Source organism: Castor canadensis, chromosome 1 (assembly GCF_047511655.1).
Source record: "Castor canadensis chromosome 1, mCasCan1.hap1v2, whole genome shotgun sequence".
Classification (NCBI taxonomy): domain Eukaryota; kingdom Metazoa; phylum Chordata; class Mammalia; order Rodentia; family Castoridae; genus Castor; species Castor canadensis.
In genome coordinates this window covers 132,836,592-132,958,654 of record NC_133386.1, presented here as the reverse complement: position 1 = coordinate 132,958,654, position 122,063 = coordinate 132,836,592, and the positions used below count along the sequence as shown (strand labels likewise).

At 49.2% G+C, this 122,063-nt stretch overlaps 2 protein-coding genes and 1 non-coding gene across 8 annotated transcripts; 1 reads left to right on the top strand and 2 right to left on the bottom strand.

Moving 5' to 3' along the window:
* The first annotated feature begins 29,810 nt into the window (after positions 1-29,810).
* Positions 29,811-33,673, top strand: Tpbgl (trophoblast glycoprotein like). The gene has a single exon (XM_074082794.1). The coding sequence runs from the start codon at positions 30,107-30,109 to the stop codon at positions 31,277-31,279; it is 1,173 nt and encodes a 390-aa protein (XP_073938895.1). The 5' UTR covers positions 29,811-30,106; the 3' UTR covers positions 31,280-33,673.
* An 11,407-nt stretch (positions 33,674-45,080) lies between these two features.
* On the bottom strand, positions 45,081-121,541 carry Arrb1 (arrestin beta 1). Of its 6 annotated transcripts, XM_074082792.1 has the most exons (17): positions 75,540-75,943; positions 72,657-72,687; positions 70,835-70,895; positions 67,671-67,715; positions 66,720-66,916; positions 65,201-65,260; positions 64,381-64,448; positions 62,577-62,712; positions 61,571-61,655; positions 60,796-60,868; positions 59,172-59,309; positions 57,931-58,014; positions 56,717-56,740; positions 53,247-53,317; positions 52,422-52,473; positions 52,215-52,279; positions 45,081-51,149 (listed from the first exon to the last, which is right to left on the bottom strand). In XM_074082792.1, the coding sequence occupies exons 1-16, from the start codon at positions 75,593-75,595 to the stop codon at positions 52,258-52,260; spliced, it is 1,203 nt and encodes a 400-aa protein (XP_073938893.1). In that variant the 5' UTR covers positions 75,596-75,943; the 3' UTR covers positions 45,081-51,149; positions 52,215-52,257. The 6 variants fall into 6 exon arrangements, with proteins under 6 accessions (XP_073938893.1, XP_020011081.1, XP_020011075.1 ...); XM_020155492.2 differs by lacking the exons at positions 52,215-52,279; positions 75,540-75,943 and adding an exon at positions 121,399-121,541; XM_020155486.2 differs by lacking the exons at positions 52,215-52,279; positions 75,540-75,943 and adding an exon at positions 120,762-121,302.
* On the bottom strand, positions 61,383-61,484 carry LOC141416305 (U6 spliceosomal RNA). The gene has a single exon (XR_012441071.1). It is a non-coding gene; the product is annotated as a U6 spliceosomal RNA (small nuclear RNA).
* Positions 121,542-122,063: the final 522 nt, after the last annotated feature.

Below are 122,063 nucleotides of genomic sequence, written 5' to 3'. Positions count from 1 at the left end.
TCTGTCCTGATTATTTCTAGGGAGCAGGAAAGTATCTCTTGATCTGCTCCCAGCCCAGTCTCTGTCACTACACACCCCTGAAAGCTGGGAGGTGGCATCAGCAGTGGCTCCCTGTCCTGTGTGCCCAGCCCTGCACTGGGTGGAGTGGGGGAGCGAAGGAAGGAAGGAAGGGAGGGAGGGAGGGAGGGAGGAAGGGAGGGAGGGAGGGAGGGAAAGAGGAAGGAAGGAAGGAAGGGAGGGAGGGAGGGGGGGAGGAAGGAAGGGAGGGGGGGAGGAAGGAAGGGAGGGAGGGAGGGAGGGAGGGAAAGAGGAAGGAAGGAAGGAAGGGAGGAAGGGAGGGAGGGAGGGAGGAAGGGAGGGAGGGGGGAGGGAGGAAGGGAGGGAACGAGGAAGGAAGGGAGGGAGGGAGGAAGGAAGGGAGGGAGGGAGGAAGGGAGGGAGGGAGGGAGGAAGGGAGGGAGGGAGGGAGGAAGGGCGGGCACACACAAGGATCTTGTCCTCTAAGCAGCTCCCAGCGCTATGGCTCTGGGTCTTTCCCACGTGAAAGAAGAAGGAGGTATAGAAGTTCCAATTCCTGTTTTAGTCTATGTGTTGACTGTCAGTGTTTAACAAATAACTGAGCCTGTAGTTCTCAGTGTCAAGTATTTCAAGATAAGAATTTTTACTTTTTGGTGGTGGTACTGGGGATTGAACCCAGGGTCTCACACTTGCTAGGCAAGCACTCTACTACTTGAGCTACGTCTCCAGCCCAAGATGAAGCTTTTGGTGTGTTTCTATTCCTTTTCCTTCCCTCCTGTTCTCCAGGTTTTGCAGAAATAATCTGGAATTATAGACACAGCTTATTATTAAATTTGTTCTTGCATAATGTCTTCTCTATTACAAAAAATGTCTTCTTATAAACTACATTAGAGGTTCGCAACAACCACATTATTTCTAGTTATTTAGATTTAAGTTTTACTGGGTTCATTGCTTACCATTATTTCTGATATGTTGTGTCTTTTCTTCTCTTTATATTCTGGTCTAATTTTTGTTTGTCTGGGTTATTTCCTCTAGTAATGGTTTCAAAATTAGAATGTGGTCACAAGGCCATCTGTGTCCTCACCTGTCCAAATTGTCATTTACCTTTTATAAAAGAGGAACTGACTTAGAAAGAATAAGTGACTTGCCCAAGTCTATTGAGAGAGAATAAATGGTGGAGCCAGGGTTGGATCCAGATCTTGTGGAAATGAAAGCTAATACAATTTGAGATATTTTTTTAAAAAAAGAATATATGGCTGGTGGAGTGGCTCAAGTGGTAGAGTACCTGCATAGCAAGCATGATCCCCTCAGTTCAAATCCCAGTACCACCAACAAAAAAAAAAAAAAAAAGAAAAGAAAAAGAATATAAAATTATGAGCATAGATTATCCCTTAATCAAAATGCCTGGGACCAGAATTGTTTCAGATTTTGGAATTGTTTTCAGATTTTTGAATATTTGTATATATACAATGAGATATCTTGGGGATGAGACTAATCCAAACAGAAAATGCGTTTGTTTCATATACACCTTATACACATAGCCCAAAGGTAATTTAATCCAATATTTTTCGTGTGCCTGTATTTTGATGAGAACCTATCACATGATATCAGGTATGGAGTTTTCCACTTGTGGTGTTATGTTGGCACTCAGATAGTTTTGGATTTTGGAAAACTTCAAATTTTGAATTTTTGAATTGGGGATATTCAATCTGTACAAAATTCAGTAAGAATGTGAGTATTTGCCTAGAACAGAAAAAAATTAAAACAAATATGTCATCCAGAAAAATAGCATATTTTTTAAATTAAATAACTAACTGCCTTGCATGCCTCTAAAATTCACGTTTCCCCTGATGATTAAGGAGAACTTTTCACAGGCTAGCTTCTGGCTCTGTGCATGTCTCCTGCTCCTCCTCTATAACCCTAATACTTCCAGGGCTGAATACTACAAACACATGAAATGAATTCTGCATAGGACACCTTAATGTCACAATGCCAAATGAGTCAGACAGTGGGTAGGACTATTCCTAGAAGCTGTTCTCTACACAGAGACAGCTATAATGATTTATCTATACACAGAGGTAACTGGGAGCCACATATTCCAATGAACCCAAATTAAGTTCATCCCCAACTCTACTCGCCATTGGCCAGGTCCCAGAAATGCCAATGACCACTCATTGAGCCACAAGGCAAGTTGAAGTGGACAGAAGTGGTTAAAGCATCTTACCTACACAAATTTCACAAAATATGGCAACATGAACCATTGGTGAAGTGTATTTCTAGACCAAAGCAACATTTGCCTCATGGGGAGTCAGCCTCTGGGGTGAGTTGAGAGCTGGAGGAGAAGATGAGGCCCTTGTCCTTGTGCTTAAAGTCTTCCGGACTGTTCAGGGGAAGATGTGAGTCTAAGAGCCAAGAGATGGAGCAGAGAAGGTGAGAGGGGTTTCCAGGGATTGTAGGGCTCCATGGAACAGCCCCTCCCCCTACCATCAATATAGTCTCTAGTCAATGAAGAACCAGGAGCATTTGTGTCTGTGAACGGATTATCTTCCTACCCTGTACCAAGGATTTGGGATGAGATGGCGTTAAGCCTCCCTGCCAAATTCTACTAGTGATGAAGTCCAGCAGAGGACAGGACAGAGATCAGAACTGACCCTGATCCTAATGCCTGACTCTGAGTTCCTTTTGCTTATAGACGTGCTGAATCTTTGCCTGGATGTGTTGAATTTTTGCCTCTTAACATGCCTTTGCTTATGCTGTTCCTTCTTCATTCCCACCTACTGTGCAATTCTCCATCCCCACATCATGAAGTTCCAGCCCACTTCCAGATGCAACTCAAAGACCACCACCTCCAGGGAGGCAGCATAGGACTTGCAATTGGGGGAGGGAGGGAAGGGGGCAACCTCCTTTGGGATCTGATTTAAAGGCATGGGTTCTATTTTAAAAGATAAATTTAGGGCTGGGAGGTGTGACTCAAGTGAAAGAGCACTTACCTAGCAAGCATCTGAGGGCCTGAGTTCAAACCCCAATACTGACAGAAAAATTTTTAAATGATCTAATTTTTAAACCACGTATAAAAACACATACATAGTTATGCATATGATCTTGCAGGTTAAGGATGCTCTGAAGCTCAGGTGCAGACCTCCTAAGGAGTATCTCAGATCAAAAACCCTTTGAGGACTGAAAAGATCAGATGTAGAGACAGAGTTGAGTTCAAATAGCTTAACTCCTGCAAGCTCAGTTTCCTCACCTGGAAGGTGAGATTGTCGGTCTGTGTCCAGTCTTCCACAAATTGTGCAGACAGGTAAGATATCATGTACTCAGCACCTGACAATCAGAATCTGTAAGTTTCCTTCCTTTCTCCTGTCTCCAAAAGGATTAATGAGCACAGAGAACAGGGAGGAGGGAGAGGGGCGGAGAAGACATTGGTAGGAGGCTCACTGCCTTTGCCCTGGCCTGGCCTCAGCTTGCTTGTCCCCTAATCTCTTTTCCCTGTCAGCCAGGGTGCAGCTAGCCCTGTCTTATCTCTCCCCACAGCCAGCTTGGGACAGCTTTTCTCTACCAGATTTACATTTTTATTGATTTTCTTTCTCCCTTCCAAAGCAGTCCCTTCCTTCTGCTTTCCCTTTGGCTCTAAAATGGTTTGCCCTGGGAAACAATAGTTCTGGGACTGTCTGGGAGATGGAGGGTCAAGGATGGATTCATCCCCCATTCATTTATTCCATTCACCCACTTAACCAACCAAAATATCCTGTATGACTGCTCTGTGCCTTGGGCTGGCACTGCCAGAGACACAGCCATGTGTCAGGTACCGTCTGCTCCCAGGAAACTCTTTGTGTAAGCAGACAAGTAGAGGAGCAATAACAAATGCACAAGGAGTCACACAGGAAAGGGAGGAAGAGGAAACCCTGGGTTCTTCCTGGGCAGGTGGGGAAGGCTTCTGGGACAAGGTCCTTGCTAGCAGAGCTGGCCTTACACATCAGGCAGGACTTCCCCAGGTGGAAAAGATGAGAATGGGCAGGAGAAACAGCAAAATAACATAGAGCAAGGTGTGTCTGAGATATGGTGAGCAATGGGCTAGAGCATACCACGTGCTCAAGACAGGAGAGAGAGGAGAGACAGCAGGGACCAAGCCTGGAGTTCTAGCTGAAGGCCTTGGATGCCTTCCTGAGGGCAAGGAGGAGCCCTTGAAGCATTGATTAATGGATTATTCCATTGACTGGTTATTTTAAGCAGGGAATGACAGGATACGATTTGTGTTTTAGAAAGGCCGCTGGCTGCACCATGGGGGCTCAGGGTGAAAGAGAGAAGCTGGAGTCCAGGAGTAAAGGTAGGAAGCTGGAGCAATAATCAAGAGAAGTAGGAGGCCTTGAACCAGGTCAGAAATGGCATTCCAGAAGTGGGACATCTAATCTGAGTCTTGAAAGATGAGTAGGAATGCAGTCAGTACAGAAACTAGGAAGGGTGTCCAGGCAGAGATAAAGGCTAGGCACACAGAATGCTCCTGGCAGGTTGGGGAAATTTCCACTAGTTCTGTGAGGCCACAGCACCACCTTTGAGAAAGCATGGTCAAGCTAACAAAGTGGGCCAGGGCTCTCGATGCCACTCAGTGTCCTCTGTCCCCTCAACCTGGATGCAGAGAGAGAGAGGCGAGGGCACAGAAGAAACTGTGTGGGGCTAAGAGCCCTACATTGGGGTGCTTCTTCCTCAAAACAAATCTTTCCACATTCACAACACTTTACATGGCTGCCTGGAGAGGAAGGCAGAAAGGGATTATTCTTCCCAAGTAGTAGATAAAGAAACTAAGGTCCACAAAGTGCAGGAATTTGTCCAAGGTCACTCAAGAGCCTAGGTACTGCCTTTTCACATCACCATGCTGTTTCTACCAAGTCTACTTGACCCTGAGTCACGTACACAATGGATGTAGTGATGCTAACTAATATGCTTGGAATGAGAAAAAAACAGGTGAAGAGGAACACATTAGAGAGGCTTCTTTTTCACATCCCCATTTCTTGAGTTGGGAACATTGCAGGTAAGACAGCAAATCCAAGAACCTTCTACCTTGGAATCCAATAGACAGGTGGGCAAATCCCAGCTTTGTCATTTACAGGTATGGGAAGTTACCATACTCAGCTGAGTCTTGTTTTTTTCATCCATAAAAGGAAGAAACAAACTCCAACCATCAAAATTTTAGGAGAACTGAATGTGATAGTGCAGCATTGTAGTAGTTATCTATTGCTGAGTAACAACCTCAAACTTCAGCATCTTAAAACAACAAGTATTTTTTATCTCAGACAATTTCTGAGGGTCAAGAACCACCCACATGGGTTAACTAAGAGGTAGTGGCTTAGGATCTCTACTGAGGCTTCTGTCAAGTGTCAGCCAGGGCTGCAGTCATAAAAAAGGTTCAATAGAGCCAAGAGTGGTGGTTCAGACCTGTAATCTCAGCACCTAGGAGTCCGAGACAGGAGGATCATGAGTTCAAAGCCAACCTGGGCTATGAGAACCTGTCTCAAAAGAAAAAAGAAAAAAGAGGCTCAACGGGGGCTGGAGGATCCATTTCCAAGTTGACAGTTGATCTCATTTCATGACATCTAACCTCTATTAGAATGAATGACCCAAAAAAAGAATACATGCTACCAAAATGAAAGCCATGGTGTCTTTCACAATCTAATCTTGGAAGTGACATGTTACAATTTTTGCCATATTCTGTCAGTCACACAGACTAACCTTGATAACAATGTGGGCATGAGATACAACAGTGTGTCTCCCTGGAGGTGTGGGTCACTGGGAGTCATTCAGAAGGTGGTTCCCAGAAGCACTGGAACAATGCCTGGAATACAGTAGGTACTTATTCATTAGCAATGGCGATTACTCTCACAGTGATCACAATCTGGCAGGGAAGACAAGATTTAGACATGAAAAGATGAGAAAACTTTTTCATGAAAAGTGAAATTCAACTTGAACGAGGCAATGCTTGATTGCATGGTAGAAGAAGGTAGGTTAGACGATGGGATGGCAACCAGGGAAGACTTTCTGGCAGAGGTAGAAAGGAGGTAGAGTGCAACCCAGAGAAAAGACAGAAGTGAGCGTGGCAGGCATCATTGGTTGCCTTCCCAAAGCCAATTTCCTCTTCCTCAGTGCAGCAGAAAGGTGTCTGGCCACAGGGAGGGTCCAAGCAGCAATGGCCATGCCTCCTTCCCTTTTGCCAGTGAGGGGTCTAAGCATATATATGTGACTCATTTGGGTCAATGAGATGAAAAGGGTGGTCTTCTGGCAAAGCTTTCCTGCTGAATGAGAAAAAAGCTGAGAGAGAAGACCCTTTTGCCACCATACCCTTTCTTCTTCCTTGGGAGGACATGGAACTTGATGTCACCCACCTTGGGGTCACCCCCCTCAAAAGCCTAGGTTATCAGAAACATTGTTGAATCTGCAGGCCAGTCCTGATACCATATTCATCTGTCCTCCTTGTTAAGGAAACAAAAGGTTTAAAGCATGTTGTCTCTTCCTTGCATCCTGACTTATTCAGTGAGCAGAAAACCCCAGTTCCCTCTTAGTTTATTTCCTTTTTCTCAAGAAGATAGAAGAGTAGAACAGGAAAAGGCTGAGAGGCAGAAACCTTTGGTCTAACCCCAGCCCTGTCCCCAAGTTGCTTTGTGATCATGAGCAGGTCCCTGCCCTCACTGAATCTCCAATAATTATAGCTAATATATATTGACTACTTGCTGTGTGCCAAGCACTCTGATAAGAGCTTTCCTTTCATTACCTCATTTATCCTTACATCAACTCTATTATTCTGGTATTACTATTCTCTTTATTAGTTGTGGAGACTGAGGCCCAGAGACATGAGGTTACATAGCAAATCAGGCTGGATCTCTGGATTCCAAATCCATGCTTGCCTCTCTCCAATTTTAGGCTCCTGACCTTAATTCTATACTGCCTACCAGTAAAAGGAAGTCTCTGGACAAGGTGACCTCTGAGGGCCTCTCCAACTCAACCATTCTTTGATTTGCTGTCCCATTTCTAGCTAGATGATCAACAAGCCAGCTTAGCCCAAAGAAGATATAAGGGCTGTCTTCAACCATCTGAAAAGCTGTCATGTGAGAAGGAGATTAGAGTTGCTTAGAGTAGCTCAGAAGACATGAGCTGGACCAGTGCAGAAACACTACAGGGAGATAGAGTGCAACTTATATAACAAAGAACTTTCTAGCTGCCATTTGGTAAGGTGTAGAACTATGCCCAAAGGTGATGACTCCTCCGTCATGAAGGTTATACAAGCCCGTGTCTGATAAATTTTTGTCTGCATTGAGTAGGGTTTGACTTGTGGTAGGAATTAAATTGGATAGCATGAGAATACTCCCAGCAGTATAATAAGTACAAATCAGAGGGGTCAATAAACTATTGGGGTTTTTTCCCCTTTGACACTGAAATCTTGGACTTTTAGATTCTTTAGTATGGATGTTTTTGCTCTGTGGCACTGACATTCTGTAGTTCCATAATTTCAACCAGGCAACTATGATTCTCTCCTACTAAGATACTATGATTTTAATACTCTAACTTTTGATAATTGTATGGCTCAAAAAAACTGAAAAATCTATGTTTTTTCAGTTTAATAGTCTCTAGCTTTAACAATTTAAGATTCAATAAAATGCCTGTCATCAGCTCCAGAAACATGAGGGACTTGCTCCAAATGCTGTGTTTCTGTGTTTTGGGTGCACATTGAATTCTCCCTCCTGTCACTTATCCCACCATCCTCCACTGCCCCAGCCTCAGGCTTTTCATCCCCACTAATGATCCTCCTACTTACTTGTTCCATTCCCACTCTGCTGTCCCAGACTGTCAGGTAGGTACATTCACTCCCTACATACTGGATGATTCATTAAACAAGAGCCTTCACTGTAATCAAGCTGTACTTATTCCAGAGGGGATATAATAAAAAGAGGAGTCTTGGTCATAGTTCTTAAGAGGCCTAAGATCTAGGGACCCATGTCTCTTGATTTTCTTCTTTTTTTTTTTAAATTTTGAAGCAGGGTCTTACTAGGTGCCCAGACTGGCCTCGAGCTCACAATCCTCCTTCCTTAGCCTTAGAGAACTGGGTTACAGGTATGCAACCACAATTTTACTTTTCTTTAAACCCAACCCAAACTCTATCAGGAAGCCTTCCATGATTGACAATAAATACCTAACACCAATAACTTCATTCACAGTGTGAAGCTCTGAGCTCTTTACTTGGTTATTGTGCACACCTGTGATTTATCTGCATCTCCTGTCTCCCTATGAAATTTCCTCCTAAGTCAAGAGTCTTTCTCTCTAGCTGGATTGGAGATTTTCAGAGGAAGATCCCATCTTCCCTATCAGACTAGAAGTTCAAAGTAGATATGGGCCATGCCTCCCTTATATCATGCTTGATTAGTGTTGGAGTTCGAATGATATTCCTTTACCAGACCAATTAATTCCCAACTCATGTTTATGCCTCTGTTATTAGACTAAGGATTGCATAAAATCAGAAGTCACATGTCCTCTTAAGATAAAGAGGTTCTCAAGGCTTAAGACTTTGCTTCCATCCTCAGACTGGGTCAGAGTCTCCCTAATAGCAAGAAATCAAGAGCTTTCTCCTCTGTAGACTCCTTTTCAGTCTCAGTCCAGGACTCTGGCCATAAGAAAACTGTTTTCCTGAAAGCAGACAGACAAATACATTTAAAAGGAAAGAGTCAGAAAGCAGACTAGGAATTTAAGCCTCTCTTGGCATGTCTAGACCCTCTCTTGATCTATCCTGTGCATCTCCTAGAAGCTATCATAACTGCTGGGAGTGGTCTTCTCCCAGCTCCTCCCAGGAGCTCAGAGCAAGTGAAGATGTCAGCACCTTGGACAGCACCCAACCCATTACAGGACTCAGAGCCAGCGGAAGCAAAGCTCTCCAACCCCCCCAGCCTCTGGGTGATGGATTTCCTCATTTCTCAATTTGATTAAAGCCCAGTAGATAACCAGAGCGCCTTGTTCCTTTCTCTTCTCTCTTCCTGATGAACATAATTAACTCTGTTAGGCTGGGGATACTTGCTCTTAAATACTGCTTACCCAGCCCCCACACAGACATGAATCAGTAAGACACAGCCAGAATACTTGGAAGACTTGCTGGTTTCTTCCTAGGCAATGGAGGGGAAGGAAGAAACTCTCCTCCCTATAGAGAGAGGATGTGAATGGAGACCCAGGTGTTGTGGTGGGACCCCTAAAGTAGAGGTCAGGAATTTGGGGTTTGGTCCTGACTTTGTCAAGAGCAAGTCACATGCCCTTTCCTTCTGAGCCTATGTTTCCATTTATAAGATGAGGACTCTGGACTAGACAGTCTAAATTGCTGTGTGCTCAGCGCTAATATTCTATGAGGGAAACCCTTTAAAACAGAGAAAAAGGATTTGTCCAAGGTCACACACAGGCTCATAGCAAAGCTAGGCTTGAACTCATGGCTTCCAGTTTCTACCCTAGCTCCATTCCCTCTGCACAGAATTTACCCCTTCATTCACATCACAGACCTCTTTGTCTGGAGATAGAGGCTTAGGAAGTTGAAGACAGGTGGGATTATGTTAATTAGTGTTGACAAAGAAAATAGCATTCAAGAGGTGTGGGAATGCCCATCTCTCTGAGGAGAACAGAGAGCATGTCATAAATCATTATGATTAGGGAAAAGACCACTCGATAAAGACATAAATTCAACCTCAAATTCACATAAGCCCAGAAACATTTTGGGATTCCCCTGAGGCCATCCAGCAAGGCAAATGTAGAATTCTCTTAAAAATGAAGAGTGAAGGCTGGGTGCCGGTGGCTCACACCTGTAAACCTAGTTACTCAGAAGGAAGAGATCAGGAGGACTGGGGCTCGAAGCCAGCCTTGGCAAATAGTTCCTCGAGACCCTATCTCGAAAAACCCTCACACAAATAGGGCTGGTGGAGTGGCTCAAGGTGAAGGCCCTGAGTTCAAGCTCCAGTAAAATAAATAAATAAAATAAAGAGTGATTTTTTTTCGCAATCAAGTATTGGAATGCCCTTGTCAGAAAAGGGGAGAAGGGATAATATCAGTCAGCAAATACATATTAGGCTTTTATAGTGTGCCCAGAACTTGGTAAGGCACCTTGGCAAGGATATAAAGAATGAGATATGAATCATGCTCTCTAGGCAACATATCTTGTTGTGCTAATGCTTTCACGTGAAATTGCTTCCAGTGCACCTAAGTATCCAAATACTGGTGTTCCATCAAGACCCAAACCAAATATCTCCCTTCTGGGAAAGCATCCACAACCTCATTCAGATGTCACTTCTTCCTCCTCTGAACCTCCAGCACATTTTCTTTGTTCCTATGCTGTGTATTTAGCATCACTTCATTTATCTGCTCCTGTTCCCTCCTCTAAGAGTAGTGACAACAGAAAGAGACAGAGGGACTGAGAATGTGTTTTACTCAGCCTTGAATTCCTCAAAATATTTAACACAACATTTGACATTGACTATGATCTCAGTAAGTATTAGATGGATGGATGAATGGACGGACAGATGAATGGATGGATGGATAGGTGGGTGGATAGGAATACTGATGTATAGGCAACTGTGAGATAGAGAAGTTGAAGAGATAAATCTGTGGATGGGTTGGTGGATATATGGGTGAATTCATGGGAGAATTCTTGGATAAATAGATAAAGAAGCATGTAACTGGAAAGAAGGATAGAAAATGGATGAAAGTAAATGAATTGGTAAGAGAGTGGGTGGATGAACAGGTAACTGAGTACATAAGAAAATCTATGGACAGATGAATAGAAGAGTATATAGGTGGACAGTAAAGCTGGTTTGTGGATGGATTAATATATAGTTTGATAGTTGTGTTGGTGAATGAATAGATAGATAATTGCATTAGTGTACAGAAAAATAAATGTCAGGGTAGGTGGAGATGAGAATTACGGAGGAAAAAAACATGGAGCCATTCCTAATATCAAAAAGGTATTTTTCATGGAGACTTTTCATTGCTGGTGGCAGAAAAGTGACTATGAGGGGTTGCTGAGTGTGCTCAGTTTAAGCTGAGTCAAAAGTGTTAAGAGTCATGGTTCCAACAATTTCAGGCAATAGCTATAGAAATCTAATAACAAGAGCAGAAAGGCTGATGGTCACGCCCTGACCTGAGCTGTGCACACTGCCTTGGAGACTGATGTGCTCTGTGCATCCATGGTTTATACACATAGAAGATACAGTAGGAAGTTGTCTAGAAAGTCCACTAAATGGGAAACTGGTGAAAAAGCCAAGGATGTTTATATTGGAGAAGAACAAACTCAAGGGTGATGGTCATTGTGTCCCAGGATCTGGCTGGCTGTCCTGTGGTATTCCCTGTGACCTCAGAGGTTGAGCTAGCTCCCAGGGGAAGCCACAAGACTGACATCTCAACCCCACATGAGAAAGGACTTTCTCTTAGGTGGAGTTTTCACATGAGGGAAAGACTATCCTGGGGAAGTGAACTTCCCATTCTTAAGGACACACAGTAGGGCCTGGACATCCTCCAGATTGCTGTGGAAAGTAAATTAAGGTCTCTTTCTACCCTAAAATTAAACCATCTATTGTCTTTTTATTCCTCAACAAATTAGGTTTATCTGTGTCCTGCACTCAAAATGGAATGCAAGAGTTTTCTGTGGGGAGTCTGAGAGACAGATGAGGTCTTACGGAACTCTCAGCTTTCTCTACATGTAGGACTGGAACTTGAGAAAGAGGAGTTTCTGAAAATGTCCTTTCATAAACCAAAACAACTGGGGAGGAGGACGAGAGCTACTCAGAGCCAATCTGTGACCCAGATTCCCTGTAATTAATGCACCTACGTCACTGACGTGTTGGCTCCTGATCAACGCCATCTCCTCAACCCTGGCTAGCTCTCTGTATGAGAAGATTAAATCAATTATGAGGAGGAGGAGATCTGGCTGGTGCTTGTTGGGGACAGTGGATAATTCACTTACATAACAAGGGATTGAGGTTGGGCTTGGACCTTCAGTAGTGGGGGTAGATCTCAGGCCCCGCATCTTTGCAGGGTGACTCCTGTACTTGAAAATGAATGCAAAAGCGGAAAGGGAGTCTGTAGGGTGTGGGGATGACCCAATGCCCATCTTCCACTTTCTGCTGAGATCTAACTCCCTATTCTTTTCTGGAAGAGGGCCAAATTTAGAAATTACTTTCCTGTCCCCAATTCAGGGTGTCCTGGCCCCTGGGATCCTTCAACCATGCCAATCTAGCCAAGCCTCTCTCCTTATCTTGGCATTCAAAGCCCTGTAACCTCTTCAACTGCTCTTCACGTCCAAGGGGTGGGGATGGACAGAGAGGAAACCTTCACATCCTGGTAACCTTTGTGCAGGGTACCAGTGGGGCAATGGAAGTACAAACAGAAACAGGCAGTTTCTCAAGACAGCTGCTTCGTGGGGACATAGACAACCACAATGCTCTGTGCCAAATATTATAATGAAGTTTTGTGTGGGTAGGGTGTGAAGGGGACACAATTGAGGGAGGCCTCTCAGGCCAGTTCTAGGAGGCTTCCCAGATGAGGCAGCACTCGTGCTCACCAAGCCATAAAGGCAGGGTGAATTAGTGGATATTTGACAGACTGACATGTTGAGGGAAGGCTTCAAGTGGAGGGAAGAACATGTCCAAAGTCAGGGTAGTGAGACAGCTTGGCACCCAGGCAGAGAACTATGAACAGTTCTTGTGGGTGGATCCTACAGAAAAGGCATGGATGGGGGAGATGAAGCAGGAGATGTAGCCAAGACCAGGTCTCACTTTGATGGTGTGCCAAAAAAGGACCAAGGCAAGGCTCCCAGAGTCTCTGATCAATCCACACTTCCTGAGCGCTGTCAGAATGCCAGGCCTTGTGCTGGAACTGGCAGGGGGAGTAGGAGGGGGGAACAGAAATGAACCCAACTCAGGCCCTGCCCCCAGGAGTTCTAGAAGGACGCACACAGTTGTCCCCCCTTACCAAGCTAGTTGGGCTCCAAACACGGCTGGGTACTTCCAGGACTCCATTTTTTCGCCAGGCCTGCTCACAGCCCCTTGAGGAAGACCTGAGATACCTAGACAAGCAGTCTTGCTCGTCAAAAGGGAGATGACCTCTAGGGACTGGCTCCTGACACCTCACTGGCCTCCTAAGGACAGTGAGCTTGTGGTAAGCAAGTGCCTCATGAATAGATATGGACACATGAGAGATAATGACAGGATGGACTAGCATCCTGGGGATGGGGGTGAGGTGCAGATTAAGAGGTATCTAGGAATGAATTCACAGGACCCACTGGATGCCAAGGAAGAGAAAACCAGGGCAAGGTATTGGATGATACTTGGGGTTTTCATCTCAGGCCATGCTGTTCTTGAGGAAACATGTGAGCACTGATATCAGAGAGGAAAAAGATGAGCTCACGTGTTTCAGGCTGCTCAAAGCCCAGGGTTCATCAGCTGGAGACCCAAGAGCCTGAGGAATTCAAGTGGACTATACACAAGCTGCCCACTGGAGATTTCTTCATCAGGTGGACTCCCCTGTCCTTTTATGCCCCTGTCTCCTTCATTCTTTCCTTCAGCTGCTGCCTCTGAGCTCCTCCTTTTCAGGCTGGTTCTGGGCTGAGCAGAGAGGCACAGATCTGAGGATCACCCTGTTCTCTGTCCAAAAGGCCAGCACTGAGCACAGCATATGCAGGACTTTTCTGTACAAAAACTTGAGAATTGAAGTTAGTGCTTCAAATTTATTCTGTTGTTGAAAAGATTTAAGAACTAACCTTTGTGGTTGTTAACAAGGAAAACTCAATCAAGCTAAACCAAACAGGAAAAATAAATAAATAAATAAACAAAAACAACTTATTGGGAGTTCTACTACGCAGTTCAGAATGGAGGAGAAAGCTCAAGAACCAAATGAGTGGGCAGTTGTGTTCACAGCCAAGTTCATACCATAGAAACAGTCGCCCAGGCCTCTGAATATCACTTGACTGCATACCTAGACTGAATTCACACATGAATTCAGTGAAATTTCCTCCCTACCTCATCAATTCTCATATCAACCAGGCAACCAGTTGGCTAAATTGTCAAGGAAAGAGGAAATGGAAGGGTATCTGGTCACTTTTGACTTTGAAGTGGATGGCGGGGTTCTAGTTTTCATGAGAACTCACCTAGTGAGAGATTCACCCAAAATTCAAAGCATTGGAATAATTTTATGCAGGAAAACAATGTGGCAAATGTCCATCACATTTGAGGATGTGGTGAATGCATTGCTAGGCATTTTATATACACAGGTTTTTTTGGTAGTACTAGAGTTTGAACCCAGGGCCTCACTCTTGCTAAGCAGAGACTCTCACTTGAACCACACCTTTATCCCTTTTAACTTTTGAAAGTTATTTTTCAATAGGGTCTCTCATTTTTATCTAGGCCATCCTGGACCATGATCCTACTATTTACACCTCCCGCATAGCTGAGATGACAGGCATGCACCACCACACTCAGATATTGGTTAAGATAGGAGACTCCCATCTCACTTAACTTTTTCCCTGGGCTGGCCTTGAACGAAGATCCTTCCTATGTCCACCTCCTGAGAGGTGGGATAGTAGATGTGAGTTACTGTGCCTGGCTATGTACACTATTTTTTGTGGGGTGGGACTGGGGTTTGAACTCAGGGCTTTGCACTTGCAAAGCAGGCACTCTACTGCAAACCTCCAGTCCATTTTGCTCTGGTTATTTTGGATGCTCTTGATCTCAGTTTCATAAGTAGCTAGGATTATAGGTGTGAGACACCAGTGCCCAGCTATCTACACAAATTTTAAAAGTAACTTATAAGTTCGATAAGAGTTGATTCCATTTTGCAGCTGAGGAAATTGAGGTCAATAGAGGTGAGACAATTTTCTCAACATCACTCAGCTGGAAAGTGATGGAGTCAGGATTCGAACACAGGATAGTTTTTGTTGTTTTTAGTAAACACATTGTGCTGCCTCTCAGATTGTAAAAACAAAGCACTTGCACATATGGTCCCTCCGTGTTAAGAAGAAAAGCTTCAGGGCACAGAAAAATGATTGAACGTATGTCTTCACACAATGGTTGATGGGATATGGAATAGCGTAACATTTTTTTCTGGGTTTTTTTTTGGGGGGGGCGATACTGGGGTTTGAACTCAGGGCCTCCTGATTGCTAGGCAGGTACTCTCATCACTTGAGCCACTCCACCAGCTGCTTTTTGTTTTTGTTTTTGTAAACGTTTTTCTGCACTTCTCTCCTTTTTCTCAAAAGACTATACTTTACTTTAATAATCAAAAGAAAAAATAGTCAGGCATGGTGGCTCATTCCTTATAATCCCAACTACTTGGGAGGTGGAGATCAGGAGAACCACTGTTATAAGTTCAGCTGGAGCAAAAAATTAACCAACCAAGTGAGTTGTCGGTGATTTTTTGTAATACCAGCTACTAGAAAGCATAGGTAAGCAAATAATACAAGACTCTATCTGAAAAATAAAGCAAAAAAGGACGGGGGGTGTGGCTTTAAGTGGTAAAGTGCCTACCTAGCAAGGGCAAGGTCTTAAGTTCAAACCTCAGTACCTCAAAAATAAATAAAGTAAAAAATAATTTTAGAGATTATAGCAATATACCTAGAAAAAGGACTGGAAGGAAACTTGTCAAACAAGCATGTTTATATTTCCTTCAAACACTAGTTCTCAAATTTCCTATAGTGAACACACTATGGGGGAAAAGTACAATAAATTTTACTTTAAAGCCCAGCATAACAATGAAATTAACAAAGTTATGGTGCTGACATGGCTTGGTTCTTCTGCATTCTCATAGTCAGAGTCCACAGTCCTCTGGAAGTGAGGGCAGCTCCCACAGTATTTGCTGTCAGAGCAGGTGTGGCCACATAGGATCCCAGTACCATGGTTATCTCAGGTCCAGCACTGAGCCAGGGTGGGAAGCGCACAGCGTTCCCACCTCTTGTAACAATGCGCGTGTTATCAGGCCCTTCTGGCCTCTCAGGATTCCAGCTCCAGGGGCTGGAATCCTCTCCGCTGGGTTTATCTCTCATTTCCCAGGCTTGGAGGCTCCTCCTCCCTGTGAATGGGGCAGGGCTGCTCAATTGTGAATTATAGTCATCTTCTGCCTCTCGTGTCTGAATTGCAAGCCCTTCTCCTTCCCCCTCAAGCTGCTGCTACACTGAGCACCATGGATGGACAGAAGATGCATATTTAAACTATCATGCTACCAATCTGGAGGGAAGGCCAGTCCTGCAGCCTCAGGGGACTCCAGGCTAATGGGAAAGCTTAGGGATGCCCTGATCAGATAGAGAAGGCTGTCCCTGTTTTCCAGGAGCTTCCAGTGTGATAGAGAGATAGGACAGGAGAGCATGGGGCCAATCTGTACAGGAAGGAATCAATCTCAACCAAATTTGATTCCTGAACACTCTTCTCTAGCCACCAGCCCTCCATACTCCCTTCTCCGGGCAGGATAGAGTCCCGGACATGGCCTCCAGTGTCGTCTGCCCCCTTCCCTTTCCTTCCTCTCCCAAGTATAAGGAGGTTTCTTGGTACCCTGTGCATCCTATAGCAAGTCACTCCCCCTTTTTGCTCTTGTGTTTTTCTGGGAAAACCTAAGGAGCTGAATAATCCTGAAGGCCTTCCAGCCCCGTGGAGACACTCTGTGTCTCTTTCACCCCTTCTCAGACTTCTTCCCTCACTTGTTCCCTCTCCTTCTCTTCTTCAGGCACATCCCCTTCTTGAAGGCACCTACAATCTCCAGGCTCTGCCACTTTGGCTCCTGTAGCCAACTGCTGCAGTGAGAGATGCAGTTGGGTGGAGTGGAGATGCCTGGGGAAGAGGAGGGCCCAGGCCAAGGCTGAGGTCGGGTAGGTTGGGCAGGGCAGCCAGCCAGCCTAGCAGCCCAAGCCAGTGCTACCTCAGCAGCTTCAGCTAAATTCTAGCATGACATCCACACTTGGGTGGCAGCCCCAGGGCTGGAGAGGCTCCTGGGGGGAGGGGTAACATCCTGCTGAGGTCAGCACAGCCTCTTCTTCAGAAACCTCTCTAGAGGAAGTGTTAGAGGCTGCAGAGAACCTGAGCCCAAACCCTGGACTCAGGGATAGGTGGAAAGGTTGCCTCCTCCCCACTAGAGGAGGTGATTCAGGTCCTAGAAATTGAGAATCTGGGGCTGAAGAGGTCCTCAGAGGACACCTGCTGGATATAGGAATCTCCTCTATTCCCCCTTAGGCTGTAGAGCCATGCTTTCTGGAGCAGGTGGCTGTTTCCTCCTATGGCAGCTGCTCCACTGATAGCTCATGTGTCAATTACCAGGCGGTCCCCAAGGTGTCCTCTGTGCCAAGGCCTATGCTGGTCTCTGGGGATACAAGAGGAATATGGTCCTTGCCCTCAAGGAGCCAGCCATCCAAGGAGGGGAGGAGACACTGACCACACATTGCAATGGGGAAGTGCTAGGAGCCAGAGGGGGGCCTGAACTAGTCTTGGGGTGGGGCAGGATGAGGATCAGTAACATCCTCCCAGAGCAGGTGGTGGATGGGCCAAGAGGGGCTCTGACTAAGCAGGCATGGTAGTTCTATAGCCTTAATTACCATCTAAATGCCCATACCTCCCAGGTGTCTATCCCCAGCCCCAACATGGCCCTGAAACCAAGACTTACATCTTGAGTGAGTGTTGATTGGATGATCCAATTGTCCATCCAACATGTGCCCTGGAATGTGTCAGTGTCCCTACTTCATTGGGACCAAGCTCAGTTCACCCCATACCTGGCCTTCCCTCTCAGTGAATGTCCTACTATCCACAGGCCAGAAACCCAGGACCTAGTCTCCAATGCCCCATATCCAATCTGTCACCAGGCCCCAAGTACCTCCAACTCACCCACAGCTCCCCACCTCCACACCACCACTTTGCCCAAGTGCCATCATCTCTCACTGTACTCCTCCAAGCTTCTCCTCATTTGTCTTCTCATACTCAGCCCCTTTAATCATGGCCCTGAGAGCAGTCTTTCCAAAATGCTGTCACCTCTCAGAGTAAAGCTGCCTTCAGCAGCTTCTCCTTGCCTTTGAGATAAAGGGCACATCTTTGACAAGGCCTTCAGGGGCCAGCATGGCCTGCTTTGCTGACGGATGGAGCCGAGTATAACTCAACAGCTCCTGCCACATCTCTTCACCTCTCACCTCCCTTCCAGCCTTGTTTCCACCATAGGAATCTGGGCATGCTATTCACTTGTCTCCCCTGTGAGCATAAGGACTTGTGCCGTCCTTTTTTCCTCTTCCAAATGACTCCCAGGACATCTGTTCCTCACATGTTTCATGCCCCTGAACAGTAGTATCTATTCCTTTCCACTTGAAGGAACAGCTTCAGGATGCAGGAAGTGGGTGCAAAGTAAGGTATGTTTTGAGGCCAAGGTCTGGAAACTACCCATCATGTCCAGAGGCAGGTCCCCGACTGGCTCATACCTGCCCTCCAGGACACCCAATCACCTCCTGCTCTCTTCTCCATTTCCAGGCTGGGGGATGAGGGTGGGAGTTGGCAAACCTCTCTCTCTCAGCCCTGCCCCCTTCTTGGACCTCAGGGTGAAACCCAGTGCCCCTCACCACTGAGGAAGTGGATGTGAAGCACCCAGGCTGGTTCACTCTGCCTATACTCTCAATCCACACTCTCCTAGCAAACAAATAAGCCAGCTAGCCTCAGGTCTCAGGCCAGACACTGCCTCCTTTGCAGTTCGCCAGAATTCCCTCAAGCCTGAGAGCCCTGCTTTTCCCTGGACTCCCACAACATTCTGTATGTTCAGTATTGCTCACATTCACCCGTTGTGTGGGTTTCTCTTCTCCCAGACTAGGAGCTCAGCTTGCTTGGGGGCTATGAGTTTTCATCTGTGCACCCCAAGCCTTGCTCAAGGATAGTCCCAGAATTGATGCTCAGAAGGCTCTGAATGCAAATTCAGGGATGGTGTCATGTAAATGTGTGTTCTTGTTCTCTTTTCACACTAATTGCTATTCGGCTCTGTTTCTTTGTCCCGAACTTTCTGAGAGAAATGTACCCAATAGTCTGATGAACCTAAATCCATCTCTTACTTACTATGTGACCTACAGCAAATACTTAGCTTCTCTAGTGTTCAGTTTCCTCCCCTATAAAATGATTACATCTTCCTTTTAAGGTTTCCACAATTAATATCTTCTGCTAGAGTGTGGCACGTGTGCTCAGTAATTCCTTCTCCTCTCTCCCACTCTGAACTTTGAGCTGTAATGGGAACTTTGCATTATATCTCCATGAATTTGAACTTAAGGCTGTCACCAATGGGTCAAGCCAATCCACATCATTTTGAAACCTAGTGCTACCATCTGACATAACCACTCTCCCACCCATAGATCTGATAAGCATGTTTATTTGAGCTAATCCAAGTCCTTCAAAAACACCTCGTTGAGCAAGACAGCATGGAGGACTGAGCCCCAAGAAAGACACTGGTCCTTGCTTCATCTGCCATTGACTCACCAATCCACTTTCCCTGATCCACTGTTCAGGCAGCTAGGCCTGCCCAGCATATCACTGTTTGATCCCCGTCTCTCTTCCCATCCAAGTGTGAAGGCTTGGGAGACATTCCAACTGCCTTTAGCAAAGCAAGATTTTCAAACTTCCATCAGACCTCCATCTATTGTTCAGGTTCTCCCAAAGCAAGACAGACTAACCTAGTTCTTCTAAGTAGATGTACACTGGGTCATAGTGATCATTACCTTTTCTTCCTCTTCTTTTTTAATGTTAGAAATCATTCATTTTCTGTTTGTGGATTTTTTTCTTATGTTTTTCTTTGTTTTCTTGTAGTACTGGGGGCTGAACTCAGGGTCCTGTGCTTGCTAAATAGGCACTCTACCATTTGAGTCACTCCACCAGCCTTTTTTGTGTTGGTTATTTTTGAGATAGGGTCTCAGTTTATGCCCAGGCTGGGCTGGACCATGATCCTCCTATTTGTGCTTCCCTGTGTAGCTGGGATGACAGTACACACCAGCACTTCCAGTCATTGTGTGAGATGGGGTCTTGACAACTTTTTGTCCAGACTAGCCTTGAACTTAAATCCTCCCAATCTTCACCCCCCAAGTAGCTAGGATCACAGGCTCCAGCCACGAAGCCCCGCTGTGATCTTTGTTGATGGTGTTAAGTTTGAAGACTTGTTAGTGATCAGTGAAGAGTTTCAGAAAGAATACCCATAACACAGGCTACAAAGCTGGCTGTTGGTTGAAAACAGTCTAAACACTTATATGAAACCCCCTACAAACACAGGAAATTTGCTTTCTAAATGAATGAAGGCTTTTGGTAGGAATATGAATGTCTGTCCTGCTCTCTGGCTCATTGTAAGGGTGGAATGGTGAAATTCAAATCATTGCTGTCACGTAACATTGAATCCGGCATTCACTTTTTAGAAATATAATAACATTGTGTCTTTAAAAAAAAAAGCTGAGCTATATATTTTAATGAGCTTGGCCCACCATGATTTTCAATGTTTTGTAAGATTATTAAGAATACAAAAAACAAAACAAAACAAAAAAAACAGTACAAGAGGAAGCATAATGAAATCCAGCAGGAATAATTTGTAATTAGAAAGCCCCACGCCATGCTTCAGCCAAGGATAATGGTGATCCATCTTAAAAACACATGTGTCCCATGCTGGGCCCTGATGAGCCTAATCAGACACACTCCGCCGACATTTTTCACAATACCAAGGGGCCCCTAATTGCTGGTGGGTGCAGACAGCCAGGTTTCTTGCTGCTCTTCTCAGGAGATCATAATGATTAAGAGCAGGTCTGGAGTCAATCACCAGAGATGGAATCCCAGCCTTCCCCACTCATCAGTGACCTTAGGTGAATTCTCTACTCTCTCTGTGTCTCAGTTCCCTCATCTTTAAACTCAGGGCTGAGAAGCACCATCTTTGAGGGTGGTGGTTGTGAAGACTGAGGGGTCTATGTGAAGCTAGCCTGGCCCATCTGCTTCTCTCCGGCTGCACAGGTAAGCACAAAGGAGAGTCCACATCCCCAGTTCCCTACCCCTTTATTAGGTACATTTGGCCCTGCCAGAAGATCCAGCTTGTGTGGAGAGGCACTGTGCCCATGAATGGCCCTGCCTAGAGCTCAGCGTGCCCTCTGCTCCCCAATACCCACCCCCCAACTCATAACCATGGCCTGATTCTGAGCAGCTGGCCTGCTGGTGATCTGCCCAGCTCTAGCAGGGGTGGCTTGGCTCCAGCAAGGGCTAAAGGTTCTTCATTTTGTTTTCTGCTTCAGCTTAACCATCTGGGGTGGAGGGGGTTGGTAGAGGGAAGAAGAAATGTACTGTTTGTGTGCTGCTGCTTCCCCCCATGGCCTGGCACCAGGCTGTGTTCAGGTGGACACTGTCTTGGGTCCCAGGAAATCTCCCCAGAAGCCCCCTGCGTGGTGTTCAGTGGAATGGGAGTGATCTCCCTCTCTGCCTGTATAGCACATCCACCATTCCTCTGTCTCCCTCCTTCTCTTTGTGCCCTTTCTTGGCTCAGCTGCTTCTGCCTATCAAGTTCAATAGCTCTTCTCAGCACTGACCATATGCTTGACCCTCCTTGGACTGAGCACTGGGGACACAGGGATGGTGCAGGACAGGGCTTTGCCCTCCAAGTGCTCATTTTTCAGCACCAAAAATACTGCATACTGTACAGCCTGATTCCCAACTTTCTACTTGGCTCTTTTCAACCATGTAGTCTTGGATCGACCACTTTAATCTGAGTTTCCACCTTTGTATTTAAAACTTAGGGCCAAGGAACCTGTATTTCAGGGTTGTAGTGAGAAGTAAATAAAATCGTGTGCATAAACTTCTCCACTTAGTGCACTGCACACAGTGGATGCCCAGTCAAGTCTGCCCGCCTCCTCCCTCCCTTGCCCCCTCTTCCCCCTTTCCTCCTTCTTCCTTTCAGCCAGCTGCTTACTCCAGAGAAGGCCAGGACAGGGTTTATGGGTAGACATGGAGCCCACGTCAGATGGACATATGTGGGACTAAGCCCTGTACTGGGCAGCATGGAGGTGGGGAGCAGCCACATTTTGCCTGCCAGGTGCTTTCTTTTCCAAAGTAGACTCAGCTCTCTGACCTCCTTTTCCTCTCTCCCAGTGGCTAATTAGTGCCCATTGTGGACTCCTTTTTAGCCTTTCCTTTTCTGAACTTCCAACTGGCTTTTTTCCTTCCCAAGGCAGGGCTGGGGACACACTGGCTAAGCAAAGCTAAAGCCCCTCCTATAGACAGTCCTCGCTCTGAAGATGGTGAGAGCTACTTATCCTGCCTGCACCATGGGGGTCACTGAGGCAGAGTCTGGGGTTGCCCCAACAGGGGACTTCTTCTTGACTGCTCAGTCTGCTGTCCATCCCTTGTTCTGGGGTTCCTGTCCTAAGTCCAGGAAGATGTGGGACAGCAAGAATCAATGTTCCAGATGGGCTTTGAGGTCTTCCTGCATACCCACAGCCTTCTAGGGCATGATAACTCATAGAGAGTCCTAAGGACACCACACCTCATGGAGGAGTGGGGGAACCCATACCAGCCCTACTTGGGGCTGAACACTTTCTCTGTCATTTTTGGGACACTTTCAGGGAAATCCAGGGACCTAGACCCAGACTCAGGGGGAAAGCGTCACTAAATCATCCTGGAAAATGATTAACATGAAGCTGGGAAGGGAGAGAGGGATCTAGGGAGGCAGGAACTTCCAGTCCTTGAAACCTAGGCTGCTGACAATAGATGGTCTGTTTGCAAAGAACAGGCTCTCTGAGGGCTCATGTGAGCTGGGGCTCCAGCACACAGGTGGGAAATGTACGGTCCTGAGTCCCAGAGCCAAGGATTATTGGCATATGAGGACAAGATACAAGGTGGAACTAAGTATCGCTCCACAAAGGCAGAAAGGAGGGCTGTTGCGGCTGGATCTGGGCAGGGCTGCCACTTACAAAGAAGCATGGATCAATGGGAAGGGTGACAGGTCAGAGTGGTGGCATCAGGAGCTCTGAGCAGAAGCAGAGAAAGAAAGAGACTTCCTGAAAAACGAGTGTTACTATGAAGGTCAGGAGACCTGGTGTCAAATGTTCAAGAGGAAAACTGGAGGGGGATTAACAATGACCTTGAGCTCCAAGGACTGTGTTGTGGTTAGCTCTGCATTCCTGGCTGTTCTGGGGGAGTGACACTGGAACTACTCAGTGCCAAGGTGTCCTCCATGTAACAGTGCCAGCCAGAAGGAGGCTGCCACATGTTCTCATCACGCCGTCTCACCTGGAACCAGAGCTGCTGCTGGATGGCCCCTCTGCTAATGGCTTCCCAGTGTGTCCTTGGGCCCCTGAAGGGAGAGATCCTGGAGGACATGCCTCCTCCTGCTCAAGCCCTACCCTTGGTTACCTCAGCCACAAAGCCTGGTGCAGCCAGGGCGAATGGGTGCAATGTTAATTAGGATGAGAGAGAGGGGCATCAAAAGCCAGAGGGGCTCCTCTGATTGACTACTGACCCCTGAGCTCCCCACATCACTGTCATTTCTGACTCCACCTGTGTGGGACCCAGGTGTCACCTGCAAGTTGTCCTGAGTAAGATGGATGGGTAGCAGCTTCTATTTGGGGAGAGGGGTTGTCCTGGGCATCCAGAGTGTTTGTACCTGTGAGTCTATGACTGTGGCCTGCTTCTGTGTATCTGTAATTCTCTCTGCTCATCTGTCTTTGTAATGATTTGTCTCTATCTCTAAAGCCATGTCTCCAGGTGTTTCTCTGTGTATAGTCTTTCCTTGAGGATAATAACAAATTCCACCAGTGTTTATTGTCTAATAAATGGGAGTCCAATGTTGTCGTGCCTGCTTCACCTCCCAAAGGTCTGAAGTCTCCATTCCAGAGTTATCCTCATCCTAAATAGGGTTAATCTGATATTGTGTGGGGGTGGCTTATCCTCAAGAAGATGAGAGAGCTGTAGCTGGTAAACTACAGCAGGATGCCAAAAATCACACCTGAATTTATTGGAGCAGACCTCAAGGCTCCAGACACTTTGAGGTCACTGGATCCCAGTATCCTCCTTCTCAAGCTGATGCTTACATGAGTGTGTGCTCCAGAACCTGAAGTTACATTGACCACCAGATTTATCATCAACCTACCCCTACTATCTACTTCTTCATCACCAATACTACTATCTCCACCACCACAATAACCATTATTGCCCACCACCTCCATTACTATTGCTGTTACTATCAACACCATAATTATAATATAATCATTGTCACCATAAACACCACTGTTCCACTACTGATATTAGTGACTTATAGTTTTCCTTGTCCTTCTCCTCTTGCTCTTCCTCCTCCTTCCTTCTGGACTGGAGTCTGAACTCAGGGCTTTGTGCTTGCAAATCAGGCACTCTACCACTTGAGCCATACCTCCAATCCATTTTTATTCTGATTTTTTCGAAAATAGGTGATCTCGCAAAGTATTTGCCCATGCTGGCTTTGAACCAGAATCCTCTCACTCTCAGCCTCCCAAGTAGCTAGGATTACAGGCATGAATTATAGTTGCTTTACAATAGTTATTTCTCTTTATTCCTTAGTAATAAGGGCCACCTCATATTTCCCAGGCTCTTTCAAGCTAGTTAGTTATGCCACATAAGTTAAAGAATTGAGTGACATTATGGGAAATGCCCATAGAGGGAGGGGGGTCTTTATCCTTTCTTCCATCTGATATTTTATATGGTGGCTGGTGCTGTAGCACCTATTTGAACCACAAGCGTAAGAATTACACTCTAGGGAAGGCAAGGTGAGAGGCTGGAAGGAGTGTGAGTCCCTTGTGACTGTGAAGAAGTCATTCAGATTCCAGACTACTACTTCTGTAACTTATGAAAAAGAGACAAAAAGAACTTCTATTTCTATTTCATTGAAGAGACTGTTATTTTGGGCATCCTGACACATACAAATGAACTTAATCCTAATTATTATACATCGCCATCACAACATGTTATCTGCATTGAGTAGTCCAAGCCAACGATCTGTCTAAGGAGGTAAAGAAGAGAACACTAGGATGTAGGAAAGATCTCTATCATGGGAAGTAGCCGTTCTAACGCAGACAGTGGCAAGCAGGATAAAGATCTTCAGCACCACGGACAGATCATACATTGCAATTGCAAAGGAAGACAAGAATAGTTTTGTGTGTTATTGCTTTTGGTCTGTCCCCATCTCTACCTAGAAGGGAAAGGAAGGGTGGGGAGGGAAGAGGATGGAAGGGGAGAACAGAAGAGGAGGAGAAGGGAGAGGAGAAAAGGGAAAGAGCTCAACTCTGCTCCTTCCCCTTTTCCCTCACCCACTCCTACCCCTGACTCAAGGGAGTCTGCACTAGAGTAGTCCTGGGGCCAGACCCTAGCTGGTTTTGAACTAGGCAGTTGCTCTGCCCTCTGGCTTCTCCCAGAAGAGCAGGGTAGAAATACAATGATTCTATGAGCGAAGGGGACCTACCAACCCAGCAAATCATGACATTCACAGCTGGGGAAGGACCCACAGCAACCCACTGGCTGATTCTCCTAAAGCTCAGGTGAGGAAACAGAAATGCAGGGAAGGACAGGGAACTGCTCAGCCACACAGCCAGCCAGCTAGCAGTAGACTAGAACCAAAAGCTGGCAGGCTCAGCTACCTTTTGCTGAACTTCAGTTTCCAACTCTGAACAGGAGAAAAGAAGCCCAGCCAGGGGTGCCCTTTATAAATGGTAAAGTTCAGTTCAGAGGTAATGAGGGGATCATCTTTTTCAGTGGCCTGAGAGTCTGGGTGGGGGAGGGGGGAGTGAGGTGGGGGCAAGAGCACTTAGGACTTTCCGAGGACTCATCCCACTCATTTATATTAGCTTTTCCCCAAAGGCCAGGCCACAGAGTGGAGGAGGAGGGTATTAAATATCAGAGAGTTATTTAAAAGCCACTTGCCCGCCCCTCCCAAGCAGAGCATGGCCTCTGCTGACTCAAAGGAGAAAATGAATCTTGGGCCTATGGATTTTCCTGTGTCTCAAGGCAGTGGGGGAGGAGAGCAGCCATAGTGAGAAATGGATCAGAGGCCCACCGTGAAGTTTGCTGGTGCAGAAGCTGTGCAAGAGGAGAGGACCTGCCTAATGACTAATCTTCATCATGCCAGGCCTGCCCTTCATTTGCCTCAGAGGAAGGGAGTCAGAGGGAAGGGAAGAGCGGCACGATGGCCACCAGGACAAAGGGAACCTGAGTTAACAGGACATAGCATCATATTTGGATGCTTTATAGTTAAACAAACTAAGGCCTTAACCAGGGTGGAGCCAAATTGAAGGTCATCCACAGAGAAGGCAAAAGGCATCAACTGAGGCAAATTACAATATTCCCTTCCTCTCTCTACTCAACCTCCATTCTTAAAAGGCTTAAGTGTCCAGGACTGAAAAGCCCTCTTGATTTTCATTTTATTTTTCAGATAGGAAAGCAGATCTGCAAAGGCAGAGACCTGCCCAAGGACTCCAGAGATCTTGAGACATCTCTGATGACACACTGGAGCTGGAGCATGATGGAGAGGGGCTACTTGCTAGGTGACCCTGGGAAAGTCACAAAACCTCTCTGTGCTCCCTACTACACCTTACAGAAAGCAGGGTCATTTTGAGAAGGGACCCCAAATAAAGGAGTTTGAGACTCAGGAAGGGGGTTTCATCTTGGAAGGCTCAGAGAAGGGTTCTGGGACTTATTGGGATAATAAACTCAATGACTTTGGTCCAATGTGGCTGACAAGGGGATTCTTGTCTGGGCATAAGGGAGCTGCTCACTCTTCTGGGTGGGATAAGTGTCTCCCTGGAAAGCCAAGCCTGAGCTCTTTGTATTCAGGTTCCCAGTCACTCCCCTCAGAGAAAGGGAGCCTCAGACAGGGAAGGCTGCTGTGGCAAATGAGACAACAGGAAACCTGAACCCTGTCAGGCTCAGATACCAGGCAGCTGTGCAACCTTGTGAGAAGCACTTAACCTTTCTGGGCATCTGTCTCCTGGGTGTAAAGTGCAGTTTGGGGATCTTCCCCAAGTTGGGCTCACAGGGATGGGAGAGGCTCAAGCTGGAAACATTATTTCATTTAGTAAAGGTTCCCTAGTGCCTTCTCCATGCTGAATCCCTGAGCCATGCCCTGACAGCACAGGAAATCAGACTAGTTTCAAGACCCAGTTGCTGAGAGTTAAAGGGCTCAGGAGAATCTTAGAACTCTGATCACTAAATGAACTTCCAAAGAGGAAGAAGGAAGCCAGGAGGGCTTCCCAGAGTGGGAGAACTTCATGCTGATCCCTGAGGGACAGTGGGCAGAATTGGAGACACATAGCCAAGGGGAAACCACACCAGGTGGGACAAACAGTTCAAGAAAAGATAATTCCTTTGACTGCAAGAGAGAGTAAACACAGACTCAGATTCAACAGAACATACATTTATTGAACACCTACTACATACTGTACACTGACACATTCTCCACGATGGAGAGGCTGTTCTTCCAAGAACAGAGCAGTTTCCCCATTTGTACAACACAGAGAACATCTGCCTTGTTTCCTGATGATTCCAAGTTCTTCCTGGGCTTCCCTTCCCTGAGGTATATAGTACCCCTCAACAAAGGCTACATACTGCCCTGCAGTCCCCTTCCCAAAGGGGGGGGTGCATCAGCAGTCAGAAGCCCATCACCATGGGTGCCTAGAGAGGGAGAGAGCTCTCTTGGCAGTAGTCTGCCATTCCTTGTGGGGCTGGAGACAGAAGGGTATCCATGAAGCAGAACGGGGGAGCAGACCATTCTGGTCATTAGTCCATGTGCAGGAAGATCCAGGGTCTCCCCCCAGGGAGATGTCAGAGGTGGGGTTTGCAGGTGATGTAGGTCAGGGTAGATGGGAATGCAGCACCTGAGGGCCTGAAGGGCATCTACTTGAACACCTGTGTCCATTGGAGAAAAGGTACCCAATCTTCTTTGGCAATACTGGGGTTTGAACACTTGCACAGGAGGCACCCTACCACTTGAGCCTCCATGTAAGAAAGGCCTGTGACCTACACATATCAAGAGCACAATGCAGGGCTGTACACTCCTAATGCTGGTCAATCCCGGGCTGCATTTGCTGTACACATGGGTCTGTCAGCTTGCCCCTCTAAGAATGCACCAGGCACAGGCCCAGCAGCGTACCTATTCAAGTATGTGTGTGCTTATGAGTCTATGGACATATATCAGAATGTACTCAAATCCTGTGTGCGCAGGTTATGAGTGAGCCTGCGTGCATCTATGTGAGGCACATCTGAGCCTACCTTTCATGCACAGACTGTATGCACATCCAAGTGAGCATGACTCCGTGTGTTCATCTGTGGACACTCCTAGGTGTGCTTGTCTTTACATGGAGAAGCACATGTGTATGAATAACCTCATGTGTCCATCTGTACAGACACATCCAACCTACTATGTGCATGTTACTGTTGTCATCTGCCAGTACTCCAGACAGCTATGATGGGGATAGGGAAGAGAGAACTGGGGGGATAGGAGGGCTGGGGTATCCCCAGCTACACCAGCCTGGTCCTTATTGTTGGTCCCTCCCTAAGACCCAGGCCACTGCAGGGTCTGCCTCTTCTCCTTAAGTGGTTTCGATCGTTGGTCTGGTCGATGATCTGTTAAATATAACCTCAGGGAAGAAGTCAACCGACAACCATCTGAATTCAAGAGAAGGAAAAGGGCTGATTCCTGGGGGAGGGGGAGAGGAAGGGGAAGGAAGCCTTCTTTATCCTAACCAACTCTGTGGATACTTCACTTCGGATACTTCTGATGGCCTTCGGATCAAATGTCAGCTTCTCCAACCTGAATAATTCATGCCAAGGCCAGGAATGCTCCCTTCTTAGGAGCCTGTCTCTTTAAATCAGGTCTGGAGCTTCCCCGGTCTGCAAATAAATAAAAATCCAGAGCAAAACAAACCTATAAAGAGATCAGCCCCCACCTCAGCCCTGACACCTCCCACACCCCCCTGCAGAAGCAGCTCCAGTCCTCCCCACCTCTGGAGCATCTCCCCTCCACCCCATTCACCACTGACAGGTGGGGAATCCTGGAGGGGAGGGGGCAAGCTGGTGGTGGCCTTAGCATACCCAGGTGCTGGGGTGGGGAGGGACAGCAAACAGCTGAATCACTCCACTCACTGGTCCCTATGCCTAGGAGAGAGGGGGTCCAGACTGCTGGAGGGAAACTGGTGGGAGAACTGGCAGGGAAGCCAGAGTTAGGGGGTCAGCGGTCGTGGTGGGGGGTGGGTGCTCCAGACATCTTCAGGGCATGGGACAGGGTAGAGAAACGGCTGGTCGCACAGGACCTGCAGGGGCAGTGACACAGTCCTGCCTAACGGAATTGGGGTCGCTGAGGAGACAGCTAAGGCTGGGGATTTTCCAGTCTCTCTCCCCTAGCACAGAGCTGAGGAAGAGGTTGAAAAACGAAAAACTTTCTCAGCCCACCCTTCCTCCGGCCGGGGCACCTCACCCGGAGTAAAGACCTACCTGCCAGCTCACCCCAGCCCGCCCCGCCCCACACGTGCCACCAAGCGGGGGTGGGGAGGTGGGGGGAAAAGGAGGACAGAACCAGCTCTTAAACGTGGGGGATGGGGAAGGGGCGGAAGCAAGTCAGAGCCTCCAGGAGCCAAACTTCTCAGCAGCCCTGTGGCTGGCGAGCGGGGAGCGAGAGTGCAGCAAGCCGAAACCTGGATCCTTGGGAGCCTCCCACTCCGCCTCCCTCGGTCAGAAGGGCGCGGAGACTCCGCTGGGGGCGGAGGAGGAGGGGAGGAGGCGAGGAGGCGAGGAGGCGAGGAGGTGGGGAGGCGGGGAGGGGGGAGGCAAACCCTGCCCACTCGGCTCTGAGCCCTGAACGGCCGCGGAAGTCTGAGGCCGGCGCGCAGGGCAAGGAGGGCACCAAGGGCAGGGGGCGCCGCTCCCCGCCTGACCCTTTCGCCCCCAGCCAGGCAAGTGAAGACTCCTCGGACTTTACAGCCGGCGGACGGACCGACCGAGACTGCCAGCCGCTCAAGGACTTGCCCCACCCGTGCCCCCCATCAGGCGCTCCCAACTCACTGGTGAGCGCGGCGGCCCGGGCACTGGATGCGGGGGCTGCTGCGATGGCCCCGCGCGCGGGACAGCCGGGGCTCTGGGGACCGCTGCTACCTGGGCTGCTGCTCGTGGCGGCGGCGCTGAGCCGGCCCGCCGCACCCTGTCCCTTCCAGTGCTACTGCTTCGGCAGCCCCAAGCTGCTGTTGAGCTGCGCGTCGGGCGCCGAGCTCCGGCAGCCGCCGCGGGACGTTCCACCCGACGCGCGCAACCTCACCATCGTGGGCGCCAACCTGACGGTGCTGCGCGCGGCCGCCTTCGCCGGCGGGGACGCGGACGGGGAGGAGGCGGCGACGGTTGGCGTGCGCCTGCCGCTCCTCACCGCGCTGCGCCTCACGCACAACAACATCGAGGTGGTGGAGGACGGCGCTTTCGACGGGCTGCCCAGCCTAGCGGCGCTCGACTTGAGCCACAATCCGCTGCGCACCCTGGGCGGCGGGGCCTTCCGCGGGCTGCCCGCGCTGCGCTCGCTGCAGCTCAACCACGCGCTGGACCGGGGCGGCCCTGCGTTGCTGGACGCGCTGGACGCCGCGCTTGCCCCGCTAGCCGAGCTGCACCTGCTGGGCCTGGCGGGCAACTCGCTGAGCCGCCTGCCACCCGCCGCGCTGCGCCTGCCGCGCCTGGAGCAGTTGGACGCGCACCTCAATGCGCTGGCCGGCCTGAGCCCCGACGAGCTGCGCGCGCTAGAGCGCCATGGCGACCTGCCCGGGCCGCGCCTGCTGCTGGCCAACAACCCTCTGCGCTGCGGGTGCGCCGCGCGCCCCCTGCTGGCCTGGCTGCGCAACGCCACGGAGCGCGTACCCGACGCGCGCCGCTTGCGCTGCGCCGCCCCGCGGGCGCTACTCGACCGGCCTCTGCTGGACCTGGACGAGGCGCGGCTGCGCTGCGCAAACGGTGACCCCGACGGGCGCGGGGAAGACGTGGACACCGCCGGCCCGGAGCTGGAAGCCTCTTACGTGTTTTTCGGGCTGGTGCTGGCGCTCATCGGCCTCATCTTCCTCATGGTGCTCTATCTAAACCGCCGCGGCATTCAGCGCTGGATGCGCAACTTGCGCGAGGCCTGCCGGGACCAGATGGAGGGCTACCACTACCGCTACGAGCAGGACGCCGACCCGCGCCGCGCGCCCGCCACCGCCGCCGCCCCCGCCGGCTCTCGAGCCACATCCCCAGGCTCGGGACTCTGAGCTTCGTCTCCCAGGGTTGGGGACTGCCCCTGCCAGCTGATGACTGGGGCCACATGGCCTAGCCAGGAGCGATGGAAATGAAACCCTTGAGCTTGGAGCTCCGAGACCTTTGGATTACGGCATACCTCCCACACGGAAGCTCTAAGGTGTACACCCCATCCCTGGCCTCAGAGCTCCCATCAAAGACCCAGAGACACCCTGTCTGGTTCCAGAAACTGCCCCACCCACCCCAGGCTCTGATCCATCCCTCCTGACTACTGAATATATCCCCTTTCCGAACTCACTCAGAGACCCTGTCCTTCAATCAGAAAGCTCCGAGACTGCCTCCTCCACCACTCTGTGCTTTGAGCCCAACACCCTAGACTGCCCTGACCCAGTCTCCAGCTGCTGAGAGTCCTCAGCCCTGCTCCCAGGGGCTCTCACATCCCATTCTGGTCACAGAAGATTTTTGTCCCATCTGAAGGGTTTTGTCCCACCCCAGAGCTCAGCCCTCCATTGTGTATAGGGACCTACATCCTGGGGCCCAAAGTTGGGAGTCCATTCTGAGGATGTATTTCAAACCCCAGCTGTGGCCCAGACCCCTCCCTTCTTTGGCCCAGACTTGAGGCTCAGCTCCTGTTGTATCTTTCCCATTCCAGGGAAGAGCACACCCCCATCCAATCTTAGTATGCAATCCAGCCTCAGCCTTTCTTACAGGCTTAGATCCCTCACACTCAGCTCTTTACTCCAGGCTGAGTCTCATTCATCTGTCCAAGTCTTAGGCTCCCAATCCTCCGCACCCGTCACTTGCACTTGTACCCACCCATTCACTGGTCAGGTCCAGTGAGGAACTCATCCTTGGGATGAGTTCCACCCCATGTCCTCCCAGGACGAGCTCTTCAGGACAAGGGCGGATGCCAGGCATCTCACTGCATACTTGCGTATCTTCTTGGGGAAGGAGAGAGTGCTGGGCGTGCAAAGGGACACTGGGACCTCAGAACCAGGCTCATCGGTCCAGCTGGCCTCAGAATGGGGGTGGGACTGGAAGCTACTGCTCACCAATTTCTCCATGATCTCTCCCATACAATGTGGCTCCTCCCCTGGGGAATCTTTGCCATCTCCCAGCCATACCCCCTGTATGCCTTCTGGAAGAGGTTGGGGGTCTCAGCTCTCATCTCTTGACTCAGGCACAAGCCCTCCTGTTCAGGGTCAGAGCTTCAGCGCCCTGCCTTCTGCATGATCCCAAAGCACAATTGGTGAGTGGGGAGGGGCTGCCTCTCCCTGGCTCCAACCCCTAGGTCAGGCAGAATGGCTGGCCTGTGCTGTCACTGCACAGGACTTCTCTCTCCTTTAATATATTGGCTTGAGATCTGCCTTCCCACCCCTTCCCCAAATACCTGGACCTCCCTTGGGCAGTTTTCTATAAAGTCTGCAATAATCTCAGATAGTCTGCTCTTGTAAGTGGTGCTGTGTCAATTCCTGTTGACCTTGGGGCACTGATGGGGGTGGTAGGTGACATGAAGGCATTTTTGGGTCTCCCTGAGATGGAGCAGTGACCTTTCTGTGTTTTCTGGGGATGTGGGAGAAGAAATAGGCTTTGATTGCCCAGAGCACGATTGAGGCTAGACACACAAAGGGATTTGGGGATGACATGGCTCTCAAAACCAGTCTGCTTTTTATCTTCTGAGATGAGGTTATCCACAGTTAGAATGGGAACCTTATTATTTTGGGGTCGGGGGTGAAAGGGAATGTAGTTTGACTAACAAACACTAACCAAGGGTGTGCCTATAGGGAGGAGGCCCAGCTACAGAGACTGAGGCAATTCAGACAGAGAAGAAGAGGGATCATCTAATCTTCCAATGAATGGGTGCTTTTCCGACCCTCCTGTGTATGCAGTGCTCTCCTGGCTAGAGGGGCAGACCTCCACACTGGGTGTGTGAGAGGTTGAGGAACAGCAGCCTAAAGGTGGGAGTTGGGGTAAAATGACCCCTTGAGCTATGTGGAGCCAGGGACAAGTGAGCTCCAGATCAGTAGGGCATAAGTGTTTCCAGACTGATTTGTTTTGCATTCAGGATCTAAGAACCCTAAAACTATGAGGCAGAAGTTTACAATTCTGGCATTTTAGAAACCATGATTCTAAAATGTATGCCTTCTAAATGTTGAAAAGGACTGGGCAGTCTTCACAGAGTCGGACAGTGTGTAGTCCCCTTATCTTCCTCCAAAAAAAATTCCCCCACGAGAAGGGATTAAACCCTCTAGAAGCATTCTCATCTGCCAATGACCTTCAGAGGGTACCCTGACAATCCCCTAGAACAAAACAGTGATGGTTGAACACAGGTTAGAGAACTATGTCTCTAACAGAACCAAAGGCTCTGGTAATGTAACCTAAGACTTCAATAAATCCTGGCGAATAAAGCATGCTATTCACTGTGGGTTTGTTGTCAGCAAAAAACTGAGGCTTTTACTACAACGGCTACTGCAGTACTCTACTGAGTACCAAGAATTTACTTTTATTGAACTATTAAAGCATGGATAGTTACCAAAAACCAACTGAGGGTGTGTCATGTGGCAGTTGGTGTTTAACCGTTGTGCCATTCCATAATTGCAGTTAAAAGGTGTTTCTGTTCTGTCACCCTCATTGCAATCTGTCAGTGGCCACTGACTTTATGAGACTATTAGAAGGGTGTTGGGGCCTCCAGCCTTACCTCCTCTGCATGTCAACCGTTCATTCAGCCTGTACTGAATGCAACTCTGCCAGGCCTAGGGAAGCTAATGATCCAGAGAAGGAATTGCATTTCATCAAGTTCTAGGGAAAACAAACCCCAAGAAATTATGAGAGCTCAGAGTTAGGAAGCCTGACCCAGCTGGAGTCTACCTGAAGTAACCTTTCAGCTGTTTTGTTTTGTTGTTTTGCAGTGCTGGAGATTGAACCCAAGGCCTTGCACATGCTAGGCAAGTGCTCTACCACTGAGCTACATCCCCACCCTTTGGGGGTTTTTTTAGACCCTTGAAGATCTTGCTATGTAGCCTAGGCTGACCTGGAACTCCTGATCTTCCAGCTTCTGTCTCCCAAGGGCTGGCATTACAGATGCATGCCACCCTGATTCCCTGGTAATACCCACTCACTCCAGAGCCTCTATTGGAAGTAAGAGGTGCAGTCTCACTCCTGGGGACTGCAGGAACCAAGCGATAGGGGGAAGAAACTACCCCTAGCATGTCCCCTTAAAGAGCAGGTAGGGTGGAGAGCAAGAGAGGGAAAGGAAAAGTGTGGGTGTGACTGTCAGAAATGTGGTAGACATGAAGCTGCCATGCACTTGCAGGGACATGCAGACTTTCCAGACTTCTGTGACCCTGTAAGTGGGGTAAAAATTGCCTTTCAAAAACATCTCCCACAGATGCCTTTCACTTCCACTACCCCACACCTACCCGGCCCCAAAATCTGGAGTGGGAGCCAGGGAGGACATCACTAGAGTTCAGGGACTGAGTTTGAACTCAGCATCTGACTTGCCATGTCACCTGGCCCTTAGTCAGAAACACTGGCCAAAATTCTACTGTGGGCTGAATGTTGGGGAACACAGCAGAGCCTGATCCTGCCTTTCTGGTCTAGCCTGACACTGTGCCTTTGGACACTCCAGCCTCTTTCTGACTCCAGGGTCCATCTGTCCAGGCTGAGCTGGCCCCATGAACTTCGGAAGCACTGCCTGCTCCCACTGAAGTCCATCGCCTTCTTCATTAAGCCTGGCAGATGCTTAGCCCTAATTTATGACTATGGCCTTTCCCTGACTAGGAAAAGTGATGGGAACAGTTAATACTGCTGTGATGATGCACTTGGCCACCTTCAGAGTCACCTCCTTCACTCCTCACCCTTGCCTCACTGTCCCTATCCTCTTCCCTCAGCAGCCCCTCAGGACAACTTACCAGGAGTTTGTCACCTCCCCCCCCACCACACACACACCGCCTCAACTAACCCTCCCTTGGATGGGTTGCAAAGCAGAGGCTCAGAGGGCCCAGGAGCCCATCCAGGTCACATAGGTTGTCAGGAGTAGATCCAGAGTCCAGGATGCCCCTTGGGGCTGTCCCTGCCCTGCCCTAGGACTGAGTAATTGGCAGGACCACCTGTCTCCTCACTTAGTATCTTCAGCCTGTGGTCCCAGCCAGATCTGAGACATGGTAACCTGGAAAGGAAATAAGAACACAAATGATGGAGGGGACTCCCACTACCAGCAGCTCCCAACAGGTTCTAGAAGTCCTGGTCCACCTAGCCTCTTGCCTTCCTGCTGAGGGCCAGGTAAAAGGAGCTTTTTTCTGGACACCCAAAATCGAGGTTCCCAGCATTTAATCCACTCCTCCTACATTTCTACTGTGCTGAGCACCTGCTGAGCACAGGGCTCGCATGGATGAATCAGATCCTCTCCTGTTCATGGTCAACATGGTGACCACATAGGGTCACTGCGATAGCAAGAAGTAGAGGAGGCCCAGGGAGGTCCATGACTAGGGTGACCACCCAAGCTGGCAATCTTTGGTATGAAAGGGCCCACTATCAATGGTTACATGGGGACAAGAATAAACAAAGGCTGTCCAGGCTGGTGGCCCTGGACTCCAGGGACCAGGATGGGGAAAGGAGGCTAGCTACTCACCCAGCACAGGATAACTAATATTCTGCTTTCCTTAAACCTATTCTCCAGCCTCTTCAGATCTTAGTCATGGAGCCTGGCTGTTTCCAGCCCTGTGTCTTTGCTCACAAGGAACCCTCTTCCCCAACACAGGGAGCACTCAGGACAAACCTAGATCCCCTCAACTTTCCTTACCCCACCCTTCTCCCAGAATTGCTGTACACTAAGACCTTTCTCTGTACTATGTGCTTTTCTTGCCCCTTGTTTGAACCAAGCCAGAGCAGGGGCTGGGCTGGTTCACTTTTAGGTCCCCATCCTGGAGCACAGAGATTTTCAAAACTGCCTTGACCCATGCCCCACCCAACAGAAATACAAAATGCAGGGAAAGAGGCATCATGCAGGCCTCTCTGTACACTAGATGTGCACTTCTTCTGAATCCCACACCTTTCCATTCCATTAAACTGAGGTTGCAATGATAAGAGATACCTGGGTGGCCAGGTCCTCATTACTGTTGTTCCAAGTGATGAAACAAAATACAGTTTTAGAATATGAGATCATGAAAACATAGGTTAAGGTCTTAGCCTCTTTACTTCAGCTTTTTAGTATGATTATAGATTTCTGGTCCTTCTTTGGAATTCTTGTCTTGGATCCTGTCCTGCCTGCAGCACCTGCCACTGGCTCAGCCTGGATTCTCCACCCAGGATGCTGCAGTTCCATCTGTTTTTGGATCTGTGTCTAAGCAGAGCCAGCTTCAACTTTTCTTTGCACACATGCGCCACCTGCTGGGATTCTGGGAAAGTTCCTTCCTTCCTTTAGTCCACAACCCATTCATGAAGTGCCTACCATGTGCCAGTATTGTGCTGTGAAGAGGGGGATATAATTTTGAGGGAAAATGACAAAGTATCTGCCCTTATAGGTGTGAGGCCCTGAGTTCACCCTCCCAATACTGCCAAAAAAGCATCCATCCTTACATGATAATAATAGTAATAACTAACGTACAGAGTGACAGTTACTCTAGGCACTTTACCCTGATGGCAGTTCTGTGAAGTAGTTATTATTATTCCAGCTTTACAGATTAATGAAATAAGGTTCATAGAGATGAATAATTGCCCACGGTCATGTGGCTAATAAGGAGCCAACAGACTTACAAGCCAGGCAGTCTGCTCCAGAGCAATGGTTCTTAGACTAAAGAAGTAAATTCAAGAAGTACGATCCTTCTTATGAAGGAAGTGGGGTATATGAGGATGACGAAAGGGTCTCTTTCAAATGGGAAGTCGTGGAAGACTTCTCTGAGAGGGTGGCCACCCTGAAGGATGAAGTGTACTTCTTAGAAAGCCTAGGAGAGCAATCCAGGTGGGAAGAACAGCCAGTGCAAAGGTGCTGAGACCAAATATTCCAGCCTAAACGCTTCTCCAATCTGCTCCTCTTCCCCATCCTCCCAGTCCCAGCCTCTGGGTCTCCCATTTGGATCTCGCTCCTCCTTGATCTCCTGTCTGCAGCTTCCTTTTCTGGTCCATTCTCTGCAGCCAGACTGCTCCATCTCACTACCCTGCCCAAAGCTCCTTTCTGGTTAAAAATCAAGCTCTTTGAGCTGATTGTCTGTGACTCCCTCCCCTCAAAGTTCCAATCTCCTGCCAGTTCCTCTAGTTTCCTTCACCCCAGCCTCACAAACTCCTTACCTTTTCCTCCCCATTGATTGTCCACAGCCCCTCCTCACCCACCCTCCTCCTTCTCATCCTCAACACTCAGTTCGAGTGTTTCTTCCTCAGGCAGCCTGCCTAACCCTCCACCTCAGCTACCCCAGCTGAGTGTGACAGCCCTCCTTCGTGCTCTCATGGCATGCTGTGCTCTCAGGCCCCCTCTGCAGTAAGTTCAGTCCTTAGGAATAAGTTCAAACCTTTGTCATCATGCCTAATCCCTCCATGAATTTTTGAACAAGTTGGGAAAAGGGATTGATTTATTTTAGTGTCTTCAGGTCCAGCACAAGACCCAATAAATGTGATGTACCCAATAAATATTGTCTGCAGCTATGAGCCTTTACTGTTCAGCCTGCCTTCCCTCCTTCCTTCCTTCCCTCCTTCCTTCCTTCCTTTCCTTCCTTCCTTCCTTCCTTCCTTCCTTCCTTCCTTCCTTCCTTCCTTCCTTCCTTCTTCTGACAAGGTCTCACTGTGTTGCCCAGGTTGGCCTTGAAGTCTCAGTCTCCTGCCTTGGCCTCCCAATCTGCAGGTTTTGTAGGAATGTCACTTCTTATGTCTTACAGTATACTTGAATTTGTAAGAAACTTTCTGATTGTTTTCCAATGTGTCTGTACCATTTTCAGTTCCCACAAGCAATGAATGAGAATTCCAGCTGCTCCGTATCTTCACCAACACTCCTTGTTAAAAATGTGTAATATTCTTTGTTTATTTGTCTTAAATTAATTGACCATATATGTGCAGGTCTATACCTAGATTCTGATTCTGAGCCATTGAACTAGAGGTCTGGTCACACCACTGCCACCCTGTCTTGTGTACCATGATTTTATAGTGAATCTTGAAAAGAGGTAGTTCTTTTTAAAAATGTTTGGCTATTCCAGTTCCTTTAACTTTCCACATAAATTTTAAAATTACTGTGTCTATATATACAAAAAAATTCTTTGGAGGTCTTGATGTGGATTTTGCTGAATCAGTGGTCTGCTTGAGGAAGATTTATGTCATAACAATAGTGGTTTTTTTGCTTTTTAGTTAGGGCCTTGCTGTGTTGCCCAGGCTGGTCTCAAATGATCTTCCTACCTCAGTCTCCCAAGTAGCTCAGATTATAGGTGCCTGCCACTGTGCCCAGCAATATTCAATCTTTTGATCTGTGAGTATGTGTAGTTCTCAGTTTATTTAGACATACTTTTATTTTTTTATCAGTTTTTTACTTTTCAGCATAGACATCACACACATACTTGGTTAGGTTTACGATTTAGCATTTCTGGTTTTGGTGCTTTTATAAATGATATAGTCTCTCTCTTTTTTTATGGCCATATAGGGTTTTGAACTCAGGGCTTCACACTCACTAGGCAGGCCCTGTTCCACTTGAGCCATGTTTGCTCAAGTTTTGCTTTAGTTATTTTTCAGAAAGGGTCTCATATTTTTTACCTGCATACCTGGCCTGGATTGAGATCCTCTTATTTATGCCTCCCTTGTAGCTGGGATGGTAAGAATGCACCACCACACCCACCTTATTGGTGGTGGTGGGGTCTCACTAACTTTTTTGGCCTCAAGCTGCAATCCTCCTATACTCTACCTCCTGAGTAGCTGGAATTACAGGCATGAGCCACCATACTCAGAACCATATAGGTTTTTTTTTCAATACTGGGATTTGAACTCAGGACCTCATGCTTTCTAAACAGGTGCTCTACCACCTGAGACATTCCACCATCCACAGAACCTTATAGACTTTTACATTTCAATTTCAGTTGTTCAATACTACCTTGCAGAAGTACAATTGATTTTTTTTTTTGAGACAAGGTCTCATGATGTAACCCAAGCTGGCCTTGAACTTGCTATGCTATACCAGGCTATTTTAAATCGTCTGCCCATCTCTGTCTTTTAATTATTATATCTAGACAATTTTCATTGAATGAAGTTATGAATATTGTGGTTTTGAGGCCTGCCACTTTTATTTTTCTGGTTTTCCCATCTGTTTTAATTTATTTATTTCAAGTTTCCTGCATTCTTTTGGAATAATTTTTCAATATGGCCGGGCACTGGTGACTCATGCCCGTAATGCTAGCTACTTGAGAAGCTAGAAGACTTATGAACAAATAAGTCTCTTCATCTGGTTGTCATATCTGTTTCACATATCGTCTGTTATAGCTGTCATATGTATTCCAACTGTTTATCAGCACAATAAACCTATCAAGGAATTTATGACTTTTCCTTTCAACAGCTATATGTACTTTAAAGAATTTATGAAAATAAACAAAGTCTTTTGTATTTGCTTAAATAGTCACCATCTTCATTGCTCTTAATTCCTGAATATCTGGGTTTATCTCTGGCTTCATTTTCCTTCAACCAAGTAATTTTGTTTTGCATTTTTTAGAGCAAGTAGGCTGGTGACAAATTCTCTTGGTTTTCCTTCATCTGAGAATCTCTTTATTTTACATGCATTGCTTTTTTTCCCCTTTTCCCCCATTTTATTAGCATATATTAGTTGTATACAGGGAATTCACATGTGTGCATGTTTCCATGCACACATACAATGTATCCCGATCAAATCCATCCCCTCTATTACTCCCACTCATCCCTTCTCCCCCTTTCTTGGAACAATTTCAACAGGTTTCATTGTTCTATTTTTACATGTGTATAGAATATACACTCCTCATTCTCTCTCCTTTCTCCCTCCCCCTCCTGCTGGTACCCACCCCAAGATCCCAAACAGAACCTGTTTAGCATTCCGGTTGTTAGTTTTTAGGGCTAGAGTCCACATTGAGAGAGCCTTTCTCACTCTGGTTTATTTTGCTTAGCATGATGACCTTCAGTGCATCCATTTTCCTATGAATTACATAATTTCATTCTTCTTAATGGTTGAATAACACTCCATTGTGTTCTCCAAGGATATTTTTACCAAGTACGGAAAATTTTTTTAGTACTCTAAAGCTGTTCCACACTCTTCTGGATTCAGTGTTCTTTACTGAGAAATTGTATTCAGATCATCATTCCTTACATCAGACAAAGGACTGATAACCAGAATATATAGGGAACTTAAAAAACTAAATTCTCCCAAAACTAATGAACCAATAAAGAAATGGGCAAGTGAACTAAACAGAACTTTCTCAAAAGAAGAAATTCAAATGGCCAAAAAACACATGAAAAAATGCTCACCATCTCTAGCAATAAAGGAAATGCAAATTAAAACCACGCTAAGATTCCACCTCACCCCTGTTAGAATAGCCATCATCAGCAACACCACCAACAACAGGTGTTGGCAAGGATGCGGGGAAAAAGGAACCCTCTTACACTGTTGGTGGGAATGTAAACTAGTACAACCACTCTGGAAAAAAATTTGGAGGCTACTTAAAAAGCTAAACATTGATCTACCATTTGATCCAGCAATACCACTCTTGGGGATATACCCAAAAGACTGTTACTCCAGAGGCACCTGCACACCCATGTTTATTGCGGCACTATTCACAATAGCCAAGTTATGGAAACAGCCAAGATGCCCCAGCACTGACCAATGGATTAAGAAAATGTGGTATCTATACACAATGGAATTTTATGCAGCCATGAAGAAGAATGAAATGTTATCATTCACTGGTAAATGGATGGAATTGGAGAACATCATTCTGAGTGAGGTTAGCCTGGCCCAAAAGACCAAAAATTGTATGTTCTCCCTCATATGTGGACATTAGATCAAGGGAAAACACAACAAGGGGATTGGACTATGAGCACATGATAAAAGCGAGAGCACACAAGGGAGGGGTGAGGATAGGTAAGACACCTAAAAAACTAGCTAGCATTTGTTGCCCTTAACGCAGAGAAACTAAAGCAGATACCTTAAAGCAACTGAGGCCAATAGGAAAAGGGGACCAGAAACTAGAGAAAAGGTTAGATCAAAAAGAATTAACCTAGAAGGTAACACCCACGCACAGGAAATCAATGTGAGTCAATGCCTTGTATAGCTATCCTTATCTCAACCAGCAAAAACCCTTGCTCCTTCCTATTACTGCTTATACTCTCTCTACAACAAAATTAGAAATAAGGGCAAAATAGTTTCTGCTGGGTATTGAGGGGGGGTGAGAGGGAGGGGGCGGAGTGGGTGGTAAGGGAGGGGGTGGGGGCAGGGGGGAGAAATGAACCAAGCCTTGTATGCGCATATGAATAATAAAAGAAAAAAAAAAGATCGTCATTCTTGGAATGGAATAACATACAAGAACATGTCATTTTTTCCAGGCCTTTCAAGATTTTTAATTTATCCTGTTTCAGCAGTTGGATTATAAGTATCTATGTGTTATTTTCTTCGCAGTTAACTTGTTTGGGTGTTGCTTAGTTTTTTGAATCTGTAAATGTATGTCTTTCATCAACTTTGGGATGCAGTGGCCTTTGTGTCCTCCAGTATTTTTTGGCGCTAGTCTCTTTCTCCTCAAATGACATGAGTCTTAAACCCTCTGGTGTTGTTCCACTGGTCCCTTAGGCTCCTAATTTTTTCAATCTTTTTAAATTTTTTCTCTCTTTTTCAAGCAGGATAATCCCTATTGCTCTATCTTTAAGTTCATTGTCTCTTCTCTCCGTCACTTCCATTCTGCTATGAGTCTATCCAGTGAATATTTTATTTCAGGTGTTATATTTATGTTCTAAATTTTCCATTTGATTCTTTCTTATATAGTTTCTGTATCTCTGCTGTGAACAACTGTCTTTCCATCTATTCCATGCTATAAAAGTCACTTCTAAGTCTTTTATAATAATTCTGATATTTACATCATCTTAGAGTTGAAATCTGGTGATTTTATTTTCCCTTGAGAACTGGACACATTTTTTCTGGTCATTTGTATGTTGAATGAGTTCAGATTGTGTCCTGGACATTGTGAATGTTATATTGTGTAGACTCTGGGTTCTGTCATAAAACTCTGTACAATGTCAATTTTATTGTTATTGTTATCTCAAGAAGCAATCAACCAATTTAGGATCAGATCCTAAATTCTATTTCACCTTCTGTAGGTGGTGGTCCTAATCTCAGTGCATTGTCACAAGAGAAAAAAAAAAAAAGGAAAATCACCCCAGGGAGATTACTTCTCCAAATTTTGACCCCCTTACATCATCTGCCTGGTTTTGTTTAATTTTCAGCATCATTAGGTAATTGTGTTTTATATTTTTGCCCAAACTTTTTAGGTGTTAAAAAGTAGGGGAGGTAAGCTGTAGTGTATTTACTCCATCTTAGCCAGAATTTGAAATTTATGTTCGGTTTCTTTTGATTTCTGAAATTTAAAAAAGCTAAGTGGGCCAGGCACCAGTGGCTCACAGGTATAATCTTAGCTACTTGGAGGCTGAGATCAAAAGGATCATGGTTAGAGGCCAGCCTGGCAAATAGTTTGAGACTCCATCTCCAAGATAACCAAAGCAAAATGGACTGGAGTTGTGGCTGAAATGGTAGAGCTCCTGCTTTGCAAGTGCAAAGCCCTGAGTTCAAACTCCAGTTCCACCAAAAAAAAAAAAAAAAGCTAAGTGAAATGAAGCTCCAGTGATAGACACAGAAAAGTCAAAGAGCAGGAGCAATAGTCAGTATCTCCTCCATGCTCAGAATCCTGTTGAGATGATAGAGTTCTCCTCCTAAACTGTGGTATTGTGGTGCCTGAGCCAAAATAATCACTTCTGTGTTTTGGATGAGAAGACTAAGGAAGAGCTGTCATTTGCTTGTTTGGTCCCAGATCTAATCCTTCACTTTCTCTTGCTCTGTATTACATGCACTGATCATTGCAAACTGCACTTCCCAAAATTCCCTAAAAATTAGCTTTTAGTTAGATACTGCCAATTAGAGGTACTAGCATGAAACTGGAGGATAAGAGAAAAGCAGAAACCAGAGTATGTCTCCCACTCTCTCTGGTATGGGCAGCCTCCCAAGCAATGAATTTTTCATTCTGTGACAAGTTTTTCATTGCTGTGACAAAATACTTGACATAAACAACTTAAGAGAGGAAAGGTTTATTTTGGTTCACAGTTTCAGTCCATGGGAGAGAGGTTGTGGCAGAGGAGAACAGCTTACCTCATGGTGGCCAGGAAGCAGAGAGAGAGAATGCCTGCATTGGCTGTCTCCCTCCTCCTCCCTCCTTTATTCCATCTGGGCACTCAACTTATGAGATGGTGCTGCCTACATTCAGGTGTGTCTTCTCTCCTTGGTTCATCCTCTCTGGAAACATCTCACAGACACATCCAGAGTGTGCTTTATTGATCTCCTAGGCACTTCTAATCCAAGCAAGTTGACAGTCAAGATTAACCAGTGCAGGCTCTGTTGCTTTTATGTCTGGCTTCCTTGGATGCCCTCTCCTTCAGTGTCCCTGCTGGGCTTCCCAGTTTCCTCAGCTGGGCACTACCACCTCCTCTCCTTGTCCCTCCACCTGAGGGTTAGGGACAGTTTCCCATTGTACCTGACTATCCCATTTTCCCTTTCAACATCTTAATAACCTATTTCCTCAGTTAGACTCCAGGCATAGGACAGGGGTTATAGCTCAGTGGTAGAGTGCTTGCAGGGCATGTGCAAGACCCTGGGTTCAATGCCCAACACCACCATGAGCAAACTCCTGGCATAGGTTCTGTTTTTCTAGACTGGGACAGTTACAGTCCATGGGGTAGAGCAGCAGAAAAAAAGCCCTAGCTCCAGTCTACTGGTTCAAATGCAAAAGTCTCCCCAATGCTGGAAGGGAACGAGCTACCTTCTGGCCACTATTTGTACAGGAATGTAAAAGATAGTTTTCATTGCATAATCATTTTTAGGAAAGATCTTATATTCGTGGACCTCTCCCTTTCATGTTAGAACTATGCATTATCTATTAGAATGTTGACTTGTTCTCCCCTAGGTACCTACCCTCCCATGTGCTCTGTTAGCCCAGGTAGCAGGTAAGACTTAGCAAATGGAAGTGACCCAGGAAGAAGACCCAGCAGAGCAGGCAGTGGGAATGGAATAAGAGTCAGAGCTGGCACTGGGGTGGGCTCCAGTTAACATGGCAATGGTGCTAAGGTAGAAGATGGGGGAGGGGGCTACATGTCAGGAGCGAAGCAGGGAATCCAATGGGTTCTGAGAGATGTCAGAGGCTTTGCAGCTTCCCCAAGGCCATAAGGCTGGACTGTGACAGGGAGGGATAGAAGAACAGTTCTTGGCAGTCTTAAGAAGTGGGCACAAGGACCAAGTTGGATTGGGGCCCAAAGACAAAGGACAAAAATGCCAAATCCAGTCCAGGTCAGCAGGGTGGTACTTCCTGGTCTATGTAATGCTGGGGATGTATAAGACAGAAATAAAAGCACAGCCAGAGCTAGGCATGGTGGTGCCTGTCTGTAATCCCAGCTACTCAGGAGGTGGAGGCAAAAAGATTGCATATCCAAGATGGACCAAGCAAAGTTAGTGAGACAAAAGGGCTCAGTAGTAGAGCTCTTGCCTAGCATATGAAAGACCCTGAGTTCAATCCCCAATGCCCAACACAAACAAACAAAAACAAAAGCAAAGCCAAAAAAACTACCATGGCCAGCAACCTCTGTCACAAAAGATCTTTAATGGCCTTTATTTATGGTTCTTTTGTTCATTTGTCCTGTTGGAGCTGAATAAACTCTAATAACTTATCTGACAGAATAAAGAATGCCACAGGTAACAGGTTAACCTGGAAGTGGTCCAGGAATGAAAGTGTCACAAATAGTCACTTCACAGAAGGGCCACAGACCCAAAGACCATTCCAGCCACACCTAGAACACACACATGCCAGCTCTCACTCCCCAGAAAGAGGCAGCCTTGCAGCCTCGTGACTGGACCTTAACACATAGCAGAGACGCCCAGGAAGAGAGGGCACATCCTGCCTTCATGCTGCTGAGGGCTCTACAGGTCGTTAACTCAGGCCTAGGCCTCACCTGCCTCTCATATGCTACCACCTGTGGCCTTTGAACTAGCCTTGTGAGGTGGGCGGAGCCTGGCACTAGCCCCATCTCCAAGGGCACACTTGAACTGAATATGAAGTACCAGCTGGCTCTCTCTGGTGCAGATGGCAATGCCCTGAGAGGGGGGTTCAGGCAGGACTAGATGCCAAGGGCCGGTTCAGGTCTTACCAAAGTGCCCACCTGCTAGTGAGTCGCCTTAAGGGGCCCTGGCAGAGGGGCAGGCAGGGAGACAATTCAGGAGAGTGCAAGTGGGGGTCCAACCTCTCTTCTTGTCCACAAATTTGGTCATCCACAAATGTGGGGACAGAATCCTATTAGCATTACTCAAGGGACGCATGCTACTTAAAAGGTCTCTGTGGAATCCTGCTCTCAAGAGAGGGGCTTTTGTCAGAAAAGTCTTACCTCTATGTGTCTCTTATATGAATTTGGATTTCTGCCCATCTGGCTGTATGTAAAGAGAAACCTGGCTCTGGGTTCCTCTACTCCCATCACCCTGCTCCTCCTGTCATCTCGAAGACCTAGGCCAGAAGCTGGGTGTCACCCAGGGGTGCAGATACAAGCCCTGGGTGGGAGTTGGGTCTGTTTCCTTGCTCCATGGTCCCCATGCTGCATGGAACAATATCAAGGATCAAGCCCCTTCCTCACTGAGCACCAGGCCATTCCCAAATCAATTCCAGGCAAGAACTTCAGGGTGGGTCAGTTAGGAAACTACTCTGTGTGTGTGTGTGTGTGTGTGTGTGCGCGCAAATGCTTGAGCCTGAGACCCAAGTTCCAATACAAAGTGCTGGAATGGCTAGAGCCATTTCAACATGAAAAGCAAGAATAGAACCTCTGCTTGCTGGTCTAAGATCAAACCTCAGAATGGTGGTTTGAAGTTTTTCATCAAAATAAAAGCGAAACCTCAATAGGCAAGAGAGATAAAAGCAGTTGTTCTGGTGGAAGTGGGAATGGCGGGAGGGCTGGAGTCTCAGCCTTTGCCCCCATTCCTATCGTTTCCACCCCCATAGCAGCCCCTGACAAAGTTCTGTGGAATATCAGGGATTCCACTCCATAGTACCTGGTTAGAAAACCACTGTATCAGAGTATCTATAAATCAGGGGTCCCAGGGACCTGTGCTTTGACTTCCCTTTTCGGGTGACAAGTTGGGAGAGGCCTCCCATTAAAGGTAGTTTATAGTGCCCCTGCAGGGGAGTGGTAGAGGTGGAGATCCCCCCCATAGGTAGGCCACTTCATCCAGGAAAAATGGAAAAAGTGATGCCTGGGCCAGAATGGCAAAACTCCAGGCCCAAGGCAGGCTGTAGGAATGAGGATCAGGGGGGTCTCATTTAGTCTGAAAAGTATCCTAAAAGGCACAGAGGCCTGGGACCATGAGACCCTATGAGTTCAAAATTGGGCTTAATCATTTCCTCCTAGATGAGTGGGCATGGACAGGCCCTAGCCAAAGGCTGGAGTTTCTGCCTATCTGGGCCACAGAAACCCCACTGTAGATAAACCAGGGCTCAGTTCTAAGGGCAAGAGGCCTGGGCTTTCACTGGGCCTGAGGACCACCCCTCCCACCAAGGGTCACCAAGACGCTGTGGTAGCTCAGTTGATCCCAGACAGAGCCTCATACTTTGAAGGGAACAAGGAGGCAATTTCTTTTTCTTTTCTTTTTTTTTTGGGGGGGGGGAGGTGGTACTGGAGTTTGAACTCAAGGCCTCACGCTTGCTAGGCAGACACTCTACCACTTGAGCTATTACACCAGCCCTGGAGCAGGCACTTTCTATCTCCCCTCACCCTTGGATTTCTTTGATTGGACAATGGATTCAACTCCTTGACCTAAGGTCAGAGCCAAAGCTTATTTAGCTCTGAGAGGTGGGAGATGTGGGTGACTCTAGGCCTGGAAGGATCAAAAGGCCCCTATCCCCCAATCACTCTGTGTTCCCTCCCTGTCCTGATTGCTGGGACCTTGGTCCTTGGGCATGGCATTCTGAAACAGTGTCTACACTTTTCTCCCAGTTGGGTCACCAAGGCCAAGTTCTGGCTTCTCATTCTGGTTGACATCTACCTAAATGAGAAGCAGGGCAAAGAGAAAACTGATGGGCAGTGGGCTCAGCCCACAGCAAACTTCCTATGTGACCTTGGGCCATGCTCTGTAGTGGCAGGCCACCCCTGCAACAGTTTGAAACTTTCCAAGCACTGGCCACTGACTTTTATCTGAGCTTCACGGTACTTCCTTGAGTCAGGCAAGGAAGGGATTTCTGTTCCACTTCAGTTAGGGAAACTGAGTCCAAGAAGTTGAGTTCTTACTCAAGGCCACCCAGCTTGTTGGTGACAGACAGGACTGAGAGGTGACACTGGGGACCTTCAGGATAGCATTCCTTTCACTGCCCCATGTGGGAACCAGCTTGTCAGCAGCTCTTCCACTGGACTCAAACAAGATAAGCCCACCCTACCCTATCTAGGCTTGGAAGTGGAGGCCAGGGGTCCAGCCAAATTCTTGGTTGCTACACTAAGCAAGTCTAGCTGGCCCTATGCTTGTTGGACTTTTACCCAGGGCATGTTCTTCCTTCCTGCCCATACTGGCATTGGCATGTCACCTTCACGGCCCACTGGAAAGTCCCAGTGTGGGACTTCTTGGTTGGCACAGGCCCTGAATGCTCAGCACAGAAGTGGCCAATGCAATGGGTTAGTGCCAGGGGTCTAGTGAGGCTCCCCACCCTGTTTCACCCCAAGGTTTCACTTGGCCAAGTTGACCTTCTAGAATAGAGAGACCCTGCAGAGAAGCACTCAGTTGTGTTGGGGTGGGGAGGAGTAATACTAAAGAGGGTGTGGTGTCTGGAGCTGACCAGAAGTCTGGAAAGACATCTGGGTTCTCCTCAGGAAGAGACCAAAAGCCACTTTGCCTTCTGTGTCCCACAGTTGGCCCTCTGCAGCACACAGTTGTGTAGAAGGGCACCTGGCCAAAGGGCAAATGTTGCTGAAATCCAGGTGTCACTCACAAGGCTGTGCATTCTAGCATGGGTCTGAATCCACCCGGAAGGGTCATTGTGTCCTACTTCACACCAAGGCACTATATGGACCAGCAGCAGCCAAGGAGCCTTGAATGCAATGGCCCTCTTATTATTTCTCCCTATAACTTTCCCCTAACCATGACCCTCCTAAGGACAGGGGTTGGGATGGACTAATTTCAGTGTTTCTAGTGCTGGGCATAAAGATAATTTCAGCAAGGGTGGTCAGTTTAGCTTCCAATGAATTTGACCGTTGGTCTTGGGCAGTCCTGGCTGGAAGAATCAGGCATTTCCCTGCAGCTGGAGGAATTTCAGTTAACACTGGGATAAATCCAAAAGGTGAGTGGGATGTGCAGGTGTAGGAAGCTCAAGAAGCCAGCCTGGGAAACCCTTTGTGTGCACATGCTGAAGATGGGGACAGAGGTCTGCTGGGGAGCAGTTACCACAAATGCTAAAGAGTTCAGAGGAAGTGCTTGCCATGCACTGTTCTAGAATTTCATCAATTCTACAGGTGCCTAGGTGAGATGCAAACAGCCCAGCAAGCTCCAGCAGGGGCTGGATGCCTGGGGCACCTGCAGCTAGGATCCCAGGACTAAGAGTATGACTGCCCCCAGCTGACTAAGTTCTGACCTGAGAAGGGGTCTCTTAGGCTGACTGCCCATGAGATTTAGAAGGAGCAGGGTCAGGCTAGGTGACAGGGTCATTTGGCCATGAGAAATAGTTGCACAGAACATCCCTGGATGTGTTTGAGTTGGAATCCAACTCAAACAAAATGTTGTGATCTTGCTTTTTGGTCAAGTATAGGACTAGATAGAAGGGAGAGAGCCCTTTGCCCAGCTAATCAGTACATTTGCCTGAGTAAACCTCAGGGTTTCCACATCTTCAGGGGGTTTTGTGTGGTCCTGGAGACCCTATCACAAGCCCTCACCCCACCCAAGCCTCAGCAAATCCTTGTGATATTTAGGACCTAGGGCAGAGCAGTTCATGAAGGCTATGGCTCCAGCTTGAATCAGGCAACCCTTATGAGACCAACAAAGGCCCTTCCTAGACTTGAAGAATGGACTAGGTGCTGTCATCCATGCCACCTCTGAGGTTCGGTGAATCCCCTCTGGAGGGGAACGGAACAATCAGCAGCTTGGGCTCCACCTGTAGACCAACTGCTGTAATGCTCACAGGTTCTCAGTAGCAAGAGCTGGCAACCCTTTGGGATGATCTGGTCAAACTCCTGGGCTTTCCCAGTGAGGATCTGAAGCCCAAAGAGGTGAAGGAACTTGCCCAAGGTCACATAAGAAGTTAGCATCAAGATCAGACAAGGATAACTTTGAACACTTTCTACTTATCTCTTGTCTGCCCTATTGCCCTGGGAAATGGCACAGGTCCCATTCACCACCAGCCAATGGGTAGTAGGTTCCCATGACACTGGGAAGTACTAGGGTCATCAGTTCCCCCAAGGAAAGCAAAACAACCTCCTTCCATCTGGGAGCGGGCATCTCGATGGAGCCTGCCACCTTCTGGGAAAGGACCCTCTTTGATGGTGGGGACGGTGGTTTGCATGGCCAGCCCAGCCCAGCCCTGGAGAACTATAGGGGGCTCTCCAAGGCAACAGTGGGGACCCACTGCCTCTGGTCCTCCAGCTTTGCTTACTGCATGATCATCTAGGCCCACCAAGGAAGGGATATATGGTGGACTCCCATCTTATCACCACTGCCCCATCTCTGAAAGCCATGTCAGAAGCTTCAGTTCACTGCCAGGGGCTGATGCTTGCTGAAGACCCCCTTCCTCTCTCTGGGCATGTAGTTACAGATGGGTCCACACACAAAATACAAAGTAGCTAAGATGTCACATCTTGACAATACTGAAATACAAGTGGCTAGGTCACGCAGCATGCCTCAATCTAGGTATCTGCTGATAAAAAAGTGTCCATTGATTTTCTCCATTCTTAGGCTCTATGTACCTTCACCAATGTCACTATCAGACACAGGGACATGGGCCAAGGATGAGGGTAGAAAGGGTCTTTGTGGGTCTGAACTGCAAAAAAGGTATTAAGAATCTAACCACAGTTCTGCCCTTCCAGCCAGAAAGGGCTTGCCCTCAATACTGTCACCTTTTAGCTGCCAGAACTATGTCACCGCCTAGGACTGCAGGCATCTTGTGTGTCTTGAGCCCTCGTGCCCACCCCCATGCCGTCATGCCCACCATCACTGCACCCCTCCTGCTTCACCCTCCCCCTTTTGCTCCCTGTCTCAAGGCAAGTCCCAAGGCCCAGGGCTGTGGTGGCCTTTCTGGGAGTGAGCATGAAAAGTGGGGAGGACAGGTGACCGCAGAAAGAGGAGTGAAGGTGGTGGTCCTTTTGGCATGGTGATTTGGAGCCAGTCCTGAGGCCAGAGTTCATCACTGAGACCTGGAAGACCACCTTCTAGGGAAGGACCCCCTTTGATGGTGGGTATGGGGGCCCCTGGTAGAAACTGGAAGAACAAAGGGGAAGGGAAACCAGAACGGGAAGACAACGAGTAAGCATCCGAGTGCAAGAAAGTGGACCTGGAGCCGCCCGGAGGGAGGGCCAGCCCCAGTCTATCTGTCGTTGAGGTGTGGAGAGCCAGTACCATCCTCTTCTTCCTCCTTGTCATCTTTCATGCCTTTCAGTCTCTGGCGGGCAAAGTCCTCAAATACAATGTCGTCATCACTGGTGGGAGAGACAAGGAAAATGTGGCATGTTTCTAGGGGCAGAGATTGTTAGGCATATCCAGAGGCCTGGCCAGATGTGACACAGAGGGACCCAGGACATAAACCACTCTCTCCAAGGTCTCTGGCCTCTGAGGCTGACCTTGAGCAGAAAGGCCTGCCAGGTCCACCAGTGGATATAGGGACAGTCACATATGGACTTGGGAAAGTTGTGAAAGGCTAGAGGGGGCATAAGCTTGGCTGTCATGCCAAGGGCTAGAAAAGTGACCCTATTCTTGAGGGGGTGGGGCATGTCAAATATGGGGAGCAGTGTAACTCTGAGGCCAACAGAAGAAATCATTCTCACTGTGAGAGGCCAGGCCACCCATTATTTCACTACCTGTTTTGAATCCCCCAAGGATTGGACTCAATGGAAGCAAAAGCCACAAAGGCCCTTTCTCCCAGGAAATATCAGCTCACATGATACCTCCTGTAGGATCATGCATAGGGGCAGGAGACTAGTGAATCTACATAGGGGACAGAGGCAGGGTAGGGTAAGGGATGCCCAAGTGGGGCTGCAGGACTAAGGACTGTTTCCCCTCTAACACACACACACACACACACACACACACACACACACACACACACGTGCACTTAGGACCAGGCAGGGGCACCCCCAAGTCCCCTGCTCCATGGAGTTCAGCCAGCTCCATGGGGCATCCTGTAGGGGTGACTTGAGACCTCGGATCCCAGATTTCTCCCGGGGACAAAGGAAGGGTGGCTTTTGGAGCTGGAGCGAGAAAGCCTCTTGGCCCGGGAGGTGATTCGTGCTGTTGGCCCAGGTCCTCCCCCTCTCTGGCCACTGTCAGGTGCCCCGATGGCCTTCCATCGCAGGGAAATCCACGTCTGTTGGTCCTCAGGAGTCAGAAGCAACAGGACCCAGACCCTTTCCCACCCCAAAGCCAGTTGGGCATGGGCAGGGCCAGAGCCAAGCCCAGGATCCCAACCAGCCCAGTGCGAGCTGAACAGGTGCTGAGGATGGACGAACGGACTGACGGACGTGCAAGGACGAGGGAGGAAGACAGACCCCACCAAGGCAGGAGAGGAACAGGCACGGAGGGTCCTTCAAGTCACATGCAGGCAAGCAGGTTGCTGAAGAGGCGAGCAGAGGCGGCTCTCAACAGACAGGTTAGACCAGTTGCTTCTCAGGGGTTAATAAGCATATATGCAAATGGACCCTCCGCCCCGCCCCCGGGCCCGCCCCCCAGGTAGCTACAGGCAGGGTTTGGCTTACTTCGTGTCAAGTTCTATGAGATTGGTGTCTACTGGTGCTTCGTTTTCTGGAACTGAACACAGGGCAGCCAAGGTGCCCAGAGGTTAGTGGGGGGATGAGGAATAAGGGGTGAGGGTGGGGACAGGTGGGACAAGCTCTCATCCTGGGACCAGTAGGCTAAGATGGGTAGGGGACAAGAAGAAGGAAAGGTCCCAGGTGTAGGTACAACACCAAATCATCTTAAAGGCAGGGGGTGCTGGAGAGCCCCGGATGTGCACTGCAGACCTGCTTCACAGACAGGTCTCCAACATGACTTAGATTAATTTCTTGTCAGCTGGAGTTTCACTAAGTCTAAGACAATGTTTTTTTCACATTTTAACCTCTTTGAACTTTGGGTGTGTTTTACAGTTGGTGGCACTTCATAGTCTAATTGTGGGAGCACATTCTTGGTGATACATGCTTTCCCTTTCAATGAAACAGTCTTAGATTCAATGGCAAGTGACCAATCTGTTATCATTTGAAAACCACATGGAAGTGGCATGTCCACAGGTCATCTTATCCATGCAGCTCCTTCCCCTACTTCTAATTGTGACCCAGCCCCTGCCTGGGTACATTTCCATCCTCTGCTTCCAGCCTCCCTCTCACTTGGAGAACAAGACCCAGGGCTTGCAGTCTTCTAGTGGGGTCAAAAGCAAATAGGAGCTGTGGGTCCCACAAAAGGCCCTGGGGAGCTAGGGAAAGGGTGACACTGAGCTCAAGGTTAACCCAGTGAGAGGTGGGGTAACGGGGTAGTATGGCAGCTGATGGAGAAAGGAGTCATCTCAATGACCCACGGATCCTGCTCACCTTCCCGATGTGGGGGTTCCTCTTTGGGCTTGGGGTGCATTAAGGTGAAGGGCAGTTCCACAGCCACGTCACTGAAACACAGACAGAAACCCAGCAATCCTGGAGGTGAGCCTTAAGGCTGTGAGACCCTCCCACTCTTTTTTTTTTTTTTCATTTTTCTTTTATTATTCATGTGCATACAAGGATTGGTTCATTTCTCCCCCCTGCCCCCACCCCCTCCCTTACCACCCACTCCACCCCCTCCCTCTCCCCCCCCAATACCCAGCAGAAACTATTTTGCCCTTATTTCTAATTTTGTTGTAGAGAGAGTATAAGCAGTAATAGGAAGGAGCAAGGGTTTTTGCTGGTTGAGATAAGGATAGCTATACAGGGCATTGACTCACATTGATTTCCTGTGCGTGGGTGTCTCCTTCTAGGTTAATTCTTCTTGATCTAACCTTTTCTCTAGTACCTGTTCCCCTTTTCCTATTGGCCTCAGTTGCTTTAAGGTATCTGCTTTAGTTTCTCTGCGTTAAGGGCAACAAATGCTAGCTAGTTTTTTAGGTGTCTTACCTATCCTCACCCCTCCCTTGTGTGCTCTCGCTTTTATCATGTGCTCATAGTCCAATCCCCTTGTTGTGTTTGCCCTTGATCTAATGTCCGCATATGAGGGAGAGCATACGATTTTTGGTCTTTTGGGCCAGGCTAACCTCACTCAGAATGATGTTCTCTAATTCCATCCATTTACCAGCGAATGATAACATTTCATTCTTCTTCATGGCTGCATAAAATTCCATTGTGTACAGATACCACATTTTCTTAATCCATTCGTCAGTGGTGGGGCATCTTGGCTGTTTCCATAACTTGGCTATTGTGAATAGTGCCGCAATAAACATGGGTGTGCAGGTGCCTCTGGAGTAACCTGTGTCACAGTCTTTTGGGTATATCCCCAAGAGTGGTATTGCTGGATCAAATGGTAGATCGATGTCCAGCTTTTTAAGTAGCCTCCAAATTTTTTTCCAGAGTGGTTGTACTAGTTTATATTCCCACCAACAGTGTAAGAGGGTTCCTTTTACCCCGCATCCTCGCCAACACCTGTTGTTGGTGGTGTTGCTGATGATGGCTATTCTAACAGGGGTGAGGTGGAATCTTAGCGTGGTTTTAATTTGCATTTCCTTTATTGCTAGAGATGGTGAGCATTTTTTCACGTGTTTTCTGGCCATTTGAATTTCTTCTTTTGAGAAAGTTCTGTTTAGTTCACATGCCCATTTCTTTATTGGTTCATTAGTTTTGGGAGAATTTAGTTTTTTAAGTTCCCTGTATATTCTGGTTATCAGTCCTTTGTCTGATGTATAGCTGGCAAATATTTTCTCCCACTCTGTGGGTGTTCTCTTCAGTTTAGAGACCATTTCTTTTGATGCACAGAAGCTTTTTAGTTTTATGAGGTCCCATTTATCTATGCTATCTCTTAGTTGCTGTGCTGCTGGGGTTTCATTGAGAAAGTTCTTACCTATACCTACTAACTCCAGAGTATTTCCTACTCTTTCTTGTATCAACTTAAGAGTTTGGGAGACCCTCCCACTCTAACTCCACCTCTCTCCCAACACCAGAGGAGGCTCCTGTAGAAGTGCTCAGGTGACCATAGTGCCCTGCCATCTGGACAAAGCACTGCTGAGGTCAGTGTCATCAAGCCAGGCTAGAGGGAACCCAGGGTCGAGGGCTCTCCATATCACGTATAGAGTCTGACACCTTGTAGAGGGCAGAGGAGAGGGGCCTGGGGAAGAACCGGCTTCCAGCCGGTGCTAGTGACCAGACTTTCTCTGCTCTTGTCTCTGTCACTGATAATAAAAGCAGACCCTGGGCACAGTACTGACTCTGTGCCGAGGACTTCCAAGCCCATCCTTAGACTTTATTCTTTTGGCGGGGAGAAGGGGGTGGGCCTGGGGTTTGAACCCAGGGCTTCAAGCTTGCAAAGTAGACACTCCGCCTCTTGCTCTGGTTATTTTGGAGATGGGATCTTGCAAGCTATTTTCCCAGGCTGGCCTTGAATCGAGATCCTCCTGATCTCAGCCTCCCAAGTAGCTCTTTTAATGCTCACAGCAACCCTATTATTATCCCCAGTGTATAGACTGGGAAAATTAGGCATGAGAAGATTAAAGTCTCTTGCCTAAGGCTGCACAGTTACTACTGGTAAGTGGTTGATGATTCTAGCTCCATAATTCAGCTCTTTAGCCACCATGTAACAGCTGAAGAATTGACAAAAAGGGCCCTGAAGGATCAGGGGTGGCATCATTCTAGGACACCACCCCCTCCTTGATTGTGAGTGCCTCCAGGCAGAGCACATTTTACTGATCTTGTTGCCCAGGCTCAGCTAGGAAGGGGGAAGGGTTGGAGAACGGTGTGGTCAGGGACAAGCCAGCCCTGCCACTCACTGATGGTACAGTTTACATCTCTAGACTCCCTAAACTTATCTGGAAAATGTGGGTAATGCCTACTGTCTAGTACCACTGAACTTCTAGAAGATACAGGTAAGACATGATTAAGCTGTGAAGCTTGTGCCTGTCAGAATCCTTACTTCCTCTCAATGGGAACATAGTGGGGAGGGGTGATAGGCTGTCAAAACAATTTGGCTTTTTTTTTTCTTTTTCTTTCTGTTTGGTTTTTTAGGCTTTTTTATTTTTATTATTTTTTTCTTCCAGAGGGATCTTCCCTAGGTTTTCCTGGAACAGTGAGTCATCCAATGGAAGCTGGTGAAGACTGAGTTTGCCAGTCTTCACTATGGCCATGCAGGATGTGGCTGAATCTGGACCTTAACCTTTCACCAGGCTGTGAGCAATAAAGAGCAGGGGTGCTTCTGACTCCTCTTGGGACTTCAGCACCAGCACAAGCCTGGGTGCAAGTTTGGACTCAGAAAGTCTTTCTGAATTATACTGAGCTGAACTGAATTAATTTTGCCTCTCAAATTGGGCTCAGATTTCTTAGGATGAGCAACGTTGCCATCTTGTGACAGGGGAGACCAAACTGCCATGGTCAATACACACAGTTTTGGAAGTGTAAGTCCATCAGATTGGGTACAAGGAAATCTTGTCTACAAAAGTGGGTCTTCTAAGGGCCCGACTCAGCCAGCAGTGAATTGTCAGCAGTGCAAAAGTTTGAAAGTCACAAAGCCTACATTTCTTCTAAACATCTTATAATTCAGATAATCAGTAATTCAGTTGGCCCACCTGGGGCCACTCCCCAGATCACTGCTGTCTAATAAAGTCTCTGTCACTTGAGTGGGATGGAAGAGTAGGGTTAGGCACTTTACATCGAGCCATGTCCCCCTAGTCCCTCTGGGAGAGGTTTCTAGCCCCAGCATAGACCTGAGCCTGCGATCTAAAATGACCACTAGATTCCTTCCAACCCAGTGCCCTGTGGTTCTGGTCAGCCAGGCCAATGGTCCCTGAGCTCTCCAGGAAAATGGTTCAAGCAGGGCAAAGGAGGGACTTTACCTGGATGCAAGATCTCCCAACAGGCTGGGTGGGTGAGTGAGGCAGGAGAAGTGGTCAGGAGAGAGTGCAGAGTGGAAGAAAAGAGAAAGCAAATTTATTCACCACCTCTGCTGCCCAGCAGAGAGCAAACCCAAGAGACACACTCCCCACTCTTGTATAGTTCTGACCACCCACCCAGGGCACTGACATAGGTAGCATCAGCTAGCAGGGGATAAATTACAGGCCAGGCTCAGCAGACTCCCTGGGCCTCAGGATCTTCATCTGTGAAGAGGGCGTAAGAACTAACCTCCACTCCCTGACTATCTAATGGAAGAAGGAAGTACTTCCTTCCAGGGACAGCAGGAGCATATGGACAACTGTGAGTCCAGCAAGATCACAAGACACAGAGCTTGGGATTTGGGATTTAGAGATATCCTACAATATACAGTTTGTATTATATACTACCACATGCAGAGCCATTTTTCTCATTAAAAATGGACTTAATGTCTAACGTTACTTCATTTTTCAATCTCTCTACAGAAATATATAAAGTAAATTAGAAAAAAAGAAATCCCCTTAACAAATTAAAAACCATAATTCTCAGTATACAGCATATAGGCCCAGTGCAAGGGGAAATGGGGTTTTTTTCTGAGCTTCCACCAAATTACAGTTAAGGTAAGGAATATGTCTGGTCCTCTGCTGTGACCCCAGCACCTGGCCCATGACCTGAGATGGGAGGAGGAGGGTTCAGGGAATAACTGAGGAACTGTTTGAGTTTCCATTTCTCCATCTATAAAATGGGAAAGTCTACCAAGCTAACAAATCCCAATCTAGCTCTGGGATTATGAAGCCCTTTAGCTGTTTTTCCAAAACAGCTAAAGACAAAAGAGGGGGTGGACACTGTGCCCCAAGGCATGGCAGTCCCTGGACCCACGATACAAACTCTGAGGATGTATGGCCCTGCCCTTCCCAGGCTGTGCCAAATCCTCAGTTCCAGGCCCAACCCTGGATAAAGAGAAGGAAGAGAGACATGGAAACATGGGAGGGAAGAGAGTGGCTGGGGGCCAAGGGAGGAAGAAGAGAGGGAAGGGGTGGAACAGGAGCAGGAAGAAGAATGGGAAGGAAGAAGGCCCCACAGGAGGATGCACCTAAAAAGTCAGGCAAATAGGTAGGATGCAGCAGGGAGCTGCAGACCCCTCTGCACTCAGGGGTCTTGGACTGACTAGGGCACTCACCCGCCCCGAGACACCACCAACTTCACTTTCACTTTGTAGGAAACAATGATTCCCAGGATCTCACGGTTGGCACCTTCCCTCAACCTGCAAGGTGACACAGGAGAGCTGGTCCATAGGCTCACCGGTAGGCAAGATACAACAAGAGTAGTGGGGGACGCTGCAGTAAGCGACACCACTACCCACTCTGCTCCTGGGCCACTCAGCTACTATGGCCAACAGAGGAGGTGAAAAAGGTGAGTTGTGTCCTCTGAGCTGCAACTTGGGCCCTGAATTCCACATCTGGTGGGCGATACCCTGGTTCTGTGGCTCTGGCCAGCCTCCCTCCCTCCATGCCTGGCCAGTGTCCCCTCAGTACAGCGAGGGTGGACCCTAGTATCCCATGGATTCACGTCACTACCCAGTCTTGTGCTCAGCAACCCATGGGCAGAAAGGAGGCTGGGTGTTCAGAGTGAGGCGGGGGCAGCTGGGGCTGGGTGGGAAGGGAAGGACATTTCTGAGGAAGGGGTACCCCCATCACCTGGGTTTTGAGTATAGATAGACTTTGAGCCAGACTAGGTACATGAGCAGCCTGTGTAGGGGATGATGAAGAAATGGTCTGGCCCAAGCCAAGAGTCTTGACTAGGAGTGGTGGCAGGGGTACCACAGAGAGAGGCCAAAGCCAAAGGCCAAAAGGCCAAACCTTGGCAGGGAGACTGAGATAAGGACCCCTTCAGGGCTGTGCTACAGTGGGGTGACTCTGAGGGCCCAGTGGTGCCATGGGTCAAAAGTGACCAGATGGCCTTGGGCCCCTGATGTGGAAGGGCATCCGCATCTGATCTGCCCAGCATACTGCCCAGTCCCTCCAGACTCCCCAAGCCCTTATTCATCCCCTTTTGCTAGGACCCTTCCAGGAGCCACTCCCCCACCCCTTGCTTGGCCTCAGGGACACATTCTAGCTTGCTCAGGATTCCAGGTCAGGAGCTGCCACCTCTTGCAGGAAGCCTTCTAGCTGTCTCTCCATGGGCCAGCTGGCAGGACTGGCACTGCCTAAGCAAGTTGGGTCTAGTGGTTCCTGTTATTTTCTGGGTAGGTGGGAGTAGGGGAATGACCTCTCTGACTGGTGAAGTTCCTAAGGACAGGTGGGATAAGGCTGGGGGAAGAGGACAGCCTGAGCCTTGTCATCATACTGGTGAGACCAAGAAGAGTGGGGCCACCCTGAGGGAAAGGCACCAGGAGTCTGGGATTAAAATAGCAGTCCTCACAGGGTGCTGGAAGCCAGGTTCGTGTCTTCATGCTTGAGCTTCCCATCCAGGGCAAGGCCCCGCTTCTCTCGATTGTTGGCCAGGAAGGGGGTCAGCGTGTAGACCTTGCAGAATGTTGAGCTGGGTGCCACTGTGTCACTGGGGACAAGGGAGCCAAGTGTGGAAATGTCCCTCCCCACAGCCAGTTCTAGCCCTCAGTCCCAACCCATCTAGGACATCTAGACTGGCTGTGCCTAAGGTAACCTCTGTCCCCAGATGCAGGGACCATGATCTAGCAGAGTACCCCAAAAGAGGAGCATCTACACCTCGCACAAACAGGATAACCCTGAGCTAGGAAATAGCATAATGCTAAGCAGTACATGCTACATAACAAACCACGAATGAAGCTACTGAACATCTACAAGCCCACCACCTGGGTTCTGCAATTAAACTTGACTGCCTTGATTACATATTGATCCATCATGGCATATTTAGACTGTTCAGTTTTTACTTGTTTTTGCTCTCTGTCTCCTTTCTCTTTCCAACAAGACAGCTGCATGCAGCAGACAGTGAGCTAGTCCTGGAGTTGACCTTGGCTGTGTGGCTATCTCCTGCTAGCACAATGAGCCTAGCAAGTCATACCTCATCCACATACCAGGCTGGTAGTAGTCCCAACTCTAGAGGGCTCCATGAGGAGTGCAAATAGCTCCCCTCCCAACTGTGTGGTACATCTTAGGACTCAGGGCCCCGCTCTGGAGACTGCACATCACTCTGGCTCTACATAACTTCACCACACTCCCAGCAGGAATCTCTGTCTGAAGGCTTTGGTTTTGTTTTTAATCAACAGTGGATTGGGAGATGTTAGGTCTAATCATCACATATTCACCTATAGGCCACTAAAAACTATCTCAAAGACCACACATCACATTTTAAAATGTTTTTAAGTCACAAAAAAATACAATTTTTAAGTCTAAAAATTAACATTGCAATTAGACACAATTCCACATATATGTGTAAAATAACTGAAGTGCAACTGCCAAAACAAATTATTTGCAGGGCTAAGAGAAAAACATGGGCATGTCTTCTACTGAGAGTACGCATTTCCTTCAGGTAACTGAAGGTGTTTCACTTGAGATCTCTCAGCTTATCTTCCAACAAGCCAGAGACAAAGTTCCACACTCAACCTTGGTAATGTTCCTCAAACCTAGGCTTTTTTTTTGGTTTTTCTATACTTACTGTCTACCCTCCCACACATAACCCCTTACAGCCAATGAGCTAAATCACTCCTTTATCAGAAATGGAAAACTGTTACTGCCTTGACCTTGGCTCTGAGGAAGTGTCTCCCTTCCACCAAGGTTTCTGGTACAGTGTAACTATTCTCTCTCCACAATTCCAGTTCCCTTTCACTTGTTAGCTCTTGCTTTGTCATTCTGGTTTTAGTGGACCTTATCCTTGACTGTAGTGTGCATTGCCTTGTAATTAATTCAGGTGGTTCTCGAAGGCTCTTTCACATCATTTACTCTGAGTGACAAGGAAGGCTGAGGCCTAGCCTGCTGCAGGAGAGGAGCTACCTGGGCCTGCGACTGAACCTAGAGCTTCTCTTTTTCCCACTCAGTCCCACATTCCAAGGCCCATGTGCACTTACTCAGCCTCCTCCAGGGCCACAGGGCACTTGTACTGCGCCGTGTTAAAGAGGCAGATGTCGGCATACTGGCGCACTGGGGATGGAGAAGGAAGCAGGCACATTGAGGATGCTCAGCCCCAGGAAATGGTCCGAGTCCACCCAAGGGGGAGCCCCCCAAACACCCATTCCCTTCCATAACCAAAGGCGATGTCTCTTCCAGAACAGCTTTGCCAAGGAAACCTGTGAGGAGAGGTGGTCTGAACAGTAAACCCATTGCCTGGCCATGAGCAGCCCAAGGAACCAGCTGAAAGTCCCCTCAAACTCTTAGGCTCAGGGCAGGCCCTGGACCTCAGAAGTTATTGGTGGTAGTTACCACATTCCTCCCCCGCTGCTGCAGGTACTGGGGTTTAAACTCAGGGCCTCACACTCACCAGGTAAGCACTTACCACTTGAGCCACACCCCATTCCCTTTTATTTTAGTTGTTCTTCAGATAGGATTCCATGCTTTTGCCCAGGCCAGATCTAGACTATGATCTTCCTACTTCTACTTCCTGAGTAGCTGAAATTACAGGTGTGAACCACTGCACCCATCTTATTACAGACTTTTTTTTTTTATGGACTACTTTACGAATTTGCATTTCATACTTGTGCAGGGGCCATGCTACCCTTCTCTGTATTGTTCCAATTTTATATATGTGCTGCCTATAGACTTTTAAAAGGGCAAGTCATCAGCTATCACAACCCTTGGGAGGGTTTCCTCTACCCACCCCCCAAGCTGACTCTTTCCCCACAGTACCCGAGATCTTGATCTTCTTCACAGTCTTGTTGGTGTTGTTGGTGACATGGACATTGACACTGATGGGTTCTCCATGGTAATAGATCTGAGGGCAGAAGAAGGGACAATGTAGACCAGAAAGACACCAATGTTCTAGGTAAAGAGGATGGAGAAAAGGTCCTTCTGGGCTTTCCCAAACCTTGCTTATTCTAACCTTGGCTCCAAGTTTGTGAGACACATCCCATTAATGGAAAGGTGGCACTCAAGCCACCAAGTATATTAGCTTTGGTTCCCTTATAGGATACTTGAAAGATAACGGAATTCGAAGGTGATTATCCCAGCATCGGTCCCGTCCTGGCCACCAGCAATAATGACAACAATAGAAATAGCAATAATGGCAGTAATGGTGTTGGGCAGGTTATATAAGCCTCAGTTTCCCCCTCTGTACAATGAGGGGTTAGATAAGGTGATGTCTTGAGTCCCTACAGGCTCTGGTGTTCTGGGATTTCAGATGCCAGAAGCTTTGAAAGAAGCAGAGGAAGGGGAGGAAGGCTGCTAAGCTCACTGAGGGAGCCAACTCTGAATCCCAACCTTATCTCGTCCCAAATACTTGCCTTCAGCTGCCCCCAGGAAGGAAGGGGTGCCCACATCTGAGGAGAGGCCCACCTGAGCTCACAGCTGGTATTAGTCAGCTGGCTCAGAGTCCCTGCCGTCTGTGGGCTTTGTTGGCCCATAGCTCAGGGCTACATAGGGTAAAGCAGGGCCCTGGCCCTGCTGTCCTCCTTGGGTTGGTCTTTACTACCTGGCCTGTAGCAGGCAGTTGGTGGGGTGAAGGAGAGATGACCAGGACTCCTCTGGAGAGTATGCTGCTCCTGTCTGAAGTCACCTGCACCACCTCAGGCCTATGACTGCCTCTGCCTCTCCTTAAGGCCCCAAAAGGGTTCCCCAAACAGAGGCCAGAAAAGAGGGGGATCTGAGGCCCAGGCCTGGGAGAGCAACCCCACTCTGCTGAGTCCCAACCTCCTACCTCCTTGTCCAGGGATGCCTCTAGATGCAACGGCTTGTCTGACATAAGGAACTGCCTGGTGGTCTCAGCTGTGGGCTGGGGGCCAGGCCTCTCTGGGGCATACTGAACCTTCCGGATGACCAAGCGCACAGAATTCCTAAAGGAAATGGGTAGGTGAAGATGGCCAGAGTCACCTGCCTCTATCCTCTTTCTCTGTAATCCCCACAGAGGATCCCCAGCCAACCACAGAGGATGGGCTAGACAAGGGGCCTTGTCACCACCTGGCCCAACTCTATTCTCTCCCACCCCCACTCTATCCCCAAGCTACTCCATAGCAGCATTTCACTTGGGTCTTGGTATCCAGCAGGATGGTAAGAAAGGAACTGTTTTCACCTCCTATCTCCTTAAGTCACCTGGTAGTGTAGGTTCCTTAAGGACAGAATTTTTTATTTAAATTTTTCACTGTTAAATTCCCAGCATCTATGACAGTGCCTGACAGATAAATATCCATTAAATGAAAATATAGAGAGGGGTTTGGAGCCTCATGAAGAAATAGGGGCTCAGCAGATAGATTCAGTGAGGGAATACAGGCCAGTGAAGGGGTACACTCAGTGAGGAGGTGGAGGCTCACAGATGAGAAGGGCACAGTGAAGGTGACAGGGTTCAGAGTACAAATAAGGACACACAAAGCTGGTGAGAGGATGAGGACTCCGTGAGGTCATCTCTGTGCCACACTAAGGATGCTGGCATCCCATTTCCACTCCCTGGAACCAGACAGCCAGGGTTATGCTCCTAGTTCTCCTCTTACTAACCATATGACCTTGAGCGAATTGGCCTCACTGTGCCTCAGTTTCTTCATCTGTAAAGTGGCACTTCCCTTTAAGGGTTGCTGTGAGGATTAACTTAATCCATACATGTCCACACTCTGAACATGTTACCTAGTAAGGCATTGAGAAATGATAGCTTCTCCATCATTACTACCAGTAAGTCCCCAGTGGGGGTGGGGTGAGGATGGTGGCTGTTAAAGTCGCTTCCTCTCCCTTGCTCTCTTCCACAACCCACAGAGCCCTTCCTTCCCTGCTGGTATCAGGTCTTAAGAGGAAAAGGAAAGGGGGACAGAAGCAAGAAAGAAGGGTCTCAACTTTCCCCACATGTGAGCTGCCCAGGCTGTAGATGAAATTGCCTGCAATACACCCTATAGCCACCAGGTGGAAAACTGCCACTGCCTGAAGGGGCATTGAGTTGGGCAGCCATGAAAAGTTAGGGCCAGCTGCTTCCAGCAACCAGCCTGCGCTCTGTCTACAGTGCCACAGGAGAGTCTGTCCCCTCTCTGAGACATGGCTAACCCCCTCACTTTGCCCTGGGTGGGTTCACTTTCTCCACTTCCCTCCCTTGTTCAGATGCCTCCACTGACATACAGGCTCCACTTTCTGCCAATGGCCTCCCAAGAGACCGATGGGGAAAAGGGGAGGGCCTGGAGACTTCCTGCTAAACATTGAACACATTCTTAATGTAGAGTTTTTCCGAAACTGAAAAGACTGCAGGTGGTTTGCAGGGGAAGAGATTAGACGGCGGTAGAGGGGTAAGGAGGAAAGTGCACAGTCGTGTAAAGGAGAAGATGCTGAGGCTGGACCCGGGGCACTGAGGCCATTCCCTCAAGCCCACCATGACATGACCTTCCAGACTTTCAGAGTGCCTTCTCAGAGCTCCAGAGCCAGGCTGGAGCATGCAGCTCCTCTGCACACACTCCAGGCGTCCTCCCAGTTCCTCTTAGGACTTGCCCTCCTGCCTCTCCTTCCCTTTCCACACCCAGTGCCCTGCACACCTTTTGTGGATCTTCTCCTCCAGGTTCTCGGCACAGAAGGCTTTGACTTCATAGTCCACACCACAGGCCTGTGGAGGAAGCACTGATAACCACAGGGGAGCAAGGGCTCCCTAACACAGGGCCAGCCCACCCTCTCATCTCACAAACCAGGGCTCTGGAAGGAACACCAAGATCCCACTGCCTGAGGGTACCTGAGTGTCGCTCCAAAGCCCTATGGCCCTCTGCAGATGCCTCCCCCACCAACCTTCCCACTGAGCTGCTCCTGAGGCCCCGCATCAACCATCCCAAACCACCCTGGCTATGCTCTACCCTTGAGAGTCCTGCTGCCTGGGTTTGGGTCCCCATCAAGAAATCACAACAGGCAGCATGACTGGAGAACCCTGGGTGCTGACCCTGTGCTGGGTGGCTTCAGTCTCCCCTATCCTCCAACAGCGTGAAGGGGTTCAGAGGCCTGGACACTAGTGGTGTTGCTCTTCTCTGAGCCTCAGGTGTGTCATCCCCCCACCCCCCACGCCATTCCCTGTACAAGGTTGCTGGGGGTTATGTGAGGGCAGGTGTAGGTCCTCAGAACATCTTGGTCCTATTGCAGCCAACACCATGACCAGTGAGAGTGACTCAGGAGAGCCTCTGATGTGGCATTGAATGGGAATGAGGCTGGCACAATCTGCAGCCTTGTCTAAACAGACTGGTTGTCAAAGGGGGTCAGCCAGGCCTAGGCCCAAGAAAGCTTCACAGGGAAGGTGGTCTTGGGTGTCCACCCTCTTCCCTGGGAACATAAGAGTCTGGGACCTACAGAGACACTCCCCCTAGGGTGACATACCTTCCCTGTGTCTTCAGGCCCTGGCTGCAAAGTCACAGAACATGGAAGGTTTGGTGGGATCTGTTTAGAAGACAGACAGAAAGAGTTGCTTGTCACATCCACCACTGTCACTCTTACACACTCATCAAATTAAAGCCCTTGAGGATAGGCTGTTTCTCCCCCTTTAGATCTAGAGACCAGTCTCCTCCAACAGACTAGAGTCTCTGAGGACAGGCCATGTCTCCCCTACCATACTAGGGGTCCCTGAAATAAGTTGTGCCTCCACCATTAGACCATGCCACACCGTGCCCCAAATAGACCCAGAGGCCTCACTGGTGAAACCAAAATTTTGAGTGTTCTTTATCTAAAAGATTTAGTCCAGCGCAGTCCTCATACCAACAGTTGAAAAAGAACTTTCCATGATGTCCACTGGGGTAGTAGAATAATGGCTCCCCAAAGACTCTCATGTCCTAATCCTCAAAACCTGTGACTATGTTCCCTTACATGACAAAAGGGTTTTGCATCTGTGATTACATTAAGGCTCTTTAGATGGAGAGAGTAGCCTGATTTATCCAGGTGGACCCAATGTAATTGCAAGGGTCAGAAAAAGAGGAAGCAGAGGGTGGGATGCGATGGTACACACCACTCAGAAGGCTGAGGTAGGATTATAAGTTTGGAAGCCAGCTGACATAGTGAGACCCTGTATCAAAAAAACCCCACAATAACAAAAAACCAAGAAGCAGAAAGCCAAAGAGTCCTTGCCAGAAGGGATGTGAGAAAGACTCAACACACACCATTACTGGCTTGAGGGTGGAGGAGGGGGCCACAAGCCAAGGAATGTGTGCGGCCTCCAAGGAATGTGAAGCTAGAAGAAGCAAGGCAACAAATTCTCCCCTAAAGCCTCAAGAAGGGAACAGTCTGCCAACACCTCGATTTTGGCCCCAAGAGACCCATTTTGGAGGTCTATTAGTGTGTTTACCACCACGCTTGTGGTCATTTATAGCAGCAACCATAGGAAACTCATACATGTACATGGGAAAGAGAATTCCACATGCCCGCTCCTGCCTCTGAAAGGGAGGGGGGTGCACTGACTCACAGAATCAGACAGTTTGAAATTCAGAATTTTGGAATCTGGGACCAGAAAGGTGTCAGGGTGGTAAAACCCACTATCTGCATCCCTTCTGATGAGTAGGGCTGAAGCTGAGTAAGTGGAGAGCCTGAAGGGAGACACATTGTAGTGTCCCAGGGACTCGATAGGGCTCCTTCCCTCTCTGAAGTCACTCTTGAGTCCCCCTTTCTCCCCTCCAGTGACATGGAGGCAGGAGGGTCTGAGGAGTAGCCCAGAGGGTGACATGCCCAGCAGTGGCCAGAGAAGAGACACTTACCAGGTAGGGTAAGTGACAGTGCCCAGGTCCCAACATACACTGGGGGTCTGAGTGACACAGAGCCACTGCACCACTGCCCTATGTGCCCTCCCTGGGTGCTTCCCAGAGGTGGTACTTCTGGAATATGCCCCAGGTGGGCTAGCTGGTGCCCTGACCTCAAAGGTGAAGGGGTAGGCATGCTCTCCCAGCTTCTTGATGAGGCGTTCCTGTAGCCGTGTCAGAGGCTTCTTGTCCTCAGGAGCTGGTGGGAAGGACTGTACATTGGCCACAAACAGGTCCTTGCGAAAAGTCAGGCCCAGGACATCCAGGTCTTCCCGGCCATAGCGGAAGGCACAGGTCAGCGTTACATAAACTGTGGGGAACAGGAGCACTGAGGAGTCTAGACGTGCCACACATAAGCACCCCAGAGCACTAGCCACAGCCCTGGGATTTGCCCCACTGGAGGCCACAGGCCTGGCTCAGGCTCCTGTAAGGAGGATGCACTATCTCTCTCGAGGGGCAGAGACTCTGTACTTGGGAAGGCAGCTGTGGTGCGGCCCCCTGCGAGGAGGTAGAAGCCGCCCACCAGGCAGTTCTGTCTTCCTCTGTTCAGTCCAGCCCGGGAGTATGAAGGGGCTCAGAGAATGGTTCAATAGGGTGGTGATGACTGAAGTAGGCTGGCAGGCTTGGACAGGTGGAGCAGGGAAATCCCAGGGGAGAAAAGCAAGTGCAAGGCCAAGCCCAGAAAGCAGGGAGCCTGGCCTAGCCCATCCCTGATCTTGCACAATCCCTTCACTGCCCCGGTTTCACCTTTCTGTCTGTAAATGAGACCCTAACTCCTGCCCTGCTGGAACCAGTCTTGCCATGGTCATGACATGTTGGTGAGGAAGTGCTTGGGACGTTGACCAGTTCTCCCCAAGTGGGTATTGGAAAGGGTTACCCCACACTGGGAGAGACCAGAGCTCCTCCAGCTGTAGAACTCACTGGGGCTTTCAGAGAACCAGTTGGGATGGACAAGGAGAAGCAGCAAGAGGAGCCAAGGTCTTGCCTGGGAGTCAGGGAGGCCCTGTACTGAGGTTGGTGGAGGAGGAGGCTCCTGGCATGCTCGGGGCTGGGGACCAGTTTACCTCTCCTCTCTTTGAGATACTCAGGATCCACCAGGACCACACCATCTAGGGGAGAAAAAGAGTGAGTGGGCTGCCCCAACTTGACCTCCCAAACTAGAATCCCAATGCCCATCTGGACCCAAACCCAAATTCAATCCAGCTATCTGCCCATCCAAAGCATCACAAGAGAGGTGGGAGGGCCAGTGCCCAGGAATGACACGCCCACCTCTTGGCTCATCTCCACCAAGCCCCACTTTCTGTACCAGAAACCAGCCAGCACACCCAGCTGTGGACCTGGGCAAGTTTCTTCTGTTTCTTCATCTGTTAATTAGGATATTAATCTGGCCAGGTATACCTTGGAATTCAGAAGTTTTGAAATGTAGAAAGGCAATATAGTACATGCACCATAGAGCACTGCCTTCTGCAGGATGTGTACCCTATCAAGCCACACACATACCTCTTTGGGGAAACACAACTATGGTCACGTGCCAGGTAACAATATTTCAAAGGACCACATAGATGATGTAACTTGGAAATATTGTATGGCCTGGCACTGGTGGCTCACACTTGTAACCCTAGTTACTTGGAAGGCTGAAATCAGAAGGATCAACATTTGAAGTCAACCCAGGCAAATAGTCCTCAAGACTCCATCTCTAAAGTAACCAGAGCAAAATGGACTGGAGGTGTGGCTCAAGTGGTAGAGTGCCTGCTTTGCAAGTGTGGAGCCCTGAGTTCAAACCAAAAAAAGATTATATGACCTAGCATCAGGCATGGTAGTGCATGTCGTAATCCCAGCACTCAGGAGGCTGGAGGATCACGAGTTTGAAGCCAGCACTGGTTACATATGGAGACCCTGTCTTGGGGGGAAAAATTATATCATCTAGTGACATTGTGATCACTGTATTCTGGCCAGAAAGCTAGGGCATAATCAGCCTTGCATGGGTTTAGGTCAGATTTGCCAATAAATGAACTCTATGTCAAACTTAAAAATAGTATTAGGTTTTCAGAGCTTTCTGGATTTGCGATCTGATTTTGACCTGTGAGAACAAGGGAGGAGTCTGTATCAATGTGCACATGTATAAAATGTGCCCCATGTGTAAAGTGCTTAGACAGAGGCAGGCACATGTGAGCACAATGGAGAGCATAGAATGTGCCTCGATGCCCCTCATGAGGCTTGACCTTGGGATTAGAGTGTTCAGCTGGCCACAAAGGATGTTTTCTTAACCTGACACCCCAGAGAGCCAGGAATACTGGCTGAGGGGTCACACCCTTGCCAGAGATGAGCATCCCAGCTCATCTCTGGTCAAACACTTCTCTCTCTCTCTCTTCTTCCGTTCTAAACCACAGCCACCCCACCCTGTGCTGCCCCCACAAGTGCTCAGGGAATCTCAGGCACTTTGAGTTAGTGCGTAGAGGTGTCCCAGGCCAACCATCCTGAGCAGATCCAGGGACAGCTGGTCAGGGTATGTCCAACCGTCCCCGGGGTCTGCCTATGCATCTTTGTTCCTTTTTTGGTAGACATCTCCTCTGTGCGTGGATTCGGGAGGCTAGTGAGAGAGGAGAGCCAAGTCTAAGGGTAAATGTCCCACTGACGCCAGGCATGATGGGTAATGAAGCATAGGGAGGACAGGCTCCGCTCAGCTACAGGACAATGTCATGGCAGACACAGTACTTCTCACTATGTCATGACATCAGCCCTGGACCTTCTGGGTCCTCAGGGACTAGAGGGACTGGTGGGGAGAGGAGGGCTGGCAGGAAGCAGGTGTTCTGAGGTGCTTACATGTATGATGGGAGCTAATTCCCTCTTGTCTTACCCCTTCTCCCAGCCTCTGCTGCTGTCCCTAAGAGGAAGATGGCTGGGTCTAACCCTGGCCTTGGAGAGCCCCTGATAACCACAGCTTAAACCTGACCATGGGCAAACACCCGGGATGTGTGCTCACTGTCTCTGAGAGGCCAGTTCAGAGAGAAGTATAAATGGCAGAAGGAAGCACAGATCTTCTAAAGACACCAAATACCATCCCCAGACAGGGCTGGAGAGGAAGAGTGGGGTTGTCCTGCCCCAGGTCACAAAGAGATGGGCCTGGAGTGGAGCACACGCTCCCATGTCTCCTGCCCAATACTGCAAATGTCTTCTGTGCTGAGCTGAAACTCACCACTGTGCTCTCCCTCCTCAGCTCTGGAACCATATGGGTCACTCCTGCCCCGTGGTCTCAGGGCAGCCCCCAGGGACACGGTGGAAGATGTCACCTTCTCTGGGATCATTTTCCAAGCAATACATCCCAGTGTCTTCACCTGGACTTGGCCTTGGGCAGTTTCCAGCTATTATCTTTGGATCATCTTGGTTTGTTCGTGTCCTTACAAATAAACTCTCTGGCCTCACTGTGCCGATTTGTAAAATGAGGTGATTCGGGACTTCCCTTCCCCAAGTAGTGATAGAAAAAGGCAATGGGACAAGGATCTTTTGACAAGAGCTGTGGTTCTGAACCAGCAGTGGTCGCTTGGCAAGCTGTCCTAACTGGGCTGCAGGACCCTCCTGGCATCTAGTAGGCAGAGCCCAAGGATGCTGCCTGACATCCTGCAATGCACGGGACAGACCCCCACCCAGAATTAGCCAAACTGAGATGTCAGGAGTGCGAAGAGTAAGAAACCCTGAATTTGCCCAAGACCTTGGGAGCTGACTTTAGCCATTCCCAGCCTCTAGCACCTTGTAGGTGTGAGATCAGCCCCCATTTGACAAAACCAAGAAGGTTTTTCCCTCCACCTCCACCCTTTGCCATCAGGAGACCGTGGAGCAAAGGAGTTGTTGAATCCCCCCGACACATACACTTCTGCCTACTATCTCTGTGACCTGAAGCAAGTCACCGAGCCTCTCTGTGCCTCATTCTCCTGTCTGAAAAGCAAGATAATCACGATAGCTGTCCCCCTGGTCGACTACATAGTAAGCCTGAAATAAGTGGTGGATACTGCTGTCATTGCCCTTATCTTGCACCATGGCCAGAACACCCTCCTTGTTCCTCATCACAATCCTGATGGCAATTTCCTCTGAGGGGCCTCGCTCGAATGGGGAAGGGGCTGCTCAGTAGGCAGTTGCTGACTGAGGCCATGTAGGCTGGAGCACCAAGCCCTCTGGAGACCAGGCTCTTCTCTGAGCCCTGGACCAGCAACCCCCTACCCCCAGCACTCACCCACAGGGTCCACGAGGTCGATGTGGTCCACAAAGTCCCGCTTTCCCAGGTAGACTGTGAGCTGAGGAGGAGAGGCACAGATGGCATTAGCAGCTGCGGGCTGGGAGGGCACAGGACTTACCTGGAGGAGACCTGGAGCTGCCTCTGAAAGCCCTAGATCTACCCCTGACCCTTACTGAAACCACACGAGGCTTGGCTCCCCAGCACAAGCCTAACACAACAAGAGCAAACCTCTGTAAAGTTTTAAAAGCACTTCTTCCTCCAAAACCCTATGAAGGAATTGCTACTGTTTCCATTTTACAGTGAGAACACTGAAGCCTAGGGAAATCTTCACACCAAGCACTACAGAGGGAGGAGTGACAGCAGCAAAGCAGGCCACTGAGCAGGAATGCTGGTCATCCCAAGGTGCTCTTTAGCTGCTCCTCCCTGCAGCCTGGCAGGGAGTCACTCATGTGAAGACTTGCTTTTTTGGGGCACTGAGGAATCAGGGAGCTACTTCCCTACTCAGGAGCCAGCCTGCAGGTAAAAACCACGAGCTAGAATTCCAGTGGCTTCAAGCTGAATCCAGAGCATCGTAGATCCTCCGTGCTCCCCAATGGTTCTGCCTTTGTGATATTTCTTAACTCTCCGCCCCCCCCTTTCCATTCCCCTGTCACCCTTGCCTGGACAACCATGTCAGCCAGCCCCTTAGTGCTTAGCAGCCTCACAGATATCAAGCTGTTCTCTCCTCCTTAACCTCCTTGGTTGTCTTAAAATGCAAATACAACCAATCAACTGTTAAAAACCCTTTAACAGTTCTGTGCCTAGAGGTAAGGAGGACAAGTGGGTTTCATTCTACAGAGGAAGTCAGATTGCTTAGTCAGAGGTACCTGGGGCCCTGGATGGAAAAGGAATCCAAGCTGGAATCCTGGCTCATCAGGAAAGGGTGAAAGGTGATTGGTGATTTCTGCTGTGGGCACCAAGTGGAGTGTGGAAACACACATGGTGCTCTTTGCCAAACCAGGCCACACGGGCTCCTAAGCCCAGCCACAGGACTCCTATGACCCCGCTCTGAGGCCACCCCAGCCTTCATCTCCACTGCCTTTGCTTCTTCTTAGCACTCAGACTCTACTGCCTGGGATGCCCCCACTTCCTCTGATTTATGTTCCTGCCTAGAAGGCCCCTTTTCACCTTGCTTTGCCTAGAAACTCATCCCTGCTAGAGGAAGTCGTGCTTGACCACCCAGCCCCTTGGTATTACTATATCTTACACTTGGCACTTTATGTGGAAATGATTGATCTTTACCTGCCCCCTCCTCCGCAAAAAAATCTGGCTGTGAGTGCTGTGCCTGACTCATCTCAGTACACCCTACCCAGTCCCCATGGACCAGCCCAGACCTGGCACAGGATTATGCCAGTAATATCCTTTTGCTGAACTGAAAGCAAAACAGGGTGGAGCATAAGGCCTGTGCAGAGAAAGTAAGGGGCACAGGCCCTGGCAGTCACTCTGGATAGTGAGGTGACACTGGGGGGGGGTCACTTCCCCAATGGCCCTTGCTGATAGGCTTGTAATCTATTTGTCACACTCACATTTAGGTCTCTACAAGAAGCCACTGCTTTCCAACTAGAATTTGGGCTCCCTGAAGTCCAGACAGAAAGTTACCAGAGGGAGCCCCTCCCTGTTGGATGGAGACTCCTGAGGACAGAGCTGTGTTGCCCTCAGATGGGAAGAGGTGGCTGGTCCTCCCCCATGTGGCTGTACCTTTCCCTAGAGATGCTGTTTCCTCTACTGGCCCACAAGAGTCTGGGCTCAGGGAGGAGACTGAATGAAGTCCCCCACTCACCTTTCCATTTGGGCTTGCCTTCTTGAACACCCTGTGGAGAGAAAGAGAGGTGAGGCTAGAGTTAGGGCATCCTGCCCAAGAAGGCTCCTGCAGGCCACCCTGTGGCCAAGCCATAGACAGGGTCCTGGAGTGATGGGCAAGCTGGAACAGAGCCCAGTATAACCAGCTCTTTCTTACCTTCTCCACGGATAACTCCACTAGGCCGCCATTCTCACCATTAACCATTAACCCTCCCGATACACACCGCCCTCTGTAGCCTGTTCTTCACACAGTAGGTTAAGGGAGTCTCAAAATGTTTGTGCCAAGAAAAAGCCTCAAGTGCCCGCAAGGTCCTTATGATCCGGCCCTGCCTTTGCCCAGTGTCACTTGCTGTGACCCCTGAGACTCTCCAGCCTCACTGCTGTTCCTCAAACCCACCTGGGTGGTTTCTGCCTCAGGGCCTTTGCTCTAGCAGCCCCAGCCCACACCACCCTCCTGGGATGCTCTCCCAAGACAGCGGCTTGCCGAACACCATGCTTTATTTGATGCTTCAACCCATGCCCACCTGACTCCCAATCCTTTTGCTCTACTCTTCCTTTACCCACAGCACTCACCACTGCCTAACCTGCTATGTGCTTTGTTTGTTTATTTCATGCCTGGGCTGTCTCCTCTGGTAGCATGCCAGCTCCACCAGGAGAGGGTCTTTGTCTCTCCTGTCCACTGACGCATCACAAACCCTCATAATGGCATACCAATAAATATGTGATACCAATGGCAGGTGGCAGCACTCAATAAATACCAGTTGAGCTGGTGAATGGATGAATCAGTGAAGGAATCAACTCCCCTGCTTGACTGAGACACACAAGCACAGGAAAGGAGGGGACGTGCCTGTGGTCACACAGCAGAACACTGGACAGGGAGTCAGGCAGCAATGTAGTCCCCAACTCCTGAAAAGTGCTGCTTGCCTTCCACAGCACCTCCTGTCCTATCACTCAGCTGTAACTGGGAACTTGAGGTCCCCTTCCCTATCCACTGTCATCCAGCCCAGAATTTGTCAGAGTAATTGTTGGGAGGGAGAGAAGAAAAGTGAAAGACCCAGAAATGAAGAAGGTATTGAAAGAGAAGGGAGGGAAAGAGAGGGAAGAGGAGAGAAAGAGAAGGGGAGGAGAGGACAGGAGAGGAGAGGAGAAGGACACAGGTGTAAAAATAAAAGATGAAAAAAGAGAGAGAGAAACAGTCAGAAACAGAGAGAACTGGAACACACATGGAAAGTTGAAACAGGCCCACACGAGGCTGACAGAGATGTGTGCCCCCAAATCCTTCTCCAGAAGCAGGAGGTCTGCAGGCAACCTGGTGAAACTAACATGTCCTGAAACAGCCAATCCTCTGAGAAGGTGAGTGGAGTTGTGACTCTGTGCAGTCTCCGTAGCCCTAGCCCTGCTCCCCATTCTCACTTCTGGGGTCCCCAGGGACCACGGATGGGTCTGAGCATTGCTTGCAAAGAAGACCTTGGCACAGCAGCCCCCTCTCCCCCCCGCCACCCCCCACCTCCCCAGGGGCCCTGGGCTTTTCTCCTCATCATCAATATTTATCAGTGTTGAGAGTGTGAAGATGCCACAGTTGGCTGGGGTGTGATAATTGCTAAAGTGAGAGAAAACACAGATCACACAGTCTGAAGCAGCAGCTCCAAGCTGGGCTCAGGCTTGCAGGAGAGACCAGAGAAGTGGCATAGACACAGACCCCAGCAACTTCCAAACCTCCAGCCCTCCAGAGCCCAGACTCTGTGAGAAAGAGAGGCCACAAATGCCCGAGAGCACAGATAACTGAGTCAGGAAAAGTCACTTCAGTGGCTGCTAGGAAAGACAAGAGGAACCCAGGAGTGTCTGAGCCAGGCTGGGAGGTGCAGTATTGAAAAAGAGAGGGATGGAAAGAGAGACTAACAATTGTTGAGTAATTATGTCTTATAACAGCACTACAAAATGGATCTTATAACCTCCTAGATAATTAACTGGAGGCTCAGAGAGATGCAGTAATTTGCCCAGGAACACATAGCAAGCAAGGGGCTAGGTCAGGATCTAGACCCAATTTTATCTCTGCCTCCAGAGGCTGGGAACTTTATACCCAACCCTGCTGTTTCCTAAAGCAGGTGTTTTTATCAACATCAGGAATAAAAGAAAAGAGGGGAAATGAGGGCAGGAGAGGGGAAGGGAAGAGAAAGAAATGAAAGGGTAAAGAGGGGCAGAGTGGAGATGACAAGGAGCAGGAAGCACAGCCAGCAACGGGGAATGTCCTGCCACTAATTTAATCAGTACCAAGGCCATCTCCTTCAGGAAACGGGGACTCTGGTGGCTTCCTCAAACAACAACAACAGCTGCTGCATTCCCTGAGACGTTTGTTATTCCCTAGTCAGGTCTCTTAAGTATTTTTTCCCAGAACACTGCTGATCCTTCCAATAATCCCATTTCAGAGACGTGGAAGTTAAGGCCCAGAGTGGTGACTCATCTGTCTCTTCAGCCTACACGCTGACCACCCCAACACACCATGAAGCCCTCCTTGAAACTCCACTGGCTTTTCACCCCAGCACTATCAGAAAAGAGGTCCCTGTAGAGTGTTCCCTATTTCCCAGGACCCCACATGTGCAATACCACACAGGCAACTCTGTGGTCACTTTGAAGAGCATACGCCAATGCCCAAGCCTGTGATCAAAGCCGAAATTCCAGGTATGGGAGGCTAGGTTTGGTTCAGCCCCCCAGCCTGATCTATGGCCCCAGCCACTCCTCAGTCACAACTGGGTTCCCATAAGAGAAATCTGACCTGTATTCTGGCTGATTAAGGCTTCCTAAAACCAAGGGAGAGTAGTTCAAGGGGAGGAGGAGGGGTACTAAAAGGACGCAAAAATCTCACGGGAAGGATGTGCAGGCAGGATGAGCAGGGGCTGAAGGCAGGAATGGGGAAGCCATTGGATCCTCAGGCAGTTGCTCCCTCTCTCCACCTCTCCTTCTGGGGCTGCATGTTCTCCCAGCAGCACGGCTGTCTGTGCGACTGCTCCATTGTCTCTATGGACCAGCTCTCTCTGCTTACTCAGGGCTTTTCTGCTCCTCCATCCTTTTGGCTTGCATGTGACTCACACTCCAACCCTGTTTCTACTCTGCCTCCTGCTCAGCTTCCCACTGCTAACTGGCTGAATGGCCCAATTCCAAATTCCCAGAAGGGGAATTTCATTGGTCAGCTTTGGTCAGGTGTCCCACTCTTGGTCCAACCAGTTATGCCCAGGGTGTATCTTGTGGTCCATGAGGCATGAGCAGAACAGGTTTTTAGTATAGTTGTTTTCTAAAGCAGGGGTAATAAGCCAGCAATTGACAATGAAATCAATGTAGTAGATTCTTTGGTTTCTAATGGAATAAAGTAAAATAGAAACTACAAGCATGCACTGGAGGTAGTGAGGGTATAGTACATATTACTATATTCAGCTTCCCTCTAAAGTTGGGTGTATGAGAGCATCAAACTTTTCTAGGCCTATGAAGTTAGACATGCCCATGTGGCTTGCTCTGGCTAATGAAATAGAAAAAATTTAAAAAAAAACGCATTTGGAGGATAACACTTCTCAAATTTCAAACCTTACTGCAAAGCTACAGTAATCAAGATTGTGTGGTACTGTCATAGAGACACATGGTCAATAAAAGAGAATCTGAAAGTCCAGAAATAAACCCATATTTTTACCAGCAATTGATTTTTGACAAGGGAGCCAAGACAAGTCAGGGGGCGGGGCGGGGGGGGGGGGAAGAACAGTCTTTTCAACAAATGATAAAGGAACAAATAGATATCTACCTGCAAAAGAAGGAAGTTAGACCCCCTACAAAAAAAATTAGCTCAAAAAAAAAAATAGACCAAAGACCTAAATGTAAAAACTACATGTATAAAACTCTCAGAAAACATAGTGTAACTCTTTGTGGTCTTGGATTAGGCAATGGTTTCTTGGTATGAAAAGCGTGAGCAACTAAATAAAGCATACATGAAAATTAGCTGGGTATAGTGGCTTCATGCCTATAATCCTAGCTATTTGGGAGGCAGAGATCGAGAGGATCAAGGTTCAAGGCCAGCTTAGGCAAAAAGTTAACAAGACTCCATTGAACTAATAAGCTGGCATTGGTGGCTCATGCCTGTGTAAGCAGGAGGTTAACGTATGACCCAGCAAGTCCACTCCTAGGTATAGACCCAAGAAAACTAAAAACATCCCCACAAAAACCTACACATGAATGCCCACAGCAGTTTTATTTAAAACAGTCATAAAAATAAGAAAAGGGCTGGAGGCACAGCTCAAGTGGTACAGCACCTGCCTGGCAAGTGTGAGGCCCTGAATTCAAAAAAAGGTGGAAAAATGCCCATCAAGTGATGGATTTATAAGTGATGTGCTTTTTACATGTTGCATATACATATCATAAAATGGAATGAAATGTGACTCATGCTACAACACAGATGAACACTGAGTGCATTAGTCTAAACCAATGAAAGTGCATGGACCACATATTGTGAGGTTTCATTTACATAAAATGTCCAAGTTAGGCAAGTCCATAGAGATGGAAAATAGATTAGGGGGTGCCAGGGGCTGGAGAATAAGGGCAGACAGGGGAGAGTGCTAATGGGTTTGGCATTTCTTTGGGGGATGATGAAAATGTTCTAGAATTGGACAGTCGTGATGGTTACACAACCTTGTGAATAGACTAAAAACCACGGAAATGTACAATAATATGGGCATATAAGTATACAAACTATGTCTCATTTTTAAGAGACTGAAAGGAAAGGAAATGTGCCCAGATATTACAAGGTACTGAAGAAGACTCCACCCACCCACTCACTTCTTTATATTCCTTATGTTTCCACCTTGTACAATGAGTGTAAATCACTCCATTGGGGGCTGGGGCTTTCCTCACAAGGTACATCTTCAGTCTTAGAGAAAGGAGAGGCTGAAAGGAAATAGTGAGGTCAAGAAAAATTGGATCCTAAACTCTGAATGCTTGGATATCAGAGTCTCTAATTCTGTGACTATATGACCCACAGCCTGTATCACTGTGCTTTCTCAGGGGCCCTAGGATTCCTAGGCTGTGGTGTCACAACCACTGTCTGTGTCTTCTACTCAGTCTCCAGGAAACCTTCCTTGACTTCCTCAAGCTCTGTATCCAGCAAGTTCCCACTGACAGCAGTGTAATGGTCCATTAACTTCCCTTCTGTGTTACCTTTATAGGAGAAATGAGAGCAGAGAGCATACTGGTGTTATTGCCAGTGAGTCCCAGGACACAGTTAAGTTACTGAATAAATCAGTACCAGCTGAATTCCACTGAAAGCCCTAAGGAAGAGTCAAGTATGTGCAGAGATGGTGGTGATAACCCTCTTCTCTGGAGGGCTCCAGGAGTTCCTTCCATTGGCACTTCTGTCTATCTGCCAGGGTCAACAGGAATCAGGCTTAGAAAATGCCTCATAGAGACAGGTCACTGCCACTGTCAGGTTGAGCCTGGATTACAGCTGGCACACCTCTATCAGGCCTCTACTGGATTCTGACCAAGGGCATCCCATTTATCATTCACTTACTAACTAACAAAACCTGCGGGCACTTACACCCACAGTTCATGGCCCCTGCTGACTATAGACCATGGTACAGGAAGTTAGAAAGACTCGCCAAGAATGATGGCCACTGTCTACTCTGCTCTCTCTGAGCTGAGCATGGGTCACACAATGTTATATTATTCCAGGTAACTATTCCCATTTTCCAGAGGAGAAACTCAAGATTGAGAGATACCAAATAACTCAGTATCAGAAAGGACCACCTGTGGGAAATCACTGAGACAAAACATGTCTCACTCAACATCAGAAAACTCCTCCTGGAAGGACCGTCCATGAACATGGTTCTACTGCCAGGGAATCAGGAGAACACTGGGGACAAATGTTCCTTTGTGAGTATCAGTGAACATGGGAAGACCTTCAGATATCCACTCAACCTTCATCCAATATCAGAAAAGTCATCCAGGGCATAACCAAGTGCCAGTCCTTGATCTAAATGGGTCATAAATAATAACTCATTTATTCCCCCAACAATCCTGTAAGGAATACTACTATCTTCATATCTTACAAATGAGAAAACTGAAGCATAGACAGCTTAAGTAATTTGCACAAAGTCACACAGAGAGAAAGGGACAGAGCTAGATACTGGAGCCCAGATAATCTGGCTTCAGAGATCAAGATTTCAACCACTCACAATGCCTGGCTGGGTGCTGGTGGCTCATGTCTGTAATCCTAGCTATTCAGGAGGCACAGATCAGGAGGATCATGGTTCGAAGCCAGCCTGGGCAAATAGTTTGTAAGACCCTACCTTGAAAACACCTACCACAAAAAAGGGCTGGTGGAGTAGCTCAAGGTATAGGCCCTGAGTTCAAGCCCCAGCACTGCAAAAAAAAAAAAAAGAAAGAAAGAAAGAAAATACCCAACACAATACAATACCTACCCCTGACAGAGTAGCTCCAGTGGTAGAGCACCTGCTTAGCAAGTGTGAAGCCCTGAGTTCAAACCCCAGTACCACAAAAAAAAAAAAAAAAAAAAGCTGCCTGACAGGTGGGAGGATTGTGTGGTTCTGTCTGTGAAGTAAGGCTTCAGGGAGGAAGGGAGCAATGCAGAGGTGCAGAAGAGGTCATAAGACCACAGGTGGAGGCCTAAAGAAAGTGATTGAGGCCGCTAGATGCTGGAAGATGGCAAGCAGTAGGGTGTGGCTAAAGTGTGTCTCCAGTGCCTGGGAGGAACCAGGGGAGGAGGTGGGCTAGAGGAGGGTCCACTCACCCCCAAGATAGTCAGCACCACCTCTATGCCCAGGCCCTGGACTGGCACAGTGGAGAGAGGAAGCTGTGAAAGGCCTTGAATGCCAGGCTAAGGAACTTGGACTACATCTAGAAGGCAATGGGAATCCCTGGGCATTTAGAGAGAAAATGACTGGCCAGAACTAAATTCTAGACACAGAGATGCTCTCAGCCCCATAACTGCCCCCTTCCCATCATCCTCACAGCAGTCCTGGTTTAGCTGGGTGAGTGGGGACCACACAAGGGGTATTCTCTGTCAAACTCAGCCGCCCTATATTTTGACCCACTTTGCCAGGTGTGAGAACAGCCATCAGGGATCTGGGAGGTGAGAGGAACAGGTGGCAGTGGTGACAAAGAGGCTCATAGGGCCTTTCTCACACTCTCCCTAGCAGCAGAGTTATTTGTGTTCAGGCTTGTCTGCTTTGCCAGGTGACACAGTCCCAGGAGCAGAGAGAGCTGCTGACTGCCTGCTTCTCAGGTCGCCCAGGAGGGAGGACAGGAAATGTCACCCCATCTCACAGATCTCCTGACTCTGGGGAGTCTGAGGTATGACCTGCTTCAGTTCGCAGATAGAGAAATCAAAGCCCAAGGGAGAATAGTCTCGTACTGGGCCATGGAACACAGGTTCAGAGATTTGCCTGCATGCCAAGGCAGGCTGGGTGAGCACCCCTAGTTTCTGCCACCCCTGTCTCCTGTCTGGTGCCTGCTCAGAATCCCACCATGGCTCCCTTGGGCCTGGCACTGCTCCCTGAGCACAGATTGGGGTCTGGCAGGCCTAAGGAGTGAGGGGTGATAGATAGGGACCTGGCCAAGTCAGACTTCTGGGCTCTGAATTCTCTATAGGATTCATTCACTTTTCTGGCCACGATCCCTATTTGTGAGGAGTCTCAGAGTCAGGAAAGAGGTAGCCATGAACAAGGGGAGAGTTTCTTAAAGGAGCCTGGACTCCTTTCTGGGAACATGTGAAAATGGAGAGAGGAAAATCAAAGGCTAATAAAAATTTCACCAAGCAGGCTGGCAGCTGGACACCAAAGAGCCCACAGACAGGCCCTGAATACTATCCAGCCTTCCCAAGGGTTGAGAGACTGCAGAGGAAAGAGTCCAAAAACAGAGAAAGCAGACCTCACCTGAGTCCTGCATGACTTGGGCCAGATTCCTATTCTCTCTAAGGCTCAGTCTCCCTTGTTGGGAGATGAGGAGCCAATCACCCCATCAGGAGAGGATAATATTAAAGATGGTATTGTGTTAGGCTCTGAGCTTAATCAGTGTCATACACACACACAAAAGAATTCTTTGGCTGGGCTGATCTCACCTGTAATCCCAGCTACTCAGAGGCAGAAGCAGGATTACTAGTTCAAGGCAGCTTGGGGCAAAGTCAGTGTGACTGTATCTCAAAAAACCAAAAATACAAATGAAAGGACTTGGGACCTGGCTAAAGCAGTAAAGTGCTTGTGTAGCATACATGAGGCCTCAGATTCGATCCTTAGCACTGTAAGAAAGAAAAAAAAAATGTGAAGACTGGTCATGTGACCCCCTGCTGGAGAACCCCCCCATCCCAGTTTAGACTTCCAATTCCAGAAATGTCCATTCCCTGCTCTTACCTCTCCCCACACTAACCATCTTCTCTGTCAGTTCTCCCTAGTGCAATACTTCCTTCCAGTCACACCTCCCAGTGTCACCTCACCTCACCTGTCACACCTCTCTGACTGCTTCAGTGCAGAGTGCTCTCCCCCGACTCCTCTGCCCTCGATGAGGTTTTCTTCTCCCTCCCTTCCTTCCATTCATCTTTCTTATTTCCCTCCTTTCTTTTCTTCCCTTTATTCTTCAAAACTCTGCATACTGTCCTTACCTGCAGGAGTTACAAGCCCTTGTGCTGTGTGTATTCTCAGGTCACCAACACTCTGGGTAGGGACACAGAGGGACAAACATTCCACAAATAAGGTAGAACAGGAAGAGACAGTACTACATTCTCATCTAGGGTGAAGGCACATCAGGCACTCAGCACTCGTCAGTCTTTCCTTCCCTCTCCCCACTGTCCCCTCAGCAGGCACATGGGGCTGCACATCACTACCCCCTCCCTAGTGGACAACACAGACTGGAAGGATGACAAGCTCCAGAGATCAGGGGCTGCCTCCTCCTCCAGTGGTTATTTTCCATGGTTCATGGTAGGTGCTCAACAGATATTCTGAATGAACGAACAAATGAACCAGTGAGAACCAGGCCCTGAGTTTAGAGGCCAGGGAAGGAGAGAACCTGGGCCAGGCAGGAAATTAGAGGTGGTGGCCTTCCACCAGGATGAGCCAGGCAGGTACACAGCTCAGTAGGGGCCTGGGAGAGATTCAGTGTCCCAGACACAAGATGTTGGTCTGTCATTTTTATGACAGATTTTATTTAAATGGTGGAGGGGGATGTTGCCAATTGAAATGTACAAACTTTCATGGATGTAGAATAACATTATTACCAGCATATTAAAATAAGATACCAATTTAGCATATCACTGTTTTCCTATTCTCACATTTCATAGACTGTCACAAGGGATCCAGCATAAAGGCTCACCTCCGCCTTGGCAGTCGTTAACAGTGGTTCTCAATTTGGGTAAGGGTAGGGAGAGTTTGCAGCCCAGAAACATTGGGATGGGTTATCTAGAGCCATTGTAAAGGTCATGATTTGAGGGAGGGGTGCTACTGGCGTCTAGTAGGTGGAGGCCAGGGACACTGCCTACATAATAACCAGGGCAGCCCCCTCCCAGCAAAGGGTCTCCAGCCCCAAGGGTTCATTGAGAAATCTCAATACACATAACTAAGTAAACTGTATTGTCAACCTTGTCACTTACTAATCATCTTACTGATTTCCCCTGATGTTCTTGAGTTTAGCTGTGTGTACTGTGCCCTGTGGTGAGGACACCATGGTGTACCCTGTGCATCCTTCTCATGTTAGAAGTGTGAAATCCGTGATGAGAGAATTTATACCCAGAAATGGGCAAATGCTATAATCCCTCCACCCTTCTTTTCTTCCAAAGGGCCAGTGGTTCCCAGAACACCACTGAGGGTAGCCTAAGTAGAGAAGGGACGCTCACAGCCCGGGAATGAGCTGCGCTCAGCCATGTCAGAGCATTTTCCTTCCTTCCTCACCCTCTGTTGCCCACCCTTCCCCGCACTCCCCACATCCAGCCTGTAAGGCAAAGGTCTCAACACTGCCCCCTCCCCCAGAAATGCCAAGCCCTGTGGTCCCGTTTCAGTGCTCTGTGGGCCCTGACCAAGCAGTTTCTCAGTCCTGTTCTGTGCTCAGTTCTCAGTAGCTCCAGAGCTGAATCTGCCTCTGCCCCTTTCCAGACCCCATGAAAAACAGCGCCGTGGGGAATTCCACCCACCAGACCACTGCAGCTGCCACAGATACTAAGCCCAAACTTCCATCTCCAGCCAGACCTTCTCTGACCCTACACCCACCAGCCTTGGGACATGGCAACTGGATGGTCCCTCAATTTCTCAGAAAAGTCTCAAATGAACTTCCTCCCTACACTGCTCCCCCTAATGCCAGATGCCCCTATCCATCCCAGAGGTGGCACACAGGAAGTGCTCAATGCATATCTCAGAGACTAAGAACAAATGCAAATCCTATAAAGAGAGGAAAACAACTTCCTGGTGAGGCTGATAGGAAGTCTTACCCCATCTTGCAGATAACAACAGCCTGGGATTCAGCAGTACCTCAGGGCCAACCCAGGGAGGAGCAGAGCTGAGACAGTGGACCCAGGGCAGGGCAGCCCTGTAAGACCCAGAACTGGGGGCTGCAAGCAGCACCAGCCAGGCCAGGCCAGCCCTGTGGATCGCTCTCCCTAGCCCAATTGAAGTTTACAAAGAAAAGGAAAAGGCGTTCCTGATACGCGTCCTGTTTCCTCTCCTCCTCTGGGCTTCTCAGACCACGGAGGGCGGATGTCTTTGGGCTGGCAGCACTCAGCCTGTGCACAGACAGCAATGGTGAGGCTCTCCCTGGACCCCTTTGTGCTCCAGCAGCATGGGCTGCAAGAATACAAGGCCTTACTGGAGTGATCCCTCAAGTTTTTCTTCCCTGCCCCTTATACTCAGTGGTCTCATCACAGCTAGCACCCCCTCCCATAAATGGGAGGCTTCCCCAGCAAGCCTTCCATGTCACCCTCACTTGCTGCAGTGTCCCTCTACAGCCTCCTGTCTTCCCTTCCTTTCCACCCCACAGAAGCCAAGTCCCTCCCTCTGCCCAGCTCATTCTGTGCCTATTGCCTGTGGGACATGGAAAGGGAGGGAGCCCCCAAAGGCAGAGGTCATCAAATGGGGTTTCTTGAGTGACAGCACAAAATGGGGCTCCTCCATCAGACAGGGGTCCTTTCTGAGGGTGGAGGTCAAGTTTCAAATAGGGATCTCTCTGAAGGATGTGACCCTGACTCCTCCATCAGATTGGAGGTTCCTGCAGGACACAGGTCATACCTTCTTCCTCAGACAAAGACTGCTAAAAGACCAGAAGACTATGGCCCCTCAGTGTTCTCAGGGAACCAGAGCCATATTCTACCATCACACAGGTCCTTCTAGAGAACAAAGCCATGCCTTCTTCATTAGAAACGGAGCTCCCAGAAGGCACAGATCCTATCTGCCATCCCCACAGCAATTTCTAGAACAGACTTCAGCTCAGTCTAAGACATGGAGGTGAGCTCCCTCTAGGGCAGAACTGGGAGGAGTCTTACCCACCTCTGCCCCTGCAGAGGTGGCATGCCTTGAACTGTGACAAGTTTCCATGCCTTGAACTGTACTGAAGCTGCTATATTATGTGTCTGGGTCAAGGCCAGCAACCATCTATCCAATCAGGACCACCAAATTCTGGAGGGATGGTTATAGGGCAACTGGGGGATCCCTGACAAGAGGAAGCCCAGGATAGGCCATGCACCCAGCTCTGGCCTCAGTGCAACCACATGCATGCCTTGGATGAGTCTCTATGGGCCAAATGCTTCCCCCATGGCCAGTAATATCACCTCCCGATCTCCAAATTAGGCTGGCATCCACTCCTGGCTACAGTGACATGAAGCATCAGGAAGACAGGATAACAGGGCCCCTGCTAGGTCTCCATTTGAGGACCACAAAGGCCTTCCCTGGTGCTGTCCCTGAGCCTGGTCCAAGAGGCTTCACATCATCTTCCCTTCTCACACAGCTCCAGGGAGCTGCTATTATTTAGCATCGATCCACAAAGTGCTTTGCTGACCCTTTTTATGAGCTCAGCCTCACCCAGTTTGGGACCAGGAGCAAGAGGCGGAAACCAAGGCCCAGGGGCCCACAGGGGAAACCAGGGAGCTGCTGAGCCAGGTTTGAAACCAGATCAGGCCCCAAAATCAAAGCCCAAACCAACCCAGAGCCAGCATGACAGAAATGTTAACTGATCGCATGTTCCCTACAAAGCAACTTGCCTGACTTAGGGTAAAAATCTGGGTGTGTTTTCTTATGCAGAAATTACTATTATTATAACTGATATTTAAGTGTTTAATACAAGCAGGTACCATTCTAAGCATCATATTAACTCATTTAATACTCACAAGAACCCTGAAAAGTAGATAGTCTTATTATGTACACTCCATGTGTGCACGCGTGCATGTGTGTGTGTTACTGGGTTTGAACTCAGGGCCTTGTGCTTGCTAGGCAGATGCTCTACTGCTTGAGTCATGCCTCCAGTCCTTTATCCTTATAGTGTTTTTCCAGATAGGGTCTCCTGCTTTTTACCCAGATCAGCTTCAGACATTTGTCCTCCTACATTTAACTCCCAAGTAGCAGGGATTACAAGCATGCTCCACCACACCTGGCTTGTTTTTGAGATAGGATCTTACTGACTTTTTTTTTTTTTTCTTTTGCCCTGGCTGGTCTCAAACTGTGATCCTCTTGTCTGTCTCCAAGTAGCTAGGATTACAAAAGTGCACCACCATGCCTGGCTTGATATATTACTATCCCCAACTGGAAACTGATACAGTTCCCCTGCAAAAAATACATATACATAGGTATACATGTGTGTATATATATATATATATATATATATATCTCAAACCTTCTGCTTGATAAAAAATTTTAAAAGGCTAGGGATATAAGTCAGTGGTAGAGCTACTTGCCTAGTGTAACTGAGGTCTTGGATTAGCTCCCCAGGACCCTCCTACACACACACACACACACACACACACACACACACACACAAAACCTAGTATCAATGCTTGTTACTTTTTAAAGAATTTTTAGATACTTTTTAAAGATACAATTTATCCTATTTATGTTCTAAACCAAACTCATTCATGACTGGACACACTGTGGCACCAATTTAGGAACTCTTCCAAAAGAATAGTTACAAGTGTAAACCACATGCCACTCAGGTCTTAAAATCATATTATCTTTCTCTGGAAATTTTTGACTGACTAATGTTCTTAGAATTCAGAAAACAAAAAAGCTTCACAATAATAATTATTTTAGGATATTCCATTTACTAATTGGTCAGGTGCTGGGCACTTAATGTGATTATCATCTTGAGAAATCTGGGGGGAAAGACATTCTTCCCATTTTACAGAAGTGGAAACTAGAGCCTGGCCTGGAAAGGGGAAGACGAGCCCACATCACTCAGCTGGTAGGAGGCAGTGACAGCCCACTGGCTCCAAAGCCCCTGCTCCTCCTCCTGCCCATACTGCCCATTCTGTGCTTAGTTGGTGGCCTGGGAAGCCAGAAGCCTACCCTGGGGACAGCCAGCAGGAAAGTTTTAGTGCAGGCTGCCTGGTGGGCTTGGGAGAGGGCTCAAGTCCTGCCTCCCAGGGTGCTCCTGGCCTTGGGGGAGAGCACCTATCTCTGCACCTTCCCTGGTGGGCATGACCCCTTTGGGTGTTTGCCCCCAGGAATGGAAGCCCCTCCTGGGCAGGAGCCATGCTGGGCCTAGAGAGCATTGTAAAGTAGCCAAGGGCACCGGCGTGGGTCAGCAGGCCTGTGGCATCATGCCCTGAGGCAGGCCTTGGCTGTCTAGCTCATATCATGAGGCCCTGGTCACAGAACTCAAGCTTGCTAAGGAGTGATGCTAACCAGCACCACAACAAACAGATTGTCCATGGCCCTGGACAGACCCGGTCCCTTTTGGCTTTGGCTGGCTCACAGGCTCTCAGTGGGGTCACATTACCTCACCAAGAGCCTGGGCAGCTGAGAAGAGATAATGGGAATGAATTCTAGGAGGCCAGAGAGCTGGGCAGAGGCAAAGGCCTGTTAGTAGGAGAAGGCTGAATTATCGAGCATTTTTAAGAAATGCATTTCCAATACTTTCAAGAACACACAGGCCTGCAGATGAGGTGGGTGCCATGAAGTCGGCCAAGGGCAGCTGCATCCCAGTGAGGCAGTGAGCAGGGAGGGGCATTCTGGAGCACCTCCAAACCTTTTCTGAAACCACATCCTGGACTTGGTAATAAACACCCCCATGCCCACCCCAAAACCTTCCACCTGCTCCTCAAACAGCTTCTCATCTTCTATCCCAGGAGAGTTTGTGGGAAGCCTGCCAGGAGGGCCCAGAGGCTTCCCCTCACTAGGGATCCCCCAGCTCCTGATGACTAACATCAGCTTGTCTGGAGTGACACCTTGAGAACCCCTGCTCTGCCATCCAAGCCTGGAGATTCAGGCTCTCTGATCCTAACCCCAGGGAGAGTTGAACAAGGAGAAATAAATGAGCAATCAGAAACAAGGTCAAGATCTCTACCCTGTCCCTTAATGGATCTATCTGTTCCACATGGCACTTCATCTCCCTTGTCCTCACCTAGATTATGAGGTGACACAACCCACTCCTGTTAAGAGGAATGCAGAGGCTGATGTCTCTATGTGTCCAACTACTCTTCACCACAGCTATGGGGTCTGCTGCTGTAGGGCTGATGGGAGGGCAGGGCCAGGAACTAAGAAGGTAAAGCTTTGTGCCTACAAGGGGCTGGTTATCATGGTGAGGCCCTTCTAGAGCCCATGGCTGAGTCCTGCTTGTTTCGACCATGACTCAGAGGAAGAGCCCTGGCTGTGCAGCTGGTCACTATAATGACCTTGATAAACAGAAAGGGTTGTTATGACTGGGGGAGACAGATGTGTAGACCAGCAACTAGACTTCCAAAGGCACCAGAGAGAGGGTTTTTCAGGACAGTCACAGTGACGCAGGGGAGGGAATGGCTCCACTCTTCTCAGATGGACAAGGGCTGCCAAGAAAGTTACAGAAGCAGGTGGCATCTGAGCTGGGACTTGAAGATCAAGTTTGCCAGATGTCAGGGTGTGGAAGAAAGGACATATGCATGGAGTCACACTTCCTTGTATAGCAGAATGCACATTCCACAGGCAGGTCAAAATCATTCTTACTCTATTCTCTCAGATCTCGTAATAGTGTTAACATACACACCCCCATACACACACCACACATGCACATACAGGTGAATAAGACAAAGCAAGGCCCAGTAAAGGCAGATACCAACAGCAAGTGGTGACTGGTTTCTGAGCAGAGGACAGGGGAAGGACCCCAGCTGAGAGGTGGGAGTTCCTGTGTTCTTATGCCAGCTGCCCCCCACTTCCAGCCCTGCTGGCCCTTACACCTTCCTCTCCTCCCCAACATACATACACACTCCCTCAGCTTGTCAGAAGGGGTCAGCTGGAGAGGGCAGCCAGCAAAGGAGATGAGCAGCATGTCTGCACTGAGCTGAGGAAGACCCCTCCACTCCAACTCCTCTGAGCACTGATAACCTCGACCTCTCTGCTGTAAATCTACCTTCCCTTCTAGTGCACACTACCACCAATCTCTTCCATCTTCTTTCTCCACCCTTCACCCTCCCCAAGGAGCAGTGAGCTCAGCCTTTCCCATCAGCCTCCCTGGAATGATGGGAAGAGCTCCTGGCCAGGAACTGAGCTGAGGCTTCCCTAGGGAGGGAGAAGAGGGGGTCGTCCTGGGGCAGGGCTCAAGTCTATGTGTCTGCTCAGAGCCCCAAGCTGCCAGGAGCACAACCTGCCTGTTGTATACCTTTGAAGAAGGTGAGCTCAGACTGTAGGAGCTGGTGGTGCAGACTCACTTTACAGATAGGGAAACTGAGGTTCAAAGGAGAAGGGAAACGAATGCCGGGGACTGACTGGCACAACCCAGGCACTGTGCAAGGCTTTCACACTTTTGTCTCACTTAATCCTCACAAATCCCTGCAAGGTATGTGTGGCAGGCTGAGTAATGCCCATCCTACCAGATGCTCACATCCTAATTCCTGGAGCTATGACTATATTTACCTTGAACAGCAGAAAGGACTCTGCACATATGATGTAGTTAGTGGTTTGGAAGAGGGAGATTATTCTGCATTATGTGAGTGGTATTCATGCAATCACAAGGGTCACAGAGAGAGAAAACAGTGTGAGGACAGATGCACTGAGAGAGATTGGCTGCTGGTGTAGAAGATGGAAGATGGGGCCAGGAGCCACGGAATGTAGGCAGCATCTAGAAACAAACAAAGGTAAGGAAATGTGTCTTCCCCAGAAGGAACACAGTCCTGCTGACCTGTTGTAGGATTTCTGACCTCCAGAACTTTAATAAACTTGTGTTATTTCAAGCCACTAAGGAAACTAATACTGTAGGTGTTTCCTTCCCATTTTGCAGGTGAGGAAACTTAGGCTCCCACTATGGACATGACTTGCTTATGTCCTGCACACTCTCCTCCACACTATACCCAGTTAGAGTCACTTACTGGGAACTTCTGTGGACTCTTCAGGTTCAGCACCCCTCGGCCAGGACTTTGAGGCCAGGAGGAGGCTGGGTGGGAAACTGAGAAAGTAAAGCTTTATGCCTACAAGGCACTGGTTTCATGGTGGGGCCCTCCCAGAGCCCATAGCTGAGTCCTCCTTGTCCTGGCAATGACTCAGGGGAAGGGTGTTGGCTGTGTGGTTGTTTGGTTGGTTAGGTGTTTGTGGGATTAGCTGAGATTAGATGAAATTTCCCATTATCTCACTTTGATCTGGAAAGAATCCCTGGCAGGAAATCTCCTTATCCTTTGCATGACTGCTAAGAAAAATGGGTCCCAGGGGCTTGTGACTGGACCAAGTTCTCCCGGCTAATAGGCAGTGAAATCCGGTTTACAATGATCAACATGGGACTAACTGCTACCGGGTGAGCAACTGAAAACTAACACTGTCTTAACTGTCAGCATGTTCTCAGTCATTCTAAACACAAAAAACTCAACCACCCTCCCAAAGCCCTTCAAAATCTGGTCCCTGTCCACCCTCAGCCTCCCCTCCTAGCAGCAGCTCATGTCACATGCCCTCCAGCTACACGAACCTCTGTGGTCCCTGGAGTTACCAAACCCCTTCCCATTTTGAGGTTCCCCAGGGCTTCAGCCCCACCAGCCCTGGAACCACATGCACTCTGATGGAGAAGCCACCGGTCCCAGCCACCCCTGCCACCCCCGTGGGAAGGGAGAGGGTTTGGGAGCCAGAACCCAAAAAAGCCAGTCATTTCCTGCACAGTGAAGGCCACAGCAGACTGCATGGGACAGGCTGTGGGGGTCAAGCCCTTCAGGAATGCAGGCCCCAGGATGTGGAGTTGCCGCCACCTACCCTGTGGAATACCAGCCCCTCAAGGCTTGCACAGCAACCAGGAGACCAGCGTGTGACTGTGGGACTCACTTCAGAGTAGTAGTTTTTAGGCATTAGGGTATGCCACACCTAGCTGAGTGACCTTGGGTAGGGGCCAAATCTCTCAGATCCTCATCTCTAAAATGGAAAAAGCTAGCCTGTGGTAGCTCATGCCTGTAGCTAGAAGACAGAGATCAGGAGGATCACAGTTCGAAGCCAGCTGCAGGCAAATATTTCATGAGACACTGTCTTGAAATATCCTATCACAAAAAAAGGGCTGGTGGAGTGGCTCAAACAGTAAGAGTGCCTGCCTAGCAAGCATGAGGTTCTGAGTTCCTCCAAAAAACAAATAAACAAAAAACACATCTTCATCTTTCTTCATGATTGCTTGTGCCTGATGCAAGATGAAGCCTGTGAGAAATGAAAGCTGCTCTTGGCACTGAGAAAGCTGGGCCTGGACCTGGATGCCTAATTCCCAATTAGTGCCACCAGCCCACAGTGCTGGCTGAGGAGCTCAGCTCCTGCGGTGAAGCCTTACAATTTCGTGTTACCTCCCCACTGCTCTGAATATAAGTCAGAGTTTCTCACATCAGAAGCAGGGCACAGTCACCTTGACACAGTATCCAGATCTCCACCTCCTCCCAGTCTGTCTGCTTTATGAAAACAACCCATGGCTGTATACAACCTACCTGCCACCCCCACAGACTCCCCACAGCACACAGACTGAACAGGTATGCCTCATGACACCCTTTCAGCTGCTGCATGCCTCCATTGAACTCCTGCCTGCTAATAAACCCCCAGTTAAAACTTCCCTCAGAAGGCAAGGCATGATGGTGCACACCTGTAATGCCAGCTCCTTGGGAGGCAGAGATCAGGAGGATCATCAAGGCCAGTCAGGGCAAAAAGTTAGCAAGATCCCATTTCAATAAACAGTCCAGGCCAGCCCAGGGCAAAAACTCGAGACCTTATCTGAAAAATAACTAAAGCAAAGTGGGTTGGAGGGTGTGGCTCAAGTGGTAAAGCACTTGCCTAGCAAACACAAGACCCTGAGTTCAAACTCCAGTACTACCAAAAGACCTTCATTCAGGTAACCACTGAGTCTTTAGTACCACAGGTCTCTCACTTGTTCTCTCTTGTTCCCACCCACTGGTTGAGGGTGCAATACCCTGGATGGCTCTCCCTTCCCATGGGCCACAAGGCTTGCCACCCTCTGTCTTTGGGCTCTGTGAAAAATAAAATGCTTCTTTTGTTTCATTTGTTTGTTGTGCTATCTCCTCTGACTCTCACCTGATCAACACACCTGAAGTGCTCTCCTCCTGACTAGGGCTCTCCCAGACAGCAGAAAGAACAAACCATACTCAGGTCCAACAAGAGTCACAAGAGTGCCTGTTAGCATAAACAGGCTTCCTGTGAAAGGCACGCCTTGTCAAAGGTCAAGCCCTTAGACATTAGACCATAGATTAGGATGGAAAATTATACCACGAAGCTAGGCATGGTAGTGCACACCTATAATACCAGCTACATGGGAGGATCGTGAGTTGGAGGCCAGCCTGGGCAAAAACATGAGACCCTATCTCAAAAACAAATAAAAATAAAAGGGCTGTGGACATAGCTCAAGTGGCAGAACACTTGCCTAGCATGGGCAAAGCCCTGGATTCAATCCACAATACCTAAATAACAATAATAATTTTCCAAAGAAAGGCACACTGTAAACATTGGAGGCTACTGCTGGTGGATCCCTGGAAGGACAGAGGTAGAATTTACAATCTCCAGAGAGAGCCTCAAGGTCAAATCAGAGGCAACACAACTCCCCCTCTCTATGGTCTAGCCCAAGGGCTGGTGGAGTGGCTCAAGTGGTAGAGTGCCTGCCTAGCAAGTGAGAGGCCCTGAGTTCAAACCCCAGGAGCACAAAAAATATGGTCTAGCACAGTGGGTTTAATTTATCCCCCAGGCTGGACCCCTGGAGGGTCACTGGGAAAGGTGGGCACCCAGCTGTCTCCAAGTGTGGCTTCTGGGCCACCAAGGCCAGTTAGGTTAGCTCTCGCTCTTGCCTGATCATCTCAGGAAAGGTATTATCAGCTTCAATTTCTTGACGATTGAAGAAGGAACAGCACTGAACTGAGGGAGCAAGCTGGGCTGGAGGAACTCCTGAATAGAATGGGGCTCCCCACTTCCAAACTGATAGAGGAAAAGAAGAATGAACTATCCACAGAGACTTGCTGCAGTAAGCAATGCCTGTAGTGAGCACTTCCTATGGTGGGTGCTGTCCTGGTCCTCCACCCGGAATCCCATGTAAACTCACAGCAGTTAATGAGAGGAGATGACCAGTCCCATTTCATCTAAGAGGAAGCCAGGGTTTCCAGAGGCCGAACAATATGCTGGGGCACCAGCTGGCCAGGCCTTTTGGAAGGGAAGGACCCCAGACCAGAAGCATGAGGCCTGGCTGAAGATAGCTTCTGAGCCACTTTCAGTGCCCATGGCCCATCTCTGCCCTCACCAGCTCTTGCTGCTCCTCAACCCTCCCTCCTACCCCCCAGAGGCTTGTTACTAACAACTGCAAATAATGGTGGAAGAAACACTGAGTGTCACTCACTTGGCACTGCCTCTGGTGACCCCCAGCTAGGTCAGATCCTGCATTAGGCCCCTGCCATGCCTATACTTCTCTCTTGCCAGCTATCTCCTTGCTACAGGCTGTCTCCCTGCTGCAGACTGTGAGCCCTATTTAGCCAAGGATGGTGTCTGCGTGGTGGCTTCCCGGAGAAAGGCATGGTGCTGGCAAATGGCTTCAGGAAGTCATTCCAAACTACCCTGCACCAGGCTCAGTGCTGACAGCCATACTAAGCCATCAATCCAGTCCATGCCCCTGTACGCAAGAGGACAGGAAGACTTGGAGAGGAAAAGTGACTTCCCCAAGGTTACCCAGCATACTGAGAACCCAGCTGAGACCACTCAGGACAGCTACACAACTTGGGAGCCCCATGCAAAATGAAAATGCAGGTCCCTTATACATATGTCAAGATGGAGATGGCAGATCATTAGATCAATGGAGGGCCCTTCTGAGCACACGTCCATGCCACTCCTTCCTTCCTCTAAAGCTGGCCACGGTACCTCAGCACCCATGTGTCCCGACTCCAGGGCTAACACCAGGCTACTCCCTGAGATGCTCAGTGGCAAAGGTGCCATAAGACAGAAGGTCTCACATGTGAGCAGGGGTCAGAGTTCCTGTCCAGAGAGCATGAGGGGGCATTTTTGACTCCTGCATTTCTAAAGGAGACATTGATGCTCTGATGCAGAGATCCTGAGAACTGAGCAGTCAAGACTGAGAATGTACAGCATGCTTCAAATTGTACTCAGGCCTCAGTCCAAAGGGCCAGTCCTGCTAAGGAAAGGAGGGCAGGAGAGAGAGGAGAGTGCAAAAAAGGAGGGGAGGAAAAAGAAAAACTTTACACAGGTCACCCTGCTTAATTTTCATGACACCCTGGCCAGGTATGCTTTATTATTTTTATTGCACAGGCAACTGCAGCACCCAGAAGTCAATAATTTTCCCAGAGTCACAGCCAGGAAATTACGCAGGCCAGAATTCAACCTGCTCTATCTCACATGTTGGCACAAGCCTATTTCAACCACAGCTGGCCCTGACAGCTCCCAGTCCCAACACCTGCTCACCCAGGGAGCAGAGCCAAAACCTTGGGAATGATTTGCACAGACCCAAGGTCCCATGAGCCAGCCCCAGGATTCTTCCAGTCCATGCATGGCCTGTCTGCTCTCCAAACCCCGGCCTATAGCACAAAGACCTGGGACTAGTTGAGGGAAAAAAATGGTGGCATCATTCTGGCAGGTCAGATACCTACTCCCAGATTGGAACTTCTTTCCAGCCTCCCCTCTGACCACGTCCTCCTACAGCCCTAAACATATGGCTACCTTAGGCTGTTTTAGAGTTTGCAGAGGCTGTGCTGCCTGCATGGAAGGCCCTTCCCTCCCTGCTTGTCTATCCAACTCCTCCTCATCCTTTGAAATCCTGTTCTGCTCTACCTCCTCTGCTAAGTGCTCCCTCAGGACCCTATCTTCCCCTTCCTCACCTGCTCCAGCATGCCACTCTGCCTCCCCAGCTGTTCCTGTAGCCATTCATCCTGCCAATGTTTGGTGAGGATGTGCCCTGTCCCAGGTAGGTGTAAGGTGGTGAGGACACAAGGCTGAACCTGGGCGCCATCAGGCCAGGGTGTGGATCTGCTTCATCGTATGAACCTCTGCCAGATAGGGTGCACCAAAAGGGGGCCCTATCCCAGGGGGTAGTGAAACCTCAGCTGAAGATTAGACTCAAATGCCACATTCTGGGCCACTGCTGCGGCTAGGGGCAGGCCTGGAGTGAGGATGCCTATCCAGGTGGCCCAAAACTACAACCTAATAAGGACAAGGCCTGCTGTGTGCTTCTTGGCTGCGATTCCCCAGGAAACAGAGGCCCAGAGGGGGAAAGGATGAGTCCAGAGTCCACCCAGAGCAGCAGGCAGCCCTGGAGTGGCCTGCAGCCTCCTCTCCTGGGAGGTGTGAATTTTACACAGAGGAAGAAAAAAGGAGGCGAGGTCCCGCCCTGCAGGATTTGTGCTGTGGACCCCTCCATGGGGCAGAAGGCATCAAGGGCTGCTCTGGAAAGCCATAGCACACAGAAGCCCCAGGCAGACAGGATGGCAGCTACCTTCCCAAAGAGGGGACAAGCTGGAGCGGAGCCAGGCTGGCGGAGAAAACATCTTAAAAGGCACCAGGAGGAAGGGAGAAGGGATGAGAAGGAGGAAAGAGCCAGACGAGCAAACTCCTTTGCCACCTCGTTCCAACCAAAACAGAATCCCCAGCAGACTTAGACCTGTGGAGAAGGGGACAGGGGAAGAAGTGGGGGCCTTAAGGGGGGCAGGCTGGTGTGTGGCCCTGGGGCTGGAGCCTCTGGATGCTTCTGGGGCCCGTTGGGCTCCATCTAGTAACTCTTACTCCTCCTCAAGACACCAAGCATGTACCCAACACCTCCCAAAGCCCCCAGCCCTTACCTCTGGGCTAGGCTCTAACACAGGAATGAGCACAACTCTGATGAGGGGAGTTGAGGCCTAGGCTTTGGAAAGCCCAGAGTCTGCTGGAAACCCAATAAACCCGAACGAGGGAGTACTGGCTCAGAGGTGGCTCTGGAACCCCAGACAAGCAGGAACTGGCCTGCACCTGAGGTCCATCATAAAGCATGCATGAAGGTTTTTCCCTGTGGGATAACAGGCTGGGGTAAGAAGCCAGGAAAAACCAGGCACTGGAGGCTCACACCTGTAATCCTAGCCATTCAGGAAGCAGAGATCAGGAGGATTGTGGTTCAAAGCCAGTCCTGGACAAACAGTTTTCAAGAGACCCTATCTCAAAAATACCCAACAAAAAACAGGGCTGGTGGAGTGGCTCAAGTGTAGAGCTCCTGCCTAGTATGAGGCCCTGAGTTCAAACCCCAAACCCCAGTACTGCTTAAAAAAAAAAAAGAATATTTTACTTGAGAGGTGGAAACAGGAAGATCAAGAACAAGGCCAGCCCAGGCAAAACATTAGCAAGACCCCATCTCAAACAATAAGCTGGGTATGGTGGTGCCCCTGAGATCCCAACTATGCAGGAGGCAGAAATAGGATTACAGGCCAGACTGGCTTGGGCATAAGCATAAGACTCTACTTGAAAACTAAACAAGGCAGAAAGGACTGGGGACATGGCTAAAGTGGTAGAAAGCCTGCTTGGCAAGTACAAGGCCCTGAGTTCAAAACTCCAGTACCACCAAAAAAAAAAAAAATTCAACAAATATTATGGAGTGCCTGTTGTATATCAGACACTGTTGGCCACCAGACATATGGTGAACAGGGCATATTCGTGCAATCGTCCCTGTCTACGTGAAGCTTCCCTCCTGCTAAGAAGACAGCAAAGCTCTATGCTATACAACTTCAGGGGTACCTTTGCACAGACCACCATGGGAACAGACCACAAAGCAAGTGGACAACACAGCAGACCTGGCAAGACTGACATTCAACAAAGTGACTCTTAGGATTAGTGCAGGGCTCCAAGAGCTCAGGATGGTGACCAGCCAGTCAGGCATGGGCAGGGTTTCTGCAGAGAACAGACACAATGCAATCTTGCTATAATATGCTTCCTTTGGCTGCCTAATGGAGAATGGAAAGAGAGAGGCTAGAGTGGAAATAAGAGGAGTAGGGAGGAAGCAGACTCAACAAACTGCTTTGAGTTCAATCTCAGAGCTGCCACTAATCAATGAGGGAGTGTTTAAGGGCCTCGCTTTTCTCTTCTGTAAAATGGAGATGGAAACAGACCCTACCTCCTTGGATTATTGTGAAGATTAAATGATCAACTTTATGTATGTAAAGAACTTGGAACAATACCTAGCACACAGGAAGTGCTGTATTTAACAAGCTGGTATTATTCACCTGGGTGAGAAATGAAGGTGGCTGAGAGAGCGAAAGCAAGAGAGAAAAAGAGATTCCAGATATGTACACCATCCATAGGTGTTCCCAGCACTTAGCTGCTCCAACCACATGAGAGACCATGAGCCGGAAGTATCCAGCTGAGTTCGCCCCCAAATTCCTGACCCTCAGAAACCACAAGTGATAATGAAATGAACGGTGATGTTTTGAGTTACTCAGTTCTGGGTGATTTTTCTTAAATGGGACCTCCAGGCTTCCACAGTCTGCACAGGAAGTGATGAGGTAACTTCAAAGTGAATCTTTTCAGCATCATGTATTTAGTAAGGAATCTGGGAAAAATGTAAGCCAAATACAGGGCTGGGAACTCTAGGCACAGATGCTATGGGTGGTATGGGAAATGCTGAAGAAAAAAGGCAGCATTCAAAATCTTAGAGTTTGACTGCACAAGTATACATGTGCAAAGTCACATACAACCAGAAGAACAAACACCAACAATTGTTTCCAGCCAGGCACTGGTGGCTCACGCCTGTAATCCTAGCTACTCAGGAGGTAGAGATCAGGAGGATTGTGGTTCAAAGCCAGCCCAGGCAAATAGTTTGTGAGACCCTACCTCGAAAAAAAAAAAAAATCACAATAAAGGGCTGGTGGAGTAGCTCAAGGTGTAGGCCCTGAGTTCAAACCCCAGTACCAAAAAAAAAAATTGTTTCTAACATTCTTTCTAAATAATGAGATTATGGATGACTGCTCTCTTCTCCTATGTCCAATAGGGAAGGGTTTCTGTTATTGTTTAAATATTACTGAAAGATACATGTTCATTCTTTTCACTGTGCCCTCAGAACTCACAATCTGTTACCCCTACTCCTAGGTCTAAGGGAACTCAGCCCTGACATGCAAGTTGAGGCAGGGGGCTCATGCCTTCTGGTGCCCCAACACCAGGACAGGGCTGGGTACACAGCAGGTGTTCAGTCAATGAATGAATGGCCCTTATCTCACTGCACTGCATTCTGGAGTCTACAGCAGCCTCCCTATCAGCCCTCTGGTGGGGATGAGGTGTGGCCCCACTGTGACCCTTGGGCTCAGAACAAGACCTGGTGCCAAGAAGCCATTAGCAAAGGATGAACAAAAGGTAAATAAATGATGTTCTACCCAGAGAGGCCCTCCCTAGCCAAGCATGCCAAACTCCTAGGCCTGGGGTCTGGGAGCGTGTGGGAAAGGGCAGGGCAGGGGAGAGGAGGAAGAGGAGACCTGGGCATTCTGAGAGCCCAGAGAGCTTCGTCCAGTCCAACTCTGATTCCCGCTGTGACTCTGCATAGTTGGTCCCCTCCTGAGCCTGCAGAGGAGAAAGTTCTGGAAGGTTGCAGTCGCTCTGTCTTCACTCCAGAAATAGCTGTTTTTAGAAGGAACACAGAGGGCTCAAGTTCCTTCCTAAAACAACTCTTCCAAATCCCCCTACCAGAGAAAGCCTGCAGGACAGGTGTCTGGAGGGAAGCAAACAGATGCAGACCATGGAGGTAGGTGAATGGAGTGGGAGGTGTGGGCAGGGGAGGATGCAAGGGATACAGGTGTTTAAGAGACTATGCAGCCATGAAGAAGAACAAAATGTTATCATTCGCTGGTAAATGGATGGAATTAGAGAACATCATTCTGAGTGAGGTCAGCCTGGCCCAAAAGACCAAAAATCGCATGTTCTCCCTCATATGCGGACATTAGATCAAGGGCAAACACAACAAGGGGATTGGACTTTGAGCACATGATAAAAGCGAGAGCACACAAGGGAGGGGTGAGGATAGGTAAGACACCTAAAAAACTAGCTAGCATTTGTTGCCCTTAACGCAGAGAAACTAAAGCAGATACCTTAAAAGCAACTGAGGTCAATAGAGAAGGGGACCAGGAACTAGAGAAAAGGTTAGATCAAAAAGAATTAACCTAGAAGGTAACACACACGCACAGGAAATTAATGTGAGTCAACTCCCTGTATAGCTATCCTTATCTCAACCAGCAAAAACCCTTGTTCCTTCCTATTATTGCTTATACTCTCACTTCAACAAAATTAGAGATAAGGGCAAAATAGTTTCTGCCGGGTATCGAGGAGATGGGAGGGGTAAGGGAGGGGGTGGAGTGGGTGGTAAGGGAGGGGGTGGGGGCAGGGGGGAGAAATGACCCAAGCCTTGTATGCACATATGAATAATAAAACAATAAAAAAAATAAAATTAAAATTAAAAAAAAGAGACTACTCAGTGCTGGGTGGGAGGAGTCAGGTGCAAGACTGGAGGAAGACTTTACTGGAGTAAGCAGGAGGGAATTCATGACCAGGTGACAGTATGTGTGCATGTGTTTGTTGGCTGTCACCATTAGGGAGGTGTATATGATCATGCTGGGGTGATGATGAAGATGGCAGTGGGAGAGGTGCACAGAAATCCAAAGGGGTAGCAGTCAGAATCAGATATTTTTGTCCAGGACTGCTGAGGTCACACTCTGAGCCTGAATGACTTATTGTGGGGAGGGGATGGGGGATAGCCATGCCCAAAGGAGGTAGAATCCCAGTCCTTGAAGGCTGATGATCAGACAGAACCCCCAACTTCCACCCCAATTCCTGCCCTGGCTGCCCAGAATTCCAGCCCTCCAAAAGACAGTCCATGTTGTAAGAATTCAATCTCAACGGGTAGGATGGCTCAGGCCATGCCAACACAGGCTACTGTTGGCTCCTGCTAAGGATGGGAGTTGGTGAGGCCAGCAGAGCTAGGCTCTTCTCAACCTCCAAGAGCCCTCTGGAGCTCAACCCTCCCTCCCCACCTGTGGTTTGGTGTTGCCAGAGCTCATACCTGCAGCAAAGACCAACTCAAGTTTGTCTGGAGGTCAGCAGCCTGACCCATCCATGACAGGTAGGGAAACCAAGGCCCAGAGGCTTTGCCTCAGGCCCCTTCAAGTCTAGGGCACCAGCCCCCAAGCCTAGTGCAGTTCAAATGCTATGAAGGAGCCCTGCTGGGTCCCGGGGGAGGCGATGAGGCTCAGACAGCTCTGGAGAAGCAAGAGATGAAAGCTTTTCATTAACAGCTGAGCTGCAGGTGTGGTTAAGAAGGAGGGTGCGGTGGGCTGACTCCTGTACCAGGATTCGAGGGAGCTCCTCAGAGCAGGCACTGAGTCATGTGTACAGCTGTCCCCAGAATCCCAACCAGGACCTGGCCCAGTGTGGGTGCCCAGTAAATGAACAAATAAATAAAAATGTGAATGAGTGATAATAACAGCAGCTACCTATAGTTCTTATTTTGTGTCAAACACTTTACAAATATTAACTTATTTAATCCTCATAAAAGCTTTAAGATTCCCATAATAAAAGTTTAAATTTCCCATTATAAAAGCTTTATCATTCCCATTTTATAGCTGGGGAAACTAAAACAAAGAGAAGATAACGAACCTACCCAAGGTTATGCAGCTTCTGAACACTGGCTGCCTTACTCTAGAAAATGGTTTCCAGATGATTTGAGTGTGTTGCAAGCTTGGTCCCCAGTGTGGCAATGTTGAGAGGTAATGGATCTTTAAAAAATGGGGCTGGCTGGGAGTGGGGCTCAGAGGTAGAGAGGGCTTAGCATGCATGAGGCACTGGGTTCAAGCAAGAAAAGAAAGAAGGAAAGAAAGAAGGAAGGAAAGAAGGGAGGAGGGAGGAGGAAGGGGTGGGGCCCAATAAGAGGTAATTTGATCACTGGGGACAATGCCTTCAGAAGGGATTAAAGTACTTTATCTGGACATTGATTTAGGGGTTTTTTGGTTGGTGGTGGGGCTGGGGTTTGAACTCAGGACTTCACACTTGCAAAGCAGGCACTCTGCTGGTTGAACTATGCCGCCAATCCATTTTTGCTCTGGTTATTTTGGAGATAGGGGTCTTGTGAACTAATTGCCAAGGCAATCCCTGAAACAGAAATTTACTGATTTCAGCCTTCCAAGTAGCTAGGATTATAGGTATGAACCACAGGTGCTAGCTCTTTTTTTTGTTGTTTGGTTTTTTTTGGGTGGGTGCTAGCTCTTAAAAGAGTGAGTTATTAAGAAAGAGTGAGCTGAAGTTGGGCACCAGTGACTCACGCCTGTAATCCTAGCTATTTAGGAAGCAGAGATCAGGAGGATTGCAGTTCCAACCCAGCCCAGGCAGATAATTCAGGAGACCCTATCTCGAAAAAACCCATCACAAAAAAGGGCTGGTGGAGTGGTTCAAGGCATAAGTCCTGAGTTCAAACCCCAGTACCATAAAAAAAAAGAAAAAAAGAGTGAGCTGAAAGACAAAAAAAAAGGGAGTAAGCTGGACTCCTGAATGGCTCTCTGATTTCCTGTTTCTCTCACACACATGCTCTTACCATATCACTCATCTGCCATGAGTCCTTCACCAGAACGTATAACCTATGCTGGTATCATTCCTTTAAACCTCCAGAACTGTGAACTAAATAACCCTCCTTCCTTTATAAAGTACCCTACCTCAAGCATTCTCTTACAGTGATATACACTATTATAAGAACTTTGGTCTTAACCACTACCCAACTGCTCCTACTTTGTACTGTCAACCTGCCACAGCCTCCTATGCCATCCTTTCTTCAATAGCCTCACCCTAACACTCATGTCTCATCTCAACTGTACCCCCTCCTGACAGATACTGCCTTTTTATTATTATTGATTTAAAACCACAAGTTTTGGAAGTTTGAACTCAGAGCCTCACACTTGTTAGGCAGGCTCTTACCACATGAGTCACTCTACCAGCCCTTTTTTGTGATAGGTATTTTTGAGATAGGGTCTCATGAACTGTTTGTTTGGTTTGGCTTGGAACTGCGATCCTCCTGATCTCTGCCTCCTGAGTAGCTAGGATGGCAGGTGTGAGCCACCGGCATTTAGCCAAAACCACAAGTTATTGAGGTAAAATTTATCTAACATATAATTAGTTGTTTAAAGTGAAGAATTCAGTGCCATTTAGTACCTTCAGATGTTGTGCAAAACTACCACCTCCACTGGTTCCAACACATTTCCATCACTGCAAAGGAACTCTTTGCCCACTGAGTAGTTCCTCCCTGTGTCCCCCTCTTCTTAACCCCTGGCAACACATGTCTATTTCTATGGACTCATCTATTCTAGATACTTCACGTAAATTTTCTTCTATAATATGTGACCTTTTGTGTCTGGCTTCTTCCACGTAGCACAATATTTGCATGGTTCAACTACTGTATAGTGCAACTCAGCATTTTTTTTCAGCTGAATAATATTCTGTGGCATGGATATACCACAATTTGCTTATCTGTGCATCTGTGATGAGTGTTTTGGCCATTTGCTCCCACTCTTTGTCTACTGTGAGTATTCAGATGATGCCTGTTACTCCTCTCCTGCCCCTGCGAGCAAGGACTATTGTTCTGTTTCCATCCCAGAAGATAGTCCCAAGGGTCATTTGTGGTACAGGTGAAAACCTGGACCAAAACTCCGTGCCTCCCAAACTAGATGCCCTTCCCTATTGTGGTGTTCCATCAGTGTGCACTCACTCTTTGCATCACATCTTTCCTGTGCCTCAGTTTCTACACACCAGGCTCCCGACAGAGTGCTGGCAACATGATGGGGACAGCTCAGACTGAGTCCCAGATGCCACTACAGCCCAAAGCCACAGAGGCCTGAGGGCTGCTGTTCCATTCTTGGGGACAGGCTCCCACTCAACCAAGGAGTTCCAGGACCCAGGAACCCCATGACACAGGTGGGTACAAGCAGTGGTGCCCAGCTCCTTTTCTCCCTCAGTCTGTTTTCCTCTCTGCAAAGAGAAGGACAGCCCCCAGCAGATGGCTCCAGAGATCTGCTACTGGTGAGTAGCAATGGCTGGGCTGGAAGCCAGCGGAAAACACAGAACTCAGAGCCAGGACAAGGGGAAGAGTGTGGGAGCAGCTCACTGGTGAGCGGTTCCCATGCAGACAGGGACCTCACCACTCAGTCACAAATGCACTACCCACAACCTCACTAACCCTTCTTGCTGCGTATCCTCAAACCAAGCTTTCTCTGAGCATCTATGCCCAAAAGCCGGCCCAAGGATAGAGGCTGAGCAGGATGCCAGTGGCTTCACGCCTGTAATCCTAGCTACTCAGGAGGCAGAGATCAGAGTATTGAGATTCAGGTCCAGCCCGAGCAAAAAAAAAAAGTGAAAACCTATCTCAAAAATACCCAGAACAAAAAGAGCTGTCAGAGTGGCTCAGATGGGAAAGCGCCTATGTAGCAAGCATGAGGCCCTGAGTTCAAACTCCAGTACCCCCCACACCCCCCAAAGAAAGAGAATATAAGGCAGTCACTGGTGGCTTACATCTGTAATCCTAGCTACTCAGGAGGGTGACAGTTTGAAGCCAGTCAGGTAAATAGCTCATGAGCCCCTATCTGGAAAAAAACCCTTCACAAAAAAGGGCTGGTGGAGTGGCTCAAGGTGTAGCTCTGAATATGGCCTGAACATCCCTAATCTGAAATATCCATACTCCAAACTATGAAACATGAATGAACTTCATCCTGAGAAGATAACTCATAATAGGCAAATATTCCAAAATCCAAAATCTGGAAAATGAAACCCATCTAGTGTCAAGCATTTCAGATACAGGATACTAGACCTGTGTAGAATTCCAGATCCAGAGCAGGGAAGGAATGGGTTGACCTTCCAAAGCCCTTCTGTTGCAGGTTGTTTCCATTCAGCCATCCCTTTGTATAAGATGGCATGGGCTCTGACTACTAGAGATCCTCCCAGCCACCACCTTCTGCATGCTAATGGGACCATCTTAGGGGAGCTTCTGGCCTTCTGTGTAAGGACAAATGGTCACTAACAGTCACCACTGCCTCCTCAGATCCCCTTCTCATGTGACAGGAGCCTGACAAATATGTGTTGAATGAATGAATAACTTCTCGATTTCCCAATTTCTAGCCTCTCTTCTATCTGTTTACCGTGTGACTCTCCAGATCCTGCCACCACTGCAAGCTGTGTAGCCTTGGACAAACTGCTTAACTTCTATGAGTCTCCCTCTTTACTCACTAGCAAACAGGGACCCTGTTTCCTGGATGCCTGGAGACTGAAAGAGAAAGCAGGAGGGCTCAGAAGGAAATGGGTCTGCCCCACCCCATCCTAATCCTGTCTCTCCGGGTTTCTAAGGCTGGAGGGATGAGCCCAGCCCCTGGGCTGGCCCCTGGCTGTATGTAAATGTTTATGCCAAACCCAGCTTCCCAGGGACAAGCTATTTGCTTGGGCCTTTAATTAATTGCAGAAGGTCGGGCTGAGAAATAAACTCTGTCGTGGAAACAAACAATTTGCACAGAGCTCCAACTCCATTGTGAGGCCTGGAGAGAGGGTCTGCTAGGAATAGAATGTTCTCTCTTTTCTCCTCCCTGCCAGGGACTGAGAGATACAAAAGGTCAGAACAAAAGGACCCTTGGAGATACGTGAAAAACCACAGCACTTAACTGGTTCTGCTTTTTCCCCATTGTAAACACCAGGAACCCAAAGCCAAAAGAGGCAGGGGACTTGTCCCACCTAGAAAAGGGCTAGGCTAGAAGAAGCAAGCCTGACTTCAGAGAAGGAAAAGAAAGATAGGCATGCCCATGGCACACATGCCACAGGCCTCTGGTGCCCGGCACTGGAACCTGGCAACACAGTGCTTGAGGCACTTGCATTCCAGCGGGGAGAGGCAGATGTCAGACCACACCAAACAGTGATTTGATTACAGGGCCTGCTAAGGGCTCTGAAGGGAAGAACAGAGTCGCTTGTCTCCGGGGCATGACAACAGTCACAGTGTTAGGTAGCAGTTAGCTATGAGTGATGGGGCTATGCAGGAAAAAAAAAAACACCTAAAATGGAGGATTCTTCTAGATCTCTGAAAGAGAAACACTGCAATTAAACTTTCCAACTCTTAACTGTCTCTGTTAAGATCAAAATGCCACCAAGGTCGTGGGAAGTCATAAGATGTTTTTGAGTTTCCTACCCAATAGATCTTTACTTAAAGACCCCAGCCTGTAAACCATACCCTAGGGATCAGGTGGACCCAACAATAATTTGTGCATTGTAACTCTGTAGACCTACTCTAGTCTGGTAACCTTAACCATAACTTCACCCTCATGGGGTGTTTCTAGGGAGATACTTAGGGTTCCAAGTCCCTTCCCCTTTAATAAAAACATATGCCAGGGTAAAAATAATTGTCATTCTTGACATCCCTTTCTGAGACAAACCTCTTTCAGCCTACTGAAAGTATATTCCTTTCCAAATAAACTTTGCTATCACTTTCACTACATTTCCTCATTTTGCCTGAATTCTTCTCTCACCAGACACAAGAATTAGGATAGCTGCTTTCTGGTAAAAACAGCAGTTGCTGGAGTTCTGCAGGGCAGAGATCACACAGTAGTCCTCTGGCATGAACACATGGCAGGTGTGTAGTAAGCAAGTTTCCAGCTAAAATGGAGAGTTCTTTCGGCCAGTGCAACATCGTGCCCAGTTCAAGGGGTCTCCAAGGCACTATGCTGGGGCTAGAGATCAAGATGGTTTGGCTCAAAACTCAGTCCTGCCCCAGGAGCTCACATTCAATGGGGACAAAGGCAAACCAGAGCTGATGAGGGTCATGAAAAGGTGAGAGGCCCAATCAGCATTTATTGAGCACCTAATGTGCGCCAGGCACCACGTTAAGCCCTACATTAACTCATGTAAGCCTTATCACAATCCTATGTGGAGGGTGGGGGTGGGAGTGAAGATATTATTGTCCCATTTTGAGATGAAAAAACCAAGGCTCAAAGAGATCATGTAACTGTCTCATGGTCACAGACATGACAAGCAGTAGGGTGGATTTGAAATCTCACCAGATACCAAGCCCATTCATCACATTCAGTCCTCGCAGCCACCATCCCAGTCCTCTCCAGTCTTCCTCCCCTAAAGGGGCTCTGATGTTGGGGCAGGACCGGAGGCAAGCCACTGCTGCCACTCCGCTACCCTTACCTGAGTGCAGAGGAGGCTGCATGCCCTGCAGCCTAGCTTCCTTTCTGAACAGGAAAGGTTAGCTCAGCCTGCCCAGGAAGCTTCTCATTGGTACAAACCCTCCAGACTCCTCACCCAGCCCCAGACCAGACTTCCACCCACCAGCCCCACGACCACAGAAGGTCCACTAAGGCACCAACCGTCCCTTCTCGGGCCAGCTGTACTCCACAGCCTATAGACATATTCACCTCCAATACACACAGCTCATCCCAGAGCCTGGCATCAGCCATGGTCCAGAGCAAGGTGGCTTTAACAGGCAGAAGAATGGACTCCATACCAGTGTTAGGACGGTACCCCCTGAGCCCTCTCCATTCAGCAATACCCGCATTCCTGAGCTCCCACAATAAGCCCAGGCTGTACTAAGTCAGTTTACCTGTGGTTCATTAGTTCAGCCTTCACAGATAGCTAGCATCTCTACTTTACAGATAAGGAAGAGTGAGGCCAGAGAGGCCTTTCCAGTCTCATTGGTACAACAAGCAGGAGCTGTGGGCTCAACCGTGCCCACACCTGGCATCTGTGGCCTTTCAGGTCCTGCCTCAGCAGTGAGGGCTCTCACCAACACCAGGTCCATGCTGCTGTGGGATAAAACCTCCACGAGGCACACAGGGATGGCTACCAACAACTAGTTCTGCCCCTGCCGGAGCTAGGTTTGTGGACATGAAGCTTATAGAGTTTGGAAGTCCTCTGAGTGTGGACATATTGGGAGGCCCAGGGAGGACCTGGAGCGTGGAGGGCCAGAAGCTGAGCCTCGTGGTGAGTCTGCCTCGGGGCTGGAGGAAGGGCCCAGAGGCGATCCGAGCATAACCCGCCTTCACAAAGGCCCTGCCCCCAGCCCAACAGACAGATGAGGCTCCGAGGACACTCTGTCTTCTTGTTCCTGTTCCGAGTCCTGCTGCTACACAGCAATCCGCCCTGCAATGGTGACGTCTGTCTGTCTCTTGCCAGACTTCAGAAGCAACCGAGCTCATTTGAGTCCAGGCCTGCCTGCCTGGCCTGCTTCTTACACGCGGCAGCATCTCTGGATTCCTTGGTGATCCTGGAGAACATCCCTAAGATCCTTCTGCATTGGGTGGCAGCTCAGCCCCCACCTGTGCCTGGAACCCTGGACCAGCAGGAGCAGCCCCACTGAGAACCCCATCCCCAAACTGGGGATAGCCCAGTTTTCCAACAGTTACCACATCCCATTTGGCCTATACCATAGCCCTGGATGGTATGCGGGGCAAATTTTATTGTCCTCATTTTATAAAAGGGGATGATGAATGACACTTGTTGTATACCTACTATGTAGTAGACACACCAAGGGACTTTCTACAAGTGACATCACAGAGACACCAAGGTGGAAGGGCTGTATTCCTGTGGAACAGTCGAGGAAATTGAGGCCTTACCCAGTTTCTGAACCTGGACCTGAAGCCCCCATTCTCCCACCTTCTAGCCCAGGGCTCACCCAGGCTCCTCTCAGCCTGGAGGAACAATTCAGAAGGCACTGGGCGGCCATGCTGGAAGGGAGGGGGTCAGCGAATAAGAGGCCTCCAAGGACTGAGGTGAGGAACAGCTGGGGGTTCACTGCAGGCCTCCCAGGAAGATTACAAACCAACCATTGCCTTGGCTTCAGATGTAAAGGGGGAAGAATGAAAGGGCCTTGGAAGCCTGAAACCTGTTTCAAAGCAACAACCTTACAGAGTCAGGGCCAAGCATGTCCCACTTCCCACTGTCCACTTCCTGGGCCTTCCAGACCCTTCTGCCACCTCTCTCTCCAAGACCCCTGTCTCATACCATAAACCAGCACCTGGCACCTGTTCTTGTTTGTCTAGGTTCCACCTTGGCCCTGCACTGATGATGAATTCACTGCTACACCCAGTCTACAAGTCTTTATGGAAAATGTACCATAGGGTGACCATAGTACCGATCTGCCTAGGACTGAGCTTAGGGGTTTCCTAAGGTGCAAGAGTAAGGCAGGCCCAGGAAGGCTGGGATGGTTCATTACCCTAATGCACTATGTGCCTGGCCCTGGGCTGGGTAGTGAGGACACAATGATGGACTAGAAAAGGTCATTGCCCTTAAGAAGTTTCTATCCTCCGTGCACCGGTGGCTCACACCTGTAATCCTAGCTATTTGAGAGGCTGAGATTGGGAGATCTCGGTGTGAGCCCAGCCCAGGCAAATAGTTCAAGACACCAAATAACCAGAGCAAAATGGACTGAGGTATGGCTCAAGCAGTAGAGTGTGCCTGCTTTACACACACAAAGCCCTGATTTCAAACCCCAGTCCCACCAAAAAAAGATGCTTCCAGCTGAGAGTGGCTACCACTCAATGAGAAGACACTGTCAGCCCTTCACACACAGCATTAACACATTCTATGAGGATGATATAACCTCTAAGGTACACAGAAGAAATGAAGGCTCAGAACGGTGACATGATCTTTTTAGAGTCACCCAGCTACAACTGGCATGCAAAGACTTGAACTCAGATCCAATGAGAGAGTTAAAGGAAAAGGCAGGTTCCAGCAAGAATACGAACATGGAGGAGGTAGGAAAACATTAAAGACAGAGATATTAACTCATTTTTGTAGCGTGTGTCTGCATGTTCTAGGTGTTCAGGAAATGTGTGAAGCATTTGCCTAGCAAGGATAAGGCCCTGAGTTCAAACTCCAGTACCGAAAAAAAAAAGAGGGAAGGCAGAGAAGAACAGAGGCCTAGGCCTTTTTAAATCATCTGTAGGATAGGAGACCCAACCCCCAATTCAAAACCTATATATTTCCCTTTTTAAAGTCAGATCCATCTGTTTTCTTTTAGCACGGCGACCAGGAAGGAAGCTAGAAGAGGGAGAGAGGACTTCTTCTTCATGTCAGCAACTCAGGGCTCACTTCCTCCACGGACTTCCCTGACTCACTCTCTCACCCAACTCCTGCCCCAAGGTGCTCCTCTCAGGAGCCTAGCACCCAACTCCAAAGTGCCACCAAAGGGGCCTCATGGTGTCATGGGAGCATGGAGGAGGGTCATTTGTTCTGCCTGGGAGGGAGCCCAGAGCCCAGAGGAAGCTCCAGGCCCAGAGCAGGTGCCCAAGGCAATTGTTCAATTGAGGTGTCTTTAAATTCAACCTTAAAATATAAATTCACCAATCAGAGAAGGAAGGGCAAAAAGACCAACTTGAACAAAGGCACAGAAGCGTGGGAAGTATAATGTCTGCTGAGGATTAGCCAGAGTGGTGGAGAGAGCTGGGAAGAAAGTTAAGGACAGGTGCTGAAGGACATTTAGTGCCACCTAAGAGGTGGCTCATGCCTGTAATCCCAGCTACTTGGGAGGTGGAGATCAAGAGGATCAAAATTCAAGACCAATTCAGACAAAAAGTTGGCCAGACTCTTCTCAACAAATAAGCTTGGTGTTAATTACACCTGTAATTAAAGCTACGTGGTTGGCAGAGATCAGGAGGATTGCAGTTCGAAGAAAGCCCAGGCAAATAGTTCGCGAGACCCTATCTCAAAAAAAACTCTTCACAATAAAAGGGGGGCTGGTGGAGTGGCTCAAGGTGTAGGCCCTGAATTCAAACTTCAGTACCAAAAAAATAAATAAATAAAAAAGGATTGAAGTCTGGGGTTGACCCTAGGAGGACAAATGCCAAGACCCCATATGAAAAATAACTAAAGGAAAAAAAGGGCTGGGGACATGGCTCAAGTGATTGAGCCCCTGCCCCTGATTTTAAAGCCCAGTACTGCCAAACAAATACATAAAAAGAAAAAGATGCAGACTGTCCTATAGGAGATGAGAGGCAGCTGACAACTTTTTTAAGCTGGAAAGGACATAGTGAGGTGTGCATTTCAGAAAATGAATTTTGCTCATGGCCTGAGCAAAGGGACAGGAACCCAAAACCTACAATAATAACCCAAGCCAGAGTGGGTCTTAATTTTACTTTTTTGGAGGGGGTTGAACTCAGGGCTTCAAATTTGCAAAGCAGTTGCTGTAGCAAAAGTGGGGCTTGAACTGAGCCAGCAGCAGCAGAATGAAGACTTGTATCCATCCACCTTTGGTCTGGATGCCTGAGCTTGAGCTGCCCAAGGGAGGGAACAGGATTCTTTTCTGGGTGTGTGAAGCTAGGTGTGTCCCCTGTTCGAGCGCTGCTCTCACTTGGAAGGTGAGGCTGGAAGCCAGGTCTGTCTGTGGCCTGGCCAGGGCTCAGTCTGGGGCCCCATCATGGTTCTCTGAGAGTTCTTCCAACTACAAAGCTTACTCTGCAACATGAGGAACATCCAAATGGCTGGCTCGGTTCAAATACATCTAAGGCAGCAAGTCCACAGGTGAGGAAGAGCTAGGTTATAATGTGTCATTATAAGATTTGTAATCTTTAGAGTATTAAAAATACGTTACAAAACAAAAAACAAAACCCTCTCCTTACTGAGTTTGTTAATGTCCCCAGGTTTTCCCATTGCCATGGGGCTACACAGACCCATGACAAAATCAGCCACCTCATGACCTCTGCTAACGTGCTGGGCACTTTCATGCGCACAGATACTATAAGGCAGGAACATTCTCCCCAGAAGCTGAAAAAGACTCCACAACCTGCACTTATGGGTAGTAGGAGGCCCATGGCTGGAAGAGTGTTTCAGGTAGTAGAGCGTCTGCTTTGCATGCATGAAGCCCTGAGTTCAAACTCCAGTCCCAACAGAGAAAAAAAGAACTCCAGCCTACTCCCCTACCGCATGGCCTCCACATCCCTACAGACAGCCCTCCCCGCTGTAGAGACCAGCCCACATGCCCTTTCCTGGCTGCCAGTGCACATCCCTTGACAAGAACTGTGTCTCCAGACTCTTCCCATGGGCTCCACTGGGAACTGCCATGGCCCCTGCAGTGTCTTCTGGACTCAAGGGGGCTTTGCATACCCTGCCTTCCACAGGGTAGACTCTGGGCAGACCTGGCTTCCAATGGTGAGTTTGCTGAGCATCCTCATAATGCCTGCTTCATCTCCTCTCCCACCAAAACACCAAAACACTCACTGTGATGCCACAGGGCAGAACTTTCACTTTTCACCCTGGGGGGGGGTTGGGTTTTTTTTGTTTTTTTTTTTTTTATCCTGAAGCAGTCGGTGTACACAAGACACTCCTTACTGACAGCAATGAAGCCAGTGCTAGACCATGTGCCTAGTACACACAGGGTTGAGGCTGACAAAGGAAGGCAGTCCCAGTGAAGGCCTGCATCACAGGTACTGCCAAGACAAGCCTGCCTTCTTGTAGGAGCTGCCTCTGAACCTTAACTCTGGGTGGTTCTGTCCTCAATGTAAATCCATCCTCCTTACTTCCTCCCGACAGTATGTTGTGACCATCTATTCCTCTCCTCCAAAGCATAGAGAACCCTCTTCATTTCTCAGATGTCCAGCACAGGATCTGGGATATGACAGATACTCAGGGAAATTTTTTTTTTGTGGTACTGGGACTTGAACTCAGGGCCTGCACCTTGAAGCCACTTCACTTCAACTCTTTTATGAAGGGTTTTTTCAAGATAGCGTCTTGCAAACTATTTGCCTGGATTTTCTTTGAACTGCAATCCTCCTGATTTCTGCCTCCTGAGTAGCTAGGATTACAGGTGTGAGCCACCAGTGCCCAGCTAGAAAAAAAAATTTTAATAGAGTATAAACCAACCCTGAAAACTCCTAGCCCAGAGGCCCCAGGAGGCACAATTCCATACATGACGGTCCCAGGAAGACCACCAGTCCAGCCTCAGGAAAAGGGTCCAGTCGTAGGTGGGACACAGGCAGAGGTACTCTTTCAGTTGGCCACTGTAGGGACATGCCTGCAGTGGAGGTCTGGACCTGGTATGCAGCCAGCGCTGGAGAAATGTTTGTGGAATCGAATGAAGCAAGCTGAAAAATGCTGGCTATTTGTTCTGGCTACACAGAGGCCAGCTCTCCTCTGGGGGCAGTTTGGAGGCAAATTATCTCAGGACTGCGGCCTGTTTCCTCTAATGAAGCTTCTCCCCTTTGCAGCCCAACTCCCAGGGGTCGGGGAGGAGGCAGTGCTCAGAGAGCCAACCCCAGTGGCCTACATGGAGGCAGCACACACAGCTCCCCAGAAACTGTTGTGGGCAGCACCCGCACCCTGCAGAGGGACCACACCTACCTCACCCCCTTACCCCCTGGCTGGGCCCAGAAGCTTTGAGCAAAAGGACTTCTCCTCCTGCCCCCTTCGTCCCCCAGGCCCTTCTTTGGGAGGAAAGGAGGAAGAGAGCAGGGAGTCATGCTGACTTATGTAACTGGCTTCCTTGGAGTCAGAGGCCCAGCTGGGGGCAAGTCACAGCCCAGTGCTTGCCCTAGCTCAGTGGGGAGGAAAGACTGGCATAGGGGCAGGCAGCCTCATTCCCTCTGTGCAGGGCACCTCTTGCTAGGCACTGGGAACCAGGAAGAGCTGTTGTTTTCTGAGTGTGTGAAACAGTGGCCAGCTGACTTCCCTGGCAGAAAATCAGGCTCTGGGCTCTGAACCCCAGGCAAGGAAGGGCTAAGAGAAAGAGGCATGGGGCTGGGATGCCAAGGGCCCACCCTTTGCAACAGCCCCCAGCTTCCAACTCCCCAGTCTCTTCTCACTTCCTCCTAGAGAATCTGCCCTCTGCTGAGGGCAGCACGACACTGCTCTTGGCCCTGGGTAATCTCACTTCCCCTTCCTGCCATCTCTGAGCTTCACTTCTGCCCTGGGCAGCACCTCTCCCACCACCCAGCTGTGTGACCAGTCCTGAGCAGGCTGGGGAGGAGAGAGCTGGAGAAAAAGGGATGGATGGGGGAAGGGATGGGAAGACAGAAGCTGAGATCCACTGGGGCTTGGATAACAATGACTTTTTTTTTTTTTTTTTTTTTTTGCAATCAAGCCCTTTATCCCTCAGCACACAGCAATCCTATGCGGTAGATAGTACCATTGCAACCCATTTACCAAATGAGAAAACCAAGACCCAGAGACTCTAAGCCCATTGGTCAAAGCCATGGAGCTACTGAGCAACAGAGCTGGACAGTAAAGCCGAGTATGTCTGATTGTAAAATCCACATGGCAAACCTTGAGGCTGTCTACTCTAGGGAGTCCCTCCCTGCATACACTAGGGATGCTACTTGGGAAATTCCTACAGAGATGGAAAAGACATCGTTAACCCTGGGGAGGGAGTCCCAAGCTTTAAGTAGTTCCTCCTTGAGAACACTAATTTGGGAGCCATAGGACAGTCCTGAGGACTGGGCAGATAAGGCCAGGACCAGAGCCTGAGGACCAAGGCTGCATCAGACCTGCACTACAGCAAGGTACACCATCTGCCACTCCCAGGAAATGGGGCTGCTAGAGGCCAGGCCGTCCTGGTCAGAACAGCACTGGTGCTCATGCTCTCTCTCCTCTTGGCTACAGAACCCATAGAATGAGAAGGAGAGATCCCAAAGACCTTCCAAACTGGGCGCCATGGCTCACGCCTGTAATCCTAGCTACTCAGGAGGTAGAGATCAGGAGGATCATGGTTTGAAGCCAGCCTAGGGAAATAGTTCACGAGATCCTATCTCAAAAAAAAAACCCTTCACAAAAAAAAAAAAGGGGGCTGATGGAGTGGCTCAAGGTGTTGGCCATGAGTTCAAACCCCAGTACCACAAAAAAAAAAAAAAAAAAAAAACCTTCCTGTTCAAAGCACACTTCTTCCACTTCCTGTCTGTCACATGGCGAAACTTAGGTCCAGAGAAGGGAAGAAGTTTGCCCTTAGCGTCACAGTGTGATCCCTGGCTCCCGTCTCATTTGGGTGCTCTCCCCAGATGGCCTGTCTCCCTGTTCCCCAGCCTCTCATCCCACTTCCCGCTTCCCATTCCTAGCCCTGCCCAGCAGGCCCAGCTCTGAGCCTCCCCATCTCACTTCTCCCAACCTCCTCACTCCTTTCCCCCACGATTCTAGGCCAAGCAGCAATTCTTGGGTGGTTTAATTAGCTTGCTGGATCCAGTGCCGAGAATTCTGTCCCCAGTAATGAGGCGGGTTCTGAGCACTTGCCCAGTGGGCAGCCGATGGGGACTTCTGGGTACTGCTGGCTGAGGGAGGGCTCTCCAGATGCATAAAGAGCTCCTTGATCACCAGCTGGCCATCGGAAGCCATGGCCCCTTCCTCAGGCCAGGTCAAACCACACTTCATATACTGCAGCCAGACCCAGATGTCTATCCTAAAGAGGGGACTCCCTGCTCTCCCATGCCACTGCCCAGAGCAGGGAAAGGCTTAGAGAATGTCTGAGGATGGGAGGATGATGGACAGAGCCCACCCTTTGGGGGCCAGGAGAGAATGGTGCCATACTGGACACTTATTTAGGAAGTACGATCTGGACAAGAAGAGAGAGAGAAGGTGGGCTGACATTCCAGATGGAGCAGCAGCAGCAAAGGCCCAGAGGCTAAAATGAAGCACAAATCTACTAATCTCCTGCCAGGAAGCTCTGGTTGTCAGAAAATATGTCCTCCTAGCAAGGGAAAGTCAGTCATACAGTAACCTCTGCCCTTTGGGTAACAAGACTCATCTAATTCCTGTGGCTCTGGGCTACTCTGAGATATTTTGAAATTAGCAATGATGTTCCATCATCATTATCAACCACAGGCCCACCCCTCAGATACATCGTCTCCCAGTGACATGCCTATATTCAGCTTCCTTCATAGCCCAGTGCTACATCAGGCCTGTTCAGGTGCTAGGGACAAGCAGACCTGGGCCAGGTGCCTTTGAAGAGTTCTCAACCTCATACAATGATGTTGCAAGTGTGTATTATAACCACACAGGGAAGGACGGGTGAGTGTGTGCAAGAGAGAAGATGGCAAGAAGATCACAAAGCACTTGGAGATCAGTGAGGGCTTCCTGGAGGAGGCAACACATGGGATCCAGGTCTTGATGGATGGGAAAGGTGTTGTATGGGATGAAGTCACCCACTGGGTAGTAAGGGCCAACCATAATACAGGACAGTGCTGAGCCTCGGGGGGCCACGAAAATGACTCAGCCAGGGTCCCTCCTTATGTAGCTCAGCCATTGAGAAAAGCAGACCAAGGGAGAGCACCCAAGAGCTAACAAATAGCTTTGACCTTGTGCCAGGGCTATGAATTAACTCATTGGATCCTCAAGACAACCTCTTACCATGCTTTACAGATGAGGGAGCTACAGCAGAGAAAAGGGTTAAATAATCAGCTGAAGTTACCAGCTGATGAGTGTCAGAGCTGGGATTTGAAATCAGGAAATCTGGCTCTTCCCAGAGCCCAACCTACATGATAAGTAGCTTCTAATATATGCTAATCAGATCACAGGGTGGGCATTGGGCCCAGAGCAACCTGGAGACTCCCAGAAAGCTTCCTGGAGGGAGTGATCCCTGACAGGGAAGACAAGGTTGAAAAACCTTCCAGGACCTGCCAGTAACTACAGAGGATGTGATGTCTCCAGCACAGGCAGGAGATGAGACCAGAGAAGTGAAAGTGTTCACTGAAGGAGGATTTGACACCCTGGAAAACAGCACAATCTTTCAAGCAGGATGTGACTCCTTCCTGGCCCTAAGCGCCCAGTACAAACCCCACCCAGGGCCAGGCTGCCTGGCAGTTTCAGTCCTACTGATCTGTAACAGAGGTTTGAGCAGCCCAATCTCCCATTTTTGGTCCCCAAAAGAAAGGCCAACTCCCAATCCACTGGCAGAACACAGGAGAAGGGCCTCAGACATGCTGGCTGCCATAGGGACACTAGGGTCCTGAGTGGGTGAACTGCCTGCCCAAGGTCACAGAGCAAAGAGTAAGCAGCAGACCAAAGGCTGGGACCCTCCTGAGATGGCACCAGCAGTCTACCTCCACCCTCTCCCCTGGCCCTTTGCCAAACTCGACCATGTCCATTGATGGCAAAGCTGGGGGAAAAGCCTGAAACTGCTAAAGGATCAGGGGGGCTGGTGTGGGTCCATATGCCCACAGCCAGCAGAAAATGGACCTTCTGCCTCATCTAAGCCCAATATAGCACTGAACAGCTGGGATACTGGTCAAGTCCTGCCTCCTGCTGGCCTGACATGGACCACAGCACCAGTCTTGCTGGAGGCTCTTTAGAGTCAACAGTCAGATCCCTGTCGGATCTGTTGGTGGTCTCAACTAGGCAGAAGGAAAGGTGCTTAGTTGCTATGGTGATCTCAGTCATACAGAGCGTCAAGGACCTGCTCGGTTCAGTCTCCTGGGCCTGCCTCCCCAGGGGCCTCCATCTGGCATCAGGTCAGCAGGACTAAAGATGGGACCTGTTCCAGGAAGGAGGAGGCGTCTCCTGAGAGATGACCCAGCCAGGGCCCTAGGGGAAGGAGGGAGAGAGGGGCTTGGGACAACGGAGTCCTTTGTTCCCTTTTCAAAGAAGCCACCCTATCCTGCCATTCCCACCCCCATTCTCCACTCCTTTGCTAGGACTCAAGCCACCCTTGGGACATACGCACCCATCCTGCACATGTGGGGGGTGCTGGTATCCACCTAGAGGACACCTGTCCTATCTCAGCACTCATACAGAAGACAAGACCAATCCCTGGAGCCCCTAGTCTGAGGGGGAGATATCCTCCTTTCAGAAGCCTGTAGTCTGATGAGGCAGACACAGGCCTCCCGGGGGTGCCCATTCTGATAGGGTGGTGGGTCCTCTTCCCTTAGGACCTCCCAATCTGATGGAAGGAGAGTCATGAGTCTAACATGAGAAGCAGCACTTCCATGATGAGAATTCCTTGATGGGAAAAACATAACTTCAGCCCAGGAGGTCCCTGGGCTAACAGCAGAGGCAAGAGGGCAGGAAAGAGTTCAGTCCAATTCAGCAAAGCTCTTCCAGACTCCCCATGAACCAGACTTAGAGGTGGATGGTGTGCCGACACACAGAAAACAGAAATGGTCCAAACAAAAAAGAGCTCACTAACTGGGGAGTGAAGACCCTCTGAGGTGTGAATGAATAAGAAACACCAAGACACCCACTCAATCCTGCATCCAGGGTCTGCAGGCCAATGTTGCCCATCCCACCACCACCATCCTACAGCCTCACCCCTCCCACTCCTGTACTTGAGCCTGTGTCTGCACCTTGGTGTGTGCTCTTTCTTCTGTCTAGAACACCCTCCTCCTACCTAGGCCTTCCTCATGATCCAGCATCCAGTTCAGGGTCACCTGCTCCAGGAGGCCCTTTCAAGTGCCTCAGCCAGAGTCAGAGAAGCCAGCACAGTGCACACCTCCTCCTGGGCCCAGCTCACACTCCACCCCTCTGCCTGGGCATGAAAGGCAGTGCAGGGCAGTAGTCTTCTGCCTCTGGATACAGGCAGAGGAAGGAAGGATGGGATAACCTCCCAGGACTATAGGCATAGTCCTCTGCCACCTGTAGACCAGCTATGCCTTCACTACCCCCACCAAACCACCAGGTCAACAACCACTGCCTTCTGGCTAAATGCAGGGGTCTTGTGGGTCCTGCCCTGCCTCTGTGGCTCCAGGATCCAGCTAGCCTCAGATTCCTGTCTCTTACCTCCATCCCAGGCACCAGTGCTGTCCAATCCCCAATAACCCTGGCCAGCCTCTCTTCAGATTCTCCACATCTCCCTACAAGGCATCTTCCACACACCCCAAGGCAACTACTAGCATCTGTACATGAGGACTTTCAACTCTGCTGCCTCACCCCTCCATCCCTACCCGGAGGTCCAGAGCCTCCCTACCTCTTCCTCAATCACATTCCACAACTAACTGCCATGGCTCCCCGCCCCCTACACATACACTGCTGCCCCACCCTCAGACCTTAACCAGATGGTCAGCAGGGTCACGCTGGCAGCATTGGAGGATGGCTTGTAGAGGCCAAGAGGCCACTTGGGTGATCAGAATCCCAGTATGTTGTTCTTCTATTGCCCTGGAGGAGGCAAGCCCATGACTCAGGACTTCTGACCCCATTCCAATGGAAAGATTCAACCTCAGGCAAGGAGGCCCAGAGTTGGAAGGAAGACAGCCACTGGAGGAGTCTAAAGCCCAGAGACCAGCCTGGAATCAAGGACAGTGGGCCAGGTTCACTGCTACCGCACCCAGCAGCCCCAGGATCAGTCCTGGCCAAAGCCACAGGATTTCCCCATGTTCCAGCCAAGATGGGTCACACAGGGCTTAACCACCAAAAGAATGACAGCCAAGATTCCCAAAAAGCTGGTGGTTACACGTCTCCATCACAGTCAACCTCCTCCCCCAGAAAAGAGTTCATAACATTTGCAGGAAAGCAAATTCTATTCCATCCCATTGCCCTCCTGTTGTCTAAATCTGATCCTTCATGTTGCCTACAGAGTTGGTGAGAACAGCAAGGTCCAGAAGGGACGCACAACTTGAGTCGGGGCTACCTGGTAGAAGTACAGAGTAGCAGAGAGGATTTTGTGGACAGATGACCCTCAGTTCAGATAGTTGCTGGCTGAACGTTGTGGACAAATTACTACATCTCTCCCAGTCTATTACCTCATCTATAAAATGGGAACAACAATCCCTACCTTCCTACATTATGGAGAGAATATAGTAGAATATAGTGAGATTATGTAAGTAATTCTAACACACACAAGACCCTCAGCAAGGTCCAATCAACCAGCAGGGCTGATGACTCCACCTCCTTATTCATATGCATATTCACAGGTCCATCCTGTCTGCAACCTTAGTTCTCACCTCACAGTCTTGGTTCTCAGGCTTCTCCTCAGCCTCTAGGCCCCTAGGCCTGCTTCTCCCATCCACTTTCAGGGGCACTGCCAAGAGGTACCTCTCTAAAAGGAAGAACCTGCCCCTGCCCCTTCACTGACTCAGGAGCTCCTCTGAACCACATCAGCTTTGGGAGAAAAATCCTGCTCCCTTAGCCTGACATTCCTAGGGTGGGGCTGACTGGCCTAAGGATCACCTGTCACCTCCCACTCACTCCCAGGCTACATATGTTGCTTCACATCACCAAGCCTTTGTACATTCTGCATTCTGGCCAGGCATGATGTCCCCAGTCCTACCTTCTATCTCCTCATCCTTCCAGATGAAAGGTCTGTAGCTCCAATGCCACCTTTTTCCCAGGACAGCTTCCTGCTGGGCCCCTGCCCAGGAATGGGGTAGGAACTCCTCTTAGGCCTCCCACAGCACATGTCACCTGCATTACAGTCACTTGCTCTGCTCTAAATCATCTGGGGACAGAGTGGACCCATTTAACCCTGGGCCCCCAGTCCTAGGACCCTCAGAAGGCACTCAGTCAACACCGGCTAAATGAATGTTCAACCGCTCCCAGAGCCTCATGTCACAGCAGCAACTCCATACTCCTAGCCTGTAACCAGTCCTCTCCAAGTGTTGGTCTCATCCCCTTTTTCACCTTTGACTCTGGGAGTTCCTAGAGTGACAATTTCTGACTAATTTTCATTGTCATTCTCAATTCCAGATGGGGGGATAGAAGTTATCATTCCTGATCCTGGGTGCATTGGATATTTGCAGTGTCCCCTTCCAATCATAAAGCAGAATCTGATGGTTTGTGGAACAAGATAGGTAGAGCCTATCAGTAATTTTGCCTTTCTCCTCCAAATTATGCAGGAACCTGTCTGGAAAGGGAGAGAAAGACCTCTTGGGGCTGCAGGGGCATCTAAGGGGGCAGGCAGGACCACCACAGTATAGAGTTTAGCCAGACCTTGTCTCCAGGCCTTAGGCAGCATCTCCTCCCATGCCCAGTGACTGTAGTAAACACAGAGAGAGCCATGAAAAATCTAAATATTGATAGCTCCAATTTACAGATGGGAAAGCTAAGGTCAGAAAGGCAAAGGCAGTTAATTGTCCAGTGTCCCCAAGGTCCACCCATGAGTTAGAGGCAGAGCAGGGGGAATGGAGGAAAAAGCCATGGTCTCAGAGACAGAGCCATCAACCTGGTATCATCCTGCTGACAACCATGCCAGTAGGAAAGTGATGACACTTCTCCCCAAGTCACAGAGAGGCCCAAGGGGGCTGAGTCACCCTGCTCACCAGCAGCACAGGAGAACAAAGGAGAAGACAATGGCTGCTGACTCCCTGGTATGCTCTGCAAGGAGAGAAGCCTGACCTCAGTCAGGAGGGTCTTGGCTTTGTAGGGGACCCAAAGGGTGGAGGAGGATGTCACATACTCTCCTGCCAAGGACAGATACCTGGGTCACAGTGCTGGCCAGCCAGCTGCAATGGGGACTCACCATCAAGGTGAATGCAGACACCCCATGATCTACAGTATCCCCAGGATGGGCCTCCAACACAGAGCAGGGCATGCCTCCTGGCCTCATGCAGGGCCTGGTAGTGCCCAAGGGTGAGCCATAGAGAGCCTCTGCCATTGCCTCTGACCCCTCTTGACCTTAAGCAAGTCAGGTGACCTCACTAACCCTCTGGTTCCTCTTCAGAAAAACAGGAAGAGAAAAATTAACTCCTGGAGGAGCCGGTCAGGCAGATCGCTGGGAAGCCAGTAAGAATCTAAATTACTTGGGTGCCTCAGTTTCTTCTCCTGGGAAATGGGCATAATACCTGGATGCCCTTTCTCCTGCCATTGAGAGTCTTGGTTGGCAGTGGGTGAGAAATTTGTCAGGGGTCCCAAAACATGATGACCACAAGGGTAGTTTCTCTCTGATCTGTTAACTCCTTCATGGACGTCTCTGATCACTTGCACTATACCTAGTACCCAGCAGGAACTCAATAAATAAATGTTGGAAGAAAGGAGGGGGAGGCAGAGCAAGGGAAGGGAGGGGGAGAAGAGGGACACAAAGATAAGAGAGGGTAGAGAAAGAACACGGTGGAAAAGAGCAGGTGCAGGGGTGTCCAGAGGAGAGGCCACAGGTCTTACAGGGCAGGGAGGACCAAGGTAATAGGAAGCCAGCCAAGCTGAAGGCTTGGCCAGGCTTGTCTGGTCAGAAGGGCTGTCCCCAAGGGCTGCCCTACCCCCGTCCCTCCCCCTTTGTCCCAGTTTCCCATTGCAGAGTCCTAGTCTCTCCCTTTCTGAGACTTTCACTGCAGGCTCTAGAAGATGGGAGTCTCTTCCCCTTCCTCAGCTGGAAACCATTCTGGGCCAGCCCCTCCAGGCCTCAGGAGGCCAGGGGGAAGGAGGCAGAGTGGATGGGTCTTGCTTTTCCATCTTCCAAGGAGGCCCTCTACTCTGTGTGATGTGTGTCCCTACTTCTGACGTGGGGGACAGCAGGAAATGTGTCTGCAGTCCCTAGCCTGGCAGCTCGTGCTGTGGAGGGCTACAAGTCCCTGTGGGCCATTAGTCTGATATATGCTTGCAGGAGTGGGGGGAGGGTGTTGTTTAGCGCTGACCTGTTGTTGTCTTCAACGGTGTTGGTGAGACGTGCCGGCATCATGTCATCTCGATGAGGGTGTCAACATGTGTCTGCCAGCCAGCCACATGTACACAGTCCAAGTGACAGTGGATGTGTGCGTGCCCACATGTGTGTGCCAGCATAAGGGTGTGTGAGAGTTGGTTCCTGTTGGAGTGTAACCTGTGTGTGCTAACAGGACTATCAGCAAGAACGTGTTGACAGACGAGTGTGTGCCAGGAGCGTGAATGACGTCGTGCCACTGTATGTCACCAGTGTGTGGCAGTGGCTGTCAGTGTATGTGCCAGCATGAGTGTGCCCGTGTGTCCATACTAGCATGTGTGTGTGTCAGCCAGTCCCAGACTGTCCCTGCGTCTGCCGGCCAGTGCTGGGTGTCAGCGAGTGTGTAAGCGTGTCTGCGCCAGAAGCCGCGAGACAGATGCAGTGGCCTGATCCTTGCCCTCTCTGTACCCCCACCTACGATTCCTGCCAGCGACCACGTAGGAGACCTTGAGCAGGGAGTGGGGTACCAGGTCCCGGGGTGATCGCAAACGCAGAGCCAGGTCGCTGACTGGAACCCCCAACCCGTGCCCTCGCCTGGTCGCTCCACGCGCGCCCGGGCGGCCGCCCGCACTCACCGTGTCCCTTTGTCGCCCATGGTCCGCGGCGGCCGCAGGGAGGTCCGCGGCGTCAGCGCCCAGACTGGAAAATCCCCGGCCGGCAGGAGGAGCGCGGGCCAGCAGGCTCCCAGCTCCCCGCTCCGCCTCCTCCGCTCTCCCGGCCGCCGCCGCCCCCGCCCCGGTCCCCGCCCGCCCGCCGCCGGCCGCGCCGCGCCGCGCCTCGCCGCACAGCACCCGGGCAGAGGCCAGGGGCGTGGAGCCGTGCGGGTGTGCGCGCGTGTCTGTCTCCGTGTGCGTGTTTGCGTGTGCGCGCGCCGCCCAGACAGCCGAGGACAGGCGGCCGGACGCGGCAGGGCCGCGAGGTCGGCTTCTGGGATCTACCCGAGTGCGTGCCCGTGTGTGTGCGTGTGCGCGTGGGTGCACGCGAGTGTATGCGGGTGCACGGTGTGCGCGCGAGCCTGCCGAGAGTGTGTTTGTTGGAGGGAGAGGTGTGCACGTCTTTGTGCAGTTGTGCGTGTGTGCGAGCGCGCTCCCCCGCGCACGCCGGGGCAGCCTTTGTGTGTGCGGGTGGACGGCAGCAGCCGAAAGTCCGCCGACTCCGAGGCCTGGCGGCGCCCCTGCGTGGGACAGGCAAGAGATTCCAGAAGCCTGGCAAGGCCTTCGCCCCTTGCTCCACCCTCCCG

What these genes read in the sequence shown, in the direction of transcription:
- Tpbgl (XM_074082794.1), top strand. Translation starts at nt 30,107, where the DNA reads ATGGCCCCGCGCGCGGGACAGCCGGGGCTCTGGGGACCGCTGCTACCT.
- Arrb1 (XM_074082764.1), bottom strand. Translation starts at nt 75,595, where the DNA reads ATGGCTTCCCCATTCCTGCCTTCAGCCCCTGCTCATCCTGCCTGCACA. An exon ending in AGGCAAGCCCAAATGGAAAG is followed by an intron (nt 70,896 to 72,656) that starts GTGAGTGGGGGA and finishes TCTCCTCCTCAG; the next exon opens with CTCACAGTCTACCTGGGAAA. An exon ending in GGCCTGAAGACACAGGGAAG is followed by an intron (nt 64,449 to 65,200) that starts GTATGTCACCCT and finishes CTTCCTCCACAG; the next exon opens with GCCTGTGGTGTGGACTATGA.